Source organism: Rhinolophus hipposideros, assembly GCF_964194185.1.
Source record: "Rhinolophus hipposideros genome assembly, chromosome: 14".
Lineage (NCBI taxonomy): Eukaryota > Metazoa > Chordata > Mammalia > Chiroptera > Rhinolophidae > Rhinolophus > Rhinolophus hipposideros.
The window spans coordinates 43,465,719-43,591,158 of NC_138060.1; the positions used below are offsets into that span (position 1 = coordinate 43,465,719).

The 125,440-nt window shown below is 39.1% G+C and overlaps 3 protein-coding genes across 8 annotated transcripts; 2 read left to right on the plus strand and 1 right to left on the minus strand.

Annotated features, from left to right (window-relative positions):
* Positions 1 to 22,348: 22,348 nt before the first annotated feature.
* Positions 22,349 to 83,182, plus strand: LOC308507799 (ubiquitin-conjugating enzyme E2 E1; the record flags this gene model as incomplete). 2 transcript variants are annotated; one of them, XM_081073429.1, is made up of 6 exons in its annotated part: positions 22,349 to 22,534; positions 23,672 to 23,856; positions 28,070 to 28,120; positions 78,782 to 78,914; positions 81,929 to 82,076; positions 83,043 to 83,182. In XM_081073429.1, the coding sequence occupies exons 2-6, from the start codon at positions 23,705 to 23,707 to the stop codon at positions 83,138 to 83,140; spliced, it is 582 nt and encodes a 193-aa protein (XP_080929555.1). In that variant the 5' UTR covers positions 22,349 to 22,534; positions 23,672 to 23,704. The 2 variants fall into 2 exon arrangements, with proteins under 2 accessions (XP_080929555.1, XP_080929554.1); XM_081073428.1 differs by lacking the exon at positions 83,043 to 83,182 and having other exon boundaries at positions 22,458 to 22,534; positions 81,929 to 82,189.
* On the minus strand, positions 82,160 to 104,070 carry NKIRAS1 (NFKB inhibitor interacting Ras like 1; the record flags this gene model as incomplete). Of its 4 annotated transcripts, none has more annotated exons than XM_081073430.1 (4): positions 103,904 to 104,070; positions 97,250 to 97,360; positions 92,346 to 92,587; positions 82,160 to 85,894 (listed from the first exon to the last, which is right to left on the minus strand). In XM_081073430.1, the coding sequence occupies exons 2-4, from the start codon at positions 97,341 to 97,343 to the stop codon at positions 85,652 to 85,654; spliced, it is 579 nt and encodes a 192-aa protein (XP_080929556.1). In that variant the 5' UTR covers positions 97,344 to 97,360; positions 103,904 to 104,070. The 4 variants fall into 4 exon arrangements, with proteins under 4 accessions (XP_080929556.1, XP_080929557.1, XP_080929559.1 ...); XM_081073431.1 differs by having other exon boundaries at positions 85,652 to 85,894; positions 103,677 to 103,937; XM_081073433.1 differs by lacking the exon at positions 103,904 to 104,070 and adding an exon at positions 103,673 to 103,899 and having other exon boundaries at positions 85,652 to 85,894.
* Positions 104,071 to 104,191: 121 nt separating this feature from the next.
* Positions 104,192 to 108,122, plus strand: RPL15 (ribosomal protein L15). 2 transcript variants are annotated; one of them, XM_081072154.1, is made up of 4 exons: positions 104,192 to 104,271; positions 104,936 to 105,129; positions 105,460 to 105,596; positions 106,378 to 108,122. In XM_081072154.1, exons 2-4 carry the CDS (start codon positions 104,958 to 104,960, stop codon positions 106,681 to 106,683), a joined length of 615 nt encoding a protein of 204 aa, XP_080928280.1. In that variant the 5' UTR covers positions 104,192 to 104,271; positions 104,936 to 104,957; the 3' UTR covers positions 106,684 to 108,122. The 2 variants fall into 2 exon arrangements, with proteins under 2 accessions (XP_080928280.1, XP_080928281.1); XM_081072155.1 differs by having other exon boundaries at positions 104,263 to 104,377.
* Positions 108,123 to 125,440: the final 17,318 nt, after the last annotated feature.

Consider the following 125,440-nt stretch of genomic DNA (forward strand, 5'->3'; position numbering starts at 1 on the left):
ACCCAATATTATCACTTCAACATGTAATCACTGTAAGCAGTTGAGGAGATAGTTTGCAGTCTATTTTTCATATGAAGTCTAGGAAACCCACTATGTATTTTATACACTTAGAGCATGTCTCCCCTCGGACCAGCCAACTTTCAAGTGGACATGCGGACAGTGGCTGTCATGGTGGGCAGCACAGCTCTACCAGGTCTTGTTTTAGTTCCTCCTCCTTGCAACATTGAGGACTATGACTCTTCCTTTTTTATAAATGGGAAACTGAGGCTGAGGGGTTAGGTAACTTGTCAAAGTGATTGGGCAATGAAGGGTGGTTTTATTATTTAAAAGAATTGTTTGAATACTGGTTTTGCCACTTCCGATTTTCATGACCTCCGGCAGGCTGCTTAAAGTCTCCCGGCCTCAATTTCCCCATACCTGGAGTAAAAGAGATACAATAATGCCTACTTTAGAGTGGTTGCAAGGATGAGAGATCATGGATGTGGAGACCCATTGAGTGGCTAGCACATTTTTAAAAACTTAATAAATGTCGGCTGTTCTGATAGAAATGACTGGGCTGGATGTCTCTGCTCTGAGTGAGTGAATAGCTGCTTCCCAGGGTCTGTGAGCCAAAACTGGGCACCTCCTCCTCCTGTCAATCTTTCCAGTGAGCCCACCGCCTTCATGCACCCCCTGGGCTGTCCAGCCCATCAGTTCCTGACTCACAGAGCAACCCCACATTCCTCCCCTTGAACCCAGGAATCTCCCCCATCCCTGTCTTTTCCTCTGTGAGATTTGCTTTCTACTGGGTGACTGTTAAGCTAATGGAATCTCGATATGTCTATTCTAGTTATCTATTAATGTATAAAAGTGACCATAAAACTTAGTGGCTTAAAACAACATTTATGTTGCTCACAAATCTACAACATCGGCATAGCTTCAAATGCCCAGTTTGAGAGGTATTTTGTACACCTACTCAGTGCCAGACACGATGTAGATTCTTCAGATGTAGAAATGAATCTGACTGAGTCTCTGCCTCTCAGGGAGCCAAGACTCTGGTAGAAATCCCCCCACAGAGGTTCTTACCTCCTCGCCCTGCATCAGCTGTTCTACTCTTCAGGGAGGTAACAACCCTAACCCCAGGAATTCCTTGTTGATTGTGGAGTTTTTAATCCTGGTCACATCAGCGCCTGCCCTTCCAGGGACTTTTGAACCTGTGGTGAGACAGGACTATAGTGTAGATAAGGTTTGGGTTGGGATGTCCATTTGGAGCAAAGAGGATTCACACTAAGTAATCTCATTTTAATCCTGAATTGGGACTATTTTTTTCCTTAAAACAAAAAAAACCACTTCACTGTGGTTAGGCTTCTCCATAATTGTACTTTCAAATGTTCCCTATTCTGCTTTAAGTAAAAATGGTCCACTTTAAAAGTTCAACATCTTCTAATTTTAAAAATTCAACATCAACAAGTTTGGGTTTATGATGGTCGACTAAACATGTATGTTTATATTTCTTCTCCACCTAAATCCCACTGATGTGGTAGAAGAAATAAAACAATCACATAAACCTGTTGCAACATTGAGACCTGGGTGGGATGCCACCAAGAGATGAGAGCAGTGAGGAATTTTGAGTTGAGAGGAACAGCAAAATCTCATGAAACTAAAGGACTCAGCCCTATATGACCCAGAGATAGGGTCTCCCCCAAAAGCAAAATGTCCCAGAAGAATCATGGAAAACCCCCAAGAAAAGAGGCAGCAAGAGCTGGGGAAAGGAGTGAGCAACGAGATAATTAAAGGACAGCAAAGAACTAGGCCCTGCTTCTCAGAGGCTGCCTCTGGAATTTGCTCCTCAGGAAAACCTGTGAGAATCTGGTTATAAAAAGGTAGGTTCCCTGCAGGAAACTCCCTGAGTGGGTACTGAACCCACTACTCCTTGGGTGGTACCCCAGGTAACCTTTGTTGCCATGAGCAACAGGGAGGTCCTTATCTAGAGAACACTGGAAAGGAAAGAAGGCTATATGCACTACCTCCTGTCCCTCTCACAATTACTGGAGCTAGAGCTCACCTCGTCAGATGAGACATATTTTTGCTCATCAAACTGTTAAATTTGAAGGATTGATAAAATACAGTGTTTGATGAGGACATGGGTAAGTAGGAATTCTCATATGCTATTGTTGGTACAAGGCAGTAAAGCTCTTTTTGGGAAGCAATTTGGCAATACCTATCAAAGTTGTAAATATGACAAGAGATGACATTTTTAGGAGACACAAGGATGAGAATAATCCAGCTAAGTGGGGAGCTGTAAGAAGACCTTGGGCAGAGGGAAAATAAGTGCAAAGACCTGGAAGAGGGAAAGGGTTCACATAAGAGAAAGGAGCAACAGAATGAAAGGAAGCATGGTGTGAGAGGAGGCTGGGGAAGACGGAAGTTGCTGTCAGAGTAGAATGTTGGAAATACACATTTAGTGCAATAACTGGTGCTGTAAGCCTGGAAGTGGGTAATGGGGTAGGAGGACAAGTTACTGACAGACTGGCGTACTAAGAGGCCCCTAACATGAGTGTTGATATTACCAAGAATGAGGACAGGAGTCAAATGTACAGGAAGACAGTAAGCTGGGAGATGAAAGACTCAGTGACTAAAGCACAGCAAGAAGGGTTGTTGATGGGTGCATGGAGTGATGCCAGGGGCTCTCAAGACCGTCCCAAATCATTGAGGTCTTTGAAAGAGAACGGGGGTGAGATAGTTTGGCAGTAGCTCTGGGGAGCAAACTGGACCTGGTTCCCCTTCATGGCCCTAATTCTTTTTTTTTTAATGCATAGAATATTGTCTGGAATGATACACACCAACTTAGAAACCATGGCTATTTTGGCTATTTTGGGTGTGAAGCTAGAATTGGCAATGAATTGAAGGAGATTTTCTTCTTAACTGGTATATTTCTGTTTGGTCAGTTGATTGTTTTGAACAATGAGTATTGTTGATGTAAGCACGTCCAAACCTGGGGGTGGCCGAAAGGCTCCGTTGGTTAGAGCGTGAGCTCTTAACAAAAAAGTTACCGGTTCAATTCCCACATAGGCCAGTGAGCTGTGCCCTCCACAACTAGATTGAAAACAACGGCTTGAGCTTGGAGCGGAGCCACTGGTAGAGGGTCCAGTTGGCTCAGTGGTTAGAGCGCAGCACTCATAACACCAAGGTCACCGGTTCAATTCCCACATGAACTAGTGAGAAGCCACAGCTTGAGCTTGAAGCGAAGCTGCCGCTGGACAGCTGGGTGGCTCAGTGGTTGGAGCGCCACCAAGGTCGCCGGTTTGAGTCCCACATGGGCCAGTGAGCTGCGCCCTCCACAACTAGATTGTAAAAAATGACTTGACTTGGAGCTGAGCTGTGCCCTCCACAGCTAGAATGAAAAACAACAACTTGACATCCTGGGAAAACACAGTTTCCCAATATCCTCCAACGAAACAAAAAAAAAAGAAAGAAAAAAAGAAAAAGTAAGAAAAAGAACGTCCAAACCTACAGAGATTTTTTTTTTTTATGAGAGTTAATTTGAGCCAAACTCAAATTGAAGACGTGCCAGAGAGCAAGATCTCAAATGCTCCTGAGAGTGACAGCTGTGCAGTTCCTTTTCTTTATTTGGAATTAAGGAGGAATTGTAAGGAAGATGACACAAAAGGTGGGAGAATGCAAGGCAGGGAAATCTCTGTGATTTGATTACGGATATTTAACAAGATTATGTGCTCCCTTGAGGGTGGTTCTGCATCCGAGGGGTCTGAAAATATTACCCTGGCATTCATCGAGACCTGGGGTGTCCAAACTGCAGCCCGCGGGCCAACTGCGGCCCGCAATCCATTGTTAATTGGCCTGCAGCAAATTCCAAAAATGCATTTAGTTTATTTAAATAAACCAGGTGAGGCAATACGAACTTCACCTCGAGTGAGTGGCCCGGCTGTTTGTGTATTTTACTGCATATGGCCCTTGGTAAAAAACGTTGAAAAAAATTTGGACACCCCTGATTAGGTTAACACACCTATGAACAAGAACAGTGGCCAGGGCTTGCTTAAGGCAAAGATCAATCTTTTACTAAAAAAGTTATATGCCTGGGGCATGACTACCCTCCATGTCCTGCCCAGTTAGGAATTTATGATCAGATCACCCTGTGAGGTTACTTTCAGTCACTTGAACTTGTCAGATTTATTAGAGACCTGTTCTCGTTCATAGTGTATATGCATGATTTGTGCATTTTTAAAACAATGAAAATGGAGAATAGGATTAATGGGAGGGGGGAGCAACATAAACACTGTACCACCTTCATCACAACTATTAATAGAATGATTTTCACTGACAATAACACTCCTGGGGTATATGGATTGGCATTACAGGTTTTCCACAGATCCTGTAAAACAAGCCACTCAACTTCTCTGATAGAGGAACCATGCTCATCTTCCTAGTCACTGTTCTAATACCAGAAATGAGCAGTAAGAAACCATAATGGGTCCAGAGGGGCCATTCTAATTGATTGGGTAGTCCCAGATACTTTCAAATTTTAAAAGGAGGTGTCATTATGAATCTATCATCCTAAAACTTATCTTGATGAGACTACAAAGAATTATCTGTTGAAGCTGATAATTTAAAAAGGAGAACTTGTGAAACTGGGTGCTTCCGAGTCAGTCTCTATCAAAGTGCAATATCTTTGGGAGTCTGCTTCTCCTTATCTGTCCTCCTTTCTGGGGAGATTCCTTTGTCAGTTCCCAGGCAAACATTCCAGGAAAAAGACCTGTCTTGATGCCAAAATCTTTAAGGAGCCATCTCCTTCTGTAGGGCAGCCTCATGTTTGTGGTTTGGGGTGGGTGTGGTTTGCCTGCGGGTGGTTTATGACCTAGCAGTCAGTGTTTCTCAAGTGGCTTTGTCACACAGTCCCAGGGTACTGGCTTTACGAGGCAGCTCTTGGACCCTCCTCAACGGTAATGAATCAGGATCTTTGCAGGTGGGGCCTGGGAGTCTACACCTTTAACCAGATTCCCAAGATGATTCTTCTGCACAGTAAAGTTTGAGAAATATTGAAGTAGGGGCTTGACTGAGGTTGTGAAGGGTCATTTCAGAGGAATAACCATCAGCATGTGTGCAGTTCATGAAATGCCCTCCCTCCATCTTAGCAGATAGCTTAACAGATGTCATTCATTCAGTTAAATTATGTACTTGATAAATACTATAACGATGTAAAGGAAATTGTTGCATTGTCATTGACATTAGACAGTTTTTAAAGTAAGCTCAACTGAAAACTGTTATGTTGAGTTTTATGTGAAATTATAGAGTTTCAGATATTTTTCAAGTCAAGAAAAGTCATCTCTCAAGTCCCTGAATGTTTTGAGCCCTGGCGTTTAACCTTTAGATTCTTGTAACCTGTTCCAAAGTCCAGTGGCTAAACCTGAAAAAACAAATGCCAAATGTTCTCCCACAGACACACACTTATGATATTTGACCCTCCTTAAAATAAAGCAGGAAATTCGGGGACAAGAGGCAAAATCAGATCCCAGCTATTGCATAGCCTTGTTTGTGGAACAAATGAAAAAAAATCATTACATGTTTTATTACACGTCAGAATCTATTTACAACTGCTTAGTCGTTCTGAGTTTGGATTTTCCTTTGAAATGAAAGCCCTGTAATAATAAAATACATTATAATAGAGAGGGATACTGTATTGCAAGAATAGTAATGGAACTGTAAAAAAAAAAAATTAAAATAGATTATACCACTGTTGTTCTTTAAGATTCACTCAATATTCACTTTTTCAAGAATAAATTAGGATGCAGGCAGCATTCTAGGGACTTGACAACAGCCATGAATGGAACTAAATAAGCATCCTTATTCTCATGGAACTTTTATTCTAGTTGAGAAGGAAATAAACAAAGCTATGGAATACCGTGTGATAAGAGATGCTATGAAGAAAATAAAGGGAGGGTTCAAGGATAAAGTGGGGGCAGGGTTTTGTTTTGCTTTGGGACGAGGGAGGGTGTTACTATTTTAGATGGACCAGTCAGGGGTGGCCAAGGTGACATCTGAGCAGAGACCAGAAGGAAGGAAGGAAGGGAGGGAGGCAAGCAGCTAGATTGGGGGCCAGGGCGGTGGAGGGGGGATGCTGAGAGTGGGAGCAGCAAACGGTGTTCTGACAGAGGGATCAGCAAAGGGAAAGGCCCTGAGGCAGAAGTGTCCTTGGTGCATTTCTGGAACAGCTAGCATGTCAGTGTGGCTGGAGTAGAGTGAGCAAAGGGAAAAGTAACAGGAGATGAAATCAGAAAGGTAGCAAGGAATGCCAGTTCACTTAGGACATTAGATTTGCATTTTGCTCAGAGTGAGAAAGCCACTGGAGGGTTTTGAGCAGAGAAGTGACCTCATCTGACTTATGATTTGTAGGCGCAGAGCAGTAGGAAGCCACAGGTGGAAGAAGAGGAGCCAGTTAGGAGGCTACTTCAGGAATCCAGGTGACAGATAATGACAGTTGGACTCGGAAGGTCCCGCTGAAGGTCGTGACAAATGTTGGACCCCTCTCTTCTTTCCTCTTGGTTTGCAACTAAACAGCTAAAGAAGAAAATATTTCTTTATAAAGATCTGACCTGAAGCAAGCCCAAATTTACTGAGCCCCTTTTCTGTTCAGGGGTGCCCTTTGCCCTACCCAATTCTGCTCCAAGAGAAGTTTCCAAATTGTGTGCATCACATGCTTTCCCATTCTAGATTATTCCATTGGTGCCAGGCGAAACAATGTCAGCAAAGACCTTTCACTGGGAAGATTCAATTGACCTGTCTGCTTTCTATTCCTTGAGCTTTCAGAGGCAAGTCTCCTGGCTCCTAGGGAAAACACCCTCAATGGGAACATGATTTATGACTATTCAAGACAGAGAACTCAGCTCATGAAGCTGGTTTACCTAGAATATTATTAACTGTAATAAATTGTAGGAAAACCCTTTTCTAAAATCCCAGTCTCAGCATATCTACAAAGGCTATTAAATAAAATAGGTAGTCCTCCCAGGGAGGCTTGTTTTAGAAAAGCGGCCCTCTAAAGACTGCTGCAAAGAAATCATCTCAAGGTAGAACTTGAGGCAGGAGAGGAAATGATTGGGGCCCAGGTGGGAGTGGGAGGAGATGTCCAATTTATATCATTAGTCAGCTGTCCCCCTTCTTCACAGCACTCATTCATTCATTCATTCATTCATTCATTTATTGATAAATTCATTCACCCATTAGAACTATTGCAAATATATGGTAATGGAAGGAGAACTGACTCTGGGTGGTGAACACACAATGGGATTTATAGATGATGTAATACAGAATTGTACACCTGAAATCTATGTAATTTCACTAACAATTGTCACCCCAATACATTTTAAAAAAAGAAGTATTGCATACCTACTGTGTGCCATGCACAGTTCTGAGCACTGAGGTACAGAGACTTAAAAACAAAAGCAAAAATGAAAACCAGACAACTCCTGCTTCGAAGGAGCTTGCACAGTTGGAATGCTACACTTAAGTCTATGTCCCATAGGTGAAAGTTTTCATTCTGTACCCCAAAGGTGAAAGGGACTGTGATGCCCAGAACAAACATGGACCCTCTGCAGAGCCCTAAAACCACTGAACCCCCAGAGTCTCTTGGGCCTGCCTTCAGTCCCCCAGGAGGTTCTCCCACCAAACACATGGAATCTACCACTGCAGTATTCAAGCACAAGGCAGTTCTGATCTGAATTCTTAAATTGTCGCTGAAGGAATTAAAACTAGATGATGAAAAGAACTTTCTGATCCAGAGACTGAGTCCTGGGAAGCAGCTTGTGTATTCACTGGTTTAAAGTGTTTAAAAAATGCTCATCATGTAAATGTGAAGAAGAAAAAAAAATTCAGGATGCAAATGTATACATACAGAATGATCCCTATTTGGTAAAAAAAAATAATATATTTATACACACGCACATATGTGTGGAGAAAATACTGGATGGAAATGCAACTAAATGTTTCCGCAGTTATCTTAGGATAGTGGATTTATGGGAAAGTTCTTGTGTTTTCTTTATCTTTTCTTCATTTTCCAAATGTCCTACACTGAGTGTATGTTACTTCTAATTATCACTCAATAATAACTTTTTAAAAATTGACTTTTAATCATTGCTGCCATTTATGTAATGCCACTTACTCAACTTCAAAAAAGCCCCATAGAGACATTTACAAAGCTGCTGCTAAGTTCCATGCAATTCTCAGCGATGATCTTCAGCCATCTTCATTTTATAAAGCAACTGAGCCGCCAAAACATAAAAAACAGGTCCTGTGAGAATCAGAAGAACACGTGCCTAGGGCTGCAGTAATCTTAGAGATAAAAAGAAGCAGTAAAATGGGTCCACCAACCACTCAGGTGTCTTGTTAAAACGCAGATTCTAAGTAGCAACCACGTGAGGTCGATTCTGCTGGTCCACAGACTTCACAGAAGTAGCAGGGGTCTGGACTCAGAGGCCTGGGTGAGGATCCCGCTCTAAGACTGATTAGCTGGTTGACTTTTGATCCCCTACCTCTCTGTGTGTCTTGGTTTCCTCATCTGTAAATCAGGAATGTTAGTTTCTACCACGCGGTTGGTTATGAAGATAAAATGAGACGATGATATCTGTAAAGCATGGAACACAATGCCTGGTCCACATGAGTGCTCGATGACTGCTAGACATTTTTCACAAACCCAGTGCTCGCTCCCTGGGTTATACCATACTTACTCTTCAATGCGCGCCAGCCTTACTGGAATCCATCAATGCCTCTCTTATTCCAGCTGCCCCAAGCACAGTCTCAACTCACCCACATGTAGATGTAAATATTGTCTGAGGGGCCTCTGTTTGCAAGAAGGCCCAGGAAAATACTAGGCCTTTCTTTACTGGCGAAATTTACTTTGCACTCTTTTAAAAAAGTAAGGGATCTTTGGTTGAAATGTTTGCTTGGGAGCTGAGAATTAAAATTTATGTTCCTTGAACCCACCAAAACAATTTTCTGTGAAGATTTCAGTTTTAAAAATTAGTGCAAAGAACCTCGGAGGAAGAAAGAAGAAAGTGGTTTTCTGTTTGTTTCACAGGCACTTCAAGGGTTTCCTCTTACACAGATGGAAGGAGAGGGTGGTGACTGGGAGCAAAGGGGGAGGAGAGAGAAGCGGAAGTTAAGAAGACCCCAAGAGAGTCCCCGTTTATTGACAAACCTTCTGGCTTACTGTATCAATTCTCTAAGACCTGAACGTTGGAGATATAAGGCTTCCTGAGCTAATTGTCCTACTTTCCTGGGGAAATCCCGACAAGGAGGAGAAATAAGTTAGGATGGATCAAAAACAATTCACCTGAGTTTTGTTTTGCCCATTGTTGACCCAGTTGAGGATGGATGGGGAAGGGAAGATTGGACACTGCCTCCTGGGGAATAGTGGAACATGCCTACCTAGGCAGGTGCTAGGGCTCAAGCCCAGCATTTTTCTCAGTGACAACTGTCTCCAGCGTGATTGCATTGCTTAATTATACAATCTGGTTGTTGGCTGTCAGTCTAGACAGACTGTTGTCTTGAAGAGAGGTTATGGCTGAGATTGAGACAAGAAAGGGCGAGGAGAGTCCAAATGTTTCTAGAATTTACAGGGGCCTTTTCTCAGATTCCCTCAAGGTGTGGCTAGGCTTTGGGCTTTTCTTGTTCTCCAGGTCCACGCATGAAGCCTGTCTTCATGCAAGTCCTTCTCTGGAAGAAGTGCATTTTGTTCCAGTGCGTGGCATTGGGGACCCCGAATGTTTTCTGAAACACCACCCTTCTTGAACAATGTGCTTAAGTGCCCCCCCAACTAGATGCAGAAAGATACAAATAGCAGGGAGCCAATACATGCACGATGATGACAGCATCAGAGGGCACTGTACACTTTACAGATTACCACCCCACATGACCTGATTTGACCTTTAGGGCAACCTGTGAGGGATGACTTAATAGCATCATTTCATAACTGTGAAAACAAGGATTGGAGAGTAAGTGACTGAACCTAATCACACAGAAAGTGAAGTGTTGAATAATATCGAAGCAATCAAGTATGAAATGTGAAGTAAATAATATGATATCTAATACAGAATAAATAAATATTCCCCAACTTAACATGAAGTTTGATGAAATTTGTGCTCTGGTTAGGCTGAGGCTATTTTAGGCAAACCACTTACTATTTATGCACCTCTGTGTACTTTCCAGTCTGTGGCTGATTTGACAGCTGTTTGTTCATTCAGTCATTCATTCATTTATTCAACAACAAATATTTATTGATTGGCTCCCGAAGAGGATGGGAAAGAAGACACACTGCACGCCAAAGATTTGAGGGGAAGGTGAAAAAAGGGAGGGATGCCGGAGAAGATGTAGACATCAGGGTGGCTGTGAGAGTTCTCGTAAAGAACCCCACAGCTGCTGGGGAGGGGAGATGGAGAGGGGTCCCCTCCACCCTGGGGAATTGTGAGAATGTTGCTGCTGGTGCAGGAAATGTGAGTGTGGGTCCCAGTTTCTGAAGCTGCCTTTTGCAACTTGATTCCTTGAGTTGAGTTGCTCTAGGTTTGGCACAAGTCGTCCTACTAAGTTATCAGTTTGCTTATTCTTGAAATTGGAAATTCAGGTAATAAAAATTGTAGTCATTATTTATTGTCATCCATGGACAGCTAGAAGGTTGGGGTCTGGAGTCAGTCCTGAGTTTGAATTCTGGTTCTGCCACCTATGTCACACAGCTGTGTGACTCTGGTCAAGTTACTTAACCTCTCTCTAAGCCTAAATTTTCTCAACTGTAAATTGGGGATAATAAATGCAGCTAAAAGGGCTGTTGTAAAGATTATGTGAAATAAGGCAGGTAAAGTACTTAGGACATAGAAAGCAATCAATATATTTCAGCTAGTAATAATTAACACTGTATAACCACCCCCATCATCTTTAGAAGCTTTACAGTATAAATAGGCTATGGGAAATTTTCAAGAAACCATTTTTTTCCTTTATAACCATCCTGGCATGATAAAAGATAATTATAATTTTTCAATTTTACTGTATAGTTACCTTACCACAGCTTGCTGAGATTTTGGTGTCTCTCTCCCACATTGGATTGAAGAATATATTTTTAAATCTATTTCAAGGATCTTATTGGCTTTTATATAAGTTATAATAAATATTTCCAGGGTTAGGGTTATTGCAATTAGCAAATTAAACATTTTATATTTCTGATATTTGAAGCAGAGTAGAAAGTCAGGGGAGAACGTCTCCTGGTGACTTCAGTGGCAGAGATCTTCTGAGGAATTACACAGTGTTCCCAGCTCTCTTGGTTGTGTGGACATAAAATGTGATGGCTCTGGCTGAGGGGACTGGGGGTTTAGATGCCATTCGCCAAGTATGATTTCACACCTTGGAGGGGACAGATGCTCATCTGAAAGCTTTAACCCAGAGGACCCACTGGCAGCCACACTATTGGCCTTAACCAACACCTTTGAAAAGAAATCGCATGGTAATCATGTTTAGATATAATTGACCAACTAACTTTCTTGATTCAACAATCCTGGAAAAAAAGACCTATATATATATATATATATATATATATATATATATATATATATATATATATATATATATATTTTACAAAAACAGCAGAACAGATCTTTCCAGAAACCACATGGTCTGTTAATATTGTTTTAGGACCAAGTGAAGCTATTTGGAAATCAATATTTAAACATTTTTATGAAGTGAGCCATATGTCAAACAAAACAGGACAAAAGGAGTACAATTGTGAAAAAGAAAATACCAACTATCTGTTTATGGTGTCACTTCGAATGTCTATTTCCCTCTAGGCAAAGTCTTTTAGTATTGTTGATGTGATTCCTTTTATTCAGTTGTCAGTACCACTAAAGCAGGTAAGTAATGAATGATTCTGATTGTTATTTTATATCCATATTGTATGTCTTTCTCTGTAAATGCCTATTCATTTTGTGGTTATTAAAGTAATGGAATAACATCATTGAAAGTCTGAAAAATAGAAAGGAAAAAATAAAAAAACAGAAAACCATCCTCTCAATCACCTAAAACAACAACTGGTATTTCTGTGTAGCTGCTTCACTTTTGTGCAGTCCGTAACGCTGATTTCCTGTATATATGGGCTCTGCAGTCAGGCTGGTTGAGTTTACATTCCACCTCCCCCTCTTAACCAGCTGTTAGACTTGAGCCACATTGCTTAAACTCTGTGTCTCCCTTTCTTTCCTCACCTGTGCAATGGAGAGGATAATATTAGTACCTATTTCTCATGGTTAGGGTGAGGATTAACTGGAGTAGTGAATGGAAAGCTCTTGCAGAGGGCTTGACATAGTGATTGACCAATAAAATGGTCGTTCTTGGTGATGTTACTATTTTTTCCTCCTGTGGTCCTTACCACAACCCTGTGAAGTTACAGAGGTTAGTACTGGTTTTGTCTCACAAGAAAACTGAGGATCAGAGAGGTGCAATGACATTCAGAGTTCTGGCTTTAGGCCTAGTGGTATTTTTAAGACAGATGAGAAATGGTACCTGTTTCTGCTTCTCAAGAGATGCCTTTTAAGGGACAAGAACTCATTGCCTCCTGATGGCATGCAACGGGAAGTACGGTGTGTCACCTATGACTTGACCGTCTTGCCAAAAATGTTTAACTGGAATGAATCACACCTTTCTATGAAACCTCAAATTTACAGGACATAGAAGGGATGGAAGGGTCCTGTCAAATGGTACCATGAGGAAAAACAATCAAGCAAATCCAGAGTGTGGGACATTCTGCAATACAAATTGGCATGTCTTTTGAACAAGCCAGTGCCACAGTAAAAAAAAAAAAAGTGGGAGAGGTGGAATTGTTAGGGGATTGTTCTAGATTTAAAAAGACAACACAAACAAAAGCAATGTACAGTTTCTTAAACAGAATATTAATTTGAGCCTAAAAGAAGGTTAGAGAATTGAATATGTACAGAATATTTTGACAAGACTTAGAGAAATGCTGCTAGTTTTGTCAGGTGTGATAATGGTATGTGGTTATTTTTTTAAGAAGCATATTGAAGAATTTAGGGGTAAACTGTCTTGATGTTTATGATTTTAAATGATTTGGTGAAAAATATAGGTAAAACAAATATGATCAATTCTTGAATATTGGTGTGTATAGGGGGTATGTCAGGGTCCTTGTACTATTCTTTCTACTGTTATGAATGTATGAATTTTTTCACAATAAAATGTAAACAAATAAATAACCAAACAAAAAGGGGCCTTTTTAGAAAGCAAAAGCTGTGTATTAAGAGGGGGAGGTGGGATGTAAACTTATTCCAGAGATAGCATAGTACCATGTCCAAGTGTCCACTCAATGATAGTGACACACAGCAGAGATTTTCCTTCTACGTCTTGCACACGTGGGAGTTTCATGTATAGTTCGTAAAGAGAGGACACAAAAATCCTGTATTAAAAAAACACAACAAAAACACCCTAACTTCTAAGGTAAACCTCTCTTGTCACTCCTATAAAGAGCCACATCTACATTTTCTAGTTTGGGGACTCTGCAACATTTAGATGTGCAATAAACAAATGATGGGGTGGTATCAATAACAATATGTGTTTATAGTATAAACACACTGGCACTCTAAGTAAGTTGGGATTTTTTGTTTTGTTTTGTTTTTAAGAAGAGGATGGTTGATAATTTTGGTAAAGATTGATCTAGAAGCAGGGACAGAGCTAAGAAAAATCTATAGAATTTGAATGCGCTGTTCTGGGCTCTGCTCTACACCACTCATTTCTAACTGAGAAAGTTTGGGAAGAGTAAATGTATTCACCTCCAAATATTTTACTTTCATGCCAAGTTCAAGGAAAATCGCAAGTTTTCATTTCATTCTCTAGCAGTTTCCAAAAATAACATCTTAAATATATACTTCTTAGGCCAACCCACTACCCCCCAAAAGATTTATTTTAAGACACAACTGGAACTAAATAAATTCTAAATATTGGAATGTAAAACTCAGTGTTAGAAGAACCGTTCTAATGTCCCTCGTTATATCACTCAAGGACACAGAAATGCCAAGAAGTGACCCAGAATTGTAGACAAGTGGCTTTTTCACTATTTGAGCATTTCTGAATATAAATCTTTATTTTAGATAATTATACAAAAAAAAATCTGTTTTCAAAGAAAAGTTATGGCTCTCAACCCCTGAATACAGTCAAAATTTAGAACTCTAAAGAAGAGGACAAATTATCCAGTTCTAAGTCTCTCCCTTAGATTGGCCATAAGAACCTGAGCAGACGATGCAGAAAAATGACTTTTTCAAACAACAAGTGCTGATTATAATAGTTTTATTGCTTCTGGGAATCCAATGTGTAAATCTTATGGGGGAAATTAATCATGTTAAGGAGCCTAAACATTTCCACCAACATTTTCCACACTTGCCCATATTGTGATTGACAAATTTCCCAGAGAAGATCCTTGTGTTTTAAACTTCGTTGAAAATCCTAACTTGCCCACTGCCAGTTTTCTTTTGGACCTCTTGATTTAACACTTTTAAGAGGTTGGACTAACGTTCCATTTAGAAAGAAAGAGAATTAATTCCATGTACGAGACACAAATCCTCTGAAACGATCCTTCACCTGACAGTTTTCCAAACAATTTAAGTGGAAGCATCACATACTCGGGCCCTTCTGACTCACTCATTTAGAGAGAAACATTTCTGGGCAAAACCCAGGTGTTTTCTGACGTACCTGTTTATTCATGCTCTTTCAGAGGCTCTTGTCACTGTAACAATCAATCAACAGATGGGTTACTCAGTTCCATGAGCTGGGCACTGGCCTGGAGCTGGAATAGAGCAGTGGTCCTCTCCTCCCTTTGCTTATGATTTCTCAACCGACAGCAAGCAATGCAAAACAGTATATAAGTGAGGTCTGGCTGTATACACTCTTCAGTTCATTAACTCTGGAATAGCCAAAGAAAGTCTGAGGTTGCTGAATTAAGTCTTGAAAATTACATTAGGCCAGGATAACGTGTTAAGTTCCACTGATGATAGCTACCATTTATTGCGCACTTAGGCCATGCCAGGCACCGGACTTTATAGATGTTTCTCATTTAACCTTCAAAAATCTTATGAAGTGAATTTTATTATCCCAGTTTTACCTATGCAGCAACAAAGATTCAGCAGGTTGAAGAACTCTTGAGAGGTCACTGATAGTAAGAGGCAGTGCAACTATGGAAACAGGTTTTTTCATTCTCTTAACTGTCCTGAACTATGCTCCTCCCTAAGATGGAGAAAGGGAGAAGAAGGCAGTGGGAAAAGGGGACAAGAATACAACCTGTGGGGAACCCAATGATGATGTGTGTGACCTCAGACACAAAGTCCAAATGCTCTACCTGTTTCTCTACTTCATTTTCCTATTTTTCCACTTCACCTAGATCTAAAAAGACCTCTCAAGGTGACTAAAGTCAGGAGTGAAGAAGGGGACATTGGACTCTTTGCTTCTGTCTTTACAGTCACATTGGGCAAACATCTGTCCCCACCTCATTGTGAGGTTTAGGATTGTTTTCAATTCAGTAAATGTAATTCAGGAAGCAAGGAACGCGCTGTGAATCTGTGCCCAGCCTAATGCCCCCTGCTGAGGGGATAGCAAAGACTGTGGCAGAGTCCAGCCCTATGGAAAGCAGTGGTGGGTAGACAGGATAGGAACATGCTTGCCTTCACGGAGGTTACCCCTGGCTTCTGTAGTCCCTGGCTGCTGCTCTGTGTTTGAGGTGTAAAGATACGGATTCCACAGCTCCCCCTAGTCTACTTTGATTCTTCCAAGGGAAAGGTCTTAATTCTGCTGCTAAAGAGGCCTGACCTCAGAACATTCATCTTGCTTCTCTGGACGTCAGCTTCCACTTCTGTCAATAGAACAGGGTACCTTTGATGATCTCTAGAGCTTTTCCAATTCGGCATTCTCATGTCAAGTCTGGGATCCCTTTCCACGCTGGGGGGTTGGGCATCACTTCAGGCTTCATCCTGGGGTCACTCATGCTTCCCTGGGAATAGCAACACAGACCACACACGTCCCTTGTCAACCACCTGACAGTGTAATCATGCATATGTGAATGATGGAACATCAGAGGAGGTGGGAAAAGCAAAATAGGACTATTAAAGACAAGGATGGTTTTCATTCCCTACCTTCATTAATTTTTAAACTGTGTCCTTACTAAGTGCCAAGCATTGTTCTAAACTAGTTCTAAGCAAACATATTCTCTGCTATGACGGGACTTAAATTCCCAGAGCTTCAGCATTAAGCAGTGATTAATTAAAATAAGCATGGAGAATTAGGAATTAGGACCTGCTTCCCTAAACCTAAACTCCTCAATGGCTTCTTCATGGTTTTCTTGACTTCTTTTCTCTCCTTTCTGGCTTTTCTATCAAACTAATCTTCTTAAAATACCCCTTAGGCCAAAATGCCTTTAATGTCATTCCTTGGTACCTTTTATCCTCTAATGAAATCCAGGCTTCTTAGCTCATGTGGAAGCCCCCTTGCAAACTCTAGATACCCACTTTTCATCCTTCTATCCATCCACTCACTTTTCTGAGTCCTTCAACCAAATTAATCTATTCATGGTCTCCCCAATCATACTTCCTGAGTTTTTCTGCTTCTATATGTATTTTTGTTCTTTAAAGATTTAGTAGTTAGAATTTTTTAAATGTATGTACTAAAGTAATGCACACTGATTTTAGGAAGTGAAACAACACAGAGATATATAATGAGTTAGCGATCTCTCCTTTATTCCATTTCATTTCTTCTGAGGTAACTACCTTTTTTCCTCCAAATTTACAGGAAAGTCACAAGAATAATACAGAGAATGTCCATATACTCTTCACTAATTTTGGCACATTAGTTCAGTCTCTCTCTCTCTCTCTCTCTCTCTCTCTCTCTGTCTCTTGCTCTCTCTCTCTCTCTCTCTCTCTCTCTCTGTCTCTTGCTCTCTCTCTCTCTCTCTCTCTCTCTCTCTCACACACACACACACACACACACACACAAAACATACTGTCATTTATTTTTCTGAGCTATTTAAGCCATTTTCAGACATCATTCCTCTTTACCCTGTAATGTTTGTGTTTATTTCCTAAAAACAAGAGTATCCTCAGTACAGTTGATCAACCTTAAGAAATTTAACATTGATATAATATTTCTATCTAACCTAACTTCCAAACTCTAGTATTTTCAGTTGACCTAATTATATTCTTTATGATTTTCTTCTCCATCCAGTAGAGGATCTGGTCCAGGATTGTATATTATTACCTTTAGTCCTCATGCTTCTTTAATCTCCTCTAATCTGGAATCTGTTTTACTTTGACTTTCATGCCAGTGACATTTTTTGAAGAATAAAGGCCAGTTTCTTTCTTTTATTTTTTAATATAAAATGTTTTATAATGTATATATATTTATATTTTAGTAACAAAATATTTTGAGTGTGATGTTTCCCTGTATCTTTTTAAACTTCATTTCATTTTTATTTTTAAAAGTGAATTTAAAAACTACCCCAACTTTTCTTTTTAAAAATTTTTTATTATGTCTCAGTTATAGTTGACATTCAATATTATTTTATGTTAGTGTCAAGTGTATAGCGTAGTGGTTAAACATTTATATAATTTATGATGTGATCCCTCCGATTAGTCTAGTACTCCCCTGTCACTATACGTAGATTTTTCCCCAGATCTTTTTAAATGTCATTTTGATACCTGGGAATGCCACTCCATCCTCCCAAGTCCTGCTTGTCCTCCTAGCCCTTGCTGGAGGCCAGAGAGTATCTCTTAGACTTCTTTACACCTGCCACCGCACCTAGCATTATGTTTAGCACACACAGAGCAATTAATAAATATTTGTTGATTAATTGATTTGGGGCTAAGACATAAGTACAGTCTGCTGCAAAGAGAGAACTCATCTTGTAGGCTCCCAAGTCAAGATTGGTATCTTTGCTGCCAATTGCTTCTGGGGTTTGCAATTGTTGAGATAAATTTTGGATTCAAAACTGGATCCTTGACTATAGATTTGCCATACCATGGACCTGTGGGGAAGTTGATGTTTAAAAAAAAAAAATTCTCATCATTGATCTGATCAGTTCGGAATTAAAGCAATTTTTCCCTACTATTTCATTCCTCCAAATTTCAGTAAACGGAAAAAGTATGAAGTTGAATGAAGGTTTCAGAGACTAATAAACCAAACTGCTCACATTGCAATCCAGTGTATTCCTACATAGTCTGTCCATGTGTTATCAGCGTATAAGTGGTCGGAGAAGGCTAGTTTATTTAGAGAATGGAGGAGATGCTAAATTATAAATTGAGAAGCACGCTTTCATACTAAACATTATCCATTTGTCGACATCAAACGAAGTTTTTTACCCATGCCTGAGAAAGCATTAGACTTTTATCTAGTCTTGGTAAATTTTGAAAATCACATGGTTGTTCAATGCCTCCATGTGGTAGAAAAAATAATTTAGCTCTGTCCTAGCTTCCTGTGATAGCAACACTCAGGACCAATAAAGTCTGACAATGCTTAGGGTCCTTCAAAGTTATCAGTGTTTTTCTTTTTTTTTAAAGCCTATGGAAAAATGACCTGAATCAAAGATAAAAGCCCCAGACCTCATTAGGCTTCATGGAATTGACCCTTCTCTGGTAACCTTCCTTATCTTTCAGTATAAGGAACGGACTTTTCAGGCAAAGAAGCATCATAAAATAAAACAAGTGGCCTGAAATCCGCAGTGAGTCCATCTTTTCAGAAAGACTTTCTAGAAATTCTTTTTAAATTCCAAATGTAAGAGTCTTTTTACTTTTGACAGAAAAGGGAGATCCTTTCTATCCAGTCATAAAGTTAAAAAATAAAACAAACAAAAAACCATATTAACAAACGTTAATTTGCCTGACAGTTCTTTAGGTGTGAAATTGGCCAAAGAAAATGGCCACCTTTATGAAATATTTGAAGTACAGTGCAAGCAACCAGCTCAAACGCGAGACCAGGTCTCTTTCGAATCAACTGTATCATTTCACCTCCCAGAGATCAGTCACCATCTTGATCTTCAAGTGCTTCTACTTATAAGTGCTTGCTACTCTAGAGGCTTGAAGAAGAGAGTTGGATCATTCTGAGAATCAGGACTAGGTATTAGTAAAAATGGAAGCCCACTTTCTCAAAGCCCACGGTTATCACAGTGTTGCACCTCTTGGGCTTCTGTGACCAGATGCATCTTTTAAATATAAATTGAGCAAGCCTATCAAAGTATCCCATGTATCTGTATGCATTTGCTCCCGCATGAATAGACTACCACAGAGTTGGGGGAGAGACAGAGGGATATTTTCGTGTCCTACCCTTTGGTTTCTTTAGGAGAACACAACATGGGAATGTATTATATATTTAAAATATATCCTTAAATATGAAATAAATACATGATGATTATTCTCAGAATGGAGAGTAGGAACTTCCAAAAGGATTATTAATTGGTTCAAGTAAATGGTATAAAATCAGTGATTCCTTTAACTTGCTTCAATTTTTCCACTTTCCCACCTGTCTTGATTGTTAATGTTTTTGGAAAATGTAAGAGTATTTCTATATTTATCTTTTTTTTAAGGTAATTGAGGCTCCACGCCACCCATCCTACCCACCCCAATATTGCCAGAATTGACAAAATCATCTGTGGGCAGCATGAGTCATAGCCACAATTTTGCCACTGATTTACTGAATGACCTAGGACAAGACATACTGGCTTTCTTTGCCTTAATTTCTTCATCTGTAACATGAAGAGTTTGAACTCACATATCTTAGGCCCTTTCGAGTAAACAAAATCCTACGATTCCTTGATTCTGTCTTTCTCCTAGGAGGTTTCTTATACTTGTCATTCATTCTAAGTCATGAAGACCCCGTGTCCTAATAAAATTCCTGAGAATTAGGATCAGGGTGGGATTATTCATAATTTACTTTGCATAACAGTTAATAAACCATATTCATTCTAGATACACATTTGATCCTCTAACAACTCTGCCAGTCCGTACAGCACAGGTATTCTTGCCCTTTATAGATGAGGAAACTGAAACTCAGAGAGGTCAATTTAGCTCCTTAGGCCTTGCAGTTCATAAATAGAAGAGCTAGAAGGTTGCAAATGAATTTTTACTTTTTAATGCCTGACACAACTGTATATTTAAAATAATCTAACATAAAGATTAGTCTTTTGACAATAGTGGATTCTTTTCTAAACATTTTAAGGTTTTTTTATTCCCCCTCAATAGCTCATTCCCAAACCATAAAGCACTAAGTAGGGTGAGAGATAAGAAAGACTACTACACAAAAGAGGGCTAGTGTCCTGCCAGACTGGTGGCTGGGAAAGCACTTCCCTATAGAGGAGGGGCCCTTCCATTACATGATTTATTTCCTCAGGCACCAGTCTAGTCCAAGCATCAACAACAAAACACAAAATACCATATTCAGTTTTTTAAAAAATATTATAGTTGGTATCCATGTATACAATTTAGGTAAACCAAAATAAAACATTTACCCCCTCCCCCCGTCCTAGTCACATCAGCTAATCAAACTTTATTTTCCTGTGTTCTTTGCCAGCTGTCATGTTTATACATGCATGCGTTTTTACTGGTTGTACTCATAGTGTAGACACATATTTTAAAGTATCAGAAACCTAAATTTTCGTGAAAAGAGGAAGCCTGTTTTAATTGTTTTTAGATTTTTTTCTTCATCCCAACTGAGTTTATTTCATACTTACCGTTTTCTCTTGAATTTATCTTTTTTATCAGAAGTACAAAAAGTATACAACCTTGTTTTAATGAGGTTCGATTTTGTTTTCAAATAACATACAGCGGGGAATGGCATTATTTTTATATGCTCTACCAGGACTTCTAAAACCAAACACTGTATCTAGGGATCTTTTCACAATTTCTATGATTTTGAGTGACTGAAGGGTAGCTCTATCTGCAGGTAGGAAGCTGGAGGCTGAAATGACGACCTACCGGTATAGGATTTTTCTAGCTATTGGACTCCTTGATTCTATGACAATTCCTGGTATACAAGTTTCCTGGTAAGTATTGAGCAAGCAGTGTGCACAATTATTTTATGAGTCTTGATAAAGTTGGGAGTTTCATGTTGAGAGCTAGAAGAGGTTTAGGGGGGTGGTAAGAATGCTTTTTTCTTGGTTAGTGGATATGCCATGGGCTTTATATCTTGTGTTGTCTTGGGGTAACTGAAGCCACTGTTGCCATGGAAAAGGATAACAATTCGAATGAGATAATTTAGAGTGGCCCATTGAAATCTGACTGGGCAGTCTCCTTCATGTACCAGAACTTGTATGTATGGCATTGCATGTATCTCTTCAGTTTCCTTCAACTGAAATGACAAATAAGTGAGAAACTAAATTGTTATTTGATGGCTTAATCTTTTTTTTTGGATGGCTTAATGTTAAAAAATTAATCTTGGTAAAAAAAATACTAAATAAGGAACAATTCAGAATTACTGAGTGATTATTTTAAAAGTGATTATTTGAATAGCATTTATATTGTAGCTGACGAATGTACAGGAATCTCAAAAACTTTTAATCCACTTTCTAAACATCAAAATTTCAGTCTAAACTCTGACAGCCAAAATTCTAAATGCAGTCTAATTCAGTCGTATAGAGTCTATTTCCAGTGATTTCTCACATTTGTAAACCTGTTACACATTGGTTTTACCTGCCATGAAACCCTTTCTATCACTTTTATAAAACACCACTTTCTATAGAAAGTGACTGGAAGAATCTAAAATTGTAAAATTGCACGTGCCTGAGCAGAAAACTCCAGTTTGGGGTTTTCTCCTAGGCGTGCCTAAACCAACCGACCTCTGCACCTAGTAGCAGGTAAATTGCCAGAAGCCCAAAGGAAAACCTTGCTGTGGGATTTGGATTTCTTTTTTCCCCTTAAACTGATCACTTTTTAGGAGGAGTTCCCGCTGCATTCTCTAGTCCAAACTCCTTGCCAAGACGTTACCATCTTTTTCACCAATTTGCCCCCTGCCCCTTTCCAAAAGCCCTTATTGGGAAGAACTTCCTCTCGTGACCCCTCCATTCCGTACAGTTCCAATCGCTCCCAGCGCCCCCCATCTCGGAACGGCTTCCCCTCTCCAGTCCAGGATCCAGGTCCCCTAACCACTTGAGAGAAAATTCACACCCCTCGCCCCCTTCCCTGCCGTCCCGAGGAGGCGCTGGGTGGAGGTGTGGGTGGGGAGGGGGCAAGGTTTCCCCGGGTGCCCTGTGTCCTCCTCGCGCCCTCCTCCCCCCAGAGGTGTGCAGGGGGAGGGGAGCACTGGTGGGTGGGACCGGGCTGGGTGGGGGAGGGGGGAGGGAGAAGGGGGAGGAGGAGGAGGAGGAGGAGTGTGTGTGCGAGCGTGTGCGGCTGGGGGAAGCCATTGCCTGTTTAATAGTTGCTGTTGCTGCACTTCCGCTTCTCTCCCAGCGAGAGAGAGACACGAGTGGCCAGGCCCAGCCGCAGCCGCAGCAGCAGCCGCCGCGGCGGCACGGAGCAGCCAGACACAAAGAGAGGTACGGGGATCCCCCCCGCTGCCCGCCGCCCCCCGGCCGCGTCGCCGGGCCTCGGGGACACCCCTCGCCGCCTCCCCGGACCCGCGCCGCCCGGGCCGCCCGGCACCGGGCTGGGGAGTGCTGAGAGGAACCCGGGAGCCACAGGGGTCCGGGGCCCGCCCGCGGGGGATGGGCAGAGACCCCAGGCCGCGTGGGGTCCGGGGGCCGCCCGCTTCGGGGGCGGGGGGCTGGCATCGTGCCTCGAACTGTCAGCGCTGCCCCGGGAGCCCCCCACTGGCCGCCTAGGGGGCCGGGAGCGGGGGAGGGGGAGTTGGGGGAGCCCCGTTTGCCCCTGGGGTGGGGACCCACGGGGATTTACCCCTTAGAGGCTGACTGGCTCATTGTTATCTCTTCAGTGAGGAGGCCGATCCCCCCCGCACACCGCCACCCCCACCAGGGGTGGCCATCGCGCGTGTGCTCAGGACCCCCGCCGCGGCCGCGCAGCCGGGAGTCCGGCGGCCGAGGGGCAGGCCCGCGGGGAGGGGCGTCGGGGCGCGGCGCTGGGGGACCTCGGGCCTGGTCGCCCCGGCCCCCCCACGCCGGCCTTTCCCTTCCCCCACACGGGCACCCTCTCCCCGCCTCCGTCCCCCCGTTTCGGCTTCCTCTGTTACTCCTCTTCGCCTCTCCTCTCTTCCCGACCTCGCCAAACTCTGCTCCCGGTCCCCGCATTCTCGCTCTGGCCACCCGTCCCCCGTGACCCCCGGAACACAGACAAAAACTCCCCCCGAAGCCGGCCGACCTCCGGGACCTTCCCTCCTGGCCCCGCGGAGGCTCCCGCGCCCCCGCCCTGCCCTTCTCAGCCTGCCAGGCTTCTCCCCTCCCAGCCCCGAGGGGAGCCCCCGGGGGGCGAGGGAGGGGCCGCTGGCTTTGCTTTTGACGGTTTTCCCATCGCATCCCCCCCCCCACTTGGGGCCAAAAATAAACAAACAAGCCGCGTCCAATTTGCACAAGCTTTAATGGGCCTGAAGACTTTGAAAAGCGAGTGGAGGGCTTTGGGCGACCGGGTGCACCCCTGACCTAAGCCCTCCTGACAGCACCCGAGTTCCTTATTTACACTGGCTGCAGGGTTGTGTTTGTTTTGTTTCCCTCACCCTGCAGGGGCTGTTTGCGGGGTGGGGTGGGGGGGTCGCTATGTCGGATGACGATTCGAGGGCCAGCACCAGCTCCTCCTCATCTTCGTCCTCCAACCAGCAAACCGAGAAAGAAACAAACACCCCCAAGAAGAAGGAGAGTAAAGTCAGCATGAGCAAAAACTCCAAACTCCTCTCCACCAGCGCCAAGAGGTACCGTACTTCCTACCCCCTGTCCCCCTGCAGGCTTCCTATTTCCCGAACCGCCTCTTGCTGCATTTGGTCTGCCTTCCAATGAGGAGGGTAGCTTAAATGCTCCTCATGATCTGTGTTCTTAAAAATGAAAGGGCCTTGGAAACCCTAATTATTTTTTTTTCTATTGCTTCTTTTTTCTTTTAATCATTGTCCACCTGCAGCTGTTGTGGCTTGTTTCTCTCTTTTCTTGTCGAAGTTTGTAAGACTCCTCATTACTTGTATTACTTATCCCCCCAATCTGATTTCAAATTATTTGTCCTGTTAATCACTAATCTGTGACCCTCCCCAAGGCTGTCATCACATTTAATTACTAATAACTGCCCAGACAACTCGATGGAAACGAATTCTGTTACCATCTTAACGTCCTCCTCACCTGTTGCACATATGATCGTTTTTGAAGAGCTTTCTTCCACAAATTGCATAAGGAATAATAACTCATGTTAGCAGGGTAAAAAATTTAATAGGTAGAGACAGAAGTTTTCGGATGGAGTTTAAATAGATTTTTCTGATATGGAGAGTTGAGGCAAATGAATCAATACTTGATGTAAAATGATAATTCTCTTCTGTTTAAGAAATTCAATTTACCAAATTTCAGGGAGACTTAAAATTTTTTCATGCTATTTCCTCTTGTGCTGTAAATTTTTTTTTGAAGTTGAAGTGGTGGCTCTTTTTCTTTACTCTTTTTCTCTTATGTCTGTGGAAGAAGCTACTTTTCCCCTTCATCATCCTTCAGTAATATTGTCTGATCCCCATGATCCTTAATCTATAGCAGATTCCTGGGAACCCCCATAGCTTCATCAATTCTTCTGCTCTCAGGAGGACAATCGTTAAACTTTAAAGTGGCAAACCAGAAAGATAGTAAGGAATCCAAATGATGGATTCGATAGGGATATCTTTCTTTAAAAGAATGTAAAGTAAAATGGAACATGAGGCTTTAGATCTTTCCACTGAGTAGTGAACCTGGAACTTGGAATTTGAAAGTCTGTTCTGTCATTTTCCCTGACTTGAAAACTGAAAAGTTGATAAAGTGCTTTGGTGACTTAGCCATGGGCAGATGAAGGAGTGACTTGAGCTTATTTTAAATAGTGTAGAAGTCTAGACTATTAAGTGGCAAGATGCCTTGGCAAGATTGGTCTCTTTTTCAGAGGGTTGGTTTGATTGCATCTCAGCTTCCCAGGAGTCCTAACCCGCCCTTATTGATTAGCCCAGTGCTGGTTCTCCCAGAACCTGGCATCTATCCTGCCCACTTTGGATGGGGCCTTTCTTAATCTGCTCCCCTCCGCCCCCATACACACACCTCCCTTCCAGGGTCTGGGCTCCTTGCTCCACACTGGGGCAGCTTTTGGCCTGACCTGACTAAGGCAGGATATTTGCTTTAGGTCATTAGTGTTTTTATATTTTGCTGGATATTCCTGGTGTACATGTATATATTTGGGGGTAAAAGCACAGGTTTCAGACAGAAAATAATCTGCTTTGTGTCAGCAAATTACAGAGGGAGATTTGTCACTAGACACAATTTATCTGCTTATGCCAAGGAAGTTAAAAACTTATTTGGAAATGACTGGGAAAGATGATAGGTGTAAAAAATAATGAAAGGTGGAAAGCTACAAACAGTAATTTTACCTATAAAGTTAACATCAGTTTTAGTTCCTCGGATATCTAGCTGAAACAGTGGCTGTTACTGTTAAAGCAGAGCTAAGGTTAATAGTAAAGGTAAAAAACGGAGAGGGACAGTGTATCTAGGACAGAATAAGGGGAAATTGATGTTAGTGGGATACTATAGAAGCGACTCTGAATTATATTGATTTGGAAGGCAGGTGTTGTCCGTACAATTGGAAGGAACCTGTATACCAGGAGATAGCGTTAAAAAGACAGATTGGCAGACAGATTCCAATAATAAACTGCATATTGGAAAGTGGTTTCTAGTCCACAGGTAGAGGAAAGCCCCCATTGAGAGTGATCTGGACAAGAATTACTCTGTGGAACATATGTATGAGTTACTCTTACAAATCTTTTGCCAGTATTCTGGAAATGGTGCAAATGTTTGTTATAGAGATAAAGTGCATAAAGCTGTCTGGTATCAACACTTTTTAGGTATTAAAGAAGCAACTACCTTTTCACCATCAGTTTGTAATAGAGGTTGGGGTGGCAAGAAGTGAAGTCACTGTCTATTTTTATACAGTATCCTTGGGGAGGATATTTTTGCCTATGTACATAGGTCTTAACATGCAATTATTCTAATATACGTTGAGTGGGTTGCGCCAAAAACGTATACTTTGGTTAATGTTGCTCAGTTCGCCATGATCAGAAGTGTCTGGATGCTGATGGTAACCACTTTGGGCACCTCTTGTAATAGCAGAAGTCAAACATGACTTGTATTCATCTTTTGTTATTGGTATATATTGAGTATTATATTTTTAATAAGAGTTTTCCTTTCTTGGAATGTGTATACATTTTTTTGGCACCCTCTGTATATGCAGGTAAAGAATCAGGAAACCAGGGTTCCAAACTTTTAGTGTAACATACAATAATGAATCAAACAGCAGGGATCTGAGTATCTCAAAACTGAAATGCTTATTGGTAGCAGTAGAATTTAGCAGGACACAGATGAGTAGACCTCCGTAGAGATTGTGAGCAAACCCCTTTCTAAAGTTGACCAGATTTGTAGGGGACAGAAAATGTTCTCCAATAGGAAGGTTTAAAAAACTTCCCCAATCACCATGCTTAAATTCTCTTTACCTACACCTGGAAAAAACAGTGTCTTCTAAAACCCATTTCCCTTCGCATCCAGCCAGCTTATCTTTCTACCCTCAGAAAACCTTTGGAAAGAGAAAAGTATCCATAGTGATTAAGATCGCCTTGGGGAGGAGGAGGGAGTTTTTTGTTTTTGGTTTTGGTTTTTTTTTACTGTGCTGCCTCCGCGAGTTGAAGTTAACACACAGCCCTTTAGGGCTTTATTGGAGAAGAGCAGGAAAGGTAGAAATAGAAGACACTGTTTCAAAGGCCTCAAACTTGGTCTTAATTGATTAATTGATGCTCTAAGCGCCTAGGTGAGTAGAAGACAAAGGCCAGGGCTTGGTGTGCACGGCCTGGTGGCGTCGGCCTAGGAGTGGGAGATGGAGCTCTTTGTGAGTCGTGGGTTGGTGTCGAGATGGAGAACTGGGGAGTCCCGGGTGCTGTGTTCAGCGTGGGATGGAGGAGGAGAGCGCAGACCCAAAGGAAGTTAGAGGAGGTACAGCAAAAGCAGGTCCGGAAAGGTGGGCCGAGGGTCCGAGCGAGCGTGCGGGACGCAGGCCGGGGCCGGTCCACCTGCGCGGGGGACGGGGTGTCCGTGCCCGAGCCCCGCGCGGCGTCGCGGCTGGAGGTTCCGGGGCGCGCTGGAGGCGTGCTGGGCAGTCGCCCGGGGCCCCGGCGCGGCTCTCCCCACCCCTGGCCCGCAACTTCTCCCCCGCGATCGGTGCGCACGGCCCGGGCCGTCGGGCGCGGGCTGGTGGGGGTGGGGAGCCCGGGCGGCCACCTGGAGGGATCCTCCCTGCGGCCTGCGCCGCCCCGGCACCCGGCGACGGCGGGCAGGTCCTGTAGGGCCCGAGGGGCCTCGCCGGGCGCGGCCATGTTGGCGTCGCCACGGAGAACCCGGGGCGGCCTAGGGGGGCGCCCTGCGGGCGGTGGGCTTGAGGACGTCCCGGGTGCGAGGGGCGGCCCGGGCGGGCCCCGAGGGGCGGGGGGCGGGGTCTGTGGGGCGCGTGCTTCCCACCCACGCGTTGGCTCTGAGTTCTCCGTTCGGGGACGTGAGGGGCAGGGAGGGATGAATGTACCCCGACACGGTCTAGTGCAATTCGGAAAACTAGTGTGCAAGTGAGAAGCTTTCAACCATTTCCCAAGTGGAAAACATCAAGAAATAGAACTGCCGTAGTGTGCGAGGCCAGATTCCAACCCACACGTTGCAGACGACAGCAGGAGACCCCAGCCCACCAACTCGCTGTCAGTGGGGGAAAAGTTTTTTCCTAAATGACGCACCTGAAGTGTTTGGTGTTAGTTTCCTCCTGCCTTAGGAGCATCCAGTTATCATGGCAGGAGGGTAGGTTTATCTGGCAGACCTATCCTTTACCGGTGGGAGGCTACCAGCACCTAAATGTCTCTTGTGTTTTCTCTCTCTCTTCCCTGACTCCAGGATTCAGAAGGAACTGGCAGATATCACTTTAGACCCTCCACCTAACTGCAGGTGAGCTTCCTTTCAAATTTGTTTCTTTTTAAAACTCTTCTAACCTTTATCTTGGGTTTTGTTTTCTTATACACTTGCTTTTATTCTTTAGTTAACGCTTGTTTGGTGCTAACGTCAAGTAACAGCTGAAATTTATTAACCTGAGTGTAATGGTTTCATGAGCCTCTGACAATCTCAGTTATATGTGGAAGAGAGGTAATAGATTTATTTGGAGCGGGCACTTTTACATGTATAAAAACCTGTCAAGTGAATTTAAAGATGTACGTTTGCCTAAATTTGGATCATTCATATGTCATTAAGGATGATGTAAAACCTTTTAGATGCTCAGCTACATTTCGGCTTAGGGAATTGCTTTGCTATATAATGTTACTCACATTCTTTACTAGGAGAACATAGAGTTAAACACTGGATCCTTGAACTTTTTCCATAATGTATAAGTTTAGTGTTGGGCTTTTGGCAGACCAATTTAGGAAATAATTTGTGGCTTTGATAAAAAGGTTTTAAGTTTTATAGATTTAAACTCTTCCGTTGGGGTGTTTTCCTCTATTGCTTTACTTGGATTGTATACAGTACGTATGTGTGTTTCACTTTCAAAACAGTGCGATACCAGTTCTCAAAGGATTGTTGTTGAGTACTTGATTTTATTTAGAATAGCCATTTTGCTACTATTGAGTCAGGGTGGAAAACAACTTTACTAAGTCAACAGTAAAGTGAGGAAGGAGTTGTTATGTTATAACAACCAATAATTTAAGGGAAAGTAATTGTTTGGTTCTTCTACTCCCATTAAAATTAAGAATAACATTTAACTTAATTCTCAGTTCTCAGGATTGACATTGGAATGAGATGTGAGATTTCAGAAGTGTGCTAAACATATAGTAGGTAGGGGTAGAAGAAGTTGCCGACAAGAAAATATTCAGTGGCCATACTCAGAATATAAAACGAACTTGTGGAAATATTCAGGTTGAAAAGCTAAGTGAAATATTTTGCTTATTAACACTGAACTTTCTAAACTATGATTAATGGATTAAGTGGAAACTTTAATATTGCCATTTTGGTTATTACATATGTTCTTAATGCTGGTCAGGTGTGGAGCATTCTTTGGTAAAATTTTGTCCTGTTTTGTAAGGAAAGTGATTTTGAATTTGAAATTCTTTATAGTTTGTAACTGAACCACTCATTCTTGAGAATTTCTTTCCTGGCTGTTAAGAAACTTTTCAGACTTTGGAGAAAGTGGAGAAGTAGGTAAGGCTTAGTTAGGGCTGTGATATTTTCCTTTTTTATTTTAGTGGAATCATTTAGGTAGAAGCCTGGAGCTTCCCTTGGTTGGTTGTGTTGAATCCCTGGGCATTCCCCATGCTAGATCTGTAGTTACTGCCTGTTAGGTGTTGTGTCTCTTCCATTTGTCTCGTGAGTTCAGGCAGCTTTAGCTGATAATTATAAAGTTTTCAAAGCATGGTTTAGAACTGATAATATTTATCAAAACACTCGATGACTTCCTTGCAAATAAGGGCAATCAAATTAAAAAATTGTAAATAACTTTATGGGATTAATTACTTTTTAAAAATAGGACAAGTACACTTTAGTTTCATACCGTTTTAACTGAGTTTAGGTTTGAGAGATTTGTGCTGCTGAACATGTACCGTGTTTCCCCGAAAATAAGACCAGATCTTATATTAATTTTTGCTCCAAAAGACACATTAGGGTTTATGTTCAGGGGATGTCATCCTGAAAAATCATGCTAAGGCTTATTTTCTGGTTAGGTCTTTTTTTCGGGGAAGCACGGTAGAATTTTTAATCCTTGGAAAACACTCCTGATTAATCTCTTCAAGGTGAAACCTTTACACGTTACCTGTGATCAGGTGAAGTACCAAACTGGGTGGTTATTGGGTGGTTGGTGGTGAGGAGACAAACTTCAACATACTTACATTTTGAGAAAACACAGGGCATCTTTATTTTACAAGAGAATGTACATTGTGTTGACTTCTAAAAGTAAAGACTGCTCTATTTTCTGAAGGTATTTTCTAGTAGAGCTGTTTAAGAAACATGAATTACAGTTTCTGCTTTTGGTTGGTTTAGTAGTGTTACTGACTTAATGTTATACAGTAGTTTCAATATTCAGCTTATAAAATGATTGTGGTTTTATGTTTATGTTGGTACCTTCTGAGATTGAACTATTTAATATTTTAATGTACATTATTGTTGGAGGTAGAAATGGATAATTTAGTGTGGGGATACTTTTTGAAGTTAGCTTCCAAAGAAAATGTTATGAATTAAATGACACATTGGGTGCATGCATGTTTGTTTTTTTAATAATTTTTTAAATCAAGCTCATTGTGAGAGCGTGATGGCCTGGTTTTTAATGAAATTGTAAATTCATCAACTGTAAATTATTTTGAGTGTATTAAATAATTGGATTTCAATTAATGTAGCTTGTGTATTAACCCTTTGTAGGACTGCCTTTTTTCAACCAGTATTCAGTGTGTAGTTTTAAATTTAAACACATTTCTTTATTAAAATGTAGCAGTTGCCATATAGTAACCTCTCAAACAGTCGATTATTACAAATCATTGTGAGAATTGTTTCTCTTAAAGATGCACTGCTTTTGTTCACTAATTTTAGCACTATACTTGGCAAAAATATTTGGCTTTCAAGATACTGAACTTCAAAACTTGTGTGAAATGCAACTGCTAAATATGTTAAAATGTAAAGTTAAAGCCTCAATGTTGTATATTGAGTAGATTTTAAGTGAGTATTTAAAAATTGCTCTATATTGCTACATAAATCAAATTCTTTGGTATCTCTGAGTTATTTGGTTATATGTGCATATACAGATAAAATAGTCTCCCAATTCACGTACTATGCATTTGGTTAGGCTATATATTCCCTGCATTTTGGCTCTATTCGTTTAGGAAAAACATATTTTCTTAACTACTATAGTGATTTCCTAAAGCATGCCCTATCTTGGATTGTAAAATCATGCCTTTAAGATAGCTGGTGAACTCGGGGCCATTAGAGTCAGTTTTGCAGCTGTTATTTATAGCTTAGGGCTCAAGCTGTGCTAAATTGACTAGTTATAGCTGTATAACTAATCTGTAGACATAAATGTTTGTAGACAGTATGTCTGTACATAATAAATGATATATTTTGCTCAAGTCCTTTAAACTTCAGATTTTACTTAATGGATATGTTTGTATTATGAGTGAACAAGTCATATAGCAACTTGAAACATAAAAATTCAGATGTGGGGCTGCTATTTTAGGATAAAATGTCTTTCAGAAGTCATGAAACATTTCAAGCATGGTAGAGAATAATAAAAATAAATTTTCCTTATATATGACTTTGTTACATTTTGACCATTATTTTTCTGTTTCCTAAGTATGTAAACCTAAGTCAATGCTTTTTATTTTTCTGGGAGAACTTATGTAATCAGATACAGTTGGTTTTAAGTTTTTACGGCTAAGTCATACATTCTTGAAGATGACTTAAAGGCTAAAGTGAAGAGCATTTTTAAAAAATGTAATGCATTTGAGCAGTTAAATTTTCTCAACCTCCTTTTCCTCAATTACTAAAAGGGCCTAGCTTTTGCCTGGCTTGCCTACCTCATAGTGTTGTAAAGTTCAAATGAGATTAGAGTTTTCTGTCTGTTAGCCTGTGATAGTGTTAGAATTGCCCATTTAGCTCCTCTAGATAGCTCATCTTTTTTTTTTTTTAAACCAACATTGCCTTTTATCACTTGTATTTTAAATACAATTTTAAGCCATTGCACAATAATGAACAATGTATGTTTTTGAAAAGTCGAAATGCAGAAGTTCTGGAATAAAGAGTGAAAGATCCATGACGTCTCATCCTGTCCTTTGCAGAGATGCTTTAGGTTAGCACTCACTGTGTGTGTCCTCCCAGTTTCTGTGAATTTCCGTTGTTGTATTTTTCTGGTTTTACAAATCCTCCTGGAATCAGTGGTAATAGTACTGAGATGTCAGTTTAGAAGTCTCAGGCTGCTAACCTGGAGTGAAAAGCGATCCTGTCCTTGCAACAGTAATGGCATCTCATCCCAGTTTAGCATGTTTTAAATGTTTTTGGGTATAAGAAATGGGTTCTACAGAAGTCGTCTTTTACAGAATCCTGTGTCATCTCACTTGGTGACAAATACCCTTTAATGTATCTTTAATTCATCTGATGTTACTATATGCATTAAGGATATAATATGACTGCCATCTGCATCTTCAGTTTCATTATGATTTTCACTTGCAGAGCAACCACTGTAGTGTGCTTGCCTTTGTGTGCACAAAGGCAGTGTTGAAAAATAGTGAGAACCAGGAGACTGGAATGTCCATACAATCAAAATAGCACCCCAACCAGGGTCAAGTTGCTGGAAATTAGATCATCAGCTGGGGCCTGAGTGGGTAGGAAGGAAGGAAGGAAATCTATCCAGAAGTGAAATCCTTACTAAATGAGTAGGAACTCTCGTGGCCTTTGTGTTTACCAAAAGACCATGTTTCTGGGTTACAAAACCATAATAGTGGTTGTTCCTCAAAAGGCTAAACTGAATTACCATATGACCCAGAAGTTCTACTCCTAGGTATATACCTGAAAGGATTGAAAACAGACTCAAACACGTGATTATCAGTGTTCACAGAGGCATTATTCATAATAGCCAAAAACAGGAAACAAGTATCTATCAACAGATGAGTGCATAAACAAAATGTAGTATAGACATAAAATGGAATATTATTCAGCCACAAAATGAAATGAAGTTTTGGTACATGCTACAACATGGATGAACCTTGAAAATGTTATACTAAGGGAAACAAGCCAAACACAAAAGGACAGATAGCTGTATGGACTACCCTTACATGAAATATCTAGAATAGTCGTGTTCGTAGAGTCAGATTAGAAGTTTTCAGCAGCTTGGGGAAAGGGGAGAATGGGCAGTTATTTCTTACTGGGTATAGTTTCTCCTTAGGGGTGATGAAAATTTTGGAAACAAATAGCGGTGATGGTTCCACAAGAGTGTGAATGTAATTAATGGCACTGAATTTTACACTTAAAAATGACTAAAATGGCAAACTTTGTTAACATATTTTACCAAAATAAAAAAGGTAACATTTTAACAGTGGTATCTTTTTTATTTTTATCAATATATTGAGGGAAAAATGCTTATAGCTTAGGAGACAACACTTTACAGTATTTAGGGATTCTCATAAGGGATACTAATGTTAAATTCCTGTCACAAACTAAGAGTGCCTGTTACATGTGAAGAGTCACTGCCTTCAAGGAGTTTATAATCTATACGGGTGGTAAGAAATGCATGCACTGATTTCGAAATAGTACATGGAAACTTGGAATTGTACTTGAAATAGTATTTGGAAAGTAATGCACGCGACATGTTTTAAGGTTCAAAGGAGTGAGAACTCACTTTGACGTAGGTGTGAAGAGCATCTGTCCCCAGTTTTATTCGGTTGATTCTTTCCCAATAGACTTTAAGTTCCTCGAGAGCAGGGATTGTGTTTTTGCATCCCTACAGTGTCCAAGAAAGAATAGAAAAACAATACATATTTGTTAAAACACCAACTCGAAAACCTAATTTGGGTCTGATGGTTTAATGGAATGTCTTCATTACTCTCTTCAGAAAATAATGGAAAGAGCTGGGGAAATTGCTGTCACATTTTACAGCTGCCCGTTGCTGGCAGTCTTTCTGAGTTGGCACCCAAGCAGTTTTGGCAATTTTCACCTTTCCGGAATCACAGAGCAGCTCTCCACTATAGTGTGATATAAAAGACGTGATCGTGCTGCAGGCTAGATTGAAAAGATGTATGAAGAAAATACCAATACCTTTGATTTGCATGTTTTGACATTATAAGGTTACTGTTGGCCAACAAGTGAGTGTGGGTTTAGGGGTGCTAAGTAAATTGGGATTCCTAGAGACGTTCCCTAAAATCCTAAAGCTATTCTAGATAGTTGGTTATGTTAGAGATGCTGGCACTGGCCTGAGACATCTGACACATTCCCCATCATCAGTGGAGTGAAACAGGGTTTCATAATAAGCCCATTCTTATTCAGCCTCTCGTTTGCAGCCATGCTCTGAAGTGAAACAAAAGACCTAGTAAATGGTGTCAGAATATGCTTCTAATCCTCTGGGAAACTTCCTACTCTGTAGGCTAAGAAGCTCATCAAAGCCCCTTGCTTGAGAAATGTAATCCAGGAACTGTTGCACGTCAATGGCTCTTTTCTTAAAACATATATGTGAGTGATTATGGATTGTTTGTAGAGTCCATGCCACACTGTATAGAGATAAACCTGTAAAAGGCCTAGGTGATGTCTCACTCCAGTCAGGAAAGTCCTGAAGCCAGCATTTTCAAATGCAGAACATAATTGAAAGTTGTCACTGGGTTACGCTATCTGGAGCAATGTACTGTTCACTGATACTTTTAACAAAATAGTCAAAAACCGAATTCTGCCTGCTTTTTAAAGAATCTGAACAAGACAAAGTGAAATGCCAGGGCAAAATAAAGGGACTGGTATTGGCATTATCCAGCTCGTATATAGAATTCAGCAGTGCATTTGCCACAGATGTCATGTCTGACTTGTCTGTAGTTAGTGTAGTTAGTAAATTTTAGTAAATTTTAAATAGTAATCAATGGAGAGGTCCTGTAGGGTCTACCAGCATTGAAATGATGATCACTATGTGTAATGCCAGGACACTGGGTGTTTGTATCTATTTAAATTGATAGATGAAAAATCGATGTGTGATGGACTCTGGTAAGTTCAATAGGAAAAGATTTGAAGCACATTTTCAAATAGCAATAAATAGAGCTCAGCTTGGAATGGTCTTAGAGAAAAGTTTTAGATAGGATACAGCTCAAAAAGTCAGGATTATAATCAGAAAGCAGTGTTGTACAAGAGTGACAGCAGCATGACTAAATCAAATCACATTTTAAAAAAAATATTAGCGTGTCTCCTGTGTGCTAACCACTGCTCTGTCTGTGGGTGAGTAAAACAGACATGGCCTCTGGCTTGTGGAGCTTGAATTTTAGTGGGCAATACAGACAACAACCAAGCAAAAAGGATTAGTAACTACAAATTATGTTGGCTAGGAGGAGAGAAATTAACAGTGCCATGATGGAGAATAATTGGGGGAGGAGGTGTTACTTAGAGAAGCTTAACAAGACACGAAGGCAAAGACAGATGAGAAGAAAGGAGCTAGCTTTGCGAAAAGGACAGGAAGAACTTCCCAGACCCAGCACAAACACAGAGCCCTGAGGTGCGGAGGGTCACGTGATGCGGGACCGTGTAAACCATGGTAGAGAGTGGATTTCATTCTAAGAACAGTGGGAAGCCATTCAAGGTTTTAAAGCAGGGAAGTGACATTATTCAGTGATGATTTAAAAGTCTTTTCCCATCCTACATGCTAAGTGGAAAATAGCTGGGAGAAAGGCACAAGTAGACAAAAGGAGACCAGAAAGGAGGGGAGAGTATTGGTCTATTCCAGTGGTAGCTAGGATTGAGGTGGTGGCAGTGGAGATGAGGTTAGAACACGTGGAGCTGTTATGAATTGCCTATGGGAGATGAGAGACAGGACTCAAACTTCTGTGGTTGTAGCATTTAGGTAGATGATAGTGATATTTTACTGATAGAAGACTGGAATAGGGTGTGTGTGTGTTGGGATGAGAGCAGCGTAAGTCCTTTTGGATATGTTAGGTTTGAGATATGCTAATGAGGCATCCAAATAAAGGTGTTAAATAGAGGTCAGATACAGGTAGTTGGAGCTAGAGGATATATTTTGAACTCGAGATAAATATAAGCTTGAGATACATGCATATACATGTGGAACACGTCAATATACAGAGGCCTTTGAATGTCTGGGGAATGGCTCTAGCTCACCTCAAAAGGAACCGTGTTGGGAGAAGACGGCCCGTGTTGGAGACTTGGACCTCTAGCATTTAGAGGTTGTGTAGTCTAAAGGAGACGCCAGCAAAGGAAACAGAGAAAAGGGAAACCAAGCAAGTTGGTGTCAGAAAGCGGTGAGTGGAAAGTATTTTGAGTTGAGTTGTCATTAACTCTGGAATAATGCTGTGCGGTGGAAAAAGATGAAGACCAGTAAGAAACCATTGGATTTTACACCTTGAAATTTGCTGACATCACAAGACAGATCCAGTGTAGAGACGATGCACAAGAGGGGATGATTTTCAAGAAAGAAAAGGCATTTATTTGTGTTACGCTTCCCAACTCGAAGATTTCATTGTGTTTATCCAGAGGAGGGATTGAATGTCATCTGATTTTTACACTTTAGGGCAGAATTTCATTGTGTATATAATTTTTCGTGGGAGAGGTTCTGTATTTATTAATGGCTTCTCCTTTTTTTTAAAAATGGTTTCCTCTTCTCTACCTCCAGAAAAACTTAACTTCTGCTTTACTAGATTCAATTCCTTGCGATCTTACGGCTAACATTGTAGTGTGGGTACCTCAACTAAATAATGCCAAGACGTAATGATATTACGTCTTGATGAATCCCTTTTGCAGGGCTTAGTTTAAAAAATACTAGGGAGTGGGAAGATTGGAAAATCAGTAAATTGCTGTTGCCATCCTTAAAGTTTTTTATGTGCTTGGATTTACATTGACCTTCATACTCTGTTCATACTCGTGAGTGCACTAGAATGAATGGGTACATGTGTTTACTTGTAGCAGAGCTCGAGTTATTCATCATATTCAATTTTTTTTCATCCTTTCAAGATTGGCTGTTATGTTGATACTTTGCATTGATTAAATGTACCTGGAACTCTTAAAGCATCATCTTTCCAATCTATAAATCATGTTTTATTAATTTGTTTCAGATTATCCCAGGTACTCTGGTCTTGCTTAATTTGATAATTCAGTTTCTCCCTTTGAGATTGGTTTAATCAAGACGCAAATGTGTAAGTTACACACAGTAAGCTGGGGGGCAATAAGATACCTAGAGTCATTGCTGGATGTGGTTAACAGTTTCATACAAGAGAATGTCCCACGATGTTTCTCTTAGTACTTCCCACCTGAGCAGTTATGCGTGCATAGCAGCTTTTGCATAAAAATTCAGACACCAGATTCCATTCAAATTCTGAGTGTAGGGGATTTGGGTGAAAGAGTTGCACAAACATCCCATGTGATTTAGCTGGTGTCTTTTTATTCACATCACAAAAGTTATCAGTCAAGACACTACATTTTCAGTCTCAAAAATACGGTATATTTTATTGACATGAACTTTCTTTAAAAGTGCGTTCTTTGGGCTATTGAATTTCTTTTGACATTTTCCAACAACGAGAGGTTATCTTCCAGTATGCCTTTACAAAAAATAAATACTTGGAGGAGAAATTATGTCTGATATCTTACTCGAATAACTTTGACAAATTTCTAAATTTTGTCACTGGGTGAGATGAAGACAGCCAGGAAATTGTGTCTCTTGGGCAAGTCAGTGAACCAGACTCGTGAAGGGACAGCAGAGCTCTGTGAGCATTAAGGGTAGAATTAATTAGTTAGAATCACAAAAGTGTTAGGTACTGCCAGAGGGAATCAAATGATAACATGTGGGACCACAAATGTTTTGGCTACATAGGAACTTTGTTTCCCAAATAACTTAAATGTCTCCTACCACCATTCGTAACCCTTCCTCCTCTAATGGCAGTACATCTCAAGTTTTTTAAGGTAATTTATTGGAATTGGCGTTATAAAATTTTATTTCTTTGCAGACTTTGCTAGAACACATTTATCCTAAAGACAAGGAGATTATTGAATTGGTGTATGTCAGAAATTCTAAAAGAAAACACTTGTTTTATAACAAGCAACCAGGAGGATTTCTTATAAACATAATGGATAACTTTCCTGTAACCTAAGTAAATATTTCAAAACAAATGTATGTGAAGTGATTATAGTAACGTGTGAGTGTGAGCGGAGACTGGCAGTAAAAATAGCAGTATCATGTTAATAGTATAGGATTCTGCTTTGGCCTTGGTCCTTTTTCTGAGTAGCTCTCTCAGCGAAAGTCCTCAGAATGCATAGCTTCATTCTTTAGGTAGACTAGTAGGTCCCCCCGCCCCCATGTTTCTTCTTCATAGCTTAGTATCATGAGATGTTTTCACATCCAAAGTACGTGTATTACATAGTAAACGTTGTCAAGCGATAGGGACCAGTCATAAAATAAATCATGTCCAGGACACAATTCTTATTAGAACTGAAATTTGAAATTGGTTTCTGTGCTGTCTTGCCACACTGCTGGACTGTGTAGATACAGAGATTTCTAGTATCACTACATTTTACTGTAACTATTCACATTTATACATGTATATTGGGAGGAAATTCTATATGTAGTACCTGCAAGTTAAACACATAATTGTGAAAAAAGTAAAAAGCTATTAAGGTCTTGGGGACTAAATTAATTTTTATGATGGAAATTTTGTAGCTGGGAAGGACTGGATGCCCCTCCTCTGTCTCTGTGTCCTGTTTATTATGAGGTGTGTATTGATAAGTGAATTTTTATCAATTGTCTCCATTTTGTCTCCAAAGAGTGGTGTGCTGTTTCTCTGTTTCTTTTTCCAGAGCCATTCCTAAAACCTTTCTACATTTAGTGGATTGTTTCGGTCCAGCTTGCATTTAAATCCAAAGATTTAAACTTCCCAACATTGTAGTAAGCCCCTCCAGAGCAGTCATCTTCCAGTTCTGAAGCTCCTCTGATATATGACAAACCCCTAAGGTGGCGCAAGGTTTGGGGAGGATAACATTTACTAATTGTCATTTGATCTGGAGGGACTATCTTGTTTAGTGGGCTAGTAAGTCAACTCTCAGGATGCCTAATGATGTTACTACAGGCTTAATTTGCATTTTCCTTTCTGGTTGAAATCAGACAGTTCATTCTTGTGTTTCTGGCTTTCTCCCACCCTGGTTTGCTCCCTCTCCTTCCTTTTTCTTAAGGAAAAAAAAAACTTAGCCAGTTAAGTGAAGTTTTCTCAGAAATTTCTTCTGGACATGCTCACTAGAGACAGAAGACAGTTTGTGACACTTGACATGTCTGGAAGAGATAGGATTGCATGTACCTAGGCTGTCTATATGAATTGTTATGACTTAAACTTTGAAGGTATGATTCATTCCTCAACAGGTATTTACCAAGCCCCCTAGATTTGTAATTATCTTCTTTGAACGCGTTTTTAAAATATATAACATTTGCATCATGAGAATGTCTGCATTAATAACAGATTTTTGTTTGTTCCAGTTAAATCTTATTACTAGTTTTGCAAGTGTATTTGTTGAGGCCCAGCAGCATTATCAGTGACTCAGCAGGGGTGGGCGGGGCAGTTTCCTACCTGCCCCACCTGTGTTCTCTGCCTGTTCTGTCACCCAGGCTGAGCAATCCAAGTCACTGACAACAACACTGCCAATACTTTGATCAGTGTCTGCCCTGGCTTACTCCATTGTGTGGCCCTTTGACTTAAGATACAGCTGTAACCAGCTGTCCCTCACCATGTTCAGTTGCTTGTTCTAACATTGATTGGGCATTTCCTGTCGTGCCAAGTACTGAAGATAGAGCTGTGAAAAAGACAATGTCCCTGCTGTCATGGAGCTTACATTCATATGGAGGGAGGGACAATAAAACAAAAATATACAAAAGTAATTTCAGATAACAATACTAAGAAATTAAAACAGGGAAATGGCATAGCAAGTGACTGGGCAGGTTGGAGCATTAGGAGGTGCCATTCTGAGGAGACGGCCACGAATGATGACCAGGGCCCTGCCATAAGAAGGGCATTTTAGGCGGAAGGACAGCAAGTGGGTGCTATGTGGGGAAGGCCAGCGTGACTGAACATTGTGCGTGAGGATGAGAGCGGTATGAGATGTGGTAGGCAAAGGTCAGATTTTATTTATTTCAGTGGAAAGCCATTGGAGAGTTTTAAGCAGAATACCACCACGGTTGGTCCGTACTTGAAAAATACCTAAAATCTCCAATTTAATAAAAATAAGAGGTTATGGAGATACTCTTTGTAAACATATTTTTTTTTTGGCCTTACAGATTCATTGACATTTTTTTATAAAGACATGCTACCCCAAATTTGTGTGTGAACAGGTGAAGGGAAGTATAGCAGCCTCAATTTGTCTTGATATGACGGGTAGGTGAAAGTATGAATACTTTGTAATGCATATGGAGCTTTCAAAGCCAACAAAAATGACCTCTTAGTTGTCTTTGTAGTCTGCTTGCCTGGCCTCTGGACTGTGTACCTGAAGTGAGGATGGCCTGTGTCTGCCAAGGTGGAAGCAGCAAGAGTTTGGCCTTCCACATCTTCAGACCAGGGCAGAAAAGGAGAGCTCAGGGGAACAATCGGTGACCCTCCATGGTCTGGGGGGCAGCTTGCTAGTCTCCTCCCACTCCCCACTGGGTACCTGTGATTTTTACCTTATGCTTATCTACATAGTGTGACGCCCCAAATCTGTGTGATGTGACTGTATAGAAAGCATCCTTTCCAGTTTCTTTGATTTGGTAGATGCTTTGGTGGAGTAATAACTTTGCCACAAGTTTTAATTTTGATAGCTGAAATATTTGGACTAAACGGGGCATGTAGGCCAAACACAGATGATCAGGCTAATAAACAGAGTGGAGAAGTGATATAATCATTCTTAGGTGTGTATTGAAACTTCAGTTACTAAAACTTTTTTGATTTGTTATGCTATAGAAGTGACATAAAATTAAATGTAATTCCAGCATATTTTAATAAACTATTATAGGAGGTTTGGGGTTGCATTGATAAGAAATTACATTTGTGGAGTGGCCGGATGGCTCAGTTTGTTAGAGCGCGAGCTCTCAAGAACAAGGTTACCGGTTTAATCCCGCATGGGCTGGTGGGCTGCATCTCCTACAACTAAAGATTGAAAACAGCAACTGGACTTGGAGCTGAGCTGCGCCCTCCACAACTAGATTGAAGGACAACAACTTGGAGCTGATGGGCCCTGGAGAAACACACTGTTCTCCAATATTCCACAATTTAAAAAAAAGAAAGAAATTACATTTGTTACAGAAGGGTAATTTTTCTTACTGAAGGACCAGTTTCTCATGATTTTTGTTTCCCCCTGAGCCAATAATAAACAGCTTAGAAAGAAACCCTTAGGAAACTTTTTTTCACTTACATTCTAGAAAAACTTACACACTATTCGAAATTCTTAAGGGGACAAAACTTCAGTGCAGACATAACGGGTATTCAGAGGGAAACAACACCAATAATACAAAATAATATACAAAAAAACTTCAAGTAATTTGTATTTGACTTAGAAATGAATTTTAGTAATTGTATTGTAAAATGATACGAATGTGTTCAATATTCTGGGTATTCCCTTTATACAAAATAATGAGGCAACAGTAGAAAGCCTGATGTACGGTATTCTGGACAACTCTTTAGACTTACCATACAAATCGTAGCTTTTTTAAGTAGCTTGTCCAAGGTCACGAGACTCTTAAATGGTGCAGCTGGCATTTAGGCCCTGGCCTTCAAAGCCGGTGTGCCTAACCATTATGCTCTGTGCCTCGTATAGTAGCTCTAGGAATTGTAGACCTGGCTTCAAGTTATTGCCTATTAAATTTTACTCCACCAAACTATATTTAAAATTTAACAGACAGGCTTATTTCATTAGCTACTTACATTGTTTCATCAGGTGGGCCATCTGTCTCTATATTCTCCAACATAGGTTTGATCATCAAGACATTCCTCTGTTAAAAATCTAAGGCCTCCCGTTGCCCTTAAAATTAAGTGTTCAAAATTCTTTATATGATATATAAATCCCTTACAACCTGATTCCAGTCTACTAGATCCACATCTTGTTATGTCTCCTCACTATAACTTATTATATTCAGTCTACTTCCTATATTCTTCCCTCTCCCGGTTTCTATTCTTACTATTCTTCAAAGCTCAGATAAGAATGATTCACCCCACACAGCTCTCTCATCTGTGCCATGGCACTTTGTACATTTACCTCTCGACAACATTTATCACATGCAGTTATGGTCGTTTGTGGTTGTCACTTCAACAAAGTTCTTTAAAATCTGATTGTTTTATTTTTATTCTTGTGCCTAACAGCAGGAGATGCCTAAAACGTTTGAGTGATTACTGAAACAAATATCGAATTTGATTAGTCGTGGTTGTGTAAATGTTACCAGTCCATTTCTTTAAATGTTAATAGAAGTCACCGAGAAATTATTGTCAAGTTGCAGTGATTAAACCACAAATAATCAAATATATGGTGATGGAAGGAGGACTGACTCTGGGTAGTGAACACACAGTGGGATTTACATATGATGTAGTACAGAATTGTACACCTGAAATCTATATAACTTTACTAACAATTGTCACCCCAATAAACTTTAAAAAAAACACACGGATAAAGTCAGTTTTAATGTTTCATTGGTAAAAAGAAACAAAGCAGTTCGTTATTTTATGTAATACTTATCCTTGAGATTTTCAACATAGGTTTAATCTTAAGAAAATATACAATATACTTAGTGATTAAACATTTAGATCAGTTTTATAATATGAAACAGGGGGATCAATCTGGGATCAGTATTTGGATACTTCCCAATGCTAGTTGAAGCATTTGCTGGAAAAGGCATGGAGGTGCGTTATAGACAGATGTAAGTTACTTTTGCAATAAAATATTAAGAGTACAGCCACCATCAGAAAGGACTTGACAGATTTTATTCCACTACAGTTACAAACTGAGCATTTTTGTGCCTGTGTGTGCACAGCACTTAGATGTGTGGAGATACAGAAGTGTGGTAGATGTTCTCAACATCAAATGAGCATAAAACAGCTGGTGAACAAGACGCTGTATGTTAAGATTTGTGACGTAAGATATAAATTTATTGATAATTTTTATCATACTTTCTATGTCATGTGTTAGCAGTGATTTCCAGTCCTGTCCGTCTCCCACCCAGCACACCTGAGGGAAGAGAAAAGCCCACCTGTAACTGGGGCTTACTTTCAGTGATGGGGTGAGGAGCAGAGTAGCAAATTTGCCTTGAGTGGGGGGGCGAAAAGCCCTCCAGTTATTGTGACTAGCTGTAAATAAATGGGTTAGTAGTAACCTGAGGGGCACTCCCTCCCTGTTTTCTTGAGTGAAATGAGGGAAAGAAATGCTGAAGTGGAAATGTTTGCAGATTTAGGGAGTAGAAGGGAAAGGTAGAGGCCTTTGAAAGATCAGAGCTGAGCTAATGCCCTGAGAAGGTGAAGGAAAAAGAACTTAGGAGGGAAAATGGTCTAGAAGAGATTACATATTTCTTGAGGTTAGAAATTGGGTCTTGTTTTTCCCCACCGGCTTAATTTGCTACTTGGTACAAATAAGAAACATCTGAAAGAGAAACAGAAAAAAGAAAAGGAGAAACCTCTCCTCCAGAGTTTGAGACCATTAGCATGGATCTGTTGGCTCTGCTGGACCTGGGGTCCTAGGAAGAAGAGCCCCCAGAGTTTGCCATTTTTGTAGAATTTCTGTAGAGAAGCTCTGGCATTGTAAGAATATGGACATGCTACATACGTGTTTCTCTTCCTCCTCTCCAGCTAGCTGTAGAATAATTGAAAAATACTTTTGCCAAGAAAATACTTGGGAAAAAAATCATTCTTTAAAGCTACTCCTGGCCCTTTAGAATCCCCTACAGTCATGATGCTGTTTCCGTCAATAATGGACCGTATATACGATGGTGGTCCCACAAGATTGTAATGGAGCTGAAAACTTCCTATAGCCTCGTGATGTCATACAGAGGAGCTCTCTTAACATCTAGCGCAACGCGTTCCTCACGTGTTGTGGTCTGGTGTAAACAAACCCACTGCACTGCCAGTCGCACAGAAGTGCAGCACATACAACTATGTACAGCACATAATACTTGATAACTGTTACTGGTTTACGTATTTACTATACTTTTTTTTTGTTATTTTAAGGTGTACTCTTTCTACTTATAAAAGACGTTTGCTGTAAAACTATGCCATTTTACCACATCCCTCGATTGCATCATTTTCTCTTGTGCTTGATGTAATCTTGTGCTGTTTTGTACAGTAACATGCTGTACAGGCTTGTAGCCTAGGAACAATGGCAAAAGCATACAGCCTGCGTGTGTAGTAGGTTGTACCATCTAGGACTGTAAGTGCACTCTGTGATGTTTGCACAACGACGAAATCCCCTAACGACGCATTTCTCAAAATGGATCTCTGTCGATAAGCAGAGCATGACTATTTCTTAAACGCAGGTGCATGATCGCGGTGCCATTCTTAGTCCTTTCAGGGTGGTGTTCAGATTGATTCTGAACCCTTTACATGAAGTCTTCTAATATGCCCTTGATAGGACCATTAGTGGGTATGGAGTCTCAGTCGTTACATATTACAAATAGATTCAGGGTTCACAAATGTCAGGAGCCTTCTTGTCCAATCCCCCCCCCACACACACACACACAAATAAAAATCACAATAATGAAGAATTGTAAGGTTTGTACCAGTCAGGAGTATTTTTATTTATTTAATTCTTTTGCCAAGCTGAAATCATCTGTTGCATCTAAAAATCTCAAAAGGTTTAGGTTTAGAAAACCAGCAGAACAGAAGGAAGAGCAGTGTGACTGAATACTGGAGTGGAGGCAGGTTTGGAGTTTGGTTGTGTGAAAGCTTGTTAAGGGAGAACAGTGTGTGATGCCTGAAACTATGGATGACCCGCATTGCCTTTTCTCCTTATTTACTCCTCTCCATTCACCTAGACGTGGAACCTGTCCCTGCCTGAGAGGGGCCTTCCAGTGACTCCCTGTGTCAGGTAGTAGGGAATGTGTGGCGCCAGATGACTGGTCACAGTTGGAACATCAGCAAATCACAGCATTAGATCCCTCACGGAGGAGGGGGTGGTAATAGAACAATGAGAGCAGTAATTGCTCACTCCTGTTAGGTGGTTACCATGGGTCAAGCTTTGTTCTAAGGGCTTTAAGGTAGAAACTCATTTAACATTTAAAACATCCCTATTGGTGGGTACTGTTATCCTCTCTTTACAGATGGTGACATGAAAGCATAGGTTATATATAACTAGTACGTGGAAGGAGCCAGGGGAGGAACCCAGGCAGTCTGGTTCCAGGGCCTGTGTTCTCAGCCCCTCCCCTGTGGGGAGAGTTAGGGAGTTCAGTCTGATACCACTTTTGTTCTTAGTTAAGACTCTACGTTGTAAGTAACAGAAGTTTAATTCTAACTCATTTAACTAAAAGATGCGATCACTGTAAGGATGTAGAGTATGTGACTAATAACCTCAAGAATTGAAATGTTCTGGGTACCAGAAACAACAGAACCCAGGAGTCTCTGCTTCTCTCTCTGCAAGTTGCTTTATTTTTTCTTGCATTGCTGACTTGCTACCTGCCTGGAGGAACATGACCACAGACATCCAGAGAGAAACTGACTTCTTGCCACCCCACCCCTACCCCGCAAAACTTCTGGGTGAGGGGCCAGTTAGTGCAGCTTGATTAACTTTTAAACCATCTAGTTTGATAGTTAACGTGAAAGGGATCAAATGACATACGTGTTGATCATTGTAAATGTAAGAAAACGGAAACTGATTCCTAAAGGAAGAAACCTCATTCATTCAGCTTTTGATAAACTGGCCATTTGCATTTCTTCAGTAGTCTAAGCTCTGTGAGAATAGGGACCAGGGTAGCCACCGAGCACAGTGCCTGAAATGTTTGCTGCTCATACGTTTACTGAATGAATGAAGGGATGAATGAATAATTTTCCTGGAAAAGGAACTTACAGAAATAGAATTCAGTTTTGTGATCATCGTCCAGGGAATGGCATAGATACAAATACTGTGCTGGAACAGAGCATGCATTTTTAGCAAGGGAGAAGGGACTGTATTTTTTCTGTGGTATAGAGACATGAAAAGGAAAAAAGGATTAGAATTTATTTTAACTTTATGGCACCACATCGCCTTTTGTCTCTTTTTCACTGTTTCTTTTTCGCCCCCTTTTCTTCAATGTATGTTTGTCTCTTAGCATTTTCTTTTATTCTCTAACTCCTTTATCTCAGCAGAGTATAAAATGGACATACTTCTTTTTTATTTTGTATATGTTAACTACAAGTTTTGTGCTCCTTGTTCCTAACCTAAAAAATGAGTAGTGTATGGTCTGCGCCTCCCTTGAAAGTGAACCATTTGACAGCCATATATTAAATACACTTTAACAAACTGTTCGACTGGGGAAGATTTATTTCCTAGACACCTTTGGAGCAGCTACATTAATGAATTTAATTTGGTTTATTATTTTAGATAATACATGTTTGCCCCCCATTTTTAGAATAGTAATACAGAGTTAGGTTAGAAGATACAAGTGAACAGTGATTCAGAAAGTCACACGAGCTCTGAAAGCCATCCTGAACCAGTAGGTAAACAAAGTATTAAATCTAATACCGTACAGAAGGATGTTGGAAAACAATGGCAACGTTAGCAAAGCTAGAGGGAGGGTAACTTCTTGAATTTTACTGTCTATGTAAAAATTATAGGCATGAGTATGAAGAAAGGTTGATTTGAGATGCCAAAAGTTTTATACCAGAAAACTTTTAACTTTGGATAGATGACTTAATGGGTTAACTTTTAGTCCATTTGTAGACATTTTTTGAAATGTCTTTGGGCAAGGCCTTTATAGCGCACGTATGAGTCCCACATGGCTTCACTGTCCTACAGTCATGCAATTATCTTTGCTATAATAAAAGCTTGGTTTTGAGTCACAAATGTGAATTCAGATCTTACCTCTGCTTCTTACTAGTGCTGTAACCTTGGGAAGATCACTTAACCTGTCCCAACTTTATTTTCCCAGATGTAAATTGGGGATAATAACCCCTATCAAATTCTCCTTTAGAGGATAAATATTTGTCACCATTTAGGACAATTTTTCTAGAACATGTCAAATTATTTTACGTCCTCACTTAGTATCCTTCTGATCAAGGATACCAAAGATACTTCAGGAACCTCTATAGCATATCTCATCACGCTGTAGCCTTTCCATAGTCACTGCTAACCTCCCTTCCTCCCAGTCTGCTGTTCCCTTTAAGATGGGATGATTTTTTTCAAATACAGTTTTATTTTATATGTAATAACTTAATATGTTTATACAACGGGAGAACTCACTTTGGGGAAAATTTGTTTAAATATGATAATATCTGGATGCTCATTAAATATAACACCCATGGCTTTGTAGTTGCGAGTCACTGTGTCATAACCAAATATGTAAGCAGAAAAACAGGCCAGGGAGACTCTTTTCTAACTCTGTAGTGTATGAAGAGGACATACATCAAGAACTTGATTTTGAGGGGCAACTGTGGCCAGGTAGTAACTTGGCTTTGGGTTTCCTAAAGGGTTTGACTTTTAATTTTCTTTCTTTAATGTAAATTTCTTGGTTTTTACATTTATTTATTTAATTTTATTTTATTGGGGGAACAGTGTGCTCCTCCAGGATGCCAAGTCGTTGTTTTTCAATCCAGCTGTAGGGGGTGCAGCTCAGCTCCCAGTCAAGTTGTCCTCAATCTAGTTGTCGAGGGCGCGGCTCGCTGGCCTATGTGGGACTAGAACAGGCAACCTTGGTGCCATGAGTATCTCGCTCCAATCACTGAGCCAGCCGGCCGCCCAAGCCTTTGACTTCTGCCCAGTCTCTTAGAAGCTTTAAAAAGGAGATACACAATCCCGTCTCTTCCCTTGAGTTATGGAATTTCTTTTTAGAATTAAGTGAATTTATGTTAATTTTTGTTTTGAGACTTGTGGTATCCCCTGGAATACTGTCAAATCAATGTAAGTAATCACTGCTCCAATTGATAATATTTAAAGTTTAGAAAACAAACATAGAAAAAGAAACTGGACTACTTGTACAATGTTTTAACGTTTTTAGGTTTTGCATATTGAGTTAATCACTTCCTTGAAGTACTCACTTAAAGCAATCTAGTATTAAGTGTGGTATGTTTAGTGCAGTGGTTCTCTACCATGGCTGATGTCTCAGTTCTATGTAGTATTTTTTTTTTAAATATAGGTGCTCAGGGCACCCCACTGAATCATCGTCTCCAGGGGAAGGCTCAGGCATCTGCATTAAAACAAACTGCAGAAGCCTGGGGGTAAGAACCAAGGAAATAATGCATATTTTGCGTGTAGTATATATCTGGTCCTGATTTCTGTTTTTATGACATAATCATAAATTATTAAAACAAAATGAAAAGATAGTCATTCAATTTTAGAAACTTTTTTTCCCCCATTTTTCAGACGTTTAGAAGGAAAACCTTAGGGTAAAGCTGAGTGTAGCTGTATCAATTCCTATATTATTGTTTGAAGAACCCTGGTGAATTGAGGCTGCATTAAATTTCAGTATATTCTGTGCATATTATACAGAAAAAAATCTTTAAAATGAAAGGTTCATTTCAACATATAATAGCTTTATACTTACAGTCATTGGGGAAAAGGGGGAAGGGTTCAGTATAGGTTTCCTCTGAGTTTTAAGCTATTTCTAATAACCTCTTTTCACTAGCTGCTTTTCTGAATCTGGTTGTAGCACAAACAAGATAATATATTTCAGAAAAAAGTTTTGAGCTTTTGCTACTGATGTTAAGATTACTTTTTATCTTAGATGGACCTTTGAGAACATAGGCTGTTCAGGATGTAGGTAAAATAGGTTGAAACAGCAGGAACTAGAGCATTTTGAAGTGTTGTGAATGTCTTTAAAGCAGTTTTTGTAACTAAATAGGAATATCTAAAATCCAGTTAGTAAAATTAGCCATACATTCATGGAATTATATATTTTCAAATTTCACTTACTGCTCACAAGTTTTCGTCATAATGTAGTCACTCATTACACATCGGGTATCTTTCATGTGTCAGGTACTGTATTGGGTGGACATATGTAAACAAGGAACACTAGGTCCAGGCCCTCTTGGAACTCTCTGGGGGAGCAAGGGGTTTTAAATAAGAAAAGGGCTGTAAATGTTACACTGAAAGCTGCAAGGTGTTTCTATTCTACTGGTCAGAGGCAACTCTTTTTTTGTTCTTTCCCCAAAAGAGTGATATTTGGCTTTTCTTGGAAATGTTAGAAGTGAAGGGTAACTTCGATCTAGTTCAATACCGCGTTTTACAAATGAGAACACTCCGATCTAGGGCAGTGATGTGACTTTTGTAAAATGGCACAGCTGAGGACTGATGTGGTTGGGGATAGAACACCAGTCTTCTGATCGCTACTCTTGTACGAGTAAGGAACACAAACTTCATTCAGCAAACTTCCATTGATCTGCCTCGTGCTGTCTTTGTGCGAGATGCTGCAATAATCAAAATGAGGAAGATAAAGCTCCTGTCCTTAAGTAGTTCACAGTCTAGAATGGGCAATTAAAAAAAACCCTATAAAGGAACTGCTTCTTTAGCATATTGATTAAGATGACAGGTTCTGCAGTCAGATTGAGTTAAAATCCTAGCTCCCCACCTAATAGGTATATAAATTTAGGAGTAACATAAATCTCTGTACCTCAGTTTCCTTACCTGTAAAGTGGGGATAAGAATACTTATTTCATAGGTTTTTTGTATTTAAAAATATATTATTGTATGTAAAGCACTTGGAACAGTGCGCTGCTCTTAATGAGCACTCAATACATAATAGCTATTATTACTATTATATAAAAAGCACTCTTTAAAGAAAAAGCTATCCTGTTCCTTTCCCCCCACTTGACAGGTGAGGCAGTTGAAGCAGAAAGAAGTAAAGTAACTTGCCCATGGTCACACAGCTGGAAAGTCTGGGAGCCAGGACTTAAAGACAAGGAATCTAACCAAGGGCTCTGTTTAGATGTAGGGAACTGAGCCAGAGTGTGTTCCAAACCTACCTAAGCATCCCAAGGTGTTAGTAATGTGTTAACTGAAATATTTGGTGATACATTTGCTTTCTTCTGAACAGAAGAGGAACTAAATTTTGGGAATGTTGTCCGCTTTATCCAAGTCCAACTTGCCATTTATTTTTATTTTAAGCCATCGGCTGATCCCAACTTAAAATTCAAAGGATTTGTGATGTGTTAAAAATCACAAATGTCTTGTTGCATTTTATAAAGCATTGGACATACTGTGTTTCCCTGAAAATAAGACCTAGCCGGACAATCAGCTCTAATGCATCTTTTGCAGCAAAAATTAATGCAAGACCTGGTCTTATTTTACTATAATATAAGACCGGGTCTTATTTTTTGCTGCAAAAGACACTTTAGAGCTGATTGTCCGTCTGGGTCTTATTTTCGGGGAAACATGGTAGTGTTTGGTTGGTTGGTTGGTTTTGATTTTCATTTTTGTTTTGCTTTTTAATTAGGGGAATAGCCTGCATCTGATTTGAGTTGATAAGTAGCATTTTTACCAACCTCAATCTTTTGACATATAGAGAATTAAATAATATATGGTATATACTTTCAATAGAAGACAGATTCTGGTAATATGGAGAATTGAGAATTATAAATCTTTTGTCATTCTTTTGAAAATTTCCCTTTTTTCCCATCTGCCCATTAATCTGTGTTGCTTTATACTTCAAGTTGATACTTTTAAGTCCCTGCAGGAGAAGCTTTTCATATTGATTAATAAGTATCTAATAGGTTGTAGTTGGTACATGACTTTTTAAATACAGGCATACCTCAGAGATACTGTGGGTTTGGTTCCAGACCACCAAAATCAATAAAGCGAGTCGTAATCTTTTTGCTGGTGGTGGTAGGGGGAGGCTTGCTTTCAATTTACAAAAAATGCAACATCTGTGAAGTGCAGTAAAGCAAAGCATAGTAAAACAAGGTATGCCTGTATTTATGGGTTTCTTATAAGCAGTTTATAGTAGGGACTTGCTTTTCCAATCTGACAGTCTTTGCCTTTGAATTGGAATGCTTATTAGACTATTTACATTTAATGTTATTGTTCATGTGACTGGGCTTAAATCTTACAATTTGTCCAATCTGTTCTTTATTCTGTTTCCTTTATCATGCTTTAGTTTGGGCTGTTTTTTTTTTAATCGTGCTTTGTTGGATTACTAGCTATAACTTTTTGTTTTTTAGTGGTTGCTAATTTAGAGGTTATAGAATACATCTTTCTCATAAACAGTCTACCTTTAAGTGATGCTATGCCCCTTCCTTGTAGTATACGTAGGATCCTTCAACCTTTCTTCCTCCTAGCTGATGTGCTACTTGTCATAAATTTATTTCTACATGTTAGAAACCTCACAGTACTTTATTATTTTAGCTTTAAACAATATCTTTTAAAGAGATTTAAGAAATAAAAATTTATACTGTCTACAAATTTTGTTACCATTTCTGGTGTTCTTTATTTCTTTGTGTAGTTCTAGATATACACCTGTTATCGTTTCCTTCCACCTGAGGGACTGCCTTTAACAGTCAGGTCTGCTGATGATGAATTCCTTCCATTTTTGTATGTCTAAAAAAATCTTTGCCCTTGTTTTTGAAACCTTTCTGTTGGGTATAGAATACTAGCATGGCAGTTTTTCTTTTTTATTGTGTAATGATGTTGTTCAGCTGTCTTCTGGCTTGGCATTCTTTATGAGAAGCCTCCTATCATCCTTATCTTTGTCCCAGGTGTCTTTGTTCATTTTTGCTGCTTTTAAGGTTTAGTCTTTATCACTGTTTTTCCACAGTTTGATTATGATCTGCCTTGGTGTAGTTTTCTTCGTGTTTTTTTGTTCTTGGGGATTGTTGAGCTTTTTGGATCTAATAAGTTTATAATTTTCATCAGATTTGGGAAATTTTCTGGCCATTAATTTTTTTCAAATATTTTTTCTGCCCCTTCTCCCTTTGTATATTAGGCTGTTTGAAGTTCCACAGTTCATGGATGCTCTCTGCGTTCAAAGTGTTGTTTAATCTTCATTTTGGTCAGTTTCATTTTGAATAATTTCTGTTGTGGTGTTTTCAAGTTTTTTCATCTTCTGCAGTGTCTAACGTGCTGTTAATTTCATCCAGTGTATTTTTCTTATCTCAGATGTCATATTTTTTAATTTCCATGACTCCATCTAATATACTCAGGCATTTGTCTATCATTATGAACTTACAGAATAGTTGTAACAATAGTTTAATGCCTTTATCCATTAATTTTATTATGTCTGTCACTTCTGGATATATTTCTCTTAATTGGATTTTCTCCTCACATTTTCAAACTTTCCCCCATATCTTCTAATTTTTTATGAATACCAGACAGTTTGAGTTTTACCTTTTCGGGTGCTGGATATTTTTATATTCTTAAATATTCTTGAGCTCTGCAGTTAAGTTGAGATGCAGTTCACGTTACTTGGGAATAGTCTGATCTTTTCGAGACCTGCTTTTAAACTTTGTTAAGAGTGATCAGAACGGGGGCAGCTGGATGGCTCAGTTAGTTCGATCGCGAGCTCTTCACAACAAGGTTGCGGATTCAATTCCCACATGGGATGGTGGGCTGTGTCCCCTGCAACTGAAGACTGAAAATGGCTACTGGACTTGGAGCTGAGCTGCGCCTTCCACAACTAGATTGAAGGACGATTGATGGGTCCTTGAAAAACACACTGTTTCCCAATATTCCCCAATTAAAAAAAAATTTTTTTTTAAAGTGATCAGAACAGTTACTAAAACTAACTTTCCCCTCTGCTAAGACAGTAAGTACCATTTAAAGTATCTTACGCATTGCCCTGGGAATGATAAGATTTCTCCTCCGTAACTAGTGGGAACACAGACCATTCTTAACCCTCGGGTAGCCTGAGGATTGTTCCCTCTGTTCCTTCTGGGTGTTCTTTTCCTGGCATTGTTGTGCCCTCGTATGCATACGCAGATCAGTACTCAGCCAGATACTTGAGGGGACCCTCTGCAGATCTCTGGTGCTCTCTCCCTGTACTGCGCTCTCTGTTCTGGTATTTGTGGGTTCTAGCCACGTGGGTTCTCTCGTCCTATACCACAGAGGCAAGTGTGGGTCTCCCTATGTTTATTTTTTCTTCCTTAGGAATCACTGCCCTGAGCTTGCCTGATGCCCAGCGTCTGGAAACCATTGTTCATACTCTTTTGTTCTCCCCCCACCCCCGCCAGTTGTTTAAGGTAGTAGGGTAAATTTGGTCCCAGTTATTCCATCTTGGCCAGAAGCTGAAATGACTTTAAAGGCCCATGACACTTTTTGTAAATAAAAATGAGTCATTAGAAAAACAGCACTTTTATGCTATTCCAACTTTTATACATTTTTAATGATAGTATTTATTTTTGGAAATGTGGTTGAACCACTTGAAAAGATTGGAAAAAGATAAAAAGATACTGGATCTTGCCATAATGAGTGGGGGGCAAATTTAGCTCATCTGAAATGGCTTGTGTTTTACATTTTATCTGCTATAAATGAATAAGAGATTTTATTTAAAATTTATCTTGACGTTTGGAGACTACTGTTTTTGATCATATCAACTGCACTTTGCAATTAGAAAATTGTTTTAGACTTTTTTTTAAATCCCTCTATTGATTTAGGATTAGGTGTGCTTTGGGTACATATTAATTTCTTTTTTAAATTTATTTTTTATTGCGGTAACGTTGGTTTATAACATTATGTAAGTTTCATGCAACATTATAAATTGACATCTGTATGTACTACACCACGCTTATCACCAAAAGTCTAATTTACATGCAAACCATACAGTTGAGCCCCTGACTTGTTTCACCCTCCCTCCACCTCCTAATATGTATGAATTCTAATATGATTACAGGTCAGTCCACATCAGAAGACTGTTATATGCGTTTGTCGTAGTAGGATTTAAATGGCTACATTGTTACAGGTTACATTTCTACTTTCCACAAATTTCTGTTGAATTTGCAAATGAAATATTTTGTGTCGAATAGGGAGAAAATGTAAATGTCTTATTCATCTCACACTTTTTTTAAACCAATGCCATTCAATTCTGGGCTGCTGGAGCCACATTTGTAGTCACCATTAACCAAAAAAACCACATGACTACTACCTTTGAACACAGTATTGCTCTGTGCTATTCTGATACAAATTTGAAATCCTATGGCTTGGTGAGTGAAAGAGCCGCATACAGCTGAGAGTGCCAGTTTTGTATCATTGTCCTAGATCTTGTTTTGTGGAAGTGTGTTTGGGTGGTAGTGGTTTGGAGTTCTGGTAGGAGAGGGGTAAAGGCATTCTGGGTGGGTGGTGAGGGCATAACTGCTATTGGAGGACCAAAAAAAAAAGGTCTTTTTAAAAAAGACTTGAAGCTCACAGTTTAGTAGTTTGATTATTCTAGTGATTTACCCTAGAGCAGAAAATTCATTTACCTTAGAACATTTATTGTAACTAGATAAAAGTAAATACAGTATAACTTTTAGTTAGACTGTAATGGCTGGTGAATCTCAGATTTAATAAGCTTTATGTTAGGATCAGGCAAAAAGGTAGGTTTGAACTATTTCATGGCCCATGAGGTTTTTTTTGGTTTGGGGGTGTTTTTAGAATAAACCTCTTCATTTCAGTACCTTGCATATGCTTTAAATATCACTAAACTGCCTCATCTTAACTAGATAGTGAGGCAAAAGATGTTTTGGGCCTCCTTTTGTTATATAACTTGAATTCAAAGCTTGGGGAGATAAATAATGGAATTCATTTACCATAAGTTACAAGTGTATTTTTAGATTTTTTAATAATTTTGATCTTTGAAGTCATAAGATTTTATACTTCTTAAGGGAATTAAAATTCCTTATTGTAGAGCACTAAATAGAATAGACATTTATTTACAACATTGTTGGACTGTTCTGGAATAGATACTCAAAAGCTCAATTTTTCCTTACTTGACATCTGTGCCTTCTGAGGAGAGCAGTAGCTTATTTTATTTAAATAAAAAACCCTATAATAGTATAGTTAGGGTATAACTACCATAAAGCATACCATGTAATAGTATAATATAGTATATATGCTATATATAAAAATATTTATAAAAATATATATAATCCTATTACATATACTATTGACTACTATAATACACCATAGTGTGTATACTATATATTATATTCAGTATATATACATATATATAAAAGTGTGGTAATAACACTTTCTGGCAAGAACATGATCTGAGGAACTTCCTTCTTCTAAGATTAAAATTAGCTTTCTTTGGGAAGCCATCTATAACCCCAGACTAGGTTTTGTTGGGGGTGGATAGGGGACAGAGGGGAGACTGTTAGGTTACCAGAGTATCTTGACTTAGTCTGTATAATTATGAGGTTAATGCCAGTCTTGTTAACCACAGGATATGCAATTCCCAACACACTATATAGCACATAATAGATGTTAAATATGTATCGATTGACATTCTCAACTGTGTACAGTATTTTGCTATTAATAAAAAGTCAAGGCCACTGAATCGCACAATTCTGTGGAGCACCATTCGCATCATGACACTAGATTTTCTCAGTTCTATGCTTGCTTGAAGAAATGTGTCTTAATCAGAAAGAGAAAGACAAGTACCATATGATCTCACTTATATGCGGAATCTAAAGAAAAGAATATGTGTATGAACTAATCAGAAACAGTTTTGGGGACACAAAAAACCGAGAGTTGTTAGATGGACGGGGGGGAGGGGGTTGTGGATGGGGGGAAGGATGAAGGGATTGGGGGGTGGCTGGTGACCACAGGATGGCCTCAGGGTTTTTTGAGAATTACTTTGGGGAACTTATTCAATAGTGTTTGGGGATTTTGTTGGGTGTCCGATGGACATGTGTCCTGTTTGGGAGACCACCTCAGGGATGCTGTGGATGCCTGGTCATGGCATTGTACACCAGAGGCTGGACATTAATGAATGCCAACTATAATTTTATGTGTATAATGTGATGGCTCGGTGTGAGGTCGGGGTGGTGGTGGATGGGGGGAGGGGGGGTTCACGGTGTGAAGGATGTAAAAATAAAATAAAATAAAATAAAACTATAAAAATAAATAAATAAATAAAAAGAAATGTGTCTTAAAGCTTTAGTGTCCACTGCTATTAGAGTAGAATATATGTGAGTTGTATTTGAACACAAAATTCTGTATTTTGTTTTTATTATACATAGTCGTTTTTCAGTAAATGAGAACTATAATAATTTACTCTCTACCTTCTCTCACTTTCCACAGTCATTTCCCCCTCTGCTTCCTACGAGTTTGTTTTGTTTTAAACCAGCACGTTTCCGCTTTCCCCATAGCATCCATCTCATTAGCACCGTCCATGCCACAGTCATCTCTAATAACTATGTGGCAGGTAGAACAATGGACAGTCCCAATGACACTCAAATCTATCTCCAGCCACCCTTGACTGCCTGCTGGTGTCAGTGTTTTCAACCAAATACTGGCACTAAAAAACAAAACAATGGCTAAAACCAAATGCTTTTTTCACCGAAATGCTTTTCTCGTGTTCCTTTGATTCTTTAATGGTATCATAGTTTTTACCCAAGTTACAGATATTGCCTTCTGGTTGTACCAATTCAAAATGTTTTTTTGATATTTCTTTCACCATTTACAATTTTTCATGATTAGGCTCCTTTAAGAAAGGTCTGTAATAATTGGAGTATGTAAAAATAGTGGTAGAGCTATGTGTCTGTGGGGCAGTTGGGGGTGGTCTCACCAAAGTGAAGGGGACAGTAGCTAGCGTGGTGTTGGTTACTAGTGGTCTCTCCACCAAAAGAAAGAAAAGTTGGTACTTTGTGGGAACCAGCTTCCTTTTTCTCCTCTTTCCACTAGCTTATTTATTTCGTTTTATCCTTATTTGCCACTTCTGTTAAACCCCCAAAGCTTCTAATGTTTCAGTATATTATTTGTATGTGTTCTTGCCAATGTATTTAGTCTGTTTATATTTTTAACATACAAAAATGATGTTATCTCATTTTGTTTCCTTTTTTTCCTAAGCACGATGTTTTAAGCTCTCCCCCGTTTCTGTGCAAAGGTCTAATTCATTGCTTTGAGCTGCTGCTACATGCTATTCCGTGGGCATATCCATTTTATTTGCAATAGCCCAGGTTGCTTCCAGCTCTAAATCACCACTGGCAGAGCAACAGCGAGCATTCTAGCATCTATTTTTTTACAGATCGCTGTAAGAATTTAGCCAAATTAGGGATCAGAGGGTTTGCTTACATTTAATTTGCCTTAAGCTGTGCCAGATAGCTCTCCATAATGTCTGTACCCATTTCCATGCCCAGCAGTAGCCAGGCATGAGAGTTCTTATATGTCTCCATCCGCTTGGCATGTCCTGATGTTCTAATTGTTGCCGACCTGTAGGTATAAAGTGGCATCTTGTAATTTGATTTGCATTTCTTAGATCATACCACCTGTTAGCCTCTTGTCATTATGCTTGTTAGATTTTTGTGTATCCTGTTCTGTATGATGCCTAATCATATCACTTACCCATTTTTCTATTGAAATAGGGTACATTACATATTAAACCTTCGTTCTAGATTTTGCAAATATCTTTTCCCACTCTGACCACTGTTTTGTCATTAATAATTCAATAGTGGAAAGATGTTAATTCTCCCTGCCATGAATTTAATTCAATCCCAATCTGAAATTCCAATTAGAGTTGTTGTGTTTTTTTTTGAGGCAACACTATATAAACTTAGTCTAAACTTAGATGTGGAGAATATGTCCATGAACAGCTAGTTCAGTCTTTAAAAAAAAAGAAATTGGGGGAGGGGAGTTGCTTTACCAGATACAAAGACTTATCCCAATGCTACACTGTTTTCATTGCCCTGGTTTTGTGCTAAGATAAACAGAACAATGATGTAGATTTAGAGTGCTCAGAGATAGACACGTGTGTATAGGATTTTAATATATGATTACAGTGGCACCAGAAAAACAGTGGGAGAAAGGATAGATTGTTCAGTAGATGGTGTAGGGAAAACTGACTCATCATGGAGGCAAATAAAGCTGGATTCCTACCTAATACCACATAGGAAGAGAGATCTAGATGGATTAAATGCTAACTTACATGTGAATGGTAAAATTGTAAAGATAAAAAACAAAATGTGAACCATAGGCTAGAAACAACTTTTTAAGCATACCTTCAAAGTACAAATTTTAAGGTAAAATGAATACATGAGATTAAAATGTTCTGCTTAATGGACTTTATTTTTTCCCCTCAGGATCTAAATATCGAGCACTGTGCATTTTGTGCCCTTTAGGGGAGGGTTGCAGAGCTGGCTGTGTATGTATGTACTGTGTTGGCAGAAGGAAGCCTCTTGTGTTAAATCGCTCCTGTTTTAGCTATGAAATGAGAAGCCTCCACATGACAATTCCCCCTTTTCCCGAGCATCTGTAGAGGAACAGCATCTTGATCAGTGTTTTCTGAGTATATTGTCTAAAACAGAGTTAACTTGACATGGTTGTTAAAGTGGAAATTCCTTTTTTCTCCATCTTTCCATCTCCCATTATTTCAATATACAGCAGATCTTCAAATAATGTTGTTTCATTGTAATGATGAAATGCTGTAGGAACTTAATTCTTGTTTATATCAGTTAGCCTGCGGTAAAAGTGGTTTCATTATACTCGTATATCGTTTCACTTAAAGTCACAGAATGTATCAGTGACATTGTGTGAGGACTTACCGTACACAGTGGAGTGGATTCTATCTTTTTCTGAAAGCCCCTAGAACAGGGGTTAGAGAATTTCTTTAGAAAAGGTGCAAATGGTAAATATTCTAGGCTTTGCAGGCCATGTGGTTCTATTACAACTATTCAACCTTACCCATAGCATAAAAGCAGGCATAAACACACATAAATGGGGAAGCGTGGTAGTGTTCCGATAAAACTTTATTTATAGAAACTGATAAAATAGTGTATGATCCTTTTAATGAACTTTTGAATTTGGCTTTCTAGTATTTTGTTGGTTTTTACTTGTATGTTTATCAGGCATATTGACCTCTGAGTTTCTTTTTTGTGTGTGTGGTGTTCTTGACTGAATTTGGTGTCAGGTTAATGCTGGCCTTATAAATGAATCCATCTCCTTGCTAGTAGTTGGTGTACTCAGATTTTCTATTTCTTCATGGTTCAGTGTTGTGTGTTTCTAGCACTGTATACATTGCTTCTAGATTGTCTGATTTGTTGGCATATAATTGTTCATAGTACTCTCTTATGATCCTTTGTATTTCTGAGGTATCTGTTGTAATGTGGAAAACTAAAGTTAAGTTCTATGGTTAAATGAGAATTAACTGAGAGGTACATCTTTAAATGTCTACTTTTAATGAATGTATGGATTAATTATTCATTTGACCAACTTCTTGATGGCATTTTATGGGATAATTATATGCGTAATAGAGGCTTCACATTTATGAAGGCATATTATTCCCTGAACAGGTTTGGATTTTCAAGTGTAATTTTTATTACTTTAGAGTAGTTATTTTGTGAGACTATAGATTTGAAATTAAAATGAGGAATATATTTCAATGCAGAGATTCACAGAGCAGTTATTTCCGGTATGTATCTAATGTAAAAAATATAGAGTTCATTGTGTAGTGGTAAAATTAAAGCATCAAAGCAATCTTCGGGCTTAGATATTTTGGAGACCTATCTTTTTCTTTTTCCTTATTTGGTTAACTAAGGGATCCAAATTTGGAACCTTCTATAGGAAGCATCTCTACCATTTGTACTAGTTTGTGTTTTTAATTTTAAATGTGATTAAATTAGTACATATCTTAATTGGCATGGTAGAAGTTAATTTTTGTGTTATTTGCTCTCAGTGTAATAATGCCTGCATTAATTATGCGGGATTTTACTGTATTAATTTTGAGCTTTAAAGTGAAAAGATTAACTTGATTATTGGAGAGATGTTTACTGTAAAATTCTGAGGTAAAGCAGGATTGAATCTTGGAAGGGTGTGTGTAGGTAGAAGCAGAAAGTCGGCACTTAAAGGGCAGGAGAAAGCTGGGCTAGTAGCTTGAAGGGGTAGAGGTGTTAGGAATGTTTTAGGGTTCGTTTAGTTGTGTTTTCCCTTTTGCATGGCAAAGTTTGAACTTTTTGTAGCCAAGTGTTAGATTTAATGATAAAGAAAGAGGAATTTGATAAAGACCACATTTGTCTTGGAAAGAAGCACATATACTCCTGAAATGAAAGGGAAAAAGAAGAGGAGTAAAGGTAGAAATTTTCATATGGGAGAATTGAAGTTTGAGGAAGCAAGAGATAACTAAGTCATAATAAATTACACGTTCAATACTTTCAGATGTTCTTTCTAAAACGTATACCTTGGGGTTGCCTATCAGACGGAGATGTATACCAGCCAAGACAAAATTACACTGAATTTATTTAGGGAATAGTTTGGCACACGGGCTTCGCTTTGCCTGCCACTTGTGAGGGACTTGTTTCTCGTTGGTGTGGTGTCAGCCTGGTGAGAGACACAGGACTTGCTTGTGGTTTGGAAGCTCTTTGTGAGCCTTCTGTATACATGGAAGCTACTTCCAGTGTCTGTTCCTCTCAGGAATGAGTCTGATGATAGAGGTGCCGTGGGCTGTAAGAGAGGGGCAGTGGCCTCACCTGGCTCTCGAGGCTGGGAGCCTTGTGGACAGTTGGGAGGTGCTGGGCCAGCTGAGCCCCAGGCTTGGGACCAATCCTCTCCTCTGTGGAAACTGCTGTGGCAGATACCACCCAGGGTAACTGCTGTTACTACAGTAGTACATTTGGAATTTCAACACCCAGAGGGCTGATAGAAGGCGGCTAATTCTATTTTATCTCACAAGGACTTTGAAAACAAAATCACCATCTAGTATCAGTATTTCACAAGAGGGGGAGATAATTTTTTTTATTACAAAATGTTAAGAACTTGATGTGAGAGTGAAGGATAAATTTTTATATTGAATAAATTAAAATTTATGAAAAACAAATACTTTATCCCTTTTCCCTTATTTTTTACTATTTGGTGAAAACTTCATCTTGGGCTTGTGTGTAAAAACCACTGACCTACATCACTGAGGCTGTTTGTTTTGGGGAACTTGTTCTAAATGCTTGTCTTCCTTTTCCCCACTTCACCTCACAAGTAAAAGAAAGGGAGCTCTTGTGGTTGAAAGTTGGCATGTTAGCGGGTGGTGTGTGTGTGGGGGGGGTTACCCATATGAAATGTTTATATTGGGCCCGTTTCTAAGCTATCTTCACTTGGGCTTACATCCATTCCACTTTTACCAATCTTCTAATAATTTACCATGTATTTTAATCATTCCTTGTTGGCCTTTCTTTTAGCTGGGAATTTTATGAGACTAGGCATTAGTTTTTACCATTTTTGTGATGCTTGTACCTAACATAATATTGAAGAAATATTAAGGTCGAGATAGGTATTTTTAATTGGTTTATTATACTAAAAATAATAAAACACATTAGGATTTATTTTATACTCTCACTGTTCCATGCCTAGCAGCCCAAACTGCCAGAGCCACTGAAATTTTCCTTCATTTCCTTTTGAGGCAATTCTTCTGTAGAGCCATGTCCTGTGTTTAGGTTTTGCACAGAGCAGATGTGCAAGGGGCTCTGACTACCACTGTTGCGGAAGGTGAAAGGCGTTTTGCTCTACCAGACTGAAACTCGGGCACATTCCTTCGCCGGCCAGCCTGTTCCAGCAGCTGTCTGCTCCTTGGCTTCTGGGTGCTTTCACCTTGGCTGAGTACAGATGAACGTTCTGTCCCCTGCTCGGGTTTCTGTGGGGCCGGGGCTGGTGCTGCAGCTGCTCCTCCGGTGCCGCTGACTGCACCTCAGTAACTTCGTTGTTTTGCTCAACAAATCTGGACGGCTCTGATTTTTATCTTTTTAGCAACGTCTTAGTCGGTAGGCCTCCTCATGGCTTTGTGTGGTGCTCATGGTTAGTAATGTTAAGTGCTCATTAGCAAAATAGTAAAACAGCTCAATATTGACAATGCCTTTGGTTAACAAAATCTAGAGATATTAATTAGTGGTCAAAAATGCACTGGATTTTAGTGGCTATCCCAACATTTATGTTGACATTCATTTTACCTCATGCTTATGTGGTTGAATGTGCCTGTCTGTGAGTCTGAACTTGTGAGCCCCGGGTTCTTAGAAGAAGCATCAATCACCCAGCCAAACTGTCAGATAAACGATTAAAAGTATTCATTTTGTGTTTCCTTCCAATCTACTTCCACCTTTATTTGCTGTAAAGCATAAACCCATTTAAATAAAGCCGTAAACCCATTTAAATAGTGTCTTTAAAAGAATATTAAACTTGATATTTTTAAACTTCTTGAAATAAACCTAGACATTACCTAAAATAGCATGTATACTGTATTTTTAAACTATTTGCACACAAACCAGTTAAGCTTATAACTGATGATCAGTATTTTCTGAACTGATAGCAGGATACATGGTTTGATAGTTTTCTGAAATGTTAATTTATTAAACATACAAGATTATATACATAAATTCACATTTTGTTTATTTAGCAAATAATGGCTCACCTAAGTGCACCGTGGTAGTGCTTGGATGTCTGCTTAACAGTACTGCTGAGACTGGGCAGGCCGAGGAGGCACCGTGTGGGTTCCTTTCTGCTCCTTGAGGACTGAATGTAGCTGTCTTAGTTGTGTGTGTGTGGATGTAGTCAGAGGCTCTCTGGCTTATTGGTAAGTTAACTCTTTAGGGTTATTGCCATGGAGTACTTATGATTTCCCCACACACAATTTTGTTCTTACTCACTGCTGTAGTCTAGGTTGTTAGATCTCCATAGCCTCTTCATTAGGCTCTGCTTCATTCACTGAAAGGTGAGTGTGTAGCTTCCTATTTCTGAAAAGGTTGATATTTTTTGTCAGCGTTTGGGGTTTTCCACTTCTTAAACTAGTGACTTTTTTCACTTCACTCTTGTAAGCAGTGCATTTAAAATCTAAGTTGCTTGGTAGGCATTTAAGGTCCTATGTGATCTGTTCTCATTTAGTCTTTCCAGTTCCATTTTCAACTGTACTCCTGTAGGAGACACACATCTCTGTACCAAAAGGTCTTCATTTTGGTCACCCATTCATTCCCTCAAAAAAAGCCTCTTTGGCTCTCTAAGCATAACAGATACCATTACACTATGGAACCTTTCCAGTTCTCCTTACCGTAAATGTCTACCATATCTGTATATTTTTGTTAACATTTTAGTTTGTATTATAGTACAGTGGGCATTAAACTTTATGTAGTGAATCCATAATATTAGGCCAGTATTTTGTGCTGGGTTTCTGGGAATCAAGTGGATGATCATTTGGAAAAATAGCTAACACACATACTATTGTACTTAGAGGAACTTGAATTGGTCAAAAACAAACAAACAAACAAAAAAAACCTGCCACGTCGTTTGAAGATATTATCTTTGTTTTTCCTTTCCATCTTTTCTTTTAGTTTTCAATTTTAGTAAAAGTATATACCACCAACATACTTTAAAAAATCTAATATTTCTTTAAGCTTTGTTACAAAGAAACAACGGTTCTCACCAGGACTTGCCCACATTTTGCTCTAGAGGAAACAATCTTTGGATTATTTTGCTATTTACCTCCCTGTTTTTAGGTAGTATATCCATCTTGCTTGCTGTTTCAATTTTTGGTAATAACTCTGGATTCACAATGAATGGTGAAGATTTAGTCCCCCCCTCCCCCGTGTACTTCCCCCCATACTATTTGTTTATATTACTGATTGTTATATCATTGTTTGTATTACATGAACATTATTTGCAGCTGTACATAGTCCTGTGGTACTGTGTACGACGGTAGCCAACTGTGATTACTGTCCTGCATAACTTTTTTGTCCTTTGGAGTTAATTTTTCTCTCTCCTTTTCTTCCTCTTTCCCTTCTTGTTTCCCTCCTCCCCAACCCATAGTTTTCCATACTTACCACTAATTCATCAACCTCAGATGCTCTCACAGTTGTCTAAGCCTTCTCAAAAGACACCCAAATGCAGATTTATACACAGCTGTCATACTCAGCTCTCTTCACCCTGTCTCTTTGGGCGTTCTCTATTATCTAATTCTCGCTATTCTCCATTGACTCTTTGTTCCTTTATCTTTCTTTTTTTTTATTTATTCCCTTGTGTTGCAGAGTGCACCCCCCAGTAACTTTCTGAAAAAGAATTCTTGGAAGATAAACTTTTAGAGACATCGAATGTCTGAAAAGATCTCTGTTCTCCCCTCATACTTGTTTTTGTTCGTCTGGGTGCAGGGTTTGTGTTGGACACCATTTTGAAGACATTGCTCCATTGCGAGCTCACTCCCACTGTTGTATTCCTTGTACATTTTCTCTTTCTTTCTCCCTGGAAACTTAATGTGTCTCTTTTCCTCCAATGTACTGTGCCCTCTCAATCTGGAAGTTTATGTCCTGGGAAGTTTCCTTAAATTACTTTTTGACCTCCTCTCTATTTATCTCTGTAGGATTACTATTACGGTTCAAATCTTGGACTGTCTTATGGTCCTTTAATTTTTGTATATTGTTTCTCCTATTTTTTTTTAAACTTTTGTTTATTTTAAGTGTGTTTTTCCAGGACCTATCAGCTCCAAGCCAAGTAGTGGTTTCAAGTCAGTCTAGTTGTGGAGGGCGCAGCTCACAGTGGCCCATGTGGGGATCGAACCGGCAACCTTTTTAAGAGCACCACGCTTTAACCAACTGAGCTGACTGGCTGCCCCTTCTCTCCTATTTTTTACCTTTTTTCTGCTTTCTTGGGAGATTTCAACTTTATCCTTCATTGAATTTTTGAAAAATTTTTTGGTTTTTTTTTTTTGCTTTCATTTTTAATTTCCAAATGCTTTTTCTTTTCCCCTCCTGTTTTATTGAGATATAATTGACATATGGTATTCTGTTAGTTTAAGGTGTAAATACAATGATTTGATATTTGTGTATATTGCATAATGGTGACCACAGTAAGTTTAATTTACATCAGTCACCTAGCATAGTTACAATATTTTTTTCTTGTGATGACAACTTTTAAGATCGTCTCTCTTAGCAACTTACAATTATACAATACAGTATTTTTCACGGTAGTCACCATGCTGTACATTAGATCCCCAGAACTTAATTTATCTTATAACTGGGAGTTTGTGCCTTTTGACTGTCTTCAACCAGTATCTCTACTCCCAGCTCCCTTTTTTCCCTTAAGTTCTGTTTTAGCCATATTCTTGTTTCAGTGCAATATATTCTGTCTCTGTGGACATTAATGATCACTTTATTTTGAAATTTTGTTTGTAATTTATTTTCTCATATGGGTCATCTTCTATTTGGTTTTGATTTTTGTTTGCCATGTTAGAGAGGAGCCCTGTTCCTTGGTTATCTGTTACTTAGCACTTAGGGAGCCTCTAATGCCATGATATTGAGGTCATTGCTCTGGGCTGTTCATAGTCCCCACAGGAGACTGCTGGAGGGTGAAGGCCGGGCTGTGTTCTGGGAGCTGACGGAGAAAACTGGGGATCTTATTGTCTGGCATACATACGCTCATTTTCAGTACAGCACCTCTGCCCTCATCCATATTAATGTCTCCTGGTTCAGAGACCCTCAGCTTTAACCTCTGCAGAAAATAAACCTCAGTCTGGCAGGATTTCTATTGCTGTGGAACAACTTTAGCAGCTCAAAAACAATACCCATACTTAGTATCTACAGTTAATGTGGGTCAGGAGTCAGGGCATCGCTTAGCGGTCACGGAACCCACTGGCCTATGTGCTCATCTGTCGCTCAGGGTTCTTTCCCAACCAAGCTCACCTAATTGTAACACAGAGTTCAGTTCCTTGAAGCTGTAGTATCGAAGTCAGCAGCTCCTAGAGGCTGCCTGCAGTTTACGTCATCGCAGCTTGCTCCTGCAAGGCTCGCAGAAGAGGCTTTTTCTCCAGTCAGCGAAAGACTTGAGTCTTATACAACATAACCTTTAATAGAAACATAACCTGATCTAGTGAGCGGTAGCCTATCAACATTGTCTTATTCTGTTGGTGAGAAGCAAGTTACACTTCAGCCCACACTCACGTGGAGGAGACCAAACAGGGGGAGGAGACCAAACAGGGTATAACGTTCGGGGAGGAGATCGTGCTGCCCAGCTCAGAATTCTGCGGATCGCAGGGGATCTTGGAATTTGCTGCTTATATACATTTTTAATCAATCCTTATTTTAGAACCTTTCCCTGCCTCATTCTCAACTTCTACAAGTGCAACAAGTTCCAAAGTATGTTGGGGGATTGTGTGGTATATATACCTGGACTCGATCTTGGTTCTCTTTACAGCCAGTTTAGGATTCAGTTTCTTGGATATGTTAAGTCCTTTACCACTTGTCCATTTGCCTTCTAGCATCCAAACTTCTGGTGACACAGTCTCCTTTCCTGTTCTTCCCATCTTTATAGGTTTATGCCTTTTTGAAAATCCCCTTACTGTCATGTCTGTGGAGTTTCGAGAAAGAATAAAAGTTGGTACACGTATTATTCAAATCTGCCATCTTTATGCATGTGTTCTGAGATAACTTTTCCTTCCTCTAATCCAATACTTAAATTTCGGTTTGTTGTTTTCCTTTTAAGAAAGAAAAACAAGGGATTAAAAATTTCCCACTTAATTCATTTTTCATATCCTTTTTTTCTTTATCCTTATTTTCCAGTCATGTATGTGGGCCCTTAGCCATATTTTGTAACTTCTAAGCCAAACTCAACTTTGGCTTAGAGCAACTGCCTCCTTCTCTCTTAATCAGAACTTTTCTTGCCTCTTGTCTTGGCCTTTTCCATAAATCTTATCCTCAGTAGGCATATACCTTAACAGTTCTCTTGAGAGTGTATTTCATATAAAATTGGAAATTACTAGCTGACATGGTTGTTATTCAGGACCCTTTTCTGTTTGGGGATAATGCTTTGCACTCCCTTTGGCATTAAATGACATTTAGAATCGTTTTAAGGAAGCACCTGATAGCAACATGACGTAGTTTCTGCATTGCATGTGTTGATTTGCAAGCCAGAATGGCAGCTGGCCAGTGGCCACTGGTGACAGTCCTGTGTATCTGCTTACCAGCCCCTGTACTAGACTTGTTAGACTTGGACAGCTGTGAATATCACATGTGAATGCTCCAACTTGGGCCTCTTTAACGGCTGCTGCGACGCCTAGCGTTGTCAAAGCTGTTGTCTACTTCTCCGCCGGAAGGCTGTGCGTAGACAGCAGGACAGAGATTTGCCGATGTGATTTAGCAGTGAGAAAGAAGCCAGGCCCTCCCCTCCAAGCCCAGCCCTATATTTGACATACAGGGCATAGCCTCACTCATTCAAGTCTCTCAGCCCTTTGCAAATATAAACAGCCTTCCCCTTTCTCTCTTGGCCAGCTGGGGCCAAGAAAGAAGCCAGTGACTCTCCAAGTGCAGTAAATAGCTCTCCTCACCTCCTGACCTTGTGATTTCCTGGTGGTTCTGAGTTGCAGATCCTGCAATGGAGAGGGAGGGAACAAAGAGGTTGTAGAGGCCTCAGCTTCACAGAGCATTGAGCAGTGGGTGATATTGTATCCTCAGGCAGGGGTCGACCTCCATTTCAGTGCAGGTCATCCCAATGATTGCTGGACCTCCCAGTGCCACTGTGAACTAGAATGGAATGGAGTGCAGTGGATCTGAATTCCTGGACTATGTCTCTGACAAACTTCTGGGCTGGGGAAGTAGGTGTCATGTTCTATACCTACTTTTTAGCTTTTTTTCCCCTCCTGGGGAAAAAAAAAAGGAATGGTGTTTATTTCTTGTTCTCTTTGCAATTTAGGAGCATGACATTTGGACTTTTGTTCAATCGAATTGCGCTTGTTTCCCAAACCATCTTTGTTTTCATTAAGCAAGGGATTCTCATCATTTTTGTAGTTGTCACATTATTGTCAGAATCCCCTCTTCCTCCACACTAAGTACTCTGCTTGGTGTGTATTTATCTTCAGTTAATTCATTTCTACGAATAAAGTGAATCAGTTTTTATTTTAATAAATTTTGATAGCAGATCACAGGATTTTCTTGTTCCTGTTTAATTCCAGCTTCCATCCAAATGCGAAAGAGAAAGGATATGAGGTAGGAAAGGCAGACTTGTAAAGGTGATTAAACAAAATTGGAGGTGAAGCCAAAGGCAGGGAATTTTATTGGAAGCTTCACGGATGTAGTGGAATTAGAATATGACTGTAGGAAAGCCGCGATTGCATTGGCCAGAACCGTGACTTCCTAGGTTTAGGACTTTGTACAAACACATCACTTAGTCACCTGAATCTGTTTCCCCATCTTTAAAATGGGGATAATATTACCTTTCCTGATACAAAGGATTTGAGTAAAGATCAAAAAGTCAAAAATTATGAAAGAACTTTGAAAATGATGTTTCTCTGCAAATGTTATTTTTCTGCTTTTGATTGGTATTGGTGCTTGGAATGATATTTTAAATGTACACATATTAGGCCAGAACAAACTGATACCTAATAAACTTTGGAGAATTGGATTCAAACTTTATGTTGCTTGTACTTAGGTAAATTTTTATTTACTTTACCTCAATATTATATACATACAATTAAATTCATCCACTTCAAGTCTTTCATGTTTTGACTATTCAGATCCGCGTGCTCATACATTATTTAGATAAATTGATTATCTGACAGTTAGTATTTGGTAGATGTATTTGCGAAGTAGGCTATCAGATCCCCTTGCCTTTTCTTGAAAAGTATTTGCATCCTGCTTTTGGAGTAAACGTGAGCCCCTTTGATTTATATCGTTGGAGGGTTTGCAGTCTCTCCCTGGATTCAGTCTGTCTCTCAGCTCCATCGTAGAAAGACAAGGTTAGGAAAGAGTGCCTGAACTGAAGAGAGTAGGGAGCAGGAAGCAAGACAGGGCTATAGTTTTCAAATTAAATGTCAGTGGAAGCTTTTATCATAGGGCCAGTTCGCCCTTCAATGCCACCACTGGAGAAGACCATAACCCCTTGAAACCACTGATGGCTTTCATGGCTGTCAGTAAGTTGGGGATGGGAGCAGCCATACTCATTTCCTACATATGAATGACTGTTTTAGATCTTCCGAATATGCAGTAAATCAGTGGCTCAGCCGAATATGCAGTAAATCAGTGGCTCGCTGTGGAAAACATATTTGGGCCCTGAGAAGCAGGAATGAACTCGTCAGAAGTCTCCCTTCTGATACTTAGCAACTCTGTTCTAAGCCACAATCTATGAAAACAGGTTTAAGTAGCTCAGATTGATTACCCCCACCCCCAAGCCCTTAAAGCGCTGGCCTTCTGATCAGAAACCCTACTTACCCCAGGATAATCAGTTACTTTTTTCACTTTTTCTGTTACTTTGTCTATTACTAGGTGGATTCGATTCCATTTCTTTTACCCTTTGTTACATTCTCCAGAATGTAAATACTTTGTTATTACAAAAGTTAAACATCACTTTTAAAGATCACTATTTTTAAAATTCCTAGTAATTTAGATCTGTCTAAAGGAGAAAATAAATCCCCTTCATTTCATCCTGTAGGTATAACCACTATTAAGAGTTTGGTTATATGGTATGTCTTATAAAAATGAGGTAGTTTTGCATACTGTTCTGGAACCTGCTTTTTTCAGTTAACAGTACATTACGGATTTCTTTAAACCCTGTTCAGGATGCACACCTCGTCTCGTTTAAGAGCTGCATAGTACATGACTGTGTGATTGTACCACAATTTATAAGATTGAAAATGTGTTTTTTGACCATGTGGGTTTCTTTTGAGAAATACCTGCGTACTTTCTCCATTGTTAGTATGTTTAAAGATTTTTTTCATAGTCAAGATATTAATCCTTAATGGACCGGCATACCTCATTTTACTGCCCTTTGTTTTACTGCTCTTCACAGATGTTGCGTTTTTTACAAATTGAGGGCAAGGCCCTCCACCAGCAAAAGGATCGCGACTCTATTGCGATACTCCCTTTGTTGCAGTGACATGATAAGTGACCAGAAAAATCACTGTGGCGAGATAGCTGGGCAACTCTGCTCTATGCCAGATGTGGAACCTGCTTCCCGGGCACTTGCACTTCCCTTCCCACTTCTCCCACTGACTGGCGCCCCACGCCTGTCCCCCTGCAGTCCCGATGAGTGGCAGTTGCAGTGTGGAGGCTGCATAGGAGGTTGAGTGTGAGTGAACGGGAACCTTTAACTGTGATAATTTCACAGTCAGAGATGTGTTCTAGAATCTTTTCTTAGAATTGAGTAAAACCTGGGAAGTTACTTTTTGAGAATTTTGGTATCCTTTAAATAGCTTTCCTTGTGACACTGCTGCTTTTGAGGATGAGCACTAAATGTGTGAAGGGTACAAGTGTTAACCCCCCTTTATCTCCTCAAAAAAATCAGAAGATACTCTGCTTTCCCCCAACTGCCTCTCACCCACAATACACTTGTCCCGGTAGAAGAGTTGGTGGTTGTGCTTAGTCGGCCTGGGGACTGATTACTGTAAGAACCAGAGACCTATAACTGATTTCTATTTACTTACGTAGGTGGCAGTTTTATATATGTTAATCTAAGCATCGCTACTAAAACAATCAGGACCTGACCATCGGACTCTAAGGCAGACATCCTGGCTCTGGATTATTTTACGGGGAGCACAGGCGTAATCACCACAGTCTTAGAACTTCATTCTCCTCTGACCCTGTTTTTTCACTTCTCTGGGGAAGGAGCAAATTAGAATTGTTCTAAGTCAGACTTGTTTAGAAAAGAGCTATTGTCTCATCCACCTTTATCCTGAATACCTACCTGTTTAATCTTGCAGAGGAAAACAGCTTTTGAGACACAAGGGATGCTGATCTTTCATTTATTTCTCTGTAATGGTTCCTGTGTGTCATTCCTCCCTCCCACCACCCCAATTTCTTTTAGGCCCTTGACATAGGACTAGTTTGTTATTTCACTTGCTTGCTATGCTACGTACCCCCACTTCTATACCAGTACTCCAGAAGTTAAAGTATGATTTTTAGCTCAGTTTATTAAATGCCCGTTACTCAGCCATCCCTAGTTAAAAGCAAGGACCCCCTGATGTCCGTGATCTTTTTAAGTCTGCTCTTACTTTACCATCCCTACTGGAGTCTGTTTCAGATTACCTTGAAAATAGTTTTCTTTTAAAAATTGTGTTCTTACTCTATGTGCATCTGAGTTTTTTTCAGTATTCTAATGTAAATTTCCAGTAGGGCTGGATTATTGCTTTTTTCTAAAACTACAATTGAATGGGGTAGCTGTGCAAGATTGAGCTTTTAGTGGTATTGTTATTTCACCTAATTTGGAAACATTGTCATGTAATTCTAAACAGTGGTACATATTTTGACCAGCTCATTAAATATTCTTAATTACTATTATGCCAACCCCTGTAGTATGTGTGGGAAATGACTATGCTCTCTAGAAACTTAAAATCTGCTGTAAGAGATTGTGCACCCACATAGCTGTAGCATTCTGTGCAGGTATCTGGAGACAAATCTGTTCTCTTTCTTGTTTGGAACAAATTTCACAAAAGCTCTACAGCTTCCATAGGTCTCAAATCAGCCTTGTGCTGCATGAAAAGTTATCAAATCCCTTGGAAGGTTTCTGTACTTTCTGCTGGAGGAAACTCAGTTTGGTATAACAGGATCTGGGGGGCTTTTGGGGAAGAGCGTTCTTGGTGGGTCCTGAGTGTCTGAGTTCGTTTCCCTCCCATATGTAGGAAAACGGAATCCCTATTTGGGCCCACTCAGTTTCAACGTAACTGCTTAGATACACTGGACACTACTTATGCGAATATGTTAAGTGGGCACCAGTTTTTCCGAGGAGCCCTGTAGGTTGGCCCTTGGTCTAAAAGTTCTTTCCAAAAAAATAAAAAATAAAATATAAAAGTTCTTTCCAAGGGTCAGTAACCTGAATAGTACATCCCTGGGAGTACCCCCTTGTATGAGGAGGCCTCTTTAACTTAGTTGTTAGTCCTAATAACTAAATGATTGCTCCCCTTTTTAATAACACCCACCATAAGCCATGCATGTCACTAGCCTGGTTAGTCACCTTAATGAGGTTTTCTGATTTTCCAAGTTTCTTCTGCCACTCACTTCTAGGTTATAAATGGCTACTGTTTTATGAAGAGGTGCTGAGGACGAGAAATTTGTTTTTATTTTTTATAAAATTCCACTGGATGTGCTAAGTAGATCTCATTGAGAGGCAGCTTTTATTCCCTAGAGAGTTTGTGGGGAGAGCCTTGGGGTTGTGGTAGACTACTACCTTCATATTATTTTACCATATTCCTTTTGAATTTCTTAACAAAAGTAGAATAAATTAAGAAGGGATTTTGAGTAGTATGTTTGTAGGGAACATAGATCTGATTGTGGATTTTTTTCCTATAAACATTTTCTTCTAAGTTCTGTGTATGGTATTGATTTTAGTCTTCGCATAGTCAAGCGTTACCAGGATTGATACTTTTCTTACTGCAAAGAATTATAAATTGTGAAAGAGAGCGCTAGATAATGCACATGGTAATTTAAGTCTAGAAGATTAGAAAGTAGAGCTGGTATTCATTACCACTTAATGTCCCCTGTAGCTGGCTTCTCAAACTTTAATGTGCATAGGAATCATTTGGGGATCTTGCAGATTCTGATGCATTAGGTCTGGGGTGGAGTCTGAGAAACTCCCAGGGGAGTTGCTTTATTCAGGGACCACATTTTGAGTAGCAAAGGGTCTATAGGAGTTTAGGACATAATGTAAATCTAACTTTTAACAATACCAACCATGCATATGAATATTATTTTTCCGTACTAGGCACAGAGCAGTAAAATGAAGAGGACAGGCACTGGAGTCTGACAACAGGGATTCAAACTGAAGCTTCTCCCTTTACTAGCTTAACCTTGAGTACATTTTCTGTAAGGCAGGATTCTCAGCCGTGGCACTGTTGATGTTTTGGGCCGAGAGAATTCTTGGTTGTGGGAGACTGTCCAGTGCATTGTGGGATGTTTAGCAGCTTGCCTGGCCTCTGCCCCCTCGGTGTTGCTAGTAGCAGGCCTTCCTAGATGTGACATTCAGTACGTCTCCAGACATTGCCACGTGTCTCCTGGGAGACAAAATCACCTCCAATTGGGAACCACTGCTCTAAGGCTACTGTTGAAATGTGGGAGTTCGGGGCAATTTGTGATGCAAGCACTTTATATAAGCAACTATGTACCATGTTTCCCTGAAAATAAGACCTAAGCTGGACAATCGGCTCGAATGGATGTTTTGGAGCAAAAATTAATATAAGACCCGATCTTATATAAGACCCGGTCTTATTTTACTATAAGACCGGGTCTTATATTAATTTTTGCTCCAAAACATGCATTCGAGCCGATTGTCCAGCTAGGTCTTATTTTCAGGGAGACACGGTAGTTTGCTTTATCATGAAGCTTCTACAAATTAGAGAATAAACATGGATTAGCTAATCAGCAGTTTTTGCCACATCTGCATTTTGGAAATGATGATAAAGTTTGCTGTTTTTAAGCAAAAGTCATCTCTCCCAATAAAAAATTTAAAAATTAATCAGATAGAAATAGATTTTTTACAAAAGTTGATTATGATTTTCATCTTGCTTCCAAGATGTTCTTTGTAAGAAAGCTGTGCTACCGTTTGAAACTTGAAATTCAGCTTTGGTTTCTCATTGTTGAAATGGAAGAACAAGTAGAGTAATCTGTAATAAGTTAGTGTTGAGGATGGGACTGAGGGAGTTCTCACAGAAACAATTTTAAAACAAAACAAAATGAAACTTAAACACTAGCTTATGCGGTCATCTTGGAAATTTTTAAGTCAACCCAGAGATCATATTAAATTCTAGTAAGACTGCTCTAATTACCATTTTTAAAATTGGTTTTATTAATTTATTGGGATTATGCCTTAAATGACTTGTATAGATTATATTTTATGCTGTTCAAATTCTGTTTAAAACCATGTGTTGAACAAAAGTTAATTACCACTTGAGAGTTCTTTGTGTAATTGCCAATATAATATTAATGAGGCATAGGAACGATATGGCCAGCGCCACCCTGTCCAGTTGTCATTGGAGAGATGTTGGGTCTAAGATTGTAGGAAAGGCCAGTAGAGGTGAGAGGTCCTTGTCACTGAGTTTACTCAATGGAGACGGGTGCCTGTCAGTCAACAGCCTGACCTTCCTGTACCGACGGACAAGGGCTGTCGTTCATGACAACACCTGCTCCTAATGTTAATGTATGTGTATGCAGTCAGAAACCATTATAGAAATAAGAAAATGCTGTGTCAGAATTAAAAATGACTTGTTACTTTTCTTAAAATATTTGCCACAGCTGTATTTATTTTGACTAGAGGAAGAAACGAATGAAGGGCACTATTCTTTTTGCCTTGTATAAGAGTTCTATGTGTTACACTTTCATTTTGAAAAGTATTTTTGTTCCAAATAGGAAGGCAAAGGCATGGTCTAGTTTTGCCTTCTCGGTCTAGGCCTCATGCAGAGATTCTAATCACAGTTAAGTTTCAACAACGTCAGACAGGGATATGTATTTTTTTGTTCTCATCTTAATTCCTGAATTTCAACCCCCTATCTCCCAATTTAGAACTTTCCATATTGTCTAATCATGTAGATTAATAATTAACATACATGTCATTCTTAAGTCTATTTCAACCAAGGTTCGAAATTGAAGTCATATTTCTTATTGTGCAACCAAAAGTATCTTCCGTTAAAGGGAGGGGGACAGAAGGCTGGTAAAGGCATAGGCTGACCTGAGGGTAAACCTGGTCAATCGGTTTATTGAGAAATGGGTGCGGTGCTTGGACAGACCTTTCCTTGAACAATCTCACGGAAAGATTCTCTTCCCTGTTTTTCTTGATACTGACCTTCTGAGAGTTGTAAACTTTGCCCTCATTCCCTCCCCCCCAACCCCCCACCATGCAGATAGTCCCACATAGGGGGGACTATCTGTCTTCTAGACCAGTAGATTCTAACTTTTCCAGTGAGAACTTGGAAGAAAAAAAAACACAAGAAGTCTTGCAGGCACCTATAAGAAAATGCATATGACTAAAAGCTACATTAATTCATCTAGTAACAGCTTTCAAGGGTCTCTAAAGGTTATTCAGGCAGCAGTGGTCTTTCCAGTGGGTTCTCAGACCCTTCACAGTAATTCCCAAGCCCCCTGGTTGAAGACCCACTGGTTAGGACCCACACTATGGAGTCTTCTCCAGGGCTTCTATTTCATGCTTTATGATTTCAACTATATTTGATGTCATTTCACTCAAAGAGTTATTTTTATTATTATAACCCAGCTTTGTTCTCCATTTCTGACTAACAGAAGTGTGGTTATATTTATGTTGTGTGCTTTATTCCTTAACTCGAAACTTTCAGAAAAGTTGACCTGCAAACTGAAAGCTAATTATAAACAAGCAGCAATCTTGCTTTGGATTTCTAGTTATATCACAGGTGACAAGCTGTAAAATGTTAAGAGCTTATGTTCTAAGCTGGTTGTCCTCCTTCCAGGAACCTGTACCAGTGGTTCCCAAATACAAGCTACCTGCTTAAAGATCACTGGGTGATCTTTACAAGTAAAATGCAGATTCTTGGGTCTCCCTCTGGATATTCTTAACTCAGTAGACCTAAGATGAGGTGTCAGAATCTTTAATTTTTAAAGTTCTATAGATTGTTTTGATGAATGATGAAATTTGGAAACCACCAATTTTCTGTACAATCCATAAAATCTGCTTGCAGTGGCATTTGTTAAACCTTCTTTGTTCTTTTATCTTTTTTTATGTACTAGGGGGCCAGTAGAATTGGGCCCATATCAATATGTCACCTCTAGGGTTAGACTGTACTGTTATTTTTTTCTGGGTCTCTTTCTTAGTATCACCAAGCTGACTGAGGAAAAGTATATGGTTCTGAACTCGAGTTTTAGGCAGATTGGAATGCTGCCAGTACTGGGTTTTGGATGGCCTGGAGTCTCTTCTTGGCCTTGGTTCCTCAAAAAAGAGGGGTTTAGAGTGGCCTTTTGCCTTTAAGTCTTAGATATCATAAACTAGATAAAAGAGGATAGTTCATCTTTTTATCTACAATGTCTGTGTTAGTGTTGTCTTCTGCTTAATCCACTTGTCAGTTAACTCCAGCCTGGTAACCAGGTATTACACCCGTATCAGCCAGTGTCTAGATTTTCTGCCCAAGTACGTATGCTACATGCAACCATCGGCAGGGAGGCGGACTTCAGATGACCAAGGACCAGTTCTGACCTCAGGATGTGAAGCAGGACCGTGTTTCCCCAAAAATACGACCTAGTCAGACAACCAGCTCTAACATGTCTTTTGGAGTAAAAATTAATATAAGACCCGGTATTACATTATATTATATTATATTCCCGGTCTTATGTTAAAATAAGTTTCATATGAATTTTTGCTCCAAAAGATGCATTAGAGCTGATTGTCCGGCTAGGTCTTATTTTCGGGAAAACACGGTAATCAGATCAGGGTAGTATCCTTTTCCTAGCAGGGTCACTGCATGTTCCTAGAGGGAGAGGGCTCATTTAAGAGCTCTCCCTATATCCCACCTTGTAAAACTTATAGTCAGACTGCAGTGTACACCTGAAGCTGAAATAAAATGAATGTCAACTGTAATTTAATATATATATAGTCACAGGATGTGGAGTACAGCATAAGGAATGTAGTCAGTGGAACTGTAACAGCTATATACAGTGTCAGAGGAGTAGTAGATTGGGGGGTTATCACTTTGTGAGGGGTATAAATATCTAACTGTTACATTGTTTTGTACACCTGAAACTAATAATAATAAAAAAATTATGGTCAGATGTCATGTACACGTAGGAAGCTACCTTTACTTTTAAACTCAAAGACGGTCTCTGCATATAAGTATGACATATTATATGCATATTAGACGTTTATTAGAGACCGTGTTAAACGATCTCTCTCTCCTTCCATACATATATCCAGTCTAAAAGTTTTTTATAGTTTTTGGGAATACCTATCACAGGGAGATATTAAAGAACCATACTGTTTGAGCCAGTAGTAATAATTAGTAACAGTGGTGATCACTACCATTTAATGAGAGGCTACTCATTAAATGGTAGTGATCACCACTGTTACTAATTATTATGTGTCTGTTGCTCTAAGAGGTATTGTTTCTCTCCCCCTCCCCCCATTTTAACTCTCAAAACACTCCTGTGAGGTAGGCGGTGCCTCCTGGCCGTTTGGGCCCTACTCTTCCCACTGGCCCCTGTTCTTTTGTCCATATTTTCTCCCTTCTTTTTTTGCCATATGTTTGATTGCCCAGCTTTTGAGTCTTTCTGGTTTTCTTTTATATGCTTGTTCCCCTATGTTTGTTACTTCTTCCACTCCAAAATTTCAGACTGAAAGAAAAAAAAATCTGGAAGTGCAGTAAAAAAAAAAAAAAAAAAAAAAAAAAGGAAGTGCAGTATAGGGCCACAGGTAGCTAGGTGTTTTTTTTTCCTTTTTTCTTTTTTTTTCACTCTCCCTTTCTCTTCATCTCCTCTTTCTCTTAAATGAAGGAATCTTACCTTATCTCTAACCAGTTAGTAGAGGGCATCTTGAAGACAAGATGTTTTTATCTTTTTCATTATTAGAACCCTGACACTGAGCACTCTAATAACATGGGCATTCAGGAAGTGTTTGAGTGAAGGAATCCAATTCACCGTACATTTATTTAAAGGAGCAGTTTTGCCTGTTCTGTAAAAAGTATTCTGTGTATTGACTGAGATATACAAGTCTCTCCAAGTCAAGACCTTTTGGTTATTTACCTGACATACATCATTATCCGTGAAATAGCGGTTACTAGTGTGACTGGAGAAATCTAAGATGAAAACGTGTGAGTTAACCACTGCATACCGTTACCCATGTTATTGCCATTCTGTGAGGAGGTCTTTTAAATGAATAACCAAGAGCATTCCCCAAACTTAGTGTATTTTTCTCTCTTTTCAATACCTGAGTACTACACTCACTTGTTTGGGCAGCTATATTAAGCTCTTCATTGGTCTTGGGATTGGAGGGCAAATATCTTTATATTTTTGTTTATTAATATACTTTTGAATACAGAGTACTCTGTAAGGTAACACAGTAGTTTGGAAAGTTATGACCAAATCGTGGTGTAAGTGTCAATAACAGTGATTCAACAGTAAGGGATAAATTAACTTCCCAACTGAAATATTTAGAGCGTGGTTATGGAATCTAGTCTATATTGAAATGAAAATTCAGTAACTTGTATTGGATGCGTCCTCCTCCCACCCAAAGTGGTTTATAATGTAAAAAGTACTGCAATCTGTTGTGCTCCTTTTAGGGTAAGATTATAGAGATACAGGAGTGAGGAAGAAGAGGCCCAGTCTGTAGGTCAGAAATGAAACTTTTGTGCTTAAATGGTTATCAGAAATGATGTAGCTGTGAGCAAACTGCTGTGATTATTCATCAATTTAATATAATTCTGTGTGCTGAGAAGTGTGTCTGGTTTTTGAAGTATTGTTTACATTTTCTTTTGATGTGTTAAGGAGCGAGTTGAGATTTGAGGAGTTTCTTACTCATTCACAGCTAAGTAGGATAAGAATGGGTTCAGCATTCTTTTATCATTGAATTTACTTGACCTAAGTCTGGTGGGTTTGTTGCAGTCCTGGATCCTGTCTGAAAGATACTTCTGGTTTGTGGCAAGGATCTACACATTGGACAGAACGGGAGAGGAGAGAGGATCTTCTCTTCTTTTTTGGTACACTGTAAAAATTGGGATGGTGCTACCATCTGCTTATCTTTTGATATATTATTTAACAGTGCTGGTCCCAAAGGTGATAACATCTACGAATGGAGGTCAACCATTCTGGGGCCGCCAGGATCCGTGTATGAGGGTGGTGTATTCTTTCTTGATATCACATTTACACCAGAATATCCCTTCAAGCCTCCAAAGGTAAGAAATCCCACTGATCTGTACTAAAATTTACATATTTCCATGAGAAATTATTGAAGTTTTTAATCACAAAAAGTAGATTTATATTATATCTTAATGAATGTCTAAGTACATTTGAACGTACACCACCACTTCTTTGGGTTGACTTTGTCTCATTTGGCAGAGACTGTTTTTAGAAATCAGTGCTTTGATCCTGCTATGGTAAGTAGTCCTCCCTTACACACGGAAGATATGTTCCAAGACCCCCAGTGCATCCCTGAAATCACGGATTGTACTGAAACCTACACATACAGTTGACTCTTGAACAATGCAGAGGATAGGGGTGCCCCATGTATAGTTGAAAATCCACATAGAACTCTTTTTTTTAACATTTACATTTTTTTATTATGGGAACATAGATATAATCTTAATACTCTAGAGTCTGCACTTTACTATTAAAAATACATAGATTCAGGTTTGGAGAAAATGGAATGGGTGAATGTGTTTTTCTAAATTTAAATAAATTATTATACCTGACTGTTTCCAAGAATATATCCTCATTTTTAAATTTTCTTGCCCCAATAATTTGGCTTTTACTTTCTCTATAAATATTCTTGCTGTTTCACTGGTCTGATTTTCTTCAGTTTCTCTACTGTTCCTCCACTATTGGAGACAATGTTATAAGAAAGCTGAAAAGATAGATATTAAGAGATAACAATCTTTCTTTGCATTTCTTTAAATAGACCTTATGAAAGGTTACTAGTAAAAACCACCTGAATTGATTTTTTTTGATATTATCTATTTCATTTAATGAAGTTATTCCATCAGGCATATTTGCACTTTCTATTTGTGTATTGATTATCTTTATTAAGTATGGAATTAACAGCAATGATGATAGATACATATCTATCTTCACTCTTGCTTAGTAATATTAGTGTTACTAGAGCAGTAGGACTTTTTAGAAAACGCTGCATGCGTCCTGGGATGTATATGTCGTTGCCAGTCATCTTTTAATTCTCTTCTTTTTCTGCCTCAAGAAACTTTCTAACCACCAGTGATTGCTCCCCTCAATCAATGGAAGTTGCAGCAAGGAAATCTTCAAGTAATCTCCACATAGAACTTTTGACTCCCCAAAAACTTAACCACTAATAGTCTACTGCTCACCAGAACCCTTACCAATAACATAGTCAATTAACATATTATTCATGTGTGTATTACATACTGTATTATAATAAAGCTAGAGGAAAGAAAATGTTAAGAAAATTGTAAGGAAGAGAAAATGCATTTACAGTATTTATGGAAAAAATCCACATAGAAGTGAATTCACGCAGTTCAAACACATGTTTAAGAGTCAACTATTTTTTCCTATAAAACATGCCTGTGATAAAATTTATAAATTAGGCATAGAGATTAGAACAATAATAGTAAACTAGAACAATTATAACAATAAAAGTTACGTGATAAAATTATGTAATAAAAGTTATGTAGTAAAAGTTATGTGAATGTGGCATTATTGAGTAAAATAAGGGTTACTTGGACACAAGTGCTACCATCGTCTGATAACCGGGCGGGTGGAGTATACGGTGTGAATATGCGGGACAAAGGGATGATTCACATCCTAGGCAGGACCGTGCGAGATTTCTGAGATTTCGTCATGTTATTTACAGCGGCACATAATTTAAAACATGAATTGTTTATTTTGGAATTCTTTTAATATTCTTGGACTGCAGTTGACTGCAGGTTACTGAAATCACGAAAAGCAAAACTGCGGATAAGGAGGCACCACAGTATTTACAGTAACCCAGAATTAATCCCCTATTTTCCACTCAACAAAAAATTTCTAAACAGTTAAAAATGGTGTCAAATTATCTGTGCACTGAGATAATTTGAGAATCAGAAACTCCGACCAAAGCCATGGATTCTCCTCCTTGTCATCCTTTGGTCTTGTCCAAATCCTCAGCCCTAGGCTTTAGGTGTCTCGCCAGGACGGGTGGGATTGCCCAGATCATCCATTTCCTGTAACACTCATCCATCTGTGATTCTCATTCACACTGTCAGAAGGAAGACCTCTTCTTGGGGATGGAGTAGGCTACTACTGTGTTTCCCCAAAAATAAGACCGGGTCTCATATTAATTTTTGCTCCAACAGATGCATTAGGGCTTATGTTCAGGGGATGTCATCCTGAAAAATCATGCGAGGGCTTATTTTCTGGCTAGGTCTTATTTTCTATTTTCAGGGAAACATGGTAGATACACATACAATTGTAGCAGCAAGAAGTGATTGAAAATTTGTCATTTAAAAAAAATGGTAAAGTTATTTTTACTTTGGCATGATTTAGGGTATTTCACAAATAAAAATCAGACCAAACAAAACCACCCAGGGGTATGTTTATTTGTCTCCTGCTGTGTCCTTACCCTTCTCTGGCTCCTCCCCTGTGGAGACTCCATTATAGTGAATTCTGTGATTTAAGTAGAAAGCGATCTGCAGGATATGGTGTTAAGGTCAGAAAAAGCAGAAACAAATCTCATCTTCAGATTCTTTTTTCCACCGCTTTTTGCGTGTGTGATCATTGTTTGCGAAGCATTTTGTTTACTTGTCTTTTTTTTTTATGTACCTACTGTTGTACCTCAGATTGAATTTGTTTCTAAAGCTTACTTTGACGCCATGTAGTACTACCAACTAACACAAGAGGTCAGCAAACAGCTATTCAAACTTGGAAATATAGGAAAATATTTAAAACATTAAAACTGCCAAAGATGAATTCAAGAAATATTTAAATTACCTTGCTTTCTGTTGATGGATATTACTTTTTAAATGAAATTGAGTCCCTGAGATTGTACTAATGAACACGTTTTAATTTCAAATGTATTAAAGTCTCTTAACCTATTTCGTACCAGCTTTAAACTGTTACTTTTTTCACCTTTTTAAAAACTGTTTCTTAAAAAGTTTTTAATTAGGATCACTCAATTGGAAACGTAATTTAGTAAAAAGCTTAATCGTTTGATGTTTTTGTTTAACACTGTCTTATTTTTTAGGTTACATTTCGGACAAGAATCTATCACTGTAATATTAACAGTCAAGGAGTTATTTGCTTGGACATATTGAAAGATAATTGGAGTCCGGCCCTAACCATTTCTAAAGTCCTCCTTTCTATCTGCTCACTTCTTACAGACTGTAATCCTGGTAAGGTTAATAATTTTTTACCTTATTTTGTTCTTTCTCACCTGAAAAAATATTTGTTTTCCACACAAATTTACAGATTTTCTACAGATAAAGTACAGATTTTATTTTTCTAACAGCTTTAAAGGACAAAAACCAATTGCTTTTCAAAGAAATTTTTTATGACAACTTCAATCAACTAGTTGAAAAATACAGAAACTTCACCATTAATTGATACCTGTTCCAGGAACAAGATGTTTTACACTAAAGACTTACAATTTACCATGGGTTTTATTTTTTTCCTTTTGCGTATTTCTTATATGGTTCTCTTAAACCACACACTTAAATGTTGAGTATCTGCCTGTCTAACCTCATCTATGTCTGCGAGTTTACTGAGCTTCCCCTGTAGCTGGTTACTGAGGCGGTGTTCAATTTTGAAAGCGACGTTTCTTTGCTAAAATACTTAGTGATTACCAGACTGATGTTGGGCAGGGAGGACTTAATTTCCTTCATTAAAAAAAAACAATTTTTCTAAAGATTCTGTTTAGGATTCAGAGACAAGCTATAGAGTGAGGTCCAGCTTTTGACCTGGCTGGCCTGGAAGTCCAGGCTCTTTCTAGGTAAATAGGATAGAGGTAAATAGTGTTATATTGCAACAGCTTCCAGAACTTCACAGTATTCAGTCGTAATTGCTGCCACTGAGTGAGTGAAACGTCACATGAACACAGCTAGGTGTTCATTATAGTCTGGAGCCTTGAACATTCTAGTTTCTATTGAGTTTACCCTAACACAGGTGTTTGGGAGAGGAATGGAATAAACTGAGGAGATAAAGTCTGAGAAAATTCTTAAGTACCCACAATGGTGGAGTGATAGTTCAAAGATGGGTTTGATTACAAATACTTGGTACATTTCTTCCCAAGCTGTCACTGATTTATTTGCTAAAACTTAAAATGTCCTTTTCCCAAAGTAATCTACGTTCTTTTCTTCCAGCCGACCCCTTGGTGGGAAGTATTGCCACTCAGTATATGACCAACAGAGCAGAACATGACAGAATGGCCAGACAGTGGACCAAGAGATACGCTACATAAATTGGGTTTTCACAATTCTTACATTATTTGTCTGTCACAGAGAGAGCTGCTTATGATTTTGAAGGGGTGGGGGAGGGTGGGAGTTGGTAAAGAGTAGGGTATTTCTATAACAGATATTATTCAGTCTTATTTCCTAAGATTTTGTTGTAACTTAAGGTATCTTGCTACAGTAGACAGAATTGGTAATAGCAACATTTTAAATTGTCATTAGTTCTGCAATATTAGCTGAAATGTAGTACTGAGAAGAATAGACATTTGGGTTCAGTTGCTTGTAGTCTGTAAATTTAAAACAGCTTAATTTTGTACAGGTTACACACATGGCCATTTATGTGAAGTCCTTCCAAGACTACATACTTTTATGTTTAAAAAATTGGAACTTGTTTTCCCTTCTTGGAAGGGAACATTGATATTTAACAGTTTTTAGAGATTGTCATCTCATATATATAAAATGGGCACGTGGCTATAAGACACCATATAGGAAATTAGTAGTTACGTATTTTATTTTATATGCCAATCTACTTTATTGTGAAAAGATTAGAGGTTTGAATCAGGACTCGTGAAAACCTGTAGTGAAATACCTTAAGCAGTTAACTGTAAGGCGTGACTAGGAGTTGCTCAGTGGATTGGTTATATGTTGTGGACTACTTAAGTCTGCATTTGTTACTGTGCTAATAAACAATATTAAAATAACCATCTAACACTGCTGTATTCATTTACTTTCTTTCTGTCTTTGTTAGTAGGATGCAGATTCTTTCTTTTAAACTTGAATGATCTTTGTTACTAAAGAAGCAACCTGGAAGTAATTGCAGACAATAAATGGGTATTATGTATCACCTATGTTAGGAATGGTACATTGTTACTATAATTTACACAACAGCCTTGTGGGATAGATTTTTTACATGTCTTAGAAAAGCTTGGATAATTTAACGCATCATCTTTCAAAGATGAAGCCGACTGCATCTTTTTAAAAGCATTTCTAAAGTACAGATGCTATGGTGGCGAGTACCTGAGCAATGGGTAGATAAATCGGGTACTGCCACTTGCCCTCTGACATGGCTGTACTAAGTGTTCACATTTCTAGGGTGCAGCAATTGTATTTCTTTGTATCTATAGCAGAGAAACTCACCCAGGCACACAGGGTGAAGGTACACAACTAATTCATTAAGCACCTAAAAAGAATATGGTAAGTATATGCATGCTAACATAGATCTAAGTTCAGCAGAGAAAAGCAAACTGCAGAACGATCTAGTGTATTTAAAAATAATTGTAAAAGTATTTATCAATCTATGTAAAATACAAAAGAGAAAAAACCTAGGAGATCACACTCAGTAACTGGGAGAGAAGGCAGGGAATGACTTACGATAACCATATCTGAGTGATAATTTTTGAGCAAAAAAATGTGATGAGAAGTTTTAATGAATTATACCGTAGCAACACTAGCTGATTTATAAGTCTTGTATCTTTTATATGTAGTTCTTGGCTGGAACTCACTGAACTGAGCCAACTGAGCTTAAATTCACTGAACCTAGCCTTGAAACTATTCAATTTAAGATGTTAAAATTTATTGGATGTTCTTAGATTTCTTTGCTGAACAGGTACTTCTTATTTTACATTTAAATAGTTAAATATAATCAAATAACTGCTTTCACATTGAAATCACTAACTTGCTTCCTACTTATACAATTAGTTAAAATATTGTCAGTTTGCTAAACACAATGAGCCCCACTGCTCACATCTTGCCAAAATTCAGAGAAGCTTAGCACAAACTCAAAGTTCTAACTTGAAGACTACTGTACTCCAATATTTATATGAAACATGTTATTCTACAAGACTACATGTGCAGAAAGCTATTCCAGAAGGTACAGTATTCTGTCCTTACGAGCCTAGCAGTTTTCTAAAGAAGGGAGAAACAGTTTGAAAGTATTTATACTACCTACTAACTCAAGTCATGCTAAACATATAATTTGAACAAAGTTAAATCATAGGTTTTATTCTATGTACCCTATTTTCGAGCTGATTGTCCGGCTAGGTCTTATTTTCGGGGAAACAGGGTAGCAAGATGTCCACCAGATAAAATATAGATCACTTAGTACCCAAATTGTTTACTGTTTGTGATTCAATTTGGACACACTAAAATGCCACTTTGTAATCCTAGCCATTAGATGACTAGTGAATATTTTTAAAACAAATTTATGTTTGAGCTGAGAATGTTTAAAGTTATACAGAACGATGTCTTCTGAAACAGGTTGTGGGGGGCGCTCCTCATAGGTACAAATATATCTAACAAAGGTGCTATATCAAGGACACGTTTTAAGCAACCATAATGCAAATACTTTACATCAGGCAATAATAAACTTAGTCCAAATAATTTAATTAAGACCTACAGTGCATTAAATTACTTCCTTTGGGATTTCCAAAGGACCAAAGGTAGCTGCAAATGGTGTATTTTAAATAATGTTCACAGACATTTAAAAGCAATCACTATTCGGCAAACAATTGTGGTACTGATTTTTAGTTCTCAGAGCTAGAGTTCCCTTTGTTTTTCCTCCCAGGCAAAGGAAAGCTTGATTTGCTCTGGGGCTGGGAAAGTTTGCTGGCTAACAGAGTGAATGGTTCAATCAAAGTTTTCCGATCTGTAACCGTTACCTCCCACAGTCGCACTTTCTCACTTTTTGCCCATTGCTGTGCCACTTCAGCGTCCACTTGTCTCTGCTCAGAAAGGTCGATTTTGTTTCCTAGTACAACAATTGCTACCTGAAAGAGAAATGGATAAAAGGTCACACTTTGCCAACATCAATTCCTAGGCAAAACGGAGAAATAAAGGAAACTGTCCCATTTAACAAATTGATTCAACAAAACTGAATCTCAGATGTGACCTGAATGATAAAATACTAGGATATAACATCACTCCTTCCTTAATGCATTTTTGGTAGAAATGCAGATCTACAGGCTGCTATGAAACATGAAACATTTTAAATTAACACGTGAAGTTATTCAACTCAGGTATGAATGGAAGCTAGACGGGGAAATTAATATCTAGGACACAGTAGTTTGACTGAAATGTGTCTGTATTTCAGTTTCACTAGACGGTTTGCTGTTTTGCTCTGTATACTTCAAAGTATAAGAGGACTCCTAGGCTGTGAGTTCTGTACCCCTAGAACCTACGTTCTATGACAGTGGGAAGTTCTGTTCTGTTCACGTTCCTCATCATAGAAAAGTGCCTGGAGCAAGCACTAAATATTTGTTCCCTGCATGGACCAATAGGAACATTTTACACTCAAGGCAAAGCAATCAATGATTCACTTGATTGCTTGCTACACACCAGGCACTGCTTCAGGCAACCAGAACACAGCAGTCACAGCCCTAGCCCAGGGGGTGGGGAGGGGAGGAGAAATAACCAGATTTTCAGATGATGACTGTAAAGAAGACAATAAAACGGGATAATGGTAAAGTGGAGGAAGAGCAGCAACAGTTGTCAGAGACGCCACCTCTGAGGAGCAGCTTTGAACGAGGACCTCTGAGCCGCTGTGTTCCTGCCTGGAAGTTGAGTTTCCTGTGCTCCAGCTGAGGCCACGCCTTTCTGGTGGTAGGAAGAGCAGGCCCCAGAACTCTCATGCTCCTCCATTTCTCAGCAGGAACTGTCCCGTCAAGCCCTCCTGTTGCTCATCACCCTCATTGTCTGGAATTATCATGCTTCTGTGAATTCTACATGTGCATGTTACTTAAAATTTTATTTTCTGTTAATCTGTTAATTCAATTATTAGACCAGCTAGAAGAACTTAGAAGGTGAGAGGGAAAGTATTTTAGCCCCCCCCAGTTTTGACGAGCCAGCCAGGAGAATTCACAGGCTGGGCCACTACAAGCCAACTGGACTGCGCAGCCGAGAGAGCATGGACGTCTGACCACAGCCAGCGGAGATGGTGAGCACTTGAACCCATCGGCCTCTCTGATGTCAGTTGGTTTTGGTGTAAGTCAGAAGTAGTAAGAGCCCTTTTCCTCTCTTCTAAATTTAGATTAGCAGAAGACATTTGTGTTTCTTGGGCAAACACGACTCTGGTAAAAACTTGTTTTGAGTGCTCTTGTTCTCTACTGATCTGTTCCTTCCAGAGACAGACTAGGATCTCCACTAGTTGGATGACACATATACATGAAGTGGTGAGCAGCCGAGTAGGCTGTGGGCCCAAGCTTAGGGAATCAAACCATATCCTGTTCAAAAGGGTGGGGGGGCATGTGATTCCCTGTGTTTTGGAACAGCTATTGAGACAGGGCTCCCCATCTTTTTTAGGCCAACTGTGAATGAACTGTTGTATCCATGAGGGCTGCGTCCTTTGCACTCTTTATGGAAGCCTTTTGCTTCCTTGGTGAGGCATAAAAGATTTATGGTGTGAGTCGCTTTTAAAATCCTATCATCACTGGCTAAACAATAGATACCTTGAACTGGAAAAGTTTCTAAGTTGAAAATAATGTTACAGACTTCTCATATTGCTATAATAACTATTAAGACTCGCTTAATAAGATGGAAGGTCAGCAATTACAACAAAAATCAAAGTCCACTTAGACCCTTCCTATTTACCTTCAGATATTTGCAAATACTATAAAAGAATCAGGACACTGAAATACAGTTGCCTGGCACTTAAGAAGAAAAAGGAGGAAGAAAATAGATACAAAGAAATACAACTAGTCTTAAGTTTTGAATTTGCTATTTTAGTTTCTTGGGGGCTTACAGATGCTTATACAAACACTGGGTTAATTAACAAGAGAATTGGGGAGGAAAAAGACAGAAGGGAAAATCACAAAATTTCCCAAAAAGGTGGAGATAGTTAAAAGGTTATTGAGATATAAGATTATGAAAATTGGTGTATTTGAACAGGTTTTAAAGGATTTAATAATTCTAATCAGAAATTTGGCAAAATTGGAAGCTGGTTTTTCAGTCTAATAGAAATTTTTTTTTTAAAGTCTCAGTGTCTCCCCAAGCTCTCCTACTAGGTAAATCAGAAATACAAACACAAGCTACAACTAGCTGAGCCTGAGGAAACTTAAGAAGAAAAACTGTAAAATGGTACTTTTAAAAATGAGCAGCTGAAGTCTCCCATGCCTCACCACCCCCCAACCCCACTTTCCCCAACGTCCTTAAAAACTATCAAGGGCAAATGAAAAATCTTGCGTCTTCTCTATAATTATTAGTAATTCTGTTTATGTTTGGTCTATTTGTGATACCTGTTTGTGTTTTATATATGGTATGGTGTTTTTTGCCTCTGGATGGTTTTATTATTAAATAGTTTGTACTATTTGATTGGCTTAAGGGAATTAAGTGGTTACATAAATTAAATATAATAGAAACTAACCCAAATGATTTTCAGGATCATGTGATCTGGGAAAATATCTGATATTAAGCAGGTTTAAATTTGGTTTGACTAAATACACATGTCTTTTAGAGTCATTAACATTGATATATATTTGGTTTTACCTGGGTTTTCAAAAATGAGTTCATGCTATCTCTGATACAAAATTTTTCAAGAAAATATGTTGGGTAATAATTGACTTTGAAATCTCATAGAGTTGTTAAGAACTAACAGATATGAATAAAAGATTTTTTTGATAAAACTTTTGGTTCCCTTTCAACTACAAGATGTTAAAAGAAAGATGACACAAAGAAATGGAAAAATATTGTGTGCTCATGGATTGAAAGAATTAACATTGTTAAAACTTTTATATTACCTAAACCAACCTACAGATTAAATATAATCCCTGTCAAAATCCCAGTGGCATTTTTCACAGAAATAGACCCAAAAAATCCTGAAATTTGTATGGAACTATACAAAAGATCCCAAATTGCCAAAGGAATCTTGAGAAAAAGAGAACAAAGCCAGAGGTATCACATTACTGAATTTCAAACTATATTAAAAAGCTACAGTAATCGAAATAGTACAGTACTGGCAGAAAAACAGACACACTGAACAATGGGACAGAATTTCTCTCAAAGCCCAGAAATTTAGGACAAAGGAGCCAAGAATATAACAACAGAGAAAATCTATTCAATGGTGTTGGGAAAACTGGACCACTATCTTACACCAAATGTAAAAATTTAAATGGATTAAAGACTTGAATGTAAGACCTGAAACCATAAATAACATAGAGAGGAAAAAACAACATAGGCAGTGAGCTTCTAGACATGAGTCGTAGCGATGTTTTTGTGGATTTGACTCCCAATGGCAAGGAAAAAAAGCAATAATAAAGAATGGGAGTACATCAAAGTAAAAAGCTGCAGAGCAAAAGAAACCAACAAAACAAGGCAGCCAACCAAATGATTTGCAAATGATACTTCTGATAAGGGCTTAATATCCAAAATATATGACGTATGAGTGTGCATCTCAACAAAAAATAAACCTGATTTAAAAATGGGCAGATGATCTTAATAGACATTTTTTTCACAGAAAACATACATATGGCTAACAGGAACATGAAAAGATGTTTCACATCAGTAATTATTAGGGAAATGCAAATCAAAATCATAAGATACCACCTCACACCTGTTAGAACGGCTGTTATCAAAAAGCAAAGTATTGGGCCAGCCCTGTGGCTCAGGCTGTTGGAGCTACGTTCTCCTAACTCCGAAGGCTGCCCGTTCGAGTCCCACAAGGGATGATGGGCTCTGCCCCCTGCAACTAAGATTGAACACGGCACCTTGAGCTGAGCTGCCGCTGAGCTCCTCCTGGATGGCTCAGTTGGCTGAAGCGCGTCCTCTCAACTACAAGGTTGCTGGTTCAACTCCCGCAAGGGATGGTGGGCTGTGCCCCCTGCAACTAGCAATGGCAACTGAACCTGGAGCTGAGTTGCGCCCTCCACACCTAAGACTGAAAGGACAACAACTTGACTTGGAAAAAATTCTGGAAGTACACACTGTTCCCCAATAAAGTCCTGTTTCCCCTACCCCAACTAAAATAATATCTAAAAACAAGCAAAGTATTAGCATGTGGAGAAAGGGAATCTTTATACACTATTGGTAGGATTGTAAATTGGTGCAGCCACTGTGGAAAACAGTATGAAAGTTCCTCAAAAAATTAAGAAGTTCCATATTGTCTAGCAGTCCTCGTCTGCGCATTTATCTGAAGAATATAAAAATAGTAATTTGAAAAGGTATATGTACCCCTATGTTCACTGCAGCATTATTTACAATAGCCAATGGAAACAGCAAATGACTGGAAATAACCCTACTGTCCATCAGTTTTGGACTGGTTAAATAAGTATGATACATTTACATCCACACAATGAGTATTGTGCATCGGATATAAAAAAGGAATATGAGGACATACGGAAAGGACTCCAAGATACATTGCATGGGAAATACAAGGTGCACATATATTTTTTTCCTTATTTTTCTTGGTGTAGGAAAGAAAAACAAGGGAAAAAAATATATGTGTATCCCTATTTACTTGTATTTACATAACTTTGGAAGGATACCCCAAAACTAGTAAAGTGGTAAAATACAAGAAGAACATAACTTGAGGTACAGGAACTCAGTGGTTAAGGATGGGGTGGGAATTAAGAGTTCACTAGTCATTTTTGTATATAATTTTTATTTTTGAACCGTGTGCAGACATTACCTGTTCAATTTTTTTAAATGACCATGAAAATAAATAAAGGCAACCTAAGGCAGATCATGTCATTCCTTAGCTTAAAACCAATGGTTTCCAAACCAAAGTGTTGCCCTCATCTCCTACTACATTCATCATAGCCCACTCTGGCCTCACTGCGGTTCCTGAAGATGACAAGTGAACTCCTGCCCCAGACCCTTGCACCCTCCACCTGGAGCACTCCTCCTCCAAACAGCAGCTTGGCTCCCGCCCTCTCTCTTTCAAATCTCGCTAAAAGTCACCTAACAGGGAGGCCTTGCCAGGTCACCCTACAGAAAATAGTACCCTCACTCCCCACTCTGCTTTCCTTTTCTACATAGCATCACTTCATATATTTGTTCATTGGCTCTCCCCTCCCATACCCAAAAGAAAAGCTTTAGGGGAACAGGGACTATTTTGTTGTCTGTTATATTCCCTGAATGAATGTGCTTCAGTCCCCATAACAACCATATGAAGAAGGTACTATTATTATCATTGTATAGATAAGGAAACTGAGGCAGAAATGTTGAGGCACAGAGCAAGATTCAAGTATATACGAGTGTTCATTGAACTGGCCTTTCAACTTTGTCGGGGACAGGGAGAGGAACCTGGAGGACACTCCAGAAAATAACAGCATTTATCTGTTTCGATAGGAAAGATAGAAAACAGGTTGGAGGGGAGCCTTCCACTTGCCTTTTTGTATCTTTTGAAGATTGAACCTTGTGAATCCTTGAGGGATCCTTGCAGTGATGGAAATGTTCTGTATCTTAACTGTATAAATGTCAATATCCTGGTTGTAATATTGTACTATAGTTTTGTACGAAGTTGGCATTGGGGAAAACGAGGTAAGGATCTCATTTCTTAAAATTGCTTGTGAATCTACAATCACCTCAAAAAGTTTAACATAAAAATAAAGTAAAAATCTAGGTTAAGAACATTTAGCCAGTGCTGTTAACCAGTATGTTATATGAGGTATTCCTAGATGATGAGTCAGTCATGTGAAGATCTGGAAAAAGATCTATGATAAGGGAGTTCCAGGCAGGAGAAGGAGCAATTGAAAAGGACTTCATAGGGGAACAAAATTACCATGTTGAAAACAACAGAAAGTAGACCAGTGTCAGTGCAATACAGTGACAGGGGAACAGAATGATAAAGCTGAGAAGGACAGGCGTGGGCCAAGTCATGTAAGACTTTATAGACCATTATAAGTATCTTATTTTTAAGTGGTAAATGGGTAGAATCCAATAATTACTAAGTTCCACCCCCCAACCCCCAAGGCTGAAGCCAAGAATCCTATTTAACCTAGGAGACAGTAAAGAGCCCTAAGAAACAGTGATGCCAAACACAATATAAAGTGAACTTGAGATATGAAATCATTAAAATTCAACTTATACACGGTAATAAGCAAAGGCAGAAAGTCACATGCTGGTCCTGATTGAACTGTCAGTCCTGTGTTTCCTGGGCTAAGAAAAAAAAAAAGTCTACAGATACTATGAATACACACTGATGCTTTAAAACGTTTTTAAAAAGTCCGTGCCACAATTTTAATAGTATTATAATTCATAGTTGGCATTTTTAACATACCCACTTACCTCTTTTTTGTCTTTGAACTTGTCAATTTCTTTCTTCAGCAGCTCCACTCTCTGAAAGGATTCAAGATTGTTCACACTGTACACAAGAACAAAGCCATCGGCAAATGAAAAATAATGCTTCGGCAGTTCCACGCCTTCCTGCAGGCCTCGGGTGTCGTAAAGGTGTAACTGTTCTTTCACTCCCCGATCCGTTTCCACTGAAGCCATATATACATCTTCCATTGTTTCACAGTCTTCTATTCCTGGGATTAAAAAGAAATTACTTCTTATATAGACAAATATTAAATCATTACGTTGTACACCTGACACTAATATGTTAATTTACTTCAATTTTAAAAGATTACTCTTCTTGGACAACTCAATACCAACTGTTGAGTATTTTTTTGTCCTGTAGAAGTTGGCTTTCTAGGGTCCCTATTTACTACATGTAAGAATGATATTTTCATTTACTAATGTCTTTAAAATGAAAGATACTTGTAGTAAATGAACAAAGTGCATTTTTAAAATATTTCTTTATAGAAATAAAAGTAGAAATAAAAACTTAGCAATGAGATTTACTATTACGTATTTTTAAAAAGTAACTGTAGCAAGAGTCAAGAACTTTATACCTAAATTGGAGGATTAAGGGCTGATTTTAAAAGTAGCTTCAACAACTACGAGGCCTCATTTTCTTCTCCATCAGAGTCAAAGAGAAGACTGGGCTAAATGTGCTGTTTCTCTGTACAACTTCCACTCTTTCCAGGGCCTGTTGAGGGACTCACAAATTTATGTCCCTTCTGGGCAGAGGAATCTGGCCAGTAAAAAGATAAAATCCTAAACATGATAACATCTAGGCTTCCCCAACAAATGCCCCACCCAGATGGCCTTACAGTGAAGCTCAGTCATAAACCCTATTCACATGCTGACAGTTTTCAATTAACTTTTTAGTTCTCCATTCTTAACTGTGAGCAGACCACCTAGGATTACCAAATATCTGAGGAAAAGAGAGAGCAAAAATCAGAAAAGAGCACCTTAGGGAAAAAGACCATGCGAAACAAAACAAAACAAAAACCCGCAATACTATACTCAATACTATACTCAAAGAGATACGATAGTGAATCCATGAAATAAGAACAGGATACTAAGAAACGAGAACTCAACAGAAATGCTGGAAAGTGAAAATGAGGAAAATTCCCAAAAAGGGGAACAAAATATTGAGAAATTAAAAACCGGAGAGGAGAAATAAAAAAATTAGATGATTAGTCCAGAAGGTCCAGCATCCAGAGAGAGAGAGAACAAAAAACACAGAGTACGGAAAGCATCAACAAAATAATTTAGAACTGAAGAACACGCATTTGCATGTTGAAAGGGCCTGCTGAATGCCCAATACCACGATGAAAGCAGACTAATTCCATGATACACCACTGAAATTTCAGAACACTGGGGACAAAGAGGAGAGCCTACAAAGCATCAAGAATATTAATGGTTCTTAGCTTCTCAAAAGCAACAGTAGAAGTAAGAAGATAATAGAATCTGATAAAATTGAAGATACACATCTTCTATGAACCAGCAATTTCACTCCCAGACACATACCCCAAAACTTGTCCACATAATAGCTGGAATACATGTACGAGACTGTTCATAGCAGCATTATTCTAATAGCCCCAAACTGGAAACAACTTAAATGTTCATCAAGATAGAAGAGATAAATAAATTGAGGTATACTATAAGGCAATGAAAATTAAACCACAGCTACCTACAACAATATGAATGAATCTTACAAATAAAATGTTAAATGAAAGAAGCCAGACACTGAGGAAGTTATACAGTATGATTCCATTGATATAAAGTCAGTAACAGGCTAAAATAAACTATACCATTTAGCAATGTGGCAAAACTAAAGAAAAGGAAATGACTAACCAAAAGTCAGGGAAGAGGTAAGCTGTGATTGGAGAGAGGAACATGCCCTTAATGTTTTAGTTTTTGACCTGTGTGGAGATTATGCAAAGGTTTGTTTTATAATGATTCATTAAACCATATATGTGTTTTATGCACTATTTTATATGTATGGTTCATTTTACAAAAAAGGAAAAAAGATAATGGGAAAATGCTTTCAAAATTCTTAAAGGAAATTATTCTCAATCTGGAATTCTCTATAAAAATTATAACTCAATTGTGAGTGTAAAATAAAGACATTTTCAAATATGTGAAGCCTCAAAAAATGTATTACATATATTTTCTCAGGAACCTATTTGAGGAGGCTTGCCATCAAAAGTAGTATGTAATCATAGAAGAGGAAAATATCAAATCCAGAAAACAGAACCCAACATGAGTAAAGAGAATCACAGGGGCAACAGTAAATACAAAAGCCTCAAGACTCAGAAACCCCAAGATTCCTACTATGCACCAGGCACAGAAGGCATTTTAAGGGTGGTCATCACCCAATGCCCCATTCATTTTACAACATTTTCAAACCCCCAATAGTACTGAAGATGTTCTTCACCAAAAGAAGGGCGTAAACCAAAAGAAGATGACAAGAGATCTAGGAAACAGGAAATCAAACCTAGGAGGAAAGAAAGGTAAAGAGAAGTTCCGTTACCATGGAATAGGTTTATACTTCGAAGGGGAAAAAAAGGAGTATCTCTGATATAGTTGACCTAGAAAATGGAGAAACATCTGGACGTGGAAGAATTAGCAAAAGGTATAAACAAAACTAAAGAAATGACTAAATAAAGCAAATACTAGCCTCCATAAAAACAAAAAGAAAAGAAACAATCATAGTACACAGTGTAGCTCAGCTGAGAATATTTGCACGTTCCAGCAGCTCACAGAGTGTGGTGTGCAGATCCCTTGAGGTCTTTTTTCAGGGAGTCCATGTGGGCAAAACCATTTTCATCATAATACTAAGACATTTGTCTTTTCCGCTGTGTTGACATTTGCACCGATGACGCAAAAGCAATGGTGGGTAAAACTATTGGTGCCTTAGAACAAATCAAGGCAGTGGCACGAACTGTTATTAGCAGTTGTATTCTTTACCACCTCCTACCTACAGTTAAAAAAATAAAAAGCCAGTTTCACTTCCTCATTGCCTTATAGTATTCTATTGTACAAATATACCTCGATTTATTTATCTCTTCTCTCTTAATAAACATTTGGGCTATTTCCAGTTTGGGGCTGTTCACTTAAGAATGTCCTTGATGAAGCAGTAAAAATTACTAATTTTATGAAATCGCAATCCTTGAGTATACATCTTTTTATCTTTTTAATATTCTGTGTGATTAATGGGAAGTATGCACAAAGTATTTCTGTATAATGAATTATGGTAATTGTCTAGAGGAAAAGCTCTCATGTTTGAGTTGCAAACTGAACCAGAACTTATTTTTTAAAGACGGAATGACAGAAAAGTCATTCAGGTTATTCAGGGTATTTGACATTTTCTCAAAAATGAATAAAAGGAGCCTATCCTGTGAAGGAAAATAACTGATAGTATTTGTTGTCAGTGATAAAATTTGACCTTTCAAGCAAAAATTAGAATTGTATCCATCACCATGAACTTCATAGCTTCCCAATACTGATGAGATTAGTGATGATATTAATAAGTGTTATTTGGAAGATCTGCTTATCTCAGTGAACCAGTATTTTCCAAATGACCAATGAATGGTGCTAAAAAAAAACAACCATGGTTGGGTGAAAAAAAAAAAAAACACTTAAAGTACAAGACAGATCAATGAGAGTTAACGTATTATAATAGAGTAGGAAAAGTTCACTTATGTGGTTTCAGATTCCACATTACAATAACTTTTAAATAACCATTACTTGTTGAATTTTAGTGAAATACCAAAGAAGAAAATCCACAATTATCTGGAAAGTCTGTTAAAATACTACTCTTTCCAACTACATATCTGCGAAAGGCCAGATTTTCTTCATACATTGCAACTAAAACAACATATCACAACAGATTGAATACAAAAGCAAGTAGATATAATAATCCAGCTGCCTTCTATTAAGTTGGACATTAGATTTTCAAAAATGTAAATCAATGCTCTTTTCACTAAGTTTCCTGGAAACAATTATTTTCCATAAAATGTTATCTTAGCATATGATAAGCTTATTATTATTTTAAGTAATAAATAGATTTTGAATTTCTCAGTTTTAATTTCTAATACAGTAAAAATATCGAAAGATACACCCTACATAAACAAAAGTTGTTTGGGGTTCTAAGAGGGTAAAGGGATCTTCCCCCAACTCCCAGGAATAATTTATTTTTTACATAGGCATCAATTAGAATCTGTAGGTAAAAAAATTAAGAACAATGCAGCATTTGTGACAGGAGGAATTAAGAAACCAAAACATTTGAGAACTGCTTGCACCTGCACCATAATAAAAACCAAATATGGGTTTAACCAAAATTGTTAAATATGATTTTGAGAAGGTGGAAGAGAAGCAGAGCTCATCAAAATAGTTATAAAAGATAAAATAATATAAGCTACTTGCCAGAGATATATGCTTCGAAGATCTATGATTCTTTTCTCTCCAACAAAAACATCATTGCGTTCTACCTTGTAACATCTGTCTTCCTTACTAAACCATGACCTCCTTAAAGCCAACGATACTGTCTTCTTCACCTCTGCATTCTCATAAGGCCTCATCACAGCCTGGATTCATATAGCGAGTATTATATAAAAGATACATGCACACACACACACATTTGTTTTCTTACCTGTTATAACTTACAGCAAGTACTCTTGAATATCAATATCATAAGAGATGTTTTTTTTTCCTCCCCCATTTCTTTCTCCCTCAATCTCTGTTGACTTCTATGACCTTTATGGATTACACCTCACTTTTGTCACCCATCTTTAGGTTAGCAGGACCAATAAAAGACCCCTGCAATTCCCACAACCTACAGAGAAAAGTAATCTTACCAATAGTATGATTCCCATAAAGGAGCTGCTCCAAAATTGCTGTTTTCCCCACAGATAAGAAGCCACAAACCACAACCTTGCAGCCCTTTCCCATCTTCTTCCACGATATCACTGTAAAGAAAATAGAGATTTTTAAAATTGTATGCTGTTGAAATCAACCTTCTCTTTTTCTTTCTATATTTAAACTTAATAAGTACCTACATGGAAGGAATTTCAAATATAAAAGGGGATATATAGAGTAAGGTCTATCCTTCCAAACCCCATTCCTAGTCTCCCATCTGCTCCCTTATACAATCAGTGTTACCAGTTTCTCATGTATTTTTGCAAAGATAATGTAGATAAACATAAGAATACATGTATAGTCATAGTTATGAATGCCCATTTGTTTTCAAAAATAATAAACACATTTTTATATAAAAAGTATTTCAATACTAATTAAGTTTATAGGAATCCAAATCGAATTCTAGATAAAACCAGTCCTTGAAAGAGACTGCCTGCTCAGCAATACTTACCTGGAAAAATAAACATGTAAGTAAAAATTTAAGGAAACATGTAGATAAAAATTTGGATAGAGAAGGGACATGATTTTTTAAAGAAACCCTGATGTTATTAATGCTACTGTAAGTCATTTCTCAGGATTTCGGTATCTACATGGGTTCTCTTAGTCATACCTCTTTTTGAGTCATATACTTCTTGGTGCTAGAAAAACTGCTCAGGCACTTTAAACTAGAAAGAAAAGCAAAACTCATCTCTCCTAGCTTTCTAATGTATCCAAGGAAGAGCAAAATGAGGTAACATTTTCTTCAATTTTCCTCAAAGCTTTTCTTTCCCAGAAGGCAAGGTACCAGAAGCCAAAGCAGAAAGGAAAAAAAGCCTCATTAAATACAAAACAGTAAGTTGATAGAACTTAAAAAGGCATTTTGCCATCTCCCACTACCTCATTTCTCCCAATTCTCCTCTTATCTACAAGTGTACAACATGAAATAACTGATCAAAAGGGATAACAGAACTACTTGCAAGTCAAAAAACAACCAGAACAAGAAAGTTCAAATAAGCATTCAGATAAAAGGTATCTTTTATGCTGGGTATCTTTCCATACATGCATGTGTGTTGTACATCACTACTGATTTTTTTTTTTTTTTTTTTTTTTACCAACAGCAAAATCATTAAGTAACAAATGAACTTCCCTACTTTATCTTCTCCAAGTCTGTAATGTTTTGTGACCCAAATCAGCTCCAACACTAATCTGCTGACAGGAACATTTTCAATGCTACCATTATTGTTGCCGTAATAATATAGCACTCGTTGCCAGAGCAGTACACTACATTTTATCAGTAGAGAAGTAATCATCACTTTATTTTCTTTATATTTTCAACATAACTGCAATAGAAGACTTCTCAGTATTTATAAGGGCAGAGCCTTGTGTAATTGATTACCTATGGTATGCTATCTCCTACACCAGCAACCATGGCCCATTTTGAAAGGTTTTCTACACATACTTCTGAATTTATGACTAATTTAATGTTATCTCATTTATCATAGGATTCTACTGTGTTCTGCATATTGTGGTCTCTAAGTTATGATACCACTGAATCTTTCAAAGGGTTTTTCATGATAGCTAAAATTTAAAGGAAGTTGCAACCTAACCACATGAGATGAGGATAAAAATCTTCCAGGGGATAAGAAAAATGATGGCTGCACAGAACAATTCTGTTGTCAGAAAAGGTTGCTGTCAGGATATAAATTGATTTTTCTATTGTTATTTTCTATTTGCCATCATCCTCTGAAAATGTCTTAGCCCCAGTAGAATTTCTAAATATCAGTCCTTACCTCCTCTTTCCTTCTTGTTCAATCAAAAAAAAGTCCCTTTACCACATATTATACAAATCTTTAAAAAAAAAAAAAAAAAAAAAAACCAAGTGTTTAAAAGGGCAGGTACATACTGTAGTTGACTGAAGCAGGCATTTTTTAAGAAAATTACACCTAATAACAGCAACAGACCCTCTATAAAAGGGAGACAAACTGGAAAAATGCAGAAACCAATAGAATTCCGAGACATTCAGAAATCAAATGTGCCAAAGTGTCTTTGGGAGTGGCCTTAATACATCTGCTTCAAAAGTGGTATATCGCAACTGTACTTTGATCACTCACTGACATTAGGATTAGCAGATCAAGTTTGTTAAAAATATGTACTATTTTGTGTGTATAAATGAATAAATTGAGGGATTTGTTTCAGTGTTATCAGAGAAATCTCCAATGGCAAACAGTAAAAATAACAATAGAGGTAACTCAAACACTAGGTAAGGACTTTAAGGTTCTTTAGGAAAGAAAGACAAGGAAAGCGATAAGACAGAATAGACCATGTTAAATATTGTATGGCATCAAGATGAAAACAAAGATGGAAGGATAAGCGATTAATCAAAGCACAGCTGAAACATTCTAAGTACTTAGTTGTCTTCAACTGGGAAACAATAATACATAAAGCTGAAGATATGTGAACTGGTGCCATCAATTAAAAAGTATGATTTCTTTAAAAAATTATGTAAGATACTGAATGAATAAATACACATACAAAAATACTTTATTTTCTATATATGGTAACGATGGTGGGGACTCATAAGGAAGTGGTTGTTACACTTATAAATACTCAGATTTACAAATAAAAACTACTAAAAACTTGGTTCTATAGACATAATATTTCATAATTCCCAAACACAATAAATATGCACCGTTTCCTCCCAAAGACAAAAAGGAGGTCATCTGCAGAAGCCTGAATAGGCAGTGAATCACATGAACAGATCCTGGGAGTGGCCAAGTCTCATGTAAATCTAGGTTTCAAGAGTGTGAAAGGCACCAGAGTAGATGGATTATAACCTCCCTTCTAACACTGTGATGCTATGAGGACAGAAAGTGCTTACACAGAAACTGCATCAACACAGGTTAATACAAAAAGTAGGAGTTAGAGCTACTTATTACAGACCCTACCCTGAGAAACTGCTGGACAATAAAATTCAATCTTTTACCTATTAATCCTGATCTGATGTTAAAAGACTGAGAGAATGTGCTTAACAGGCAAAATCCAGTGCAGTCTTAAATACATAATGCTTTGCTTTCCAGGCTAATCACCAATGTTGCACGAGAATAAAAACATGACCTGGTCCATTCCTGTGGAAAACACTGAGCTTGGTCAATATTCTCTTTGAAGAGCCACCAGAAACAGCTTCCCAAATTGCCAGTACTTCTGTTCTTCTAAGGAAATCATTCTACTTTTATAAGTAAAACATAATCTTTTTATACAATCAGAAAGACATGAATACTGAAACGGTTAAAATCATAGATGGATCTTATGTAAGTATCACATAGGGAAAACTACACTTTATTTTTTATGTAAACATCATGTACTATATACAATACTTTTACTATCCAGATGTGAATACATTTTACATACATAAACATACATTAAGAGTTTTGAATACAATATTGCACATAAAATAAGCAGATTCCATCTTACCATTCTTTTATTCACTTAGAAAAATATTTACTGAGGGCTTATAATGCCAGGCGTTAGGGACAAATTATGGGGCAAAATGGAAAATTATCCTTGCCCTCAGAAATCTTAAAATCAATTAGAAATACCAATCCAAATCTTGCAAAACAGAGAAACTAGATTAAGAAGCAAAACTGCAAAATCTCAGAAATTAGCAGTGATCATTCACATTGCCAAGACTCTTCTTTCCAAATGATTCCTCCAACTCTGCAGTCAATCAGTCTTGACTCATTTTTCTCATATCCCACTTCTGCTCCATCAGCAAATCCTCTACCTTTGAAACACATCCAAGCTGAACCATTTACCACCTCCGTCACTAACGAAGGGGTTCAAGGCACCAACTTCTCTTGCCTGGTCTCTTATAGATGTCCGTGGCATAAACCCCAAACCCTGTGAGTATTTTACTTTACGTAAGAAAGGGGATTATGCAGCTGTGATTAAATTAACAACCTTGAGATGGGGAGATTATCCTGGAATATCTGGGTAGACCCAATGTAATTATAAATGTCTTTATAAGAGGAAGACAAGAGTCAGTGAAAGAGATTTGTAAATGCTATACTTCTGTCTTTGAAGATGGAGGAAGGGGTCAGGAGTCAAGGAATGCAGGTAGCCTCTGGAAGCTGGAAAAGGCCAGGAAATGTATTCTCCCCTAGTGCCTCTAAAAGAACCCACCCCTACTGACAACTTGATTTTAGCCTAGTGAGATTTCTGACCTACAGAACTATAAGACAATAAATTTGTGTTGTGTTAAGCCTGTAAATTTGCTGTAATTTCGTACAGTAGCACAAGGAAACTAATACAACCTAACTAGTCTCTCTGCTTTCACTTTTCCCCCTTCTTCCTTTTAGCCTCAAAGCTATAATCCAAATGAACCTTTAAAAATGTAAGCCATATGAAGCTTTCCTTCTGCTCACAATCTTCCAATGGTTTCCACTCTTTGGCAGTTTGGAAACCCAAAGTCCTCATAAGAACCTTCACCTCTCATGTTATCTGCTAGTTTCCCTATGGTTGATTCTAGCCACACTGCCTCCTTGCTGTTCCTGTATTAATCCGGACATACTCTAGCATTGCCACTTGTCCCTCTGAATAAAATCAGTCCCCACATCTCCACTACTCACATCCTTTAGGTCTTTTCTCAAGACCTACCCTAAACATTCCATCCAAAATTTCGACCCAATCCAAACATTCCCTATCTCTTCCCTCCCCTGAACATTTGTCCCAACATAATATATATGTCATATATATATATATATATATATACATATATATATAAAACGTTGACTGCCCCGTTTCCAAGGAAACTAGAAGTTCTGCATTGACCACTGCCACATCCCCAGCAGTTGGGACATTGCCTGGCACATACAAGGTCTGACAATTGAGTTTGCAAACTCATCCTAGATAAAAGTGCTGCATACCTCATTGCTGAATATCACTACGGTCACCTTCAAAGTACTCCCCTTGGGGAGTTATGCACCAATGCCAGCTCCTACTCCACCCTTCAAAGCAATTTTGGAACTTTCTGGAATGGCCATCAGAGCTGTCATATTACCCTTGATGTCTTGAATGTCATCAAAATGTCTTCCTTTCAATAGTCACTTTATCTTCAAATAAAGGAAAAAGTCATTGGGGGCCAGATCAGGTGAGTAGGGAGGGTTTTCCCATGCTGTTATTTGTTTACTGGCTGAAAATTCCCTCACAGACAGTACAACGTGAGTTCGTGCATTGTCGTGATGCAAGAGCTCCTTCGGGGTCTGGCACACACCGTCCTCATGCCAAGATTTTCAGTTAAGATTTCCTCTATCGATGTTTACTTGGTCGGCTATGCTTCTCACAGTCAGCTGATGATTTTGATGCACAATTCAACAATTTTTGCAATGTTTTTGTCAGTTCTGCTGGTTACTGGCCGCCCGCTTGTTACTGACCTCTCTTCATCAGCGACACTCTCTTCCCTCAGAAAAAGGTTTAACCCATTTGTACACTGCCTTTTTCTTCATGGCATTATCCCTATAAACTTGGACTAACATGTTCCCAATTTCACTTCGACCCTTGTCAAGTTTAACAAGACATTTAATGTTTGTTCATTGCTCTAATTCAAGCTCAGACATTCTCACCGCGGCACAGTAATAATGAATTGAACAAAACTGAACAAAATAATGAACAAAAACACGCAACAGGAATAATGAAGGCCACTCAGCAAGACACTGCCACACGTGGACACAAGCACAGCTGTGAGCCACTGATGCACCAGGGTTAGGAAACCTTACCGAGCTGTTTGCACTGCCACGCGCACGGCGGCAAGTTCGCACACTTCATGGTCAGAACTTAGGCACTTTATAAGTATTTAATTGAATCAATCAACCCTGTAAGTACTCTTAAAATGTTAGAGCTGCGATTTAAAAAATAAACACCAACAACCAGGAAAGGAAGATAGAAAATAGGGGAGAAATAACCACACCGCTAATAAATTAGCATATAAACGTGATTCTCTTAAACCCTGGCGACACTTACACTTAGAACGTGTAGAATTAAACCACACGACTATTGAAAACGAACATATTCTGGCGACGCAAAAAAGCTAGGTCATGGTTCACTAAAGAACGCAGCACAACATGCCAGCATTTTCTCGGCCTGTCTTCCCGAAACACTCGCACCTGCCAAGCAGGTCTTGGCAAAGAAACATTTCGCTATTTCGCTAAAAAAAAAAGAAAAAAACTGGTTCTGACGTAGCAATCCTGCACCCAAATCTGGGCGCAGGAAAGATAAGAAATGGAAAAGCGCGAGCCGCCCGTGCTCCCCCCGCCCCGCACTCCCCCCGCCCCGCACCATCATGAGGACAAAATCCCTCGGAGCTGGGCCCACGGGGCTAACGCACGAACCGACCCAGCGGCGGTGGAGGAAGGGGCGGTGCGCGGGCCGCCACCCGCGAAGCCGGGGCCACACACGCCTCCTTTGCCGGCTGGAGCAGCGTCGCAGGGGTCAGAGCCGTGGAGGGGGCCAGATTTCTGCGGCCGTCCCGGGGGTGCAAAAGGACAGCGATCCCCGCAGCAACACCTCACGTGAGGAGCCTGCGGTGCCCAAAGCGGCTCCGCGCAACTCATGACACAGACCTGTACACTCCGCAGATCCCGCAGATAGTGGCGCGCTGGCTGCCCCGCTCCACAGCGGGATTTAGCCACGGGAGCCCCGCCCCCAACGTGCCTTCCCCCGGCGGCGGCGGGACTGTCCTGAACACTCGCTCACAGAGGTCTCGCCAGGGACTGTCGCCTGGAGGATCAGAGGGAGGGACAATAGGGAAGGTGGTGCCCAATCCCGGCGGAACTCCGCCCACCAGGCTCTCTGCCAGAACTACATGTCCCATGAGGCTCTGGGCGGCCGCAGCCTTTCCACCGGAAATACTTTCGCTGAATTGGGGGAGGAGCCCAAAAGGGATTCTGGGAGAAACGCTCTTTCTTTTCCGTCTGGCCTCAGCCATCAGGTAGGTAGTGTAAGGGAGATTCACAGTTGCATCCGCCGCTGATCTCCCTTCGCGTGGGCCATCCAGGCTCGGGGACCCTGCGTCCCGGGAGCTTCTTCTTCCCCCTGTACGGCTCGAGTTTGAGTAGGATGCGGGGCAGCGCGGTTGTGTAGAGGTGGCCCCGGAGGCAAGCTGGGGGATGATGTGATGGCGGCGCAAATCCGCGCTGGGCCCGGAGCGGGAAGGAAAGGATGGCGTGGGGCAGAGGGATGGGAAGCTGGGCCTAGGGTTTCCTAAAGCGAGCGCGGTAGGTTGGTGGGAGTAAGTGCTTTTTGCTAGAGTTAAGCAACGTCGCAGGGCACCATCTTCCCGTGGTGTCGGCGAGGTTTCTTGGCAGGCCCGGCCCTTGGAGACTCCGCCCGCCGCAGGCATCCGCCCCCTCAGGGCCCAAGGCTAGCCCCATTCATTGTCCTGCAAAAATGCGCTCTGGGCTCCCCTCCGGGGGGGTCGCAGAGGTGGTGGAGCGCCGCTTCTAGGGGCGCCTAGGCGAAGGTCGGGCGGCTTTCCCCCGCCGTGCGTGCGGAGCCATTGCCCTCGTCAGCGGCTTCCTCGTAGGTGGGGGGGGGGCTGCGGTGGGGGGAGTGTCCTCCTCCGACTTGACGGGGTGATCGTGTGTAACACCTAGTGTGTCGGAAGGGTGAGCCGAGATGGGCGCCTACAAGTACATCCAGGAGCTGTGGAGGAAGAAGCAGTCGGACGTGATGCGGTTCCTTCTCCGCGTGCGCTGCTGGCAGTACCGCCAGCTCTCTGCGCTGCACAGGGCCCCCCGCCCCACGCGGCCGGACAAAGCGCGCAGGCTGGGGTACAAAGCTAAGCAAGGTGAGTGGTGTCTGCGGGGCTGCTTGCGGGACATTAACTCTCCGGGGCCGCTGGGGCCCCGAGGGGAGGCAAAGCCATCGCCCTCTGTCGTCTCCCCGCGACACACACACGTCGTTGGCCCGTCTCCCTGCGCGGCTCACAAAGGACTTCGAAAGATGCTGGAGGGTGTTCTGTAGTTTGAAAGCAAGTCTCAAACTGGTGTTAGGTTTGCCTCCATCGTACAGGTAGCATTTGACTTGTGGTCTGAAATACACATTTGCTGTCGGGGCAATAACGACAAGTCGTTGAGTCTTCTTCCACTCCTAAGACCCCCGTGGTTTTCGTTGGTAGGGTATGTCATATATCGGATTCGCGTGCGCCGCGGTGGCCGCAAACGCCCGGTTCCTAAGGGCGCCACCTATGGCAAGCCTGTCCATCACGGTGTTAACCAGCTCAAGTTTGCTCGAAGCCTTCAGTCCGTTGCCGAGGTAAGTCGTTTTTGAGAAGCATTTAACTTGTGCCTAAGTGAGCGCTGTGGCGTGTAAAATGGGGTGTGTAAGTTTTACTGGTTTTGGAGAACCGTTGCTGTCAAAGACTTTGTCGGTCTTTGTTACTAAGATGCTTTAATTTGTTAGTATGTGGAAATATAATTCCTGTATATAGATGTCTATATATCTATGTATATAGATAGATATATATATCAGAAAGTGTTTTATGATTGTCGTGAACCCCTGGAACCGAAGCTTTTGAAGGGCGGTAAACTGTCTTGAGCACATCCAGATGTGTAGAAGCTGCATTTTTTCGTGTCGCTAATTTTCTGTGGTCACTTGTGAGTTGTCTGTATAGGTTAGTAAGTAAATTAAGCTGTGCTCTGTTGTAGAGGTTTGTGAACAAGGGACTTGATTTCTATGATCTAAAAATGTTGTGTTTTTGTTGTTAAAGGGCAAAGAAGACTGCAAAAGAGACCATTGTGGCCTGCAAAACTTAAACTATGATAAATGTTAACGTTTTCTGTAAAAGTTTGCTGACCTCCATTGTATGAGAAAAAGACAAGGTTCCAGGATCCTAAATGTTGTTAGCCAGATATTCTCAATATTCATGCCTTAGGGAGGGGGTAATAATAGGGAATAGTAAGTTGACCTTGTCACACTGAATGGTCACAGCCTCAGTCTCTTGTTTATTGGTGAGCTAAAGAGAATTCTTGCTTCCCTAATTTGCTACCATGGGAAATGTGGGGGGACTGACTTCAGGCCTTTTTCCCTCTTCTAGGAGAGAGCTGGACGCCACTGTGGGGCTCTGAGAGTCCTGAATTCTTACTGGGTTGGTGAAGATTCCACATACAAATTCTTTGAGGTTATCCTCATTGATCCATTCCATAAGGCTATCAGACGGAATCCTGACACCCAATGGATCACCAAACCAGTCCACAAGCACAGGGAGATGCGCGGGCTGACGTCTGCAGGCCGCAAGAGCCGTGGCCTTGGAAAGGGCCACAAGTTCCACCATACTATTGGTGGTTCTCGCCGTGCAGCTTGGAGAAGGCGCAACACTCTCCAGCTCCACCGTTACCGCTAATATGAGTAATGTTTGTAAAATTCTTACCTAATAAACAATTTAGGACAGTCATGTTTGCTTAAAAGTGTTCTTTAATTTGTCTGTTAAAACTAGTCTGCAGATTGTTTTCATGAATGCATTGTCAAATTATGAAAGTTAAAGTGCAATAATGTTTGAAGACTAAATGATGGTGTATCGTGTTTCTCATAAGATAAATACTTTTGTCTTTGCTTTATCTTAGGGAGTTGATTTGTCAGTGTTTAAAATGCTGTGTGGTTATAACAGGTGTAAAATTCTGTGAAAGGAGTCCAGAACTAGCCATGTAGGTTTGTTGGTGCATGTGATGAAACCTACAGCTTTATTGAGGTAATGCAGTGCTCTGTTGGTTTATTCTCAAGGGGCTGTTTTTTGAAGTTTGGCAAGGACAAACATTGTAAGTTGAATTTTGCTTGGAAATTGCGAAGGATATCCTAATCCATTCTCAGAATCATGCAGAAAAATGCAAGTTGACGTGGGGCTCACAGTTTTAGATTTAATCCAACATTCTGTTTACATAACTGCTGGTTCTAAAAGGAGAAAAGTTTAAAAGAATGCCATTGTTAGGAAAATTGAACAATTCTGTTGCAAGGGGGTTCTCTTACAAATGAAACAAATCCTGCTTAACCTGTACAAAGTTGGCTTGGTCTCCACAATACTAGTGAAGTTCAGTTCACTAAAGGTGGAGGCTTTCTGGTTCAATCCCAGGTCTCCGTGGGCTGTGGAATACTGAATTCCGTGCAAAGTAGTAATGGTAATTACACTGGTCTATGTTGAAACAAGGAAATTGGATATAAAGTAAATTAAAATTATTATTAGCCTTAAGGTTGTAATGTTAATTTGTGACCATTATGAACCCTGTTTAAAAGCACTTCATTGGCGTAGTTCAGTCAGTCTTAAAAGTCATCTTGGGTCAACCTAACGTTATTTATTCTCATAAGGATACTGAGGAAAGTTATGTAGTTGATGTCAATACAAGTTCATGGTTTCCAATCTAACCTTATGCATTGTCTAGTTATGTTTTCATCCCTACTCAAAATTACCCTCAAAATACTTCCACAAAATTTCCAGGCCGTCAATTGTGTTCACCTTAATGTTAAAGCATAGACTAGGATTCTGTTTCCCAGAGTGAATTAGAGTGTGTAGGAAATACAGAAGAGGAATTGCCCCAATTTCCAATTCTGGGTTTGCTGACTTAAAGAATAGGTAAGTAGTTTGATTCCAAAATCTAATTGCTGTTTCCTTGAACCAATTTTTCTGTTTTCTTCAGGGGTCTTAAAAGTCTCAGTTGAATAGTTTCCAGAAAACATGTAGCACTCATAAAACCTCTTTGAGACCTAAATTCCTTTCCACTCAGATCTTAAACCATTTATTATGTGTGTGGAGGTTGTTCAACTAAAGGAATAAAGTCTATTAAACTAAAACTGGATCTGTTATCTTTTGTAATCTAATACTAAATGCTTTAGAGGAAGCCAAATACCCTTACCTGCAAAAAGGTATCAAAACATGATTGCAGTCAACAATTTGAGGGAAAGTGAAGCGTGTAAGTACTTAGTCTTCAGTTTTCTCTCTTGGTTCTTTGGTTCCTTGCACAAATCCAAAATTCATTGAAGTCTTTTTCAAACTATTGTGGATGCTAGCTTGGGAAGGGGAGGGAGGGTTCAGGCCAAAGGTCAGACTTGTCTCCAGGAAGGGCTTGCTCCTATCATTGTGACCCTACAATTTTGTCTCTAGCAGCTAGAGGGATCCTATTAAGTTTTAACATGTCATTCCTGTGCTAAATACTAAAGTCCTTATATAAATAGCTAACATTTTAGCTTCCATGATCTTGCTACTCCCACCATGTGACCTCATGTCCTACAACTGTCATTCCTTTTCACCCAGCCTTTTTACTGTTCCTCAGACACTAAGCACTTTTCCTAATGCATTTACCATGATAACCCCGAAAATAAGACCTAGCCGGATAATCAGCTCTACTGCATCTTTCGGAGCAAAAATTAATGTAAGACCCTCTCTTATTTTACTTTAATTTTTATTGTACTATAATATTTTACTATAAGACTGGGTCTTAATTTTTGTTCCAAAAGATGCATTAGAGCTGATTGTCGGGCTAGGTCTTATTTTCAGGGAAACTGGGTGATGGGAAAACTCCCAGTTACTAAATTTCACTTCAGAGGCTTTCCCTGACCACCCCACAAAGTTGTTCTGTTTGGTTTAATATTTCTAGGTGGGTATGTGATGTGAACATACCCAAACTGATTATTAGAATTTTACTTTAAAAAAAAAATATTAGCTGGTTTTTATTTTATTTTTTTATATTTTATTATAGAATATTGGGAAACTTTTTCCAGAACCCATCAGCTCCAAGTCATTGTCCTTCAATCTAGTGGAGGCGCAGCTCATCTCAGTCACCGTTTTCAATCTAGTTGCACGGGCCACAGCCCACCATCCCATGTGGAAATTGAACCGGCAACTTTGAGAGCTCGTGCTCTAACCAACTGAGCCCTCTAGCCGTCCCCTAGAATTTTCTTTAGAAATAGAGCAATTGGTTTCTTACAACCCCACAAGATAACCGGTACTAATTTTAACTCCCTTTTGCCAGTAAGCTAACTGAGCCAAAGATGAAGCAACTTGCTCAAGGTCACACAGTAGTGGCAGTCTGGATTCATATCCTCCCTATAGACTTAATGTAAATTTTTGATTAGGTAATAATTTTTTAGCCATTGACATGGCTAAAAATTCAAAAGATACAGTAGGGCCTACAGTGGAACTCCCTGCCTCTCATTTCTGGAGGCAATTGATGTGAATAATTTTTTTCGTAAGTGTACAAAGTACATAGGTATTTTCTTTTTTACCCAACGATAGGATATCCTACACCTTGTTGATTTTTTTCATTTAGTTACATATCTTTGATCTTACTCTACATCAGTTCATGAAGAGCTTCCTCATTTCCCATTATATGGGTGTACCATAACTTGTTTAATGTGGCCCCTACTGATGAACATTTAAAAAAATTTTCCAATCTGTTGCTTTATAAAAATTTGCAATAAGTTTATCTAGGATAAATTCCTAGAAGTAGAATGGCTAAAAATTAAAATTTTTAGGGTTAAAAATTATGTGTATTGGCAAAGAGAATCTGTTCTGCCAGCCTGATCAGAAAAATGGTATCCAGTTTAATTTTTGCTCTTGAGTATGGCAGCAGCAAAGCCATAGCTTTTTTTCCCCTCTGGACATACAGCTAAACTATGTTTTTTTCGGTACCTTATACATTTAGGTAGTGGTCTTATGATTTACCGCTTGCCAATGGAATGGGAGAAGTGATGCATTACTTTGCTCCAAGGCAGTCAAGAGTTGGTATGCCAGTGGAGGCCAGTGCTCCAAATAGCATAGCTACAAGATGGTAAAAAGCTTCTCAACCACTATCAGATTGCACAAATGAGAAATAAACTTTTATTGTGTTAAGCGACTGTGTTAGTTGTGTTTATTATGGCAGTATAGGCTGGGCTCAGCTTAACCCTGACTAAATAAGTACAATTGAGCATTTATACAGTGGAGTCTATGTTTGCTTTACAATGACCTTGCATTATATTCTTGTCCATTTTCCTATCAGAATCCATGTACTCTTAAGCCCCATGCTATATTAAATAAATTGTAGGGTGTTGGCTAGCTCATTGCTGCTATGGTTCATCATTTCTCTGCTCTCAAGATTCTTAAAGGTGATTTTATGTAGAGTAAGTTGAAATTTCAACGGTTCATCTTATCCTTTCAATTCTAAGTTCTGAAATACCTAAGGGGAATTAGAAGGTATATATTGTTTCAGGCAGACTAACTCCTATAGGGACAACCCCCAAATCTCAGTGGCTTAAAATAATAAAGGTTTGTTTCTTACACATACTACATATTTACTGAGGGTCATGGTCCTCACTCCAGAAACAGTCACCACTATCTGGAACATGACAAAGGGCAAAGAAAGCATGGTATAGCATGCCCTGGACTTTAGAGCTCATGCTCAGACGGTTGTCCAAAGCAAGTCCCATGACTATACTTGAATTCAAAGGGTGAGGAAATGAAATATTACCGTGTGACTAGAAGGAGCGGGAAAACCAATTATTTGGTTAGCTCTACCACATACACTAATCCATTTGATTTTCTTTTGACCTTGTACACACTTGTGGGATTATAGAGAACAGTTGGTATACCAAGCGGTGGGAGGGGGAACAGGAACCAGTGCAGTCCACACTGGCAGACAGGATTATTTTATTACTGAACATGGCTTAGAATTGTCAATGTATAATCATAAAAACAGACTTATAGTCAGCTTTTGCTGTTTTTAAATTACTACAGACAATGCAACCCCCCCACTGAATTGATTCATTTGGCAAAATAGGGTTATTCATACACAACTGTACAACCAATTTTCTTGCCACTTTATTACGTGACATGGCTTCTTTCCTGTAAACCACACAAATGTTTACTGAAAAATACTTCAAAATTGCACTATCCAATATGGTAGCTACTAGTCTCCTGTAACTAAATTTAAACACTCGTATAATTTAAAAGTCAATTCTTCAGTCACACTAGCCACATTTCAAGTGCTCAGTGGCTCCATTGGCCACCATATTGGACAGCACAGAAAACATTTTGACCATCACTGAAAGGTTTATTGACAGTGCAGCTTTAGATCCTGACATTCTTTTTCCCTTTCTGTGCTATTTCCCATCTGAGGTCTGGTTTTACCACACAAAATGTGTTTGATGTGTACATTTCATACCAAAATAGGATTTGGCTACAGATTTTTATGGTGCATAATTACCTCTTCCTTTGTTGGGTTAATATTGGATTTTTAGAAGTTTTTGACAAGAATTTTATCCCAACAGTGCTATCTTCGAGTACAAAAGAAGGAAGTGCTACAACACCTTTTCTAACAATAAAGGTTTTGTTCTAAAAAGACCTTTAGTTTTCCACTGCCTTTAATTTGGCCTGCATCTTTTGCCAGAGTGCTGGAATATCCAAGTTTTATAAATATTATTTGGAGAAAAAATAATTCCTTGGATTTTTCCTGAAGGATTGAGCTGGCCTGACATAACCAGTAGTGAGGTGACCTGCAGCCACATGCTGCATCTTGACAGTTTTTACCCAGCAACCCTTTCCCCACAGCTCGATTATCACCCTTCAGTTCAGCCTTAAGAATGTTGGTTGAACATTCAGTTTGTTCATAGATTTTAGCTATTGTTACTAATGCTGCAGTGAACATCATCACTATACATATAGTTTTCAACCTATTTTTATATAGGAAAAAATAAAATAGAAGCTCTTAGGAAACACTGGTCAAGTTTCCTTTAAGAAATCGGCTGCAAAGGTGTTATAGTTGGCCTGTACTTTTAAAACTCACAATCAAAGCATTCAAATGTCGTAAAGCAGCTGGAACACACACTTTGCAACTCACTCTCAAATCCTGGTAAAGGGCAACTCACCCCTCCTCCCAAAATTAATTAAATCGTTTAACTGGTATGCTATGAACACTTGAACTCGTTTACTTGCAATTCTCATTGTCACTTAAAAAGAGGTTCATTATTTGGCAGTCCTAGTTACCAGTTTAGAAACAGTAATTGGTGGATAATGTACTTATCAGTCATTTAATCACTAGACTACTTTCTATGAGACTGTAAACATACTGTCCAGGTTCCAGAATTTGATTATTCACTAAGCTAGGAAGTTTCACTTATCAGAAAGGAAAATTCAAAAATGATCATCCATATTAAAGAATTCTGTATGTTGGCCCCCAGTTGGATTCTGTGGGTAGAGTCTGTTAGAATCCATTGCTGTCAACATTTCCAGCATTTGTACTTTGATCCGAATGAAAAAATTTGTTAATGCTCCATCCCCTGCCAATTCAGTAGCTCTCGAATTCATTCATTCTTATTTCGTTTTTGTATGATATATGTTGGTATAATAACTGCTGATAGATTTTCTCCTTTATGTCCTTTTTCTACTCTAGTTCTTCCCTCTTCCTATAGTCAGTCACTGATGAGAGATTTGCAGATCCCCAAAGTAAGGTCAATAACAAAACCTAGGGACATGACCAATAAGTGCCAACCACAAAGATAGAACCCTCCATTGAAGATATTAGCTGTCAACTGAAAAGTTTTCCTAATGTAACCCGTCTTACAACAGTAGGAATTAATACATCTAAGGCCATCTAAGGTAATTGATTATTTTTATGTGATTTGTAAAAGACTTCTGAAGTTCTGAAAATGCTTTGAGCAACAGCATTACCATTGTTTGAAAATAGCGTTCTTTCTCTCATTTCATGAATGTCACCAACTGATAGAAAAGCCACTGCCTTTTCTAATAAAATAAAACTTTCAAGTTCTTATAGGTTTGGAACAGGCTCCAAGTAGGGTTGGGCATCTGGACTATTCAAGATTCCCTTGACCTTCTTGAGCTCTTAGTGGTCACCACGGCCACCCCTGTGACACCCCCTTAATACTCTGTAGCGGAGCTGGGTCTAGGAGAAATTAGTTAAAGAGGACTTGAGTAGAATCTATTACAGAAGGTAACAAGAAGGAAAGAATTAGGCATGCATCCAATTAGATAATCTAATTTTACAAGATAAGGAATGTTCTCTGGGACTCCTGATGCCTCAGGCAAGCTTCTTACTCTGTGCCCGTATCTCCCATGATAAATAGGAGAAAGAATGCTGTGCATTGGCAGGGGAGTGGTGAAAGGCAAGGACGCTAGAGCCCCAGTGCTTGGGTTCAAACTCCTGCACTCCATTTCCTGGCAGGAGTCATCCTGTGCAACTGGTTTCAAATCTAGTCTAAATTCTCTCATTTGGAAAATAGGTAGAGCAGTAAACCCTGAGTTTGTCAGTCCTTTTCCAGTCCTATTTGGGGAGGAGAACTCTGAGAGCCTGGATGTGTAGGTCAGACTTTTTAGAGAGAAATATGTCTCTAATGGAACAGAGGGAACTATTGGGTCATGATGGCTTGAATGAAATTTCTCTTAAGAACCAATTCCCTTCCCTCTAATTCTGCACTTCCCCCAGCAACCATTTAATCCATAATTTGGTCTTCCAGCTGGACCAGGAATAGCTCTTTTTCTGCAGACCATAGGTCTGGATTGTTCCTTTATATATCACTAACATAAAATGGTCTTATCTGAATACTATTAGTGCTCATTAACCTTCCAATCCCTGATAATTCCTTAGTGAACTGATAGCATTAAATTTCGAATTAGGTAAAGTGTATTTAATTCTGGTGTATGTCATATTTGATTCATATGTAAAAATGAATCCTGTTACACCTTGACATGATCTAGAAAAATAATTTTAGGCTAATATTTTTCCCCCAGAGAAGTTGTGATTTGAGATAATGCCATATATGAAAGCTGACTCCAGGAATCCCTGTGCTAGTGGTTCATCACAAAAGTGCTCTCAGGAGAAATGACAAGGAAAGAGAAGCCACGTCAGAGTGTGATTTTAGCCTCACAGTGTGGTTGCTTCTGCCTGATCCCACGGGGGTTCTCAGGGTGGTTAAATTATGCCTCAGAATTTCTCCCAACTCATGGCAAGGAAATGGGGCTTGCACCAGTTAGCCATGGGTTCAGGGCCGTCCTTGGGAGAATGTAAACTCCAGGCACTGGAATGTAAGCTAGCAGACCAAGTGGCACCCGTAGGTCAAAAACAGGCCTCCCATGGGAGTCACAGGTGCAGAAACAAAAGCACACAGATGCTGAGGGCAGCAACACAGAAGCAGTCAAGGATCCAAAGGAATCTGACTTGAGCACCAACAACCTGTCTCACAAAATCACAACCATTTCATTATCCTCTCTCTGGTTGAGGTTTTATTAAGAAAGCACTTTCATTATCAATAATTTCTTTGGCCAACATTTCAAGTGCAATAAAATCAGTGAATAATTTTGTGTGAATTACCTAGTGTGGGGACAGAGCCAGGAGTGCAGTTTCCAGGCTCTCGGCCTCACATAGAACGGTGCTGGCTCGGGTAGTAAATGGCCATCAACTGTGATCGGTGGCCATCAGCTGTGGCTAGTTGGCCGTCAGCTGTAACCAGTGAGCCCCTAATGTAACTGCGGTGGCTATGCTAGCAGCGGATGTTGGCTGAGCTGGCAAGCGTGGATTGCAGTTAGCAAGTGGGGTTGGTTGGTTGGCAGAGAAGCTGGCGGCAGGTTGCAGATCCTGTGGCTCCTGCTTCCTGTGTCTCCAACCCAGCTGCCAGCGAGACTATACTGGTATGACTCCCCCATCTATGGCTCCGTGGGTGTTCCTTTTTGGCTTCACCATATCCTGCATTATGCGGGGAGCGGGACCAGAGACCCTGCATGACACTCCGCATGACATTGATATTTTGGAACTGTTCTTAAAACTGAAACAATTTTAGGTAAATATTTAAATATGGTGTTTCAAAATACACTTATGCCTCTAATGGAGGCATAATTATTTAATTACGTGTTGTCTGTTCTGTGTGCAATGATTTTCTAATAGGCATCTAAATATTATAATTTCTAGGTCAAGGATGTTCCAAAAATTTCACATATTTTAAAATAAATGACAGTATCTTAACAAGCTTACCTTAAATCACGTTTAGTTTTGAATAAGTAGTAAATATATGTTTGACTTACTGGCTAATCAAGTGTGGAGAGTATTGCAAGGAATAGTAAATTGCTTCACATTTTTCACAATACTAAAGGGAATATTTGAAAATTAACTCTAAAACCCTTGTTTTATATTACCTGTAAAATTATTTCTGTGCTTACAATTTGTGGGACTCGCAAACTTAAACATAGCACTAATAAATAAGAACTTTTTTAAAAATTATATGAAACTTGGAAAATACACAACATAAAAAATTACCTGAATTACACCACCCGGAGAGAACCACGTTATTATTTTAGTTTCTTTTTTTCCAGTTTTTATTTTTAACTTTTATTTATTTATTTTTAAGTGTGTTTTTCCAGGACCCGTCAGCCCCAAGTCAAGTAGTTGTTTCAATCTAGTTGTGGAGGGTGCAGCTCACAGTGGCCCATGTGGGGATTGAACTGGCAACCTTGTTGTTAAGAGCACCGCACTCTAACCAACTGAGCTAACAGGCTGCCACATCTTTTTTTTTTTTAAATTAAAAAATTACAGAATTTCCACTTTTCATAATCAATAATTGGTAGAGTAGCTAATCTGGGCAAGCTCTCCCTCCAAACATAACTGGAAAGGTAAAATACATTACACATATAATATAAAATTCTATCTATCTATCTATCTATCTATCTATCAATCATCTATCTATCTATCTATCTATCTATCAATCATCTATCTATTATCTATCTATCTATCTATCATCTATCTATCATCTATCTATCTATCAATCATCTATCTATTATCTATCTATCTATCTATTATCTATCTATCTATCTATCGCTATCATCTATCATCTATCTATTTTCTATCTATCACCTATCTATCCTCTATCATCATCTATCCTCTACCTACCTACCTACCTCAAGGCAAGCAGTGAAGCGTTACAGAACCCAGGTCTAGGAGAACATGCGGAATCCAGAGAAGGTATAGCATTCAGGGCTGTTTCACCTATGGGGTGTCTGCTGATTCTGGAAGAGGTAGCTGACACTCAGAGAGGCAGAACAACACCCAACACCCTGATGAGCTAGCGGGATAAAAACAGGGATACAGGTCCACCTGATAAACTCTCTACATGTTGGGTTGGGATTGCTCAAAACTTATTTTCCAGCAAGAATGATATTTCTGAAAGTTCTCAGCTCATAGCACTCTTGCTCAAAATTCTCCAGTGACTTTTAATCTCAGAGTAAAAAATAAGAAAAAAAGAAAAAAAGGACAAAAAGCCCACTAGACTCCTACACTAGCACTTTCAACTCTATTTTTGCGTTGAAAGGACCCAGCACCGTCTTTTTATAATAGGGATTTATAATGCTCTCTTTACTACCATAATATGAAATTTATAGAAAACAACTAATTTACAAATATAATTTCAGATAAATCAGTATGCTCAAACTGTATACAAAGGAAAAATAAAAGTAATCTATAATAAAACAATATGTATTTCAATGTGTAAATTTCTGGATACAGCTTTATCAGAGGACACAGTGAAGTCATAAGATGGTATTTATACCTGTATGCAGAATTGCTGTGAATGCAGCCTGATACTACAGGTGTATATACTATCAGTGTACATACCATAAAAAGTATTGCCATCAGTGATCTGATTTCCAAATGGTTTAAAAACTCTTGGTAAAGTTCCAATAAAAATAAACAACAACCTTCCCTTCATTCACAGATAGTTATACTCCTAGGAAATACAGTATATATTAGAACTGTGCAAAAAGTAGTTTGTGTTTATATGTGAAATGAAGTTAAGTTCTAGGCTCATGTAATAGATTTCTAAATGTGGGAAGACATTCGCAAGTTGTGTTAAACACAGGACAATTCCCCACTGAGAGGGTTTGTCCCACACATTTGCAGGATTTCTGACATCCTTGTTCCCCACCCATGAATGCCATCGTTGTGACAATCAAACACACCTCACAAATTTTCAAAATGCCCCTGAGACCAAGGAACCATTGCCTTTGAGAACCACTCTTACAGTGACCTGGGGCCTATTTCCCACTGTGACCTCATCTCAGTTTCCACTACATTTTTCCTTGTTCATGTCCCTGCAGCCACACTGGCCTCCTTGCTGTTCTTCAAATTTGATTATGCATGCTCCAGCTTTAGGGGTTTTTTGCAGTGGCTGTTCTCTCTACCTGGAATGCTATTGCCCCAAATACAGACTTGGCTCACTCCCTCACCTCCTTCAAACCTTTGCTCAAACATCACCTTCTCAGTGAGGCATTCATTCCTAGACCCTTTATTTAAAAGTTAAAATTCCCTTATCCTCACCCTTGTCATGCTCTCTTCTCTCTTCCTCTATTTTCCCCATTGCATCACCATCTGACATTCTCTCTATTTTACTTATTTATTATCTGGCCACCCTCTACCTCCAAAGGTTTTAAGCCTCGTGCAGTCAGGTTCCTTGGCTGTGTTGTCACTGTAATGCTCAATAAATATTACTGGAAAGGAGGGAAGGGCAAGGGAAAAGGAAAGGCAATGGAGGAAGGGAGGGAAGGCTGAGAAGAGTGTGTTTCAGGAAATAGCAAAGAGTCATGAGAACCAGATTTGTCTTCTCGCCCTCAGTCAACCAAAGTTCAGAAACCCATTGGCTGTTGATTTCTTGCCCCAAAGACTGTCCCAGTTTTCCCTTTTCTGGGAACTGGGCAGAGACAGGATGTTCTATCTAGATTTTCCTGGCTGTGACGTTTATTATTAGTGAGGCCTGCTGTTGGTTTTGGAAGGTTTTGTGAATGCACAGGTTAATTTTGAGGGGAGATATAGGTAAGAACCTCTATAAGTTACTTATATTACCCCAAAGCCAATGGACTACAGTTGGTTAGAAAGGAGAAAGGCTTAGAGCCCTTGATTCTTGTTACAATGTGATGCATTTACGGACCCTGAAACTCACAACTAAATGGAAGCCTCAGAAGCGATTACAGATATGGCAGAGTTTTCAAGGGGTGTTTTGAGTTAGTCACAGAAGGCAGCCTTTAAGTAATAGCTGTTGTGAGAGTACCTATAAAACAGGTCTCAAAAGAGGGTATTCAATAAACCAAGAAACTCCACAATGAAATTCCAGTTATTTGCATAAACTGTTACACTATACTAAAGGATATCTGGAGGTCCCTGTCTTAACCTTCGATTTCATGAACTGAAGTGCGCAGCCTTTACAAAACAATCCCACATGAGGACTATATACTATCACCTGCCACAAAATAACATCTATTGCTAAAGAAACAGGAGGAAAAAAAAATGCAGGTGTCTCTCATTGGAAACAGCAGGAACTAGCAGTGTATTGTACTTTCACTTCTTCCTCCAAAACAGAATGTCTTCTCTATGCTGGGAGTCAGTCATGTCATCATTAATGGGATTGTTCCATATTTATTCGAGGTAGGCAGAATAATGTCCCCCCACCCCCGCAAAGATGACCATAGCCTAAAACCTGAAACCTGTGAATATGTTAAGTTACAAAGCAAAGGAGAATTAAGGCTGCAGATGGAATTAAGATTGCTAGCTAAACAGCTGACCTCGAGATGAGGGGTTTATCTGGTTGGGTCCAATATAGAATCATAAATGTCTTTTATATATCAGAGGGATGCAGAACAGCATGAGCGTGAGAGAGATGGCAATGTGAGAAGGACTTGGTCTGACATTGCTGGCTTTGAATATGGAAGGGGAGGACAAGCCAAGGAATGTGAGCAGTTGTTAGAAGCTGGAAAAGGCAAGAAAACATTTTCCCCTGGAGTCTCCAGAAAAGTACACAGCCCTGCTGACACCTTGATTTTAGCCCAGTGAGACCCATTTGGACTTCTGACCCACAGAACAGTAAGATAATAAATTTGTATCGTGTTAAGCCACTAAGCTGGTGGGAATTTGTTACAGCAGCCATAGGAAATGAATACTGTAGTTCTGCTGTCTGCATTCATCATTCAATCTTACACACAGAAGTTATTCTCTCTCCCACCCCACACCTGTGGAACTCTGGTATGCCACTGTTAGTTTCTTGTGAATGATTCTGACAGTGGTTCTCAATAGATGCAGTTTTGCCCCCTAGAGGACATTTGGCAATATTTAGAGACATTTTTGGTTGTCACAACTGGTGATTGGTGGTTTGGTATTGACATCTAGAGTAAAAGACAGGGGTGCTGCTAAATGTCCTATAATGAACAGGACAGCCACCCACAACAAAGAATTATCCAGCCCCAAATGTTAATAGCATCACTCTTGGGGAACCCTATTCTAGACACATATCATCAGCTTGTATAACACATAAGGTTGGGGGATAAGTGCCTTCAAAGACTTCCTGTATCTTCCCTTCTCCCATGGCTCTCTCTGTTTTTTTTTTTTGTTTTTGTTTTTTTGGTTTTTTTTTTGCTTTGTTTGTGCCATGCATTCTCAAAAGAGTAGGTAATATTGCCCCCAAGGAGGGGACAGTTGGTTCTTGAAGAGAACAAAAAACAGATATTGTAATGGTTCGTGACCCTACAAAACTCACTCCCACCTGACAAAAAACATTTTCCTTAGTACAAGCATACCTTGCAGATATTTTGGTTTTGGTTCCAGGCCACTGCAATAAAGTGAGTCATAATCTTTTTGTTGGTGCTCCACCTGGTGCCTTCAATGTGTAAAAAACTCAACATCTGTGAAACGCAATAAATCGAAGCACAATAAAACGAGGTGTGCCTGCACTTCATTCCACGCATTACAGAGAACTTAACTGATATTTCATTTTTTTCCCTAGGTAGGTGACAATGAAAAAAATTGAGAAACATTGTTTTACACTAAAGGGTGTCATTAATGGCTTCCAAAGATGGGCTTTTCTTCTGATCTTGTTAGGTTTAAGGGGAACTTACTCATAAGCTGTCAGAGTAGTTGTGTCATGCAGCAAAGAACATTAATTTAAAAATGTGTTTGCAAGCTAGCAAATTTATTTTTAAATTTGCATGCTTATGAATTTTTTAAATGTACATAAACACGATGTAAAAAATTACTGTTCAACTGCAAACATTTTCTTTAAGATGTTTTGCCCTATTTTTACCTCTTTCTTCATTTCTCTCAGAACAGGTCATCAATTTGAAGACGGAGAATCTAGTATGCCACAGTCATGAATATATAACCACAGATACATACTAGAAATGCTAAAAAAGATTTTTACTTTCACATCACATTATTTTGTTTTCCGTTAAGCAATGCTTCAAAATGGTTTATGTGGTGTATAATAGCAGCCTTATAAATATTTCTATGAGAATGCAATTTTTGGCCTTTTAAAATTTATATATTTAAATATTAACAGTGCTTAAGAGAGGTTTTTAAATTATCTCAGAAAATGACAAAGTAATGACGTGAACTTTACATTAGTCCAAAATGAAGAGAGTTTATATGTGTGTGTTTACCATTTGCTCTTTCCTTCCATCATTTATGTGTAGAAACTTTTTTTCCACAAAGAAAAACTTAACATTTTCTCACCTTTACTCACCCTCAAACAAAGCACTCCAACAAACCAAAACCAAACACCAAATGTAATTGTATCCTTGTGTTTTGTCATGGGTATAAAGTAAGAAGGAAGCATGCATCTTAGACAGCTGTGGGTCATGCTGTCATAATGACATGTCTCTTGTGATATTGGTTCTTTGAATGATTAAACGGTTGTTCAGTTGTTTGAATGATGCCATTCTGTTACAGTTCCTCTGGCTATTTTGCTTTCATACAGCAAATGTGTTAAAAATTTAAGTCCCAGTTTGAACTTTTATTTATGCTGAGATCAGCCCTGTGGATTGCCTCATTATACCGTGGCTGCAGGGGTGGCACTTCTGGGCAGGCAGCCAGCACTTTCTGGTCAGCAGGAACTATTTCAGTTCAATTTATAAAGCAAAAGAAAGGGATCCGGTTGACCTATAAGGACCAACTCTGCAAGAATTAATGCTAACCACAGTGATGATTAGTCACAGCTTGCCCATCTTCCTGAGAAAATAAAACATGCTTCAGAGATGTTTTTTCCTCTCCTTCAAATGAAAGCATCCATTCTTGCTCTCTTTAAAAAAAAAAATTCCAGAGACTGTCATTAGACTTATTATCTAATAGAAATCTATAAAACATGGCTTAAGGGATCCATGTGATACATGGTTTCTAAATCTTGAAAGAAAAGCAAGGTAAAAAAGGGGTGACTGCCGGCCCCACTCCAGTCTAATTCACCCTGTGTTTTCCTTTATATGGTTAAGGTGATCTTAAAGATGTCTCGGTTCTCCAGGTAGTTCTCACATGTTATGCAAACAAAGATGAACTGTGTGAAGTCAGCATTCCAAGACTGAAAGTCAACCTTTCTACAGCTTACCAAGCCTTTTCCATCCCCCAGTCCATAAACTCAAACCAGTGAGCTTTGCCTTTTCTTTCCTCATTTTATTTGATTTTTTTTTGTTGTCTTTATTTGTTCTCTATTTCTTCTAGAACAAGATACTGCAAATTTAGTGTCATAATACAACACAAACATATTACCTTACAGTTCTGGAGGTCAGAAGTCCAAAATGGGTCTGCCTGGGTTAAAATCCCGGTATTGACAGTGCTGCGTTCCTTTCTGGAGGATCTAGGTCTTGTTTTGTATTTCCCAGTTTTAGAGGTTACCCACGTTCCTTGTCTTGTGGCCCCCTTTCATCTTTAAAGCCAGCAATGGCTGGTATAGCCTTTCTCAGCCTGCATCATGCTGACACTGACTTTTTCTCTCCCTCTTCCACATTTAAGGGACCCTTGTGATTACACTGTGCCCACATGGATAATCCAAGATAATCTTTTTATTTGAAGGTCAAGTGATTCACAACCTTAATTCCATCTGCAACCTTACTTCCCCCTTGTCATGTAACATAAGGTTATTTCAGGTTCTGGGGAATCACTATCAGAATGTGGACCTTTTGGGGGGCATTATCCTGATTACCACAGTGTCTTTGACTGTCAGGTAGTAATGAAACAACTTAGGTTTCAACCATATTGATCTCCTCCTTGCTCAGTAAACCTGTTCCTTTTTTTTATTTAGGCAACTTTGCACAGACTCTATCTTCCAGGATCTCCTGTATCTTCCTCTCATCTCTATTCTCCTACTTGGCCCCCTTTTCAACTGCCTGTCCCGCCACCATCAAAATTTTTACTTATCATCGATCACTTCTTTAGAGATGGCATTTCTGATTCTTTTATGCCGTTTGTTACATACCTCTTATCCTACCCAGAGCGCACAACTTCCATGTTGTTTCTGTCTCTTTTTACACATCATTCATTTATTCATCCATTCCACAAATATTTATTGAGGAATAACTGTGTGTTAGGAGAATGGAGTATACTAGGAAACAAGATGGATAGGATCCCTGCCCCCATGTTTCCCATATTTTACTAGAGGAGACAATAAATAATTAAATGAATAAAATAATTTCAGATAGTGACAAGGATTGTGGAGCAAGAATGGATCAACATTAAATAGGAATCAGGAAGTCTCTAGAGGAAATAAAACATGGAGATAAAACATAACAGGAAGTCTCTAGAAGGAGATAAAACATGGAGGATAAAAAGGAGGCCATGTGATGATCTGAAGGAAAAGCATTCCAGGCTTAAGGAACAGCAAATGTAAAGGCCTTGAGCTGGGAATGAGCTTGGGAGGTTGGAGGAAAGGATAGAAGACCAGTGAAGCTGTAGTGGAAAGACAGGGAGAGGGGAAGGAGATGAGGTTGGAGATAGTCAGGGGCCAGGTCATGTAGAACCTCTAAGCCATGGAAAAGACTTTGTATTTTATTCTATATGAAATGAAGAGCTATTGGAGGGTTTTAAAGCAGGGAGTTAACATAATTTGATTTAGATTTTAAAAAGATCACTCAGAATGGATTATTGGGTGGCAAGATTGGAGGCAGAGAAACCAATTAGAAGGCTGGATGTCAGGATGGAGAAAATCACGAGGTGGACCAGGGAAGTGGTTAGAGGTGATGGGACATTGTAATTATCTCTTACTGGCAAAATAAAAAAACACCTACTGTATTTGTATTAAATGTATCCAATTTAGCCATTAATAAGCATGTTATGAGGATTGTGTAATAGTCTTTCTCCCTCTTTAGAAGCCCTGGAGTTCCTTGAGGGTCGAGACTGGCATCTTTTCATCCCAAGGATTTAACTATGGTACCTGGTATAAATGAAGTATCTAAAAATGTGGAATGACATATATAAACTTGTCATCTGTAGTTATTTGACTTTTATGAAGTAGGACATTTTAACCTGGCATTTACCTCTTTGCTCCATCAGCAGCTTGGATACTTGGTACAAAGTTGAAAAAAAACAATGAAGTAGTCCAGTCATAAACTTTGTACCAATCCTGAAATTTCTGAGGGGTACTTATCACTTTTTTTTTTTTTTTATGAATTAGATAAAAACGAAGCAGAAACCGACAGGCTTTTTTTTTTCTAAATAATCAAATTTATAATAATATTACAGTAAAAATGAAACTGACAATGGTTAAAAACTAGACATGGTAAAATTTGTTGCTGACTCAAAAATAATAGAATAAATCTCAGCAAAATGTAAATCTGCAAAATTTGATAAGGCAGATGGACTTGGAAGAAATAAGTCCTTGAAAGAAACCTTAATGGTTGAAGCTCTGACTGGCCAAATTTTTTTTTAAAATTCAAAACTAAAATTATTCAATGATTCAACTCTTTTTAAATAAGATTTTGAGGAAGAAGTTTGATTTTTTACAAAAACAATTCCAGGAAATAAAGATGAAAATAGGAACCACTTAAAACAGTTTAACTTCACTTCATATATAAAGGTGATCATTTATTGATTTGGTCAGCAATAAATTATGCAAGTCAAATAACCCTGATAGACTTCTCTAATTAATACTTTTTTGCTGAAAATTTATCAATGTTGAGATAATTATGATTAGAATGTTTGTATTCACAAACTTGTCAAAGAGTCACTAATCTATGGGTTTGAAATGGCTGCCATTAAAAAAATCCACTGAGTGAAAATATGAAGGCCAAATTGTCAGAATCAAAAGGGTAAGCCTCAAAAAAGTTTTAACATAAAAATGAATTTAGTTCATATTTTCAAGTATATTTATTATACTATTAATATAAAAATTTTAAAGTGCTTCTGAAGATGCACAAAGTAAAAACAAAAAAATCATCTATAATATCACCATCAAAACAATACCATTGTAAATCTTTAGCGTATTCCTTTCTTTTTTTTTTTTTAGATGTTAACATTATTTTATTAATCTTTGCATACATAGGGCTTAGCTCCACATCTTGCACATAGTACATCCCGAGTACATATTTGATTGATTGATTGTTGATGTACAAAAATAATACTAGTAATACTGGTGTATTCCTTTTTTAATGCATAGAATTTTAAAACATAGTTGTAATAATTTTTCATACTGATTTTTTCACTTAACATTAGATTATTAATATTTTTACATTATTACTTCATCTTTATAAATATGCTTTTTAATGGCTGAGGGTAATTTACTCATGTTTGCTTTTGGTTGGCAGCTAAGGAGTTGCCAATTTTGTAGTAATATGTAAACAGTATATATTTTGTTTCCCATAAAGATTTTTCTGTATTTATGATTATTTTGTTAGGCTAGATTCCAAGAAATGGAATTATAGGATCAAAGGACTCATTTTCTTTTAATTTGGAAGAGAGAAAGAGACTGATTTTCATCAGTAATCTCCTGACCAGAAATGAGACCAATGAAAAAGCGACTCAAACATCTAATAACAGTTGTAATTCAGCTGTACATATTCTCTACGTACTATCTTGGAAGATTGTGGTCTTTAAAGGGAATTGGACAGTTTTTATTTTAAAACTAATTTTTATTTTCATCAAACTAATAAATTCACGTAGTTTAAGAAATCAAATAGTGCTACAAGGCTAATGGTGACTAACAGTGGCACACGGCCCTATCCTTCCCCATCCTTCAGTCCCCAGCTTTAATTCTTTCAATATTTCCTTCTTGTTTCTCAATGATATCCTTAAAATGCAATTTCTTTTATTCATAAACTTTAGGCATTATCTATTGACTTTCTATTATGGAATATAAGAATTTAAATAACACTTCCCTGTCACACACAACCC

Excerpts from the sequence above, each read along its gene's own strand:
- RPL15 (XM_081072154.1), top strand. The coding sequence starts at position 104,958 with ATGGGCGCCTACAAGTACATCCAGGAGCTGTGGAGGAAGAAGCAGTCG. Across the intron at positions 105,130-105,459 it reads GGGGTACAAAGCTAAGCAAG|GGTATGTCATATATCGGATT; the intron begins GTGAGTGGTGTC and ends TTTCGTTGGTAG. Across the intron at positions 105,597-106,377 it reads GCCTTCAGTCCGTTGCCGAG|GAGAGAGCTGGACGCCACTG; the intron begins GTAAGTCGTTTT and ends TCCCTCTTCTAG.